This window comes from Camelus dromedarius, chromosome X, assembly GCF_036321535.1.
Source record: "Camelus dromedarius isolate mCamDro1 chromosome X, mCamDro1.pat, whole genome shotgun sequence".
Lineage (NCBI taxonomy): Eukaryota > Metazoa > Chordata > Mammalia > Artiodactyla > Camelidae > Camelus > Camelus dromedarius.
In genome coordinates this window covers 13,980,472-14,108,639 of record NC_087472.1, presented here as the reverse complement: position 1 = coordinate 14,108,639, position 128,168 = coordinate 13,980,472, and the positions used below count along the sequence as shown (strand labels likewise).

The following is a 128,168-nucleotide window of genomic DNA, read 5'->3' as shown; positions in this document are numbered from 1 at the left end:
ACAGTCGAGCGCTGCGTGGAGGCTCTAGCCAGTGGAATCAGGCTAGAAAGAGAAATAAAAGGCATCCAGATTGGAAAGAAAGAAGTAAATCTATCACTACTTACAGATAACGTGATCTTGTACGTGAAAGATCCTACAGAAGCCAGAAACAAACCTATTAGAACTAATAAATGAGTTCAAGAGAGTTGCAGGGTAGAAGATCAATACGTACAAATCAACTGTAATTCGATACCCTAGCAATGAACAATCCAATAGTGGACTTAAGAAAACAATTCCATTTATTACAGCATCAAAAGGATAAAATGCTCAAGAATAAATTTAACCAAAAAAGTATAAAACCTATATTCTGAACACTAAAAATACTGTTTAAAGTAGGCTTAATAAATGGAAAGACACCCCGTGTTGATGGATTAGAAGACTTAATTTGTGAAAATGACAGTACTTACCAAACTGATCTACAAATTCAGCGCAATCTCTATCAAAATGCCACGTGGCTTTTTTGCAAAGATTGACAAGCATCATTTGTCGTTAGGGAAATGCAAATCAAAACCACAGTGAAACACACTTTACACACACCAGCATAGCTATACTAAAAAAGACAGGCAGTAACAAGTGTTGGTGAGAATGTGAAGAAACTGGAACCTTCATATTGTTACCAACCAGAGTTCTTGGCCTCCTTAATCAATAGAAATTGATAGGTCAGACGGAAAATTCAGGCAAGGTTTTATTAGGACTTGTGCTGCAGCGGGGGGGGGGGGGGGGGACGAAAACCGGTAACAGTTTCCCTTGCTCACTCCCTGAGGGGGAAGGGGGGTGAGCTGGTTCCTTAGATGGAGTGAGGGTAGGGGCGGGTCCAGGTTCGGGCGGGAGGGGTGGCTTGGGTGGTCTGCCCACCCCCTTGGTGGTGCTGTGCACAGGGATCATGAGCAGTATCGTGTTTCTGCTCCTGGTACCCTGCTTTTGCTCCCTACACCAAGAAGTGGCAACTGGGTTTTTGATCTTTTTGTATCTTACTGTTCATAACTCGCCCCAACTGCGCATGCACACAGTTATTTTTAGTCCCTTATTGGTTTCTTTGTATTCTGTTGCTCCCTCCCAGTGCAAATGTTGCAGACCAGGGTCCCAGGTCCCAGGTTCCAGCCTGCCTCAGTACATTACTGGTGGAATTGTAAAATGGTGCAGCCGCTTTGGAAAACAGTTTGGCAGTTCCCCAAAAGTTTAAACAGACTTACCATTTGACCCAGCAATTCCACTCCTAGGGCTGTATCCAAGAGAATTGAAAACATATGTCCATACAAACAGTTGTACACAAATATTCATAGCAGCTTTATTCACAATAGCTAAAAAGTAGAAACAACTCAAATGTCCTTCAACTGATAAGTGGATAAACAAAATAGAATGGACAAACAAAATACCCATGCAATGATCAGAAACATAAAGGCTGAACCTTGAAAACATTATGCTAAGTGAAAGAAGCCAGACACAAAAGGGCACATATTGTATAATTTCATTTACATGAAACATCCAGAATAGGCAAATGCCAGAACAGGAGAATGAAAGTAGATTAGTGGTTGCCAGGAGCTGGAAGGGAGGATGGAACATGACTGGGGGAGTGACTGCTAGTGGGGTTTGTTCTGGGGTGAAGGAAATGTCCTGGAATTAGATAGTGGTGATGGTTGCACAACTCTGTGAATGCTAAAAACTAATGAATTATAGACTTTAAAAGGGTGAATTTCATGGTAGGTGAATTATACCTCAATTAAAAACAAACAGGCTTTAGTTAAGGCTATAATGGCAGTTATATTGTGATAAATACATCAAATCAACATATTGCAATATACAAATGTACCAAGTCAACATGTTCTATGAAACAAAACAAAACAAAAATTGGAACTAAAATCACAAACCACAAAAACACCAGACTTGGGGGTGGTGGGGGGAGAAGTTGTTTGGGAGAAGGATAGAGATGCTCATTCCATTGGACTAAATGATCTAAAGAGAATGTATAACCTCTAAAATGATGGTGGCAGGGAGAGAAGGAGAGGAATAAATAAAGTCATGATGTTGAGTCAAGCAGATAAACAAAAATAAGTTGCAGAATGATACATACTAATGGTGCCAGTAGTGTACGTTAAACATAAAATCAAACCAAAACCAACTCATAAGAGTGGTTGATTCAGGAGAGAGAAGGGGGTAGGGCTGAAGGCAGTGGCCAATATTAGATATTTAACTGTAATATTTAATGATCTAATTTTCCAAAAGAGAGACTTAAAGTAACTATAAAGTGTTAACGGGTGTTAATTCAGAGTGGCAGGAGCATGAGTGTAATATTATTCTTTGTACTTATTTAAAATGTCTGAAAGTTAAAAAAAAATACAGAGGAAATGTCCTGAATTCAATTTTCAGCTCACTTTTATTGATTTCATGTGTAATTTTGAGCAAGTCATATAACTTACTTTCTAACATGATTTTTAGACTGTAAAAAATTATCAATCATATTTGTGTAAAAATGGGCATATCAAGGTGAAAAGGTGGAGAAGGAATTTAATATTTGCTGAATACCGACCTTACATTATACTAGGTTCTTTACATGTGATATATAATTTAATTCCATCCTCATATTTATCCTGTGATTTAGATAATGCCAGTCCCAAATTGCAGATGTGGAAACTAGGATGAGGAAATTAAGTCAAACTAGGTTATGAATATCACTGGGGATATGCAAAGAATTGCAAGGAGTTCATAGGCACATTCAGTTGTACAGAAATCAATTTCTAGACATTCAACTTCCTACCATGGATCTCCAGAGAACACTGTGTCTCCTGCAAGTGGCTGCTCCTTTCCCACCCTGTCTTTGTCAACAGCTCTTCTCTCATTTTGCAAAAGAAAAACATTCCTCTCCCCTACCCGCTCCCCCCCCCCACCCTGCCCCCTCGGTCACTAATCTGACTTTCTTAGGATCTCTGGGTACCTAAGAAAGAGACCAGCCAAAATAAGGGTATTGGTGTGGAAAGATGAATGACCCTAATTACTGCTTAACAAGACCTTTTGCAATATAGGTGGTTTCTAACTCTTGGCTTTCAACAAAATTGCTGAAGGATCTCATGGAATTGTCAGCTAACAAAGCATTAAAATTAATTTTTGATGATAGATCACAATGGGATTTTGGGTACACAACTCAGAAGAAATACAAAGAATTGTGTGACAGTGCTGTGAGAAAAATTCTCATTTCTTTCTAACACCTTCTGTGACCAAAGTTTCTTGGTGTTTACATTTTTAAAAAGTAAAAAAAGAATAAAATAAAATCGATACTGAACCCTATCTCATTCTAGCAATAAGTACCATTTATACACAAATGCATGAACTAATTAAGAAACACCTCATCCATCTTTAAGATACATTTCCAAAACATTTTACACTGTATATTTAAATTATTTTTCGAATTTTATAAAACAGTTTTTTTGATCAATTATGTATTAAAGATAATTCCATGCAGAAAACTTTTTTTTAAACCCATAGGGCCTTATGGTGATGGGAAATTTTAAAACTTCAATTTAATTGCTCTGGCTATTGGTGCGAATGTAAATTGGTGCAGCCACTATAGATAACAGTACGGAGGTTCCTCAAAAATTAAAAATAGAACCACCATATGATCCAACAATTCCATTTCTGGGTATTTATCAAAAAAAAAACCCCAAAACACTAACTCAAAAAGATATATGCATCCCCATGTTCATTGCAGCGTTAATTGCAATAGCCAAAATGTAGAAACAACCAAACTGTCCATCAATGGGTGAATGGATAAAGAAGATGTGCTTTTATATATACAATGGAATATTATTCAGCCATAAAAAAGAATGAAACCTTGCCATTTGCAACAACATGGATGGACCTTCAGGGTATTATGCTAAGTGAAATAAGTCAGACAGAGAAAGATAAATACTGTATGATCTCTCTTATATATGGAATCTAAGAAAAAAACACAAAAAACCAAGCTCATAGATACAGAGAATTAATTGGTGGTTGCCAGAGGCAGGGGGATCAAAAGGTAAAAAGAAAAGATTAATTTTAATTTATGTTTATATGTTTGTTCCAGAGAATTATAGAGAGAGATCAAAAACCGATTTATAAGCATAAAATGTTATATTATGACAGTCTGTGGGAAAAATGGAATGGAGATACGAGTTTAAGGAGAAAAAAGGAATGACATAAAATTTCCGAGTGTTAAAGATATTCATCATGTATTTTTAAAACAGCCGATGGTGGGTGTGAAATGGCTATTGTATTCAGATTCAATTGGACAGACTCAAAAAGTGATGTAACCATTTTATTTTAGAATGTCAATATTTCCTCTATACTAGAAATAACTTCCTTTGTAACTAAACACGCAATGAAAAAAGTTTAGATATCAACCTACAATATGTGAGAGGGTAAATAGGTTTTCAAAATTATTTTAGGGAGCATGTGAGCAAAACGTTTTGCTTTAAAATTTTTGTTGTTGTTGTTTTTAATCTCTTTTTTTTCTTTTTACTATAGTCACCAGAAAAAAAAGTTTGAAGACACCTGAGTTTATAACAGGTGGCCAAACTCACTAGCTACACAGCAGTGATGAAGGCAGTTTACTTACTTCAAGGAGCTGGAAACTTCATAGGGGAGATAAGCTATCTTGACAAAATCTTTAATACATTAAATGCAATACAAGCAAGAGACATTTATGAAAAATGCTATGAGAAAAGGGAGAGGTTATTTTTAGCTGGGGTATCAGAGATGAGCCTGAACAGATTTTGGCATCAGACAGATGGGTCTTTGTAAAATGGGTACAATTTGGACCAGGGGAGAGAGAAGATATGAAGGCTTAATTCATCCATCCATTCATCCAAAAACTATTAACTAGACACATACCAACCAGATACAATAAACGAGCCTTGAAAATATCCTGATTGGAATAAACAAAGTGTAAAAAACATCTGGGAGACATCTGGGGAATTCTGAATCCTAACTGGGTATTTGTTGATATTAAAGGATTTTAGTTCATTGCTTTGAGGGACGGTGAGGTGTGATAATGATATTGCACTCATGTTTAAAAAGAAAGAAGAAAGTCTTTATCTCTTAGCAACATTTACTTCAATATTTCTGGATGGAATGATACGATGTGTTGCATTTGCTCTAAAATAGTCCAGGGTGTGTGTGTGCGTTAGAGAAACGGCTAGGGGAATGTAAATGAAACAAAATTGGTGTTGATAATAGTTGAAGCTGGGTGTTGAGTACATGTCAGTTCATTACACTATTTTCTCTATTTTGCATATGTTTATATTTTATGATGAAATATTTGTAAACAAAATATTAATTTAATGCCTACCATGTTCCAAGAAACTAAACATATAAACAGGAAAGTCACATTGCCTGCCCTCAAGAAGCCTATGATCTGGTGGGGCAAAGAGATCCCTGGAATCAACAGGTTTGTAAACGATTACCTGCCGTACTCACAGTTATAAACCACTTGCCATGGGAACACCTAATTCTGACTGAGTTGGTCAGGGATGACTCAGAAGAGGAGGTATGGTTTGATGGTTTCACAAGTAGGATTTACAGGACTTGGTGACCTATTGTAGGTGGAAGAAGGAGTCAAAAGAAATGGAAGTTTTAACTTGGGCACTAGGTGGGTGGCATGACATTAGTGAAGACAGGGAATACAGGAAAAGAAATAGGTCAGGGTGGTGGCAGGCATCAGGAAGATTCCTATGGAATGTAGACATGTCCAGGAAGTCATTGAAACTGTGTTCTAGGCAGAAAGAACAAAGGTCTCCAAGAAGGATGCACAGGGTGAGTTTTAGACCCTCCTAGACCCCAGGCTGATGGCCCACAGGGTCTGAGAGGAAAGAGGTGGGAGGTAAGGCTGGCCGGAGAGGTAGATGTGCTCACTCGGAGCTGGGCTCCACCAATGCCACCATGTGTGATGATCGTGAAATGGGGCAGTTGTCAGTAGGCTTGAGGCCCCTTGTGGAAGGAGACACTTCAACTGCGTGCGTTCCTTTGATAGGGAAAACTCATGAAGATGAAAGAGTTAGCATCACTTTGAAAAAAATCGCTTACTAGAAAGAAGCAGCCACTTTGGATGACCATAGTAAAAGTGATTAACTCTCTTTCATTGTTTTGGAAGTATGGTGTAGTAGTTTGGAGTAGGGGCTCTGGAGCCATGTTGCTTGGTTTAATCCTGGCTCCAAAGTTGCTTAACCTCTTTGAGCCTCAGTTTTCTCATCTGTACAGTGGGAATAATAGTATCTAATGTGAAGAACAAATAAAATGATGCATGTAAACTGTCTGGTATATAATACACATGTTCAATAACTTAGACTCATCAGTCATAATGTACTTTTTGAAGAGAAGGCAAAGGATTTGATTACTTCATATGCTGATAAATGCTTCATATTTCCTTCCAAGGATGCTTTAAATTCTGTTGAAATCTAAGACTCTTCTTCTCATGCCTATTTCATTACTCAAACAGAAATGAAAAAGATCTGATCTGAGATCATACCATCTGATTTTAGTCTGTTTAATTTGTTTTCGCTTCTTGATGCTGAAAACATTAGCAGAATGTAGCACACAAGTTCACAATTTGGGCAGCCTCCTTCCTTTTATCCATTTTGCTTATTCTGCAATATAGTCCCCCACATATTTTAAGTGGAACAATGTGTTTCCATGAGCCATAAAAGTTGAGTTCAAATCCAAGGAGATGAAGTGTTAAGAGGCAGACAGGACTGGCCTAGGGTGTAGACCAAGCGTGGGCAACGCGGGAGATCTGTGCCTTGCGCCTAGTCTAGGAGCACATCCTGGATATTTGCAGGAGGGGGGAAAGAAGTGAAGGAGGTGGGAAAGAAGATGGGGGGCAAAAAGAGGGGGAAGAAAAGAAGGAAAGATGGAGAAAGGAAGAGGGGAGGAAGAAAAGGATCTTATGAAGAATGAACCACAACTAACACTGATGAGTGCTAAAGGATGGCCAGAACTTTCCCTGGGAGAGGGCCTTTCATCTGGAGCCCTTGATCTTGGATGCCTCTTGGCTATCTGGGTGCCAGACGCTGGGCTGGTACTCTCTTCCAGGAGTTGCCTGCAGCGGAGCTAATTGTTTAGAACCTTCTTGGGATCAGGGTGGGGCTGATCGATTTCTTTTCCTAACAAGTGTGAAGCCAGAGCCTCTCTTTCCATCCAGAAGGACCAAACTTCAGTACTTCTGAGGGCTTGGAATGGGAAAAGGAAAGGGCCACACTCCTGGTGCTAGGGGGAGAGGAGGGAACCTTGCAAAGGCTTATGCTCTCTCCTAAGGGAGGCCAGCGCCCCGTTTGTGCACCACGGGGGAAAAGAGGAGTCATCAGACAGGATTTGTCTGATCTGTACATGTACGGCTGGCCGCCCCCTACCCAGCCCTCTGATCAGCATACACTATCACGGTCCTTACCGTAGAGAATGCTCTTCAGCAGGTGTAGGGCTCATCCTCCTCGTGGAACCTGGCTGTCACTTCCTCTGGGCTACGCGGGGGTGACTCCTTTAGTAAGCCTTCTTTCTCATCAGCAATCCCTTCCCTACTGATTATTCCTAAACACTCTCATCTCTCAAATTAAAAAGAGAGAAAGGAATCTTCCCTTGTCCCTACTTGTCTCTCCCATTCCACTCCACTTCTGTTCCCCTTTACAGTGAAAGGTCTCAAAACAATTGTCTGTACTATGCTGTCTCCAACTCCAATTTCCTCTCTGAACCTGTTCCATCAAATCCTTCCACTTCCCTCCGCAGGCACCACCCTAATCTAAACCACCATCATCTTTGATAGGGACTGTTGGGAAAGCATCCTCACTAGTTTTCCTGTTTTGATCCTCAGTCTCCTTTGAACTTTTCCCCACATAGTAGTCCAGGTGGTCTTTTAAAAACACAAATCAGACCTGGAATAATACTACGCAGCAATAAAAGAGAGCAAACTATGGATACACACCATTTGGATGACTCTCAAGGGAATTAAGCTGAGCAAAAATAACCAACCCCCAGAGTTTACATACTGTATGATTCATTTACATAACATTCTTGAAATGACAACATTATAGAAACAGAGGACAGATGAATGGTCACCAATGGCAAGGGACTGGGGGGACTGGGGAGGTGGCTGTGGCTACAGAAGAGCAACAGGACAGATTCTTGTAATGATGGAACTATTTTGTATCTTGATGATGGTGATGGATTCATGAGCCTACCCGTGATAAACCTGTAAAGAATGAAATACACTCACGAGTTTAAGTAAAACCAGGGAAATCTGAATAAGATTGGTAGACTGTTTTAAAGTCAATATTCTGTAGTTTTGCATTGGGGGAAACTGGGTAAAGGGTACATAGGATTTCTCTGTATTATTTCTTACAAATGCATGTGAATCTACAATTATCCCCAAAGAAAAAAGAAACATAAATCAGATCATGTCATGCTCAGGGGGAAAGCTATTCATTCACTTGCCTCCTATTGATTTTGGAATAAAATGGTCTGCACATTGACTAGGATGCGATCCACAATCTGGTTCCTGCCAACCTGTCCAGGCTGATGGTACTCTCCCCAGCTCTCCTGGTGCCAATCACAACCGCCACCTCTTAGTTCCAAGTCGGCAAGATTTGCCCCCTCCTGGCTTCCACACGTCTGTTCCCTCTTTCTGGAGGGCTTTTCCCTGGCTCTTCCTATGATTACTTCTTTCATAACTTTCAGGGCTCAGCTTAAATGCCACCTCCTCCTTTCCTAACCACACAATTTGCATCCTCTCCTTTTTCTGCACAGGCCTAATCCAAATGTGATTGATTATTTTCTCACTTCCTGATTGCCCCACTAAATTGCAAGCTCCCAGGGAAAGGTGGATGGTGTTCTGCCTGACCCGTTCTGTATCCCCAGCGCCCGGCACAGTGCTTGGCACACGGTGAGGGCCCGATAAACCAAATGTTGAGTGAATTAATGAGTGGCCACGTGCCGCTTTACCATCAGGGCTTTTCTGAGCGACGTAAAACCCTCTGGATGGTAGCACTAGGCTCATGGATGGAGCTTCTTTCGTTCCCTCCGGCTGGTGACTAAGGGAAGTGTCGCCAGTGGTTCTTCGGCGCTGCTCAGAACCGCGGGGTTCCCGCAGTATGAGGCAGAATCGGGGTACATTCCGGACCTGGGTGCCTTTGCAGGGGGTGCGCAGGTTAGAGGAGGCTCCTGATGAGGCCACCTTCTCTTGACTCTCTTTGTTGCTCCCATCTCCCGGCCCGGCCGCGGCTGCCTGCAGTGACTCGTGACTCCCCGCCAGCCTCGAGGGCTGCGGCGCGAGGGAGGGGAGCTCCAGGCGCCCCCAGCCCTCCCTCTCCTCGGGCTCCGGGGAGGGAGCCGGCCCTCCGGGTATACGTTCGCCACCGCCTCCTCGCAGCCACCTTCCCCGCGCGCCCGCGCCTTGCAGGCAGCGGGCTGCTCCCGAGGCGGGGGCACGTGGCCGCGCGGGGTGCGTGGCGCTCCCGCCCCCGCCCCGCCCCACCCCCGGCCGGGCCGGCTCCCGCGAGCGCGCGCTCCCCGCACCGCAGACCCCGCGGGCCGAGCCCGGGCTGGCGCGCGCCCCGCCCCGCCCCGGGCCAGCCGCGCCCGCACCCGCGCGCGCGCGCCCTCCCTCCCCACCTCCCCCGCGCGCCCCTCCCCGCCTCCCCCGCGCGCCCCTCCCCTCACGCCCCTCCCGCGCCCTACATCCACCGCCCAGCCGAGGGGGCTCAGTCCGCAGCCGCCGCCGTCGCAGCCGCGCCTCGGCTCCGGTGCAGGCAGCTGCCGCCGCCGAGACAACCCCGCGGGCGAGCATCCTCAAGCAGTAAGCCCGCTTTCTCTCCGCGTGTGCGTGCGTGTGTGCCTCCCGCCCGCCGGGCCCGCGTCCTGGGAGAACGACTGCCCTCCTGCCCCGCCGCCCCGCCCGCCCGGCCTCCCGAGGCCGGTACCTGCGGCCTCGGGCCTCGGCCGCCTAGCCGGGGGTGGGGGCTGTGGGCGCACCGGGTTGCGGGACGGCCGACAGCGGGGTCCCCTCCCCTCCGGTGCGTGCCTCAGTCTCCCTCGAGCTTTCGCCGCCGGGGTGGCGGGCGGAGGGGACCGAGAGCGCCGGGAGGTGGGGGGAACGGGCAGGAGGAGGGGGGGTCTCCCTGCTTTACTCTGCGGAATGTTGGGGAGTGGGGAGAGAGAGAAGGGAGGCCCTCGGTTTTCACGCCGAGGATGGCGGGCAGTGGGGGGTGGGGCGAGGTGGGGGCACCTCTCCGTTTTCTCAGCGAGGATAGCTAGCCAAGGTTGCGGGGAGCGGATGAAGATGAAGTGGGGGGCTCCCCTCGGTTTTCCCTTCGAGGATGGCGGGGTTGGGGGAGGGAGGGAGAGGAGACCTGCCTCGATTCGCACAACGGGGATGGCGGGGGTTGGGGATGGGAGGGAGTGGAGGTGAGGGGGCTCGCCACGGTTTTCTCGACGGGGATGCTGGTGGGGAGGGGTTCAGAGAAGTGGGGGTGGGGTTCAGAGGGAAGGAAGAGGAGGGGGAGGGTCCGCTGTGGCTCTTCTCTCTAAGGGGATGGCGAGGGGTTGGCGAATGGGGGTGGGGAGAGTGGGGGAGTTCAGCTCCAGCGCGGAACCTAGAGAAGCAGGAGGAAGATTCTGTCACGTGAGTTAAGCCTTAGAAGGTGGATTTTCGAAACTGCAGGGTGTGACCTTTCGTCTCCAAAAGCATGAAATCCCTCCAAGGTGCCGTCTGTTCTAGGCTCTGGGAGAGCGGTTTCTGCTTTCGAAGTTTCTCTTTCTCTCCCATTCCTCGCGGCCTCTTAGGCATCCAGGACTAGGTAGAGGTTTGGAAATCATCAAGAGAAGACTGTGGTTCGTATTCAGTGCTATATATATATATATATTCTTTTTTTTTTTTTTTTTGCATTTGGGACTGTGCGAGTTTCTCAGGTTTGTTTTGCTTGCCCTTTACAATAAAAACCCTGTACCAGCGAGACCCCTTGGGAAAAGAAGAGAACAAGGTTTATTAAGGGGACTCCAGGTTTGGTTTTTGAATTTCCTGAAGTGCAAGTGATACGTCATTGTAGCATTTTGCTTGGCTTTCAGAAGAGGTAGAAATAGGATAAACGTATGTCTTTGCTGGAAGTCCCCTATATTTATTTAAATTATTCCATCGGGATTGTCTGAGCCCCCTTTGATTTGAATTTGGACTAGATCCAGTTTTCCTAATTGGAGCCATCATTTTGTAATTGCCTGTAATTCTTCCCTGGGTTATCAAATCTATGGCAAGCTTATAGAGCAGCAGGAATAATTTTTTTCCGTTATCTTGATTGAGACGGTTTTAATGTAAATTTTATGTTGTTCACTGGAAATGTGAACATTTGCAGAATAGCATAAGTTTAAATTATGAGCCCCCTTGGAATTTTTCAGAGCCTTTCCCTCCTCAGCTCATCTCCAGGAACACAACCCTCCCCATTCTTTACACTGAAGAAGCAAGGGCTTCTGGGATGGTAGCTTCGCCTTTGGAAACTCATGCGTATTTGCTTCAGAAGAATACCTATTGAAAAGGCTTAGGCCTTTAATGTGGTGAGGCTATACGTGCTTTCCTATTTTGGTTACATACAGTGCCAATCTAGCCTTACCTTTACTCTCTAAAAGTGCTTATTTAACGTTTTTAATAGCAAATATAATCTTTATGCATCAGGAAATTGGTCAGGTCACGATTTGTGCAAACCACCTGCCTATAAGTATACAGCCCAAGACTACCGTATAGATTCTGTAACGGTATATGGTCTTTGAAATTCAAAGCTACCATTCCCGTATTGAATTTTTGGAGGAAAGGTTTTTTTTTCCAACCAAGTCTAGGTTTTTGAGTGAAACTTAAAAAAAATTGTGTAAGATTTAAATTGGTTAAATTCTTCTTGTATGATACCAGTAAATTGAAGCTAATTTAATATGTATCAAACTAATGGACCACTTAAACAAGATAATTTATTTGTTTACTGGAAATGATAGGCTGGAAATGTTTTAAGTGGAAATAGAGATTTTGGTCTCAAAGATGGATGAGAATGTGTTTAAACACTATTCTTTACACCATTTCTAATGTTAATGTGCTACTCATTGTATACACAAGCAAGGATCAAAAATGATAAATTAAAAATACGATTTAAGTCTGACTTTTTTTCTCTTATGAATAGAATGCTGGGAGTGGTGGAATCTTTACAGAGAGAAGCATGTGATGGTGGTGGGTTTTAAATTTCTCTAGACAAAAGGAGTAAATGGAGTGTCATTTACCCAGCTTTTTGTTTGCCCTGTGGGACTGGAGGAGGGGAAAGAGATGAAGCAATTTCAAAAATTAACAAAAATATGATCAGATAGCTTTCTAAACATTCTTAAAGATTTTTCTCATATCCATTTGAAAAGTAAATCAAGCCTCTGCCTACGAAATGGACCCTCACCTCTAAAGTTTTGACGTTTAAAAAATAAGCATTCGTTGAAGGACAGCCGCTAACCATCTGAGGCTGATGAATCCCTGTCTTCCTGCTTCCCACGTCCAGGTTCCCGTTTTCTCCTCTGGTGCCCGCAGACTTGGCTTTTATAACCTCGTGGGAGCTGAACAAATGTCTGTGCTTGCTTGAGCTTTAGGCCTTATCTATCTGCTGCTTTCCCCAAGTTTTGTCTGCAAAATTTTTTGGTTAATTGAACTTTCCGGTTGTTTGGATTTGGAGTAAAAAGGAGTAGACTCTAATTGATTTCTCTTAAAAGATCTTTTCAACTCCTTTTGGATGAGAGCAAAGAAAGGTTTATTTATTTATTTATTTTGTCAATGGAGTACTTAATTAAGCACAATATATGACCATTTATTTACTCAACCAACATTTACTGAGTTACCGCCTCAGTTGGAAGCTCTGCTAGGTGCAGGGTGCCCAGTGGGTAAGAAATGGCTCCTGCTTTCTGGTGTAGTTATTGAAGTGAACATAGACAGTAAGTTTGTTGTGAATAATCAAGAGTTGTCCACGATCTTCTGGACTTGAACATAGCGCTTTGTGTGCAGTAAACATGCTTCATCCGTGCAGACAGGGGAGCCGGTTCTTTCTAGGGTATTAGTCACTGCATAAATTCCATCTCACCTTCCCAACTAAGACATACTTTGTCATTTTGGGTAATTACATAGTTTATAAGTCATCTTAAGGTCAGTGGGCTTTTAAAATTTTATGTAAAGTAAATAGGACGTAGCAGATTTCTTGATATTAAAGTTTAGCATTTTGTATCACTATATAGAGTAGTGAAAAGGCACCCAGGCCAGCATTCCTTCCTGTGGCTTAAAGCAGTTTCTGACGGCAGATTGGGCCAAAATATTTGTCTTCCTGTGGTCAGCTTTGAATTATGGACACTAATGAATGATGGAACCCAGAGGAGCGGATAACACTAAATGGTAGGGTGAGTAAACCTTTGTCCTCCTGCAGGGCTGCCTCACGATACCTATGAGATTTCCCATCTGTGGATCGTGCTAGACCAGTGGTTTGTAACTGGGGCAGTTTTGCCCCCTAGGGGACATTGAAAAATGTCTAGAGATGTTTTTGGCTGTCACAGGTTGGGGTGTGGCCAGTTGATGTAATTTCCTCTACAAAACACAGTGAAATAACTTCAGGAGAGTAGACTGACAGTTCTTGACATGACCTAGTAGTTGGCTGACTAGTCTTAAAAGTGACTAGTTTCTGAACATTGACCTGAATAATTAAAACACCAATAAAAAATACCCTTCATGGTACTTTCTCTATGCCCGGTGTTATATATGTTGCATAGTCTCTTCATTTTGTAAATGAGAAACCAGGCCCAGAGAGGTAAAGTAATTTGCCCTAGGTGTCACAGCTGGTCAAGGTTGGAAGGGGACGTAAAAATTAGGTTTGTGTTACTCCTCAGAAGTTCAGCACGTCGTACTGTCTCCCTTGTGATGCACTCCATTCAAAGTCTTACTTAACAAAATTAAAATTACCACATGTCCTATACACCATTGAGCTTGCTGGAGAGTAATTAAAACCATAAATGTTAAATTTGATCATACTTGGGAGTAAGTGGCCAGGAGTAGGGGGAGAAAGGGAACTGACGTTACTTGAAGGCCCACTATAGCTCTAGAAAATATGTGAGTTGAATTTATACCTGTTAGGTCATGTGATCCTCATGGCATCTCTGCAAAGTGGTTATGGTGCGCAGCACACAGTGAGGTTGGTGTGGGGTTGCTGAAGCGGGTGAGTTGGGGAGCCTTCTGCAGAGAGGTGAGTGACTGGTCCTGGGTGAAAAGTGGCTTCAGAGGTAAGTTGTAGATGATGGATTGTATTTAGGTAGAGAATGGAGAGGTGAATTACTATACATTCCTCAACTGATAAGAATTGAGTTCAACATGGAGTTTGTTGTAGAGATCCGCCCGAACTGAGCCTGCGTTGTCATTTTGGAGAACTTTATTTTCTATCTTACTTGGAATTTTCAAACACTGGTCTGATGACAGTGAAGCTGGAAGTTCCCTAATTGTGTTTACATCCTTTCTGTGGCTTACCTTCTACCTTTTTTGGACTGTTGTATAGAATTTAGCAATGACAGCATTTAGTTTTGTAGTCTTTTTCTACATTTCTGCAATTTAAACATTTGTTTTTTGCTGTAGAAGTTGTTTTTATAATAAACGTCATCAGATTCATACTTGTGTTTTCCATATGGGGGTGTGTTTTGTTTTGACAGCTAAATATTTATTTCAACTTTTGATGTGTTGTATTTTAGAGCATAAAAAGAAGAAGAATAAAAACCAGCCCAATAGCAATCATACTTTGTCGGGCAAGCATTTTGTGTGTGTATGTGGGGGGGGGGGTAGAAGTTCCTCATGTTTCATTTCATTTACTTTAAATTGGAAAGGAATTTTCACCATGGTTCTCAAGATCCAGGATGCTGGGGGAAAAAAAGAAATGCTATTTAGATAAAATTTACGTTTTGATTTCCACATAGGACTGTGAGCCATAGATTCTAATTGTAATACTGATGTGCTGATTCCGACTGCAGCAGCCAGCCACTTGGGCCATCAACCACTGTGTGTGGACGTGCATTGTGATGCTGCCCTGATTTTGTACCACCTTGCCATGATTTTAGAGTAGACTCAAGAGAGATCTGATAAAACTTGCAAGAATGCACTAATCCTTTTGAAAATCTGTTATTTTAATGATAAGAGAGGTACTTCTTCATTGTAGGGAAATTCAGGAAATACAGACAAGCCTGGAGAAGAAAATAAAAATTATTTATAATCCACTACCCAGAAATTAGCAACAGTGTTTTATATTTCTTTTGAAAATGCAGTGATTTGTGTTAAATGGTGGATTCAGAGCCTGTTGCAAAATCTCCAGCTTATAAGTGTAGTCTAAGTTTAAAAAATTTTTTTACCAGAAGATCTTAAGAATTATTGTTGCATCTCTAGGTGGCAATTATGGTCATGAGGAATGAAGTGGGAGCTGCACCCAAGAGTAGAGAGTTAGAGAACCATCCCGTGGCCTCCTCATGTAACCTCCTTAAGATTCCTCCTCCTCCAACTTGAATAGTAGAATTTCAGTGCTAGAAGGGGCTGTCCGGACCCACTCTCCCTTCAGTTTACAGAAGGGAAAATCGAGGCTCAAAGAGATCGAGCACCTGATCCAAGGTCACGTGATGTATTAATGTCAGAGTTCCAGTTTGAAGTTTTCGGTCCTCCATATGTAGATAAGGTTTTATTTTCTAATTAAAAACTTCACAGCCAAGAAGTTTTTGTTGGCCTGTCTGTCAAAAGATCAAGTTATATGGTAAAAGTACGTTAACTATAAAAGGCCAACTTTTTCTTAATTTCAGAAAATGATCAGAACAGTTGTGTGCAGGTATTTATCATGTTATTTGCTTCACTGAAATTGAACACTTGTGGTGGGGAACCTCTTCTGATCTCTAGCCTTTAGTTTCATTTCTTCTAGCCAAAGAGGCAAGTATAGGTGCCAAGGTTTATCAAATATGCCTAAGGTCACAGACATGCAAAACGACTCGGTAAGAGTCTTTATACATCCTAGCCTGGAAGGCCCCTGTTGGAGCTGTTGCTGCATGAAAGTATTTTCTCCCTTTCTATAGCGAGGTATCTGTTAAAATTGTGGGGAAGAAATTTTAAAGATTGCATTTGCTGCTGGAGAGGCTGTGGAGAAAGGGGAACCCTCCTACACTGCTGGTGGGAATGCAGTTTGGTGCAGCCACTATGGAAAACAGTGTGGAGATTCCTCAAAAGACTAGGAATAGACTTACCATATGACCCAGGAATCCCACTCCTGGGCTTGTATCCATAAGGAAATCTACTTCAGGATGACACCTGCACCCCAATGTTCATAGCAGCACTATTTACAATAGCCAAGACATGGAAACAGTCTAAATGTCCATCAACAGGTGACTGGATAAAGAAGTGGTATATTTATACAATGGAATACTACTCAGCCATAAAAACCGACAACATAATGCCATTTGCAGCAACATGGATGCTCCTGGAGAATGCTATTCTAAGTGAAGTAAGCCAGAAAGAGAAAGAAAAATACCATATGAGATCGCTCATATGTGGAATCTAAAAAACAAAAACAAAAACAAACAAACAAACAAAAACAAAGTGTAAATACAGGACAGAAATAGACTCACAGACAGAGAATACAGACTTGTGGTTACCAGAGGGGTGGAGGGTGGGAAGGGATAGACTGGGATTTCAAAACTATAGAATAGATAAACAAGATTACACTGTATAGCACAGGGAAATATACACAAAATGTTATGATAACTCACAGAGAAAAAAAATGTGACAATGAGTGTGTATATGTCCATGAATGACTGAAAAATTGTGTTGAACACTGGAATTTGACACAACATTGTAAAATGATTATAAATCAATAAAAAAATGTTAAAAAAAATAAATAAAGATTGCATTTGCTTCCAAACTTAGGAAATTAAATTGTAGCAAATACTGGCACATGCTCATGTGCACTCACAGGCAGTGTTGTCGTTTTTTAATCCAGCACTATTAAAAATAAGTTCCTCCACTTTACTCCCTTTCTTTCTTGGCCTTCTTTATTCTTTCTGTAGCTGTAGGGGGTCACTCTTTCTTCGTGTCTCTTTTGCCCATGTGTCTGTTTCATTCTTAGGGTAACTTTTTTTTTTGGTCCATTGCACTCTGCCCACTTTCCTTTTTCTGGGCTCTCAGAGTCATCATGTTCATCTTCCCCTTCCCCAGTTTGCCAGTATTCCAGTTACCCCAACCCAGGCCAGGTCTGTTTTTCAGCCTGGGATAGGCAGGGAAGCTGCTCTCCAGAGCAGGGGTCGGGTGAGATCTGGTGTCACTTGATACAGAAATGTCACTGTTAGCATTGAATTAAACAAATACATCCAGAGATTACAGAGGCTGCGTGCGTACACATGTAAACCTGCGAACGCAAAATTGCCCCTTCTCTATGGCCAGGGCCCCAGCCAGTGCTAAAGCTACATGAAATAGCAAATATGGATACTCACTGCCAAGGGCTTACTATTTGAACAAATGAGAAAATTGTACCCTTGCCTAGGGGTGTGTTCTTAAATAGTTTTTGCTCCTGTTCCTCATTATTGCCTGCTAATGAGTATGTGCACTGGCAGCGAGCCGCCAGCTCTTCCCAGCTTCCTGTAGTACGTTGGATTCACTTCTGAACACGGCTTTCGTCTGTATTTAAACCAATGAGATTGCTTGCACTTCATTCTGGAACTACGGTAGGTATGAAATACACGGATAGAAGATACATGTGTACTGTTATTTTTTTTTAATGCAGTGAAACCTAGAAAAAGGAAAGAGCAATCAAAATCAGTCTTGATTGACGGTAGTCTGTTTTTTGTAGGATTTATATTTTATTTACCCACATAAAAACTCGGGATCTTACTATATTCGAGACAGAAAATGTTCCATAGTCATTCTAATCACAAGAATTTGAAAAATCCACAAAGTATCCACAAAGTTTTAAATGTACTTTCAATACTAAGGAAATGGTAACTGATAATGTAGAGGTTTTATCATCAAGGTTGTTTTGACGAGGATGGCACAAGACTAAATTTGTTACTCGATTGATTAACAAGTTTTGTTGCTCACTTTCAGTTTTAGAGTTGCAGACGAAGCTGCTGGGTTCTGTCAGATGACAAATGTGTGATTTGTTCGGAAGCCATTAAGGATTGGTTTTTCAGTGAATCTCTGCCACGTCGAGTATTATACTTTATTCTTGTTCGGGAAGCTAATTGCCAGCGCCTGCCTATAGACATAATCAGGCATCTGCACTTCCATGTGACCGGGCAAACTGAAGTAACAGGTGTTCCCCCCAGGTTTTATAGAGACTAAAGGGTACACATAGACACGAATTCTAAATTCCAAAAATATTGATATCACTAAGCCATAGTAGTGGATTTAGACATTTTGAATTAACAACATTTTATGTTTTTTAATAGTTTCTAAGAAATACTCTGTAAATAATGGTAGTTTCAAATACTTGAAATGTTTTTTTTTTTTTAAAGTCCCCAGCAAGATGGCTTCTAGAAGCTAGGGAGTCACTTGAAGTTCCTTGTCAAGATTCTACATCTCCAGATGCCAGCGTCAGTTCCGATTTTCAAATTCCAGGCCCTTCCCTTCTAGGCCACAGGTGACAGAGTTTTCCAATATAGTAAGCACACCTAAGTACACCAAGGAAAGAAACAAATCAGCCAAACTACTAAGAGGTGAAAGTTGATACTTGCATCTACAGATAAAGCAGTTGGCCTTTGTTAGAGGAGCCACTTTTAAAATGTCAACTTTTCTTCCCAATTTATTAAGGAATGATTAACAGATATAATTGTATGTATTCAAAAGCCTGGTGATTTCATATACATAGACATCATGGAATGATTGTCAAGGTGATTTAATATCAAATTTATTGGGTGTCATCTACATACAGTAAACTGCATCTGCTCAAGGCATACAATTTGATGAGTTTTGACGGATGTGTAGACCCATGAAACCACTGCCAGCATCAGGAGGTGTGGAGTATTTTTGTCACTCCCCCAGAAGTTTCCTCATGCTTCTTTTGCAATACATTCTTCCCCTGCCCCCGCCCCCGGGCAGCCCTGGTCTGCTTTTGTGTGAGAGCTGCTTTCTAACTTAGAGTGGAAAGTTTGTGACTTTCTCTATCCAAAGACCAGGTCTAAGTCTAAAACACAGTCTAAAATCATACTGTAGAGAGAGTCCGGGTTTGATTTCCTACAACTTCTTCCCCATTATCTAAAGATGAGTCCTTAAGAATTTTGCCTGCAAGTAAACCACAGCCTCTGGACTGTATAGTCTCGTTATGTAACTTGGATTGAAGGGAAATCACAGCCAAGAGAGAAACAATTTGCCGAGGAGGTAATTAGGCTTGTTTATTTTTAGAAGAGGTACTGGGATTGAACCCAGGACCTGGCGTATGCTAAGCATGCGCTCTGCCACTTGACTTATACCCTCCCCCACCCGAAACAATTCTGATAAAATAGAAAGGCGGTGTATGTTCTTCTAAAGAAGGAGATACAGTGAGATGTCACATCCCCCCAAGGACAGGACAAATAAAGTAATTTGAGCTCTGCTTCACACTTACTCATAAAGTTAAAATGAAAGGATGAGAAGAAATGTTTTGCACGTATAGATCTATACCTCCAGCTAGTGTATTTATATAATCATTCTTCAGGAATAATCCTATCCCTAGAGACTTCCAAAAGATTTGAAACAGGTTTCAGAGGGAATTTTCAGTCGACAGAAGGTGTACCATCTTCATACACTTAGGTGCAAAGCCCGCTTTTAACCTGCCGAGTGTTGCTTTCCCATTGATGTATTCAGCTGAACAAATGATAAGGAAATTTAAGGGCTGTAGTATTGAGATGCAATTTGACCCTTCTTCACTCACCCTCTCAAAATAATTCATGTCACTATCCATTTATATCTAGCTGGCTGTCCATCCCATTGCTGTCACTCTGTCCTGCTCTAGTCCCCACCTGCCACTCCTGATTTCTGCTGTTTCTGCCCTCTTCTGTCTTCCTTTCCCGGTTTTCTTCCTCCTCATCTTTTCTGTCTCCTGGTGCCGCTCCTCTTACACTGCTCTGCTTTCCCAAGACAAAGCTGTTTGTATAAACATCTCCAGACTGAGTCATCAGCAAACTAACTCCAACACGTCACATACCATATTGGAGGCTGTTTCTCTTACTTTTTGTTTTGTGACCCAATAATTTCCTCAGACTGCTTTTCAGTTTGGGGCCACACTGGAGGTTTGAGAGTTGTTGAAAGGTTGGTTTTCAGATAATCAAAGTTGAATATGTTATAGATGGCCTTGGAAACCATAAATCATTAAAAAGAAAGGAATGATTTACATTACAGTGCACCTATGAAACTACCTTTTACAAAGCTGAAGCAATTAAAATTGTCTTGGGGTAAGGTGATTTATTGTTTCTTAGAATGTACTGTAAAGCTTTTTTTTTAAAAAAAAAACCTTCAACATTTGTCAAAATCTATTGATGCACAACACAGAGTGAACCATAATAGAAACTTTGGACATTATGTGATAGTATCAGTGGTGGCTCATCACCTGTGAAGGTAAGTTACAATAACGTAAGATGTTAATGGTAGAGGAAAATGGGAAGAGGGTATTGTGCAGGTGTGTGGAAACTACTTTCTGCTCATTTGTTTTGTAAACTTCCAGCTGCTTTTAAAAAATCTTTTAGTTAAAAAAAAATTTTCATACATATGGGATTCAGAATACAATGACTATGTTAGGCACTTTTTATTATTAACTTGTAGATAAAAGTGCAGTATTCATTTTTAAGTACTAGTAAAGTAAGAGAAGTGCTTGGTCGTGAGTCATATAACTTGTACCACGGGCCCCCTGAAAAGGGAAAGGATGAGCTGTCAGGAGAGCTGCCCAGTGCTGCTCACCACTGTCTGGTTGCACAAGAGTTACTGGGCCGGTCAGTGTGAGCACTGGGTTGGGACTTTCTTTGTCTGCCACCATTGGGGCGTTGTGCCATCTTTGTGGTGGAATGGAGACACAGACTTGACAAATTCCCTGCCCTACAACCCAATGAGCCCTCTTTTTGATCCTTGCAGTTGTGGTATCAGTAGCAACAGTGACAATTGGTGAGCTCATGCCAACTCTTGGAGCCAGTATCCAGGTCAGAGTTTGATTGCTTTGGGCCAGAGGCTATCGCATGGCTTGTAGTAGCATAGACCTGACACCAGAACCTCTGGGCAGTTACTCAGCAGGGCTGGTGGATAGTAAACCCATGTGAAGAGATTAGGTCTTTTAAGGTCTTGTTGTAAATGGTTTCTGTATATTGGAACTGGGTGATTATGAACAACTACAAATATATGCTGCTTTCTTGAGTTGGCTGTGAAAACAGAACATTCTATGTAGGCATTAGTAGGTGGGGGTGGGGATCAGGCCTGAGACGGATGTAGAGACTGAAGGAGACAAACTAATGTGGGGATGATGTTAAAATCATTGGAAGAGAAGAAACTGACAGAGTGTACAGAATTAGAACATATATGAGGGCGGTCACTCAAGGAATGGGTGTCTGGGGACGTGGCTGTTCATGGAGTGTGTCTGTCAGGTCTGTGATTAGACCCAGGGTCAAAAACTTCGTATAGTTACCTGAAAAAATACCAGTAAAGAGGGAGTGAGTTAATAGAGTTCACCTACTTAGTAAATTTTATTTTGTATATCGGAAGAAACGTTTTTGTGTATGGATTTGTCCTGTACATGCGTTGTTACACTTGTTATTAGACAAGCTTTCACGTATTTTTTTCTTGATCCACTGCTTGATTGGTTGACTGTACATGTGATCCTACCTCTGTTGGAAGCAGGAGATTTTCACAGGGGGATGGGGAACGGGGGAACAGGAATAACCTCTCCCTGAGTCCCAGTCCGTGATGGAGGCCGGGGATTCCAGTTAGGCTGCAGGATCACAGGTGCCTGTGGGCCAGTGGCGAACCAAACGGTGACACTGCCAGTGCATTCCTGGTGGTCACCTTCACAACTGCCATCACGTTCTGCGAGCTGTCTTGATTGCACAGCAGTCATGTCTGTCATAGAGACGGCTAAAGTAATGGTCTGACCACATCATCGTGTATTTGCACCACAGGTGTAGACGGGCTCGGCCGGTCAGTCTGGAGGCCTGGCTCAGTCCTGGTCCTCCCGACCAGGCTGCTGGAAATAGCTGGAAGGCCTGCGGAGGTGCCGTAGCGGTGGCAGGCAGGGCGGGTGTGTGACACCATCATGTCCCTCGCTGCTCACCCAGCTGCTGCTCGCTGCCCTTTGGCTCCTCTTTGTCCCCCTCCCCTCTGTCTCTCCTGTACTCTTAGTTCAGTTACTTGTGAATTTTCTGTTAAGGAACAAGGAAAGAGGGTCTCAGCACTAAAAAGCTGGGGGACCCTTGGCTGAAGCAGTCAGACTCCCGGAGCAGCGCCCTTCAGACGAACTTCCTTCGCGGCCAGGCTTCCGGAACCGGCTGTGCAGGCTTGTTAGGGGTAAAATGGAACTTAGGGTGCTTTGTAAAGTTCCTGACAGGCGACTTGAAAGTTGATTTGTGTCACCCTGTAAACTTACCATTCCTTCCACTTTTAAAAGTGGATTTTTTTAAATCTGATTTTTCTCGACGTGTTTGTTATTGTCCTATGGCTGCGGGCACGCTGATGTGGAAGGATTTACTCTGTGGCTAATTGATTGGAGCAGGGGTGCCCTGTTGCCAGCGTGTAAGGAAGCAGTTCATGGAGTGCCCAACCCAGCTTATACAGTAGGAGTCCGAGCACTTCATCAAATGTAGTCAGCAAATGTTTATTGAGTGCATACTCTGTGTGCAGGGCCCTTTGCTAGATGCTGTGGGGCATGTTAAAAACAAAAGCGATCTCTTTGAGCGAGGAACATCTTTTCTAACTGGAGCTGCTGTTAGAGACGCATTAAGGATGTTGTGGAAAGAGTCCTGAACTGAGGGGGAAGGGAGAGAGTCAGGAGTTTGGAATCCTAGCCCAAGTTCTGCCAATAACCATCTGGTCCCTTGGGCAAATTACTTGCCCTCTCGGGGTCTCAGTTTATAGAAAGGGAATCGGGCTGGATAATCGCTAAGACATTCTATAGATTGGTTCATAAACAAATGGGTTAAAAAGCTAAATAACAGTAGAAGGCAGTAATAGAAGAGATTCCAGAAGATGGTACTTTCTCTTTTGCCAAATCAAGTATACATCTGATAGTATTACACGTATATGGTACATACAGTTGTACTGTATACTTACACTAATTACAACTGGAGACCAGCATTTCTCAAAGTGGGGTCCTTGGATCAGCAGCATCCGCATTACCTGGGAGCTTCTTAGAAATGTAGATTCATGGGCCCACCCTAGACCTGCTGAATCAGAAGCACTGGGGATGGGGCCCAACACTGTGGTTTAACAGTCCCCCCGCCCAGCAGATTGTGATGCTCACTAAATTTTGACTACAGGCTGTGGGAATTTGGGGTGGTGGTTCTCAAACTTGGCTGCACATTAGATTCATCTGGGGGAACTTGGGGTGCAACCAGACTCCCTAGGTGCAGCCAATTTGAGAATCACTGGTTTAGAGGAGGGTGGCATGTGCGAAAGCACCTGCTATTCTCCAGTGGTGACAAACCTCCGAGGCGGGGAGTCAGCCAAAGCCAGAGTTGAGTATGGGGGAGGGGAAAAGTGGGTTTGAAGATGATTGGAAGGCCTTGGATTTCGTGCTAGAAATTTGGCCTTTAGATTACAGTGGAGGAAGGTTTTGGGGAAAGGGAGTGATACGTTCAAGGTGGTATGTTTGCAAGATTATTTTGGCAGCTCTAGGGAGCACGTGCATAGTCAAGAACATCTGATGAAGTAGTCTAGGTGTGAAGTAATCAGGGGCCCCATTACAACTGTAGAAGTGAGATTATAAGGAAGAAAAAGTGTGAAAGCTCTTCTGCAGGACAGATGGCCAGGATTCGGTGATGATTGTGGGGGTCAAGGCAGTGTTAGAATAGTCTTTGGCTCAGGAGTTCCTCTCTTCTTCTGGGACAGCCAGCGCTTTCCAGATGCAGCTGTCAGGATTGTCACATTCTATGGGTCTGAAATCATCCTTTGTCCCTCGTTGCTTTGATTTAGGAGTTCTTATTTGGGGGGTGGGTATTCCCCAGTGAGTTATAGAAAAATACAAATTATAGTCACCCAGAAAGCTACCCACGGTCATCATAGCAGGGGAAAAAAATCCTGTTTCTCTTGATGAAGGAATGCTTGGAGTTGTGGGAAAATTATAAACTTGGCAATGACTAATTCAAACCTATCAGTCAATTAAGTGAATTTTTACTTTATCATTTGTTTTATTTGGGAGCTGTTGTAATAGTCACTGAAAGAACATCAATCTCCATATTTTTAAAACAAAACAAAACAAAAATACCATTGAACATTAGGGCAAAGGACAAGAATTTCAAGATTTTACCTTTTGACTTTAGCAAATATTTGCAGCTCCATTTTTCTTGCTGGATTTCACCATTTGGTTTTTTTTTTTTTTGCATTCCTGTTTGTTCCTCATGTCCAGTAAGTTTTGTTTTCTCTGTTATTGATGGCTTTTTTATTTGTAAGTATTCTTAATGGATTTTTGTTTTTCTGCTTTTCTTTGGGCTTACAAAGAGCAGTTAGCCAGCGGTTATGTAAAGATACACACAGAAAATACCTAAAGTCTTTTTTTTTTTTAACATTTTGACTTCTTTCATCCATTTCTTCCCCCTCAACCCTGCCTCTGGCAACCATCAATCTGTTCTCTGTATCTTTGAGCTTGCTTGTTCTTTTTTCAATTCTAGATTCTGTATAGAAGAGAGATCATACAATATTTGTCTTTCTTTGACTAATTTCACTTACGATGCCCCTAGATCCATCCATGTTCTTGCAGATGGCAAGATTTCCTTCTTTTTTATGTGTGAGTAGTATCCCATTGTATACGCATGCACCACAACTTCTTTATCTATTTATCCACTGATGGACATTTAGGTGGTTTCCATATCTTGGCTGTTGTAAGTAGTGCTGCAGTGAATATGGGGGTGCAGATATGTTTTCGAGGTAGTTTCTTTGAATAAATACCCATAAGTAGAGTTGCTGGATCATATGTGAGTTCTATTTTTAATTTTTTTGAGGAACCTCTGTACTGTTTTCCATGGTGGCTGTACCAAGTTACATTCCCACCAACAGTGCATGAGGGTTCCCTTTTCTCCACACCCTCACCAGCACTGGTTAGTTGTGGTGTTTTGATGAGAGCTATTCTTACAAGTGTGAGGTGATATCTCTTTGTGGTTTTAATTTGCATTTCTCTGAGGATTAGCGATGTTGAGCATCTTTTCATGTGTCTGTTGGCCATCTGGATGTCTTCTTTGAAAGAATGTATTCAGTTCTCTCCCCATTTTTTAATCGATTTTTTTTTTGGCATTGAGTTTTATGAGTTCTTTGTATATTTTGGATGTTAGTCCCTTATCATATATATCATTTGCAGGTACTTTCCTCCATTCTCTAGGTTGCCTTTTCATTTGGTTCGTAGTTTTATTTGTTTTTTTTGTTTTTTGTTGTCCCACTTATTTTTGCTTTTGTTGCAAAAGTATGCTTAATGTTTTAGTACTCCAATTAAAAAAGCACAATTTTTAAAAATTTCTTATCCCTCCTTTGTGACCAAAAATTCTTTAACTTTGCATCCAGAAATGGCCCATTGAAAGAGCTCCTTAGTGCTTATCCATGGCCTGGGGGGGCGTGCTGCTCACCTTTCCTCCTTTTGTTAGTTTACAAGTTGTGTCATATCTGGAAGGAAAGACCTTTTGTTACTAGTTTGGAAACTTATAAAGGCAAATTCGGTATTTTAAAGGGTTACATATATTCCAATGCAGGGTTTAACAATGGCTTACCTTTGGTAATGCTGCACGATTTGTAGTTTTCTGAAGGAACTAGAAAAAGAAATCTATGGAAGAATCTAGACAGATCACAACTTGAAATGTGTAGTTTATCTAGAAGATAAGATACCTTTTAAAAATATAACCTATCTTTTCCCAGGTGGGATCAAGAGTCGTCTGTTTTCAAATTGTGAAGAATATTATATCATATAAAAGTAAATGTAGGAACTTATGTGGAAAAAATGATCTTCTAGACATAGTATAGTGTATATCATACTCAGTCTTTAATATAAGGACACAAAGGTAGATTTTGTTCTGTTTCTATAACATAATATCCTTTTGGGTTTTATTTATTTATTTAGTTAATGTGTTGTTAAAGATTTGATGATGTTGCAGATCTTAATGATGTTGAGATTATTAAAATGAGGCATCTTTCATCTGAACTGTTTGTTTATAGCAATAAATAAATTTGCTGGATGAGAGCTACTTTGTCAGTCCTTCTGCTAAAGTGGCCATCTTGTTTGTATTTCTTCCTGTGTTTTACGGATTTACGTATTTCAAATGCGTTTTGGACGATGCATACGCCAATGTTTCTGAAGATCATAGTAGCGTAAACATCTGAATGGAAGCAGGATAAATGAGTCTGGGCTGGCCGCCCGGTACCATCACAAGTGTACCTCATTAAGAAGGTATTTGGGGTTCACTGCTTTCTGGTTTCTGAGGTAGGAGAGAATATTCTGAAGGACATGATTAAGGCATGGTTACCATGACAATCACATTCAAAGAATTTAGAGGAGACAATGAATCTGTGGGGCTCATCCATTTTGATTGATTCAACCGGTCTTTTAGGTTCATTCAGACAGCTGCTTTCTCTGGGTTCTCTTTTCCACATAATTCACACAATTGATTGGTGATTTGGGGGTCATTGCAGCTTGGCTGTCTGTAGTGATAGGGTCGCCAGTGTCTTGTGACCAAAATACGGTGGCTAGACCTGAAGGAGAATGATTGTGTATGTTAAATGTCACTAGGACGTAGCTGCTGGCTTCTGGAGTAATAAAAATGGTTTGTCTAATTTCACTTATGAATTCTGTCAGGGTGGGATAAGATTAACGTGATTTATTTTGCAGCATGACTGACCCTAAAGTGTTTGGGTTTTATTTTGGATTACTTTGCTGTCATCACATTTTACCCACTGTCTTTGGCTGCTGCTCTGTTTTTCTTCTTTGACTTGCACAATATCGCCAACACGATTTGTGTCATGTCTGATCAGAGCCACAGTCGCATACAGCACATCTGAAAGTATACACAGCTCTACCTGCCGTGAGGGCCTTTACCCTCCCAACCCCAGCTAAATGTTAAGTGGCACACGCTAGCACCGACAGTAAAGCGAAATGGAAATACAGATGCTGTTAAAATCTTGCTGTACGTTTTTCTCTTTCTTGGTGGGCTGGTTTTGATGGTGAAACCATGAACTCTGGAACCAGACTCCTCTGGCAGGGGCCCAAGTTGGACCCCAACCAGGGAGCTCTGCCTGCTCAGCCTTTGGGCCTTTCTCTCTTCTGCCCTCTGGAGGGCGTCGGGGAACATGACATGCAAGGACTTCCTCTGGAAGGGAGAGCCTGCATCTTTGAGTTCTCTAGCCTCCCCTGGCCCCACCAGGCTCCTCAAAGCCTGAACTTGTAGCGGTAGGGAGCAGACAGAGAGAAGGCAGGGAAGGGGTCTTAGGGCGGAAGCTATCCTGGTTCTTTAGAGAACAGGGTTACTTCAAGTAGAGCCCTGGATGTATTGAATCCATCTCCAGGAAAAATCAGTTCCAATGGGGTGGGTAAAATGAACCAGTATAATAATAAGGCTAGAGGGTGATGGGTTCAGGTTTGAAGTTTTAGTTGGGCTGGATCTAACTAGGGGTATATTTGGGGCCAAGTATCTGTGGCAGCATATGAAGGCATTATCCAAGTTTGATAACAATTTCATTCTGCGCCTGCAGCAATAGTCATGATAATTATATATCTGATATTCAGCTAGTACTTTTCATGTATAAGGCACTAAGCGCTTTACAGGCACTGGCCCCTTGCCACTGTCAGCCTGTCTGTGAGGTAGCTGACCATTATGAGGCTCAGAGTGGTGGTACAGCCAATGTAAGGCAGGGCCCGCATGTGACCCCAGGCTGTCTGACTCTGGCACCCTTGCTGTGAACAGCTGTGCCATGCTGCATTCTCGCTGCAGCTGCACGAAAGGGTGTGGCATCTTCTAGAAACAGTGAGTTCCAGATGAGTGGGGTGTGGGCGGTGGGAAGTGAGGTTGAGCAGAGCCTTTTGTAGATACGTACCATGTCAAATCCTGGGAGCTAGAGAAGAAATAAGGCATTTCTGCCTTTGCCACCAAGAAACTTCAAGTCCTGTAGGATAAATGAGGCATAGCATGAAACCAGGGGTACATTATTCATATAGTAGAGTAACAAAATATTATCTCTATTTAAGTACTGGTGGGAAGAGGACTACAAAGTATTCCTTGGGGGCCAGTCACTTTCAGGCATTCGTGTTTGAAAGTTAACTCTTTGTTGCCAGCACTGATCTGCCTTGCTCTGGGCTTTTGACCTGGCAGACAAGGACCCTGTCTCTGTAGTCGGCAGACTTGTCCATTTTGAGTTTGGAAGAGATGTCTTCAACTCTGACAGCTGTTATTAAGGTCTCTAAACAGATGAACCCACTAGTCTGTTGAACTAACTGGACCAGCTGCTTATTTTTGTTTAAAAATAATCTCAGCGGGGAGAGTATGTCTCAGTAGAAGAATGTGTGCTTAGCATGCTCGAAGTCATGGGTTCAATCTCCAGTACTTCCATTAAAAAAAACCTAATGATAAATAAATAAATAGACTTAATTACCTCCCCCTGGTAAAACAAACTAAACTTGCAAAAAAACTCTCTAACCACTGTTTTTTGGATGGGCCTGGAGCTGATTGGTTGAGGGCTGGGGGCAGTGATGAGCCGGGTTATAATCCTTGGTTTGTGTCTGCCTTATTTCATCTGATGGATACTTCTCTAGCGCCTCCTGTGTGGCAGGCACTGTTCTGGCCATGGGACCAGAGCAGTGAACAGAGCAGACGGGGCCCTCTTCTCAGGGAGCTGTCTTTTTCTCAGATTTCATTTGCTCGTGTACATTTCACAGTTGATATAAAAGTGCCTTTGGTGTGAGTTTCAGGATTTGACACATTGGGGATGGTGCCATGATCACACTTCCTTTCTCCCTAGCCCTAGCCAGTCCTTTCTGAATAATTAGGGGCGGGGAGGGTGATGATGTCAGCATGCCTGTAGGGAGGCCTCGTGGGGAGGCCTCGTGGGTGCAGGGAGGGCGGTGTGTCAGGTGTACTGTCTTTGTGTCGGCAGCGATGGGAAAAGCACAAGGCACACCTGTTTCCTAGTCATGCTGAACCATCCACGAGGGGATGAGCCTGCATCCTAATCCTGTTGTTGATTGGAGATAACTTCAGCAGTCGCAAGGCACCTCATCTCCATAGCAACACCTCTAAATATTACTCTGGTGACTTGTGCTCTACATTCTGTCTGGATCTGAGCCCTCTTGTGGCAAAATATTCTAAAGATGTTAAAAGAGGGGGGAAAAAAGTCTCAACTAATAAATCTATTCTAAACGACTGAGTCATTTGTTTTGATTACCCGGGTGATTGCCAAATGTTAATTTAAAACTGAAATAGGCCATGAGCTCACCCTGCTAACAATGCTGAGTGTTTGAACTAATACAGCTTGATAATGAGGGGCCGGATCCACTGCTGGGCGAATGTTATATGATAAACAGACATTTGGGGAAATATGCAGAACACCTTGGCAGTTTTCCTTTAACTTTAAGGGTTGTAAATACAAAGTAGAATGTGTTACCTTGAGCCATTTCAAAGGAAATTGACTTTTTTTTTTTAGAATATCTAACTCTCTTCTGAAAAAGTAACTTTGTCTCTTGATTCTCCTTTTTTCTTCACGTAGGCACGTCAGAGGCTGTGTTGTCAACTGTGTCCAGCCCTCACTGAGTATCCCATTCTCCACACATCCAGTGTGAGGTGAGTCTTTCTAATTTCCACGAATTCCGACACTGACCTCCAGCCTTCTGGTTTGTGGTGTCCAGGTTGACACTGTACAGTCGACTTAATAAGCAGGTTCATTTTAATTGACCCAACCAATATCACAGCTTACCCTACATATTAGCTCTCTGGGGAACGCCTCTTCCAGGGAGAAAACCTCACATTTGCTCTTAATTTGGGGGCATGAAAAGTGTGCCAAGCACAGCAGCGTGGTCAGAATGTCTGCTTGAAAACCCCGGCACGGGCAGTAGGGAGCAGGAGAGCCGCGTGGGCGGAGGGAGGAGAAGGGAGGGGAGGTGGCACTAGGCTGACCCAGTCAGTCTGCGGCCACCGGCCATCGGGGATCTTGAGCCTCAGGGTGACACGAGCCGAGGTGTGGGGCTGCCACCTCACAGTCTGCTCACCTTGAGCGTTTCCATTGGGTTTCAGTAACGTGGGCCAGGAGATCTTTTTCTGAGGAGGACTGAAGTTCCCAGTGCCGCCCTGTGGGTGTGAGCAGCGGGATGGGCGAGGCTTTCCACGTAACATGCCCTGGACGGGCATCCTCTGGCCTCTTTCCTTTAGCCTCGGCGACTTATGGATGCTCTGTGATGATTCCAAGTTACTGATTTCTCTCTCTTGAGAGATGGGGGACATTCATCTTTGAAAATAGTGGAAGGAGGGACTCTCCAAGGTCGTTCCTCCAGGAGCACAATGTAAGGGCCGCAGCCTTTCTGCTCTCTGGGCCTGGATCTCCACGTGCTTATGAGAGATTTCCAGTTTCATCCATCAGAAGGTTGCTGCATGTCTGCCTCCCCTGCACCTCGCCCCGCTCCATACGCAGTCCCTCCGCACATTCCGGGCGGGGCCTTCTGTTTCGGTTAGGGTTGATGCTCACAGGTGGTGAGAGGTGCCTTTGTTGCATCTACTTGATGCGGAACTCTTCAGGGATTTTGAAATATATATATTCAAATACCTAAATATATTAAACCCTAAAAAATGAAAAAAGGGCAGCTTTTTAGAAGTGTTTAATCTGAATTTGATACGTTTCATCAATTACAGTGGTGGTCGGCATTCCTTCCCGGGTCCTGGGGCTTTAAACTGGCCCTGTGATAAAAGCTTCAGCAGTTTCTCTCAGCTGCCAGCCTCAGTCATCTCTTCCATGTTCCGGTTTAAGCCCTGGCATTGCTCCCATCCACAGCTTTTACCTAAAATTAGGATTGTTTTCAGACTTTGTTTTCTGATGATAAAAGCCTGTCTTTAAATAAAGCCTCAAGTCTGACCCCAGTAGAGACACTAAACCAGAGCTGCTTGGCTCAAGGAGGAGGCTGTGACTCTCTCCTCCTCTGGGGAACCCTAGGGCAATCAAAAAGCCATGCTCCATCTAAAGAGCAGAGATTTTTAGCTCTGTGCCCTTTCACAGCTCTTACTTTTATTTTCCAAGGAAACAGAGACTAGATTGTTTAAGACCACATACAGAAAGGTAAAAAAACATCCTCCCATCCCCTGAGTTGGAAATGCTGGCCAGGTGAAACTTGTCCACTCCCATGTGTTGTTTGCCCTTAGTAATTCCACAGCAATCTGCAACCGTGACAGATTTTGTCTGCAGAACACTTTGATAGAAACTGTGTGTACAAGATTGTATTCTTAAAGTGGAATATTTTAATTAAAGTGGTTTTGTGATATTACGATTATCACAAATCACGAATGACGTCTTTAATTTGACCAAAACTTAGCATCTTTGGGTTTTCTTCTAGATCAGTGAGTTTCTCAGGTGAGTTAATGAAATAGAATCTATTAAGTTCTGTTTCACCATGACAGAAATATATGGGATTGGTGTAAAAGAGTTCCAGAGTCACAATGCAGTTGTGTCTTGTGATCTTTCTTCCTTTCTTTCATTTATTCATTCATTCATTCATTCAACTCTGCTATACACTAGGTCAGGAATGTAGGAGTGAGCAAAACAAAACTAGCGATGCATTTTGGTCTGGTATTCTTCAAGTGTAGGACATCCCTAAACTGTTTTCCCTTTTGCAGATGAGGAAACTTAAAGTTGATTTTCCTTTTTTAATTAAATTACCCAGTATTGAGTAGACCAATATGAGTTCAGGGGTGCAAATCGAGGTCCCTGTGTCCAGCCCGCTCCTTGGGCCTGTGAATTATGCCACCTCTGAGTGAGCACGTGCAGATGATAAAGGATGCCGTCATTTCAGGGCTGCGGCTGGGCCTGGGATCCAAATGCCTGCAAGATGAAAACAGATGTAAACTGTATATTTCACACTCCATTTTTTAGAAGTTTATTTGGAAAAATTGGATAGTTCGGGAAGACAGACTTTGCAGTTTCCACATGAGAATTTTTTTTAAATGAAAATGTGTCCCATTTTAGGTTTAGTACAACATTTATCACAGGTAAACTTTATAATTCATGAACTTGAAATGATTCCATTTGGCTACCCTTCAGGGATGGAATTCTTTGGAACAGAAACTTGAACACAGCATAATTCTTAATGCATCGTTGAGCTGGGTACTCTTAAGTGTTTCTGTAGTAGTGACAATATTGTTAATTAATGAAACATTTACTTCACATCTAGGAAATATCTGTATCATTGACATATGGTCACTTTCATTGTTGACTTGGCAGTTTCTAATATTCACAAAACAGAATTTTGAAATGCAGTAGCCATAGTGATTTGATTTGCACCATTCATATTGATGTGACCTCTCTTCTTGGTACACTAGGAGAAAGCGTGGAAATCAGCACAGATGGGTCACACAGGCTTAAAGAGTTTGGAAATCATCAGTCCAGAGCCAAGGTCTCAAGCTGGTGGGCTGGATCTGGCACACAGGGGTGTTCTTTTAAAATTTTGAGTGAATTGCCAGCATTTAAAATTTGAGAGATTTCACTTTTTAAAAAAATCTAGATTTTTAGCTCCTCTTGAAATATCAGAAGATCTAGCAGCGTTGAGCCTGCATTCCTGTTGGGCAACACGAGGCTGGAGTCAAATAGCTGCTAAAGATAGCTAAAGATAGAACATGAACTCTGAAACTTGCCGCAGTCTCCACCACTCTCTGTTATCTCCTTGACACTAAGGGCAAGGGTCGGGTGCCATTACTCATTGTAAGACCTGCTGGGCTCTCATGTGCATGTGCGTTTTCAGCCCCTTGTCTAGATGAAATTGCAACTGCAGGGTTAGAGCCATCTTTCCTCTCAAAATATCAGCGTGTGAATTTTCAGGTGCATGATGCTGGATGCTGTTCATTTTGAGGGGGTGCCTTAAAAGGGTTGAGGGTAAACATCTGAAGGGAGGGGCACCTTCTGATGGTGCCTGGTTCAGAGAAGGAGCATCAGCAGAGGTTGGAGGAGTCCTGGGGTCTCCGTCAGTGCTTCTCAGCCTTCAATGTGTAGATTCTGATGCAGTAGGTCTGGGGTCAGGCCCGAGATTCTGCAGTTCCAGCAAGCACCAGTTTATACCTCTGCTACTCTGAGGACTCACCTCTGAGTGATAAGGGGACTCTTAACCTGAAGTAGTCCTAAGAAAAAGCAGTCATGCAGTGATGGGTCTAAATATCTTTTCCTCTGACCTGAGAAATAGAAGGAGATCATAAGCAGGCTAATTGGGGATGAGTCTTCATTGATAAACCTGACATCACTCCTAGCTGTAGTGGGGGTAACTTAAAATCCATTATTTTTAATACAACACAGTGTGTATAAAAAGACAAGTCCAACTTTATTTTTAAATCTTGTGTTAAGTGCTGCTAAGAAAAAAGCTAGATATGTTAAAGCCCAAATTTAAATTTTACATTTTATAATTATAGGATATAATTATAGGATATATTTGTGAGACTCGTGGAAAACTTCCAAGACCACAGAAAATAAGATAATTATCAAATTCCTGGAAATATGATAACCTTATAAACTATAAAACGATAGAACAAGTCAGAAAGGAAGAGGAGATCAACAGTAAAATATATAAAAATTTGCTAAGAGTAGATCTTAAGTGTTCTCACCAGATGCAAAAAAGGTCGCTGCAAGATGATGGATGTGTTAACTTGACTGCAGCAGTCGTTTCACTGTGTCTATTTGTGTCAAGCCATCACATTGTATACCTTAAATATCTACGAGTTTTGTAATTATCCCTCAGTAGAGCTGGGGGAAAAAATGATGAAAAGGAAAACATGCCAGGATAAGTTTGTGGTGAATTTGACAAGATCATTAGTTTCTGTATTATGCACAGAGCTCATATAGGTTGGAAAGCCTGGCAGATGGTAGATGGTCCATAACTGTTGGCAGAATGAGTTCTCCAGTAGGTAGACAGGTGGAAACGTTCACATTGTATCACGGGGTAAATAAATGTATGGGAAAATGTTTGGCCTCACTGGTATGCAGAGACAAGCTTCTTGAAACAGCAGTGAGGTGTATTTTTCATCTATTAAATCAACAAAAACAAAAAGAAAACCCGATGCTAAGACGGTTACCTTGGAACCAATAAACACTCATTGCTGGTAGCGTTGTAACTTGGTGAAAAGCCTTTTGGAACATTGTTTGGCAGTAGATGGCATCAAGTCACACTTGATCCAGTAATCCTATCTGGGGAAATATGTTCTAAGAAACAAGTTCTAAGAAAAGAAAAAAGCTGTGTTATGGGAATTCATCACAGTTGTTATTTGTAAGGACAAAAAATTAGAATTTAAATATCCAGCATTAGAGAAATGGTTCATTTGTTCAACAGATAGTTTTGGTTAAGTAATTTTGCTGCATCTATGTAGTGGAATTCCATGAATCTGTTCAGAATCATAATTTTGACGCCTACAGAGCAGTATGAAAGAATTTGTATGATACAGCCTTACTGAAACGTGCAGGATGCAGAACTGTATACATGTGCTGTGATTAGAAGCTTGTAAGGTGACAGGTACACACGGACAGGAACTAGAAGGCACCTGGGCAGATGTAAGTAGCCCTGTGTTTGAGGCTTTACTCGTGTTGTTGTCATCCTGTGGTTTGTACATTTTAGAGGTTGAGTGGCTTAGCTTTTAGCCACTTAAATCAACTCCACGTTGCAAGCAGCGATGTTCCGAGGGTGACACAGTAGGTGTTTAGTAACTATAGTGAGACACCACAAGATGCCTGCGCCGAGCCTAGACGTGGACATCGGATGCCGTAGCTCCTTCTTGCTGGCTCGGCCCCACCATTCCAAGCCCCCATTTTCCTTTCTTCTTCCGTTTCCGGTGATTGGTGGGGAGGCATCTTGGTGTCCCACAGGACAAAGTGTGATGTCTGTGTCAGAGCTTTCCGTGACCCCCCGCCCACTCCCCACTTTCCCTGTGTCCCGGCTCAGATGTGCTTGGTTCCCTGCTCTCTGTATACTTCTCTCCTTTAATTGGGTCACTTACTTCATGTCTGTTTTTCTTGTTTGACATGGTTTCCTCTGGCCGTAGCGCCACATATTTTCCCCATATGTCATTGCCTCTGCAGCTTCGTGTTGCAATCGCTTTTCAAGGGGAACAGAGAGCACATTACCGGGGCGGGGGGGTTGGGGTGGCTCTTGACTCTTTGCCTGCCCTTTGCCGGCATGAGCGTTCCTATTTCTTTTGGGCCTAGTTCTGTTTGGTTTTGTAGTCTTCATCGTCAGTTATGTTTGGACTGAAAGATACTTAACGTAAAAATAATGGTAAGTCAGAGAGATGTCTGGCAAAGGTGCAGTCCGTTTGTTAAGGTTGCTGGTTTATTTATCTCCCCTGTCTCTATGGTGACTAAATCCGGGGCTGGGATTTAATGGACTTAACTTTGACCTCTGGTACATCTCCCAACTTTCCCAGCCTCTGATACAGAAGGAATTCGTTTTCACATTAAGAGGGAAACTGCCTCACTTAGAGAAAGGGTCCTAATTGGACTCTTGAAAAGTGGTATCTGCAAAGTCTTCGATTCTTAAGCTATCTTCGATCAGAGTTGATGTAGCACTTGTGGAGAAAGCTGAGAAGTCTTTCAGATAAACGTGCGCACATGCTTGTGAAACACGCATACACACACATGCAGCATTACCAGTGGCCTCAGGAAATAATTTTCTTTTCAGTGAAAATAAAGCATGGTTTAGTTAATGTGAATGAACTTGTCTGTGAGAACTTGTTATAAGAGAGTGTTTTCTAAGAGTATTAAATCAATGGGAACATTGATTGGATATTATAATTTTTTAATTAAAAAAGTCTCCTTTATCCATTCCAGTATTCTAAGTTTGGATAGAAAGAAATATTTGAACTATATTTCAGACTTCAAATATATTACTGTGCCATGGAAGTCCACATGGCAAAGGTTAGGTTTGACTGGGATTCCCATGGAAGAAATTAGATTTGGACGTAGGAATTCAAGCCTAGTGTTCTGTCCACGTGCAATTGTTGGGAAATGAAGACATGGATGTCTGACCTCTCAGGTAGCTAGAGCCAAACCATTTTGAACTTCAGTTGGTTTAAACGATCCTTTAAAACGTTTTATCCTCTTCCATATGATTCTGTGAGACTTACAGGGATAGTCCAGTTTTAGAAAATTTAATAATATATCCAAAATAAAGTCAGTGGTCTACTTTATTTAAGGCTAGGGTATACTGTGTTAGTTTCTCCTAGTTTCTCTATTTGCAGGTCCTTCCATCTTCTCCACAAACAAGCTCACATTTGTGAATTTTCTTTTAAAACCAAAACAAATGATTAACTAAAGGATTGTACAACGGCTGAGACAATGGAAGCAACTGAAATGACCTTATACCCTTATTTCTTAATAATATTAGTGTTCAGGTTTGTCATCAAGTTCAGTTCCAGTCCAATAGGAACTTGTGAATCCTTAATATTTTTATTAAGATTTTTTTAACATCATAAAACTCAGTGGATGTGGAAGTTGTTTTAAGACTTTCTCCATTGTCACCTTGTCTATTAATAGGACGCATGTTGGGTACTCTTTCAGTTCTGGGTTGCAGACCTTGCTCGTGCCTTTTACAACTGAGAACTTCGAAACTCTGTGAGATTAAGGTCATAGCTAAATCATACAAGTTTTATTGTGTCAGTACGTAAGCATAGCTGAGGTCAGAGCTGTTACAGAAATCAAAACGGTAAGGTATGAAGCCCTCATCAGTGCTTGAGGGAGAGCGGTACTTGACCCTCTTTATTACCATTGTCATCATCCTTATCATCATATCAGCCTTGTGCGTTGCAAACCCAGCGTGGAGAACTGTGCTACCAATAGTTATAATTTATTTCCTCATATCTTTAATTGTGAATATTTGAGTTTTGTTCAAACAGCTCTAGGGATCAAATCAATTTAAATTTTAAAAGGATGAAGTATATAAAAATGTATTTAGAAGAGTAGCCTCGTTTTCCTATCCTGTCAGCCAGGTAAGCCTCACGCTTTGTATAGCATCTCTCACTGAAGGACATGCATTTATTGGGTGAACAGTTAGTTTCTGTAACAGTTCCTCACCTAAGTAGGAAAGCAGTGGTCCTTAGGTAGTTTGCTGAGCATTTGTGGTCTTTGCAGGTCTGTGGACATCTCTTAAACCATGTGATGTGTGTGTGTGTGATATGAACATTTTTATACCTTCTTCAGGGCTATGAATTAATAATTTAGTTAAGATATTCCAAATGTTTCTCAAAACTAGTAGACTTTTTTCTGTGGATTCTGGTGAGGAATTTGTGTACTTAGTTGTGAGTGTGCGTAGTTAAGGGACTCACAGTCCGTAGTGTCTTTCGCTCACTAAAGTGGTTCGAGTGCTCACTGACTGGAGAGGATGAGTTCCACCCTTGGCATGCTGCTCATGTGATGGGTCTGAACCTGGAAGCAGTGCAGCACGTTCCATTGTTTTTAGCCCATCCTTTATGTTCCCAGCTATGTCCTCTGTATTGTCAGTCCTCGTAGATTTGACACAGGATCTTGACCCAACTCCTTTGGTCCCCTGTGGGCTGTTCTCCAGTTTTGTTACTGGGACAATCGAAGGCACAAATTGAGCCGGAGATTTGGTTGGGGTCACTGTCCTAAATTGTACTCTGCTTCTCCAGGAAGCTCCTTGGAAACAAGAATTACTGATGTTTTCTGTGGTGTCCTCCATATCATTTATTATTTATGCTGTAGGCTTTTGCTAGAGATACAATGAATTGAATGAGAGACATTTTATCAAGTACAAACCATAGCATTACTGTGGTATTACATAGGACAGTCTCAGGATCTTCGTTTGCTCACCCCCGCCCCCCCACCGACCCGTTCCTGTAATATCAGTATTCCTGACATCACGGGGGCATATTCTCAAATAGAACAGCCCCTCCTACCCCATACCTTATAGTATGGCATCATATTTTTCCAACATTTAATTATGAAGTTTTCAGGCAGGCAGAAGAATTGAAGTTATACAGTGAATACTCGTTCCCCAGCACCCCGGTTCTACAATTAAACATCTCACTAAATTTCCTTTACCACATAGCCCTCTGTCTGTTAGTCTGTCTTCATTTCTTGGATGCATGTCACAGTAAGCTGCTGACATCCATGCACTGTAAACACTTGAGCATGCATATCAGTATGTGGTTTCGGTTTTGACATTTTTAGACCTGCTAACAGATTTGCTAAGAGTCTGTCCTGAGAAAAGATGGTAAGTCGAATGTGAAATAAGCTCCATTTTAAGACTCGCCAGAGTTTTTGTTTCTAATGACCAGCAAGTGTACAAACACTTTAGATCACTGCCCCTTTTTTCCTGAATTACACGGTCACATTCTGTGTATTGTTGAAACTTGAAAGGCCAGCCTAGGAAATAGAGTTGAGTGTCTTTGTTTGTATGAATAAAACTGGAGAGTTGGGGCTGAAGACAGTGGGGCAAAATGTTCCAGTTAGATACTATAAGAGATGGAGAAAGAGATTCAGAATCTGAAAGTTGCCAGCTTGATACCACTACTTACACAGTGAGCCTGGAGAGGGTGTAGAGGCTGTTTATATTACGTAAGGGTTATGGATTTAATAAACATCAACATTACCAATATTGATTTTCACATTCTAGTCCGTGAAACCCTAGAACTCACAGAAATACTTCAGAGGTTTCACTAACATTAGAATTAGATTTTTTAAAAGTGTATTGAACTATTTGACAAACACTAATAAAATACAACAGATGTACTCAACTGGCTTTTGTAATAAATTTTAACATACTGTAGAACACTTACTGATTGACTTCAAGTAAAGGTTATTGAGGTCAACTTAAAATAAAATTTTGAATAACACTTATCTGCCATCCATCAAGGCCAGGATAATATTTCTGTTGTGGGAATAAAGACAAAAGGTCTTCAGTGAGACCATTACACTAAAGCCATGGTGTTAAGGCATTGACCTGTGAAAGCTGAAGTTACGTTTTGGTTTCCAGTTACCATGAGCACTTACCCATCTGTTATATTTAGATTCTTTTTTTCTGGTACCTTTAGGACTCTGGAAACAGATGAGTATATGCTTTCAACTTGAAACAACCATAAAAGGGGAAAGGTCATCAGGAGGCCCTCAGGTGGGGCTGTGGGAATGGATTAGGGAACCTTCCAAAGGGCTCTCTCTTGGCCCATAGCTCACACTGCTCCGTGTGAGTCTGCACACGTACGGGGGCAGTGGTGCAGTTCCTCAGGAGGTTGTCGGAAAGGCTGTACAGTGGCTCTGGCCAGTTTCTTTCTCAGAGGCCGTGGTACTCACTTTGATCCCTTCACTCTGAATTGTACCACATCCTGTGCCTGTAGTCTAAGCCAGGACCTGCTTATCTAGAGCTGCAGTTGATTTTGAAAATGTTTGCTTATCTATATTTTATTTTCTCCTAACATTTTTTTAGGAAGATTTTCAAAGTTGAAATGGTTTTATCATGAACACCTGCATGCTCGGCACCTAGAGTCTGCCATTAACATTTGACTCTGCTTGTTTGATCACATATTTAGCTGTCCCTCTATCTATCCATCAATCCACATTCTTTGGGGAAGCATCATTCAAAAGTCCACAATCAGTGCTGGAGAGGGTGTGGAGAAAGGGGAACCCTCCTACACTGTTGGTGGGAATGCAGTTTGGTGCAGCCACCATGGAAAACAGTATGGAGATTCCTCAAAAGACTAGGAATAGACTTACCATACAACCCAGTCATCCTGCTCCTGGGCGTAGATCCAGAAGGAACCCTACTTCAAAATGACACCTGCACCCCAATGTTCATAGCAGCACTATTTACAATAGCCAAGACATGGAAACAGCCTAAATGTCCATCGACAGATGACTCTATAAAGAAGAAGTGGTATATTCAGCCATAAAAACGACAACATAACGCCATTTGCAGCAACATGGATGTCCCTGGAGAATGTCATTCTAAGTGAAGTAAGCCATAAAGAGAAAGAAAAATACCATATGCTGTTACTTACATGTGCAATCTTTAAAAAGGCAAATGAATTTATTTACAAAACAGAAACAGACTCACAGACATAGAAATTAAACTTATGGTTACCAAAGGAGAAAGAGGAGGATGGAGGGATAAATTAATTAGAGTTTGAGATTAGCAGATACTAACTACTATATATAAAATAGATAAACAACAAGTTTGTCCTGTATAGCACAGGGAACTATATTCAATATCTTGTAGTAGCTTATAATGAAAAAGAATATGAAAACGAATATATGTGTGTATATGTATGACTGAAGCATTGTGCTATACACCAGAAACTGACATACCATTGTAAACTGACAATACTTCAATTAAAAATAAAATAAATAAAATTAAAAGACATATTTTGGGGGGAGGCATTTCAAAGTACATGTGATAGATTTCACCAGTTAAATAATTTCATATATTTTACACACTTTGAGTCTGGCTTTTTAAACATTGCACAGATGTGCCTAAATTGGCATAGAGTCCTGTGAAAGAAGATACAAATGCTTTTTACTGGGGAAAAAGTTTAGGAGTCTTACTTTAAAAGTAGCAGATTTTCTGGAATTCTGGCATTGAGTTGGGAAAGAATACTGGCGTATTTTTAAATCTGAACTTTTTCGTGACTCAGGCATTGCTGATTCCTGATGTGGGGGGGGGGTATACTTGTAAATTTTGTTTTCATCGTTGAGACAGGAACCAGATAACTTCCAGCTCTTACGGAGAGGCAGCATCATCTTGAAAAGTGTTACAAAATACATCAAGTGTTGGTCACTCCGACAAAATCTATTACATTTGTAAGACAGAAGAGCAGTTAACTGAGAACTAAATTGGTCTACCATGGATTCCATCCCAAACCCTTGTGTCAAGGTATTAAGTGCAAATTACTTAAAAATTTAAAAAACCCTCTTGGTACAGTTGGAGCAGTGAGACCCTGTGGAGATGAAGGATCTTAGAGCGCAGCTTTTGCCCCTGTTGATGCAGAAAGCACTCCCTAAGTTCCTGCAAAGCTGTGTTGTCGTTCCCTTTATCCTCAGCCCCCAGAATCGTGTCCAGACACTCGCCCTTGGCCCAGGGGGTTGGCTGGATATATTTCCTTCTGGAAGTGTTCGCTCTCACTCTTGAGTTAGCTGGCAGGAGCTCTGTGAAAAGCATTTCCAAACAGTTTTTCTCCACTCCCTGTAGGGGATAATCCTATAGTTTCCACTTCAATGCCAGCTGCTGTTGCTTGGGTAGAAGATCTCTGCTGTGTTCCCAATCTCTGGACCTTCAAGAAAATTTAATGTTTAAGAACAAAAAGTTAGTATAGAAAATCTTTGGGGCAGGGATTGGGTGGAGGATATGGGTGAAGAACTGGGTGATTAGATATATTTTAAACATGTCAGTAGAACATGAACTTAAACAGTTATGTGTAGGGAGTTGTAAAAAGTTAAGCAACGCCCTTGGACAGACACACTACTCTTTAAAACCCATAAAAAGCCCTTGGCACTGTAGAATGAAAATGTCCTTTGGTCTTGGAAGAGACCATTAGGTTGCAAAGGTTTTGATTCCTCTACTACGGACTCGCTCTTTGATCTCGGAAGGTGGCTGACTTGTTCTGTGATGGTTTTGTAAGCACAGATAATAAAACGGATGTACCATCTATAGTATAATACAGACGTTGAAAACTACACCTAGTTTCCATTATAGGTGAAGTTTTTGAATTGTAACATTAATCTGATTTTTTAATTTGAAAACGGTTGTTTTGTATATGAATACTTTATATTCTGTCGTTCGTGTGAACGGTACCACCCTTAAGTAAATGGTATTTCCACAGATGAGTTTAGAAGGGTCACTTTCTTACTGCAAAACGTATGTTTAAAACACATAGAAATTGATTAGACTATGTACCTATTGCTAGCAGGAAGATGGAAAGTTTTCTGGATTTACGATTAGGACAGGTGACAGTGTGAACTTCTATTCTTAGTTTGACCTTGCCCCCACTCTTACGGCAAGACACTTAATATTTTTAACGTCTCAGTTTATCCATCTATAACACCTGCAGTCTTATTTCATGAAAACAGTACCTGGTTTGTATTTGATAGCATTTGAGGACTCGATGTAGGAGGCATTGAGGTTCAAATTACTGTGTAGAAATTATTTGTATGTTGAATGATAATCTTGACAAATTACTAATTACTACATTTAGAAAGTTACCACTCTGGAGGGAATTGATATTTGATATTGTTGTCCTGTGTGGTCTAAGTTACCATCATAACAGTAGGAAAATAAACCCTGTCTTGGCTGTGTTACAAAGGGATTAACTCACTTCTTCAAGTTGTTACTAAATCTCTAGCCCTTTAGACAACAGGAATAAAAAGTGCTCCTTGTTTTATTTAATTTTTCTGGAAAAAATTCTTCTAACTAACCTTGGCTTATTTTTTTCTGTTGTTGAGAGCTTTCCAAGTTACTCTCTTTGTAAGGAATGAAGGATAAACCACGTCAGTTTCTTAAAGCAACTAAAATTACCCTCTACAAATAGGCAGAGGAGTATGCTTTTGATTTTTAGATCAAAGCAAAGAACCAAGATTATGTGGAGCTTGCTTGTTATACATTTGTTCCCAGCTACTTGTGCCCTTGCAAAGAATGAAATATTAGCTAAATATCAAGAGGATTAAATAGCTAGACCCCAAGTAAAGCTAAAATACCCATGGGACTATTTTCTAAATTCTGTTTCCTTGGAAATTTAGGCTTAACATGAGGGAAGGACATTCTGTGGCGTAGCAACTGTCATTGTTTTTGCCATGATCTGCTACTAGATTTTTCAGTGTGTGGTGTATAAATGTGTTTGTGTTTATTGTGAAAATTTTGTTAGATCATGTGAAAAATGAAATCCACTTGAAAAATTTGAAGACACTATCTACTTAGGTACAAAGCCTGATTTATATATATATATATGATTTATATATATATATGATTTATATATATATATATACACACACACACGTATTTCTTCTACAGAGCCTTTATTTTGGTATTACTTTTTAGTTCATACAGTTCTTGGACACATATGATTTGATTCGGTTCCTAAAACAATTCTATAGGGAAAGCAGGACAGGTATTCAAATCCCCGTTTTATTGATGTGGAAGAAAAACGAACTTGGCCCATGAACAGGTCAACAGAGGCAGACAATCTATGTGGGGTTTTTGATTCCACGTCTATGGCTCATCCCTTGAGTTACAAAACAAAGAAGCCAACAAAAAGTTCACTGTTCTTTTCATTAAATAATGCAGAACTTTTATACTGTTGTCTTATAACTTTTATACTGTTGTCTCCATTTATTTTCACATAGTTAACTTGTAATTGGTTTTGCATTTGCTAAAGCTTTCCGAATTCAATGTCCTGTTTCACAGTTCCTGAATCAGTCTCTTCTCTGTACGTTTCCTTGTTCGGTGTGATGATTTGCATAGCTTTTACTTAGCATTTATTTGGGACATTAAATGAATAGACAGTTTGAGGTGAATTCGCATTAATTCGGTTTTGTGGCGTTTAATACTCCTGGCCCTCCAGGCTGAGTGGTCACAGCACAGTGACAGAGGAGCCCTGCTTCAACATCTAACAAAAACCCCCATTGACACACTTTTTAGTGTTTTGCATGTATTACGCTGGTTCATAAACATTAGCCGCTCTTCCTGAAGCCTGAACAGTTACTTTCAAAAACGTTCCCTGTGAGATTGGGGTAGGGGCGCGAGTGACATTTCTTTTTCTTGTTTGTCCAGAGAAACAGGGTGTGATAATCTAAGTTGGTAGGTCAGTGACAAATGGAGCATGCATTCCCTGGCTTCAGTTAGTTTTGCGACCTTTAAAAAACGAGTGGGCATTTCAGAAAAGACTTGACTTTTGAGATGACAGACATCAAGCTACTCTTCTGCTTTAAAGGAGGAAAACTTCCAGGCTTCGTTTAAAGCTCGGACGCGGATGGAGTTGAAAGCCCCCTGACGGACTCCCACAACGAGGGAGGTGGCGGTGTGCCTCCAGGTGCGGGTTAAGGTCAGACGGGGGACCGGGTCTGCGGCAGCCACGTGGCCTTGTGCCCAGCTCGGGTTGCCCCATTATAATCCTAGGCTGAGAAGCCACTTTTCATTTTTTGTAAGTAGATAAAGAAGAGAACGTGAACATCTGAGAGTCAAGCACCATGTGTACTTTATAGCCTCCCAGCCCGATGACGTGAGGACACCGGGTGCCTCCTTCCCTCCGAGAGGCATCGCGGGCCTGCCTGGCACTGAAGTCTGACTCAGTTTATTGTTTTGTAACTCACTGGCCAGGCATTGTGGTTTGGTGCAAAGAGCCCCAGACTTGGAATCAAAAGCCACTTCCTGTCTGGGTGGCTTATTAGCTGAGGGTAACCTTAGCATAGTTGGCATGGAATTTCCAGATGGCATCTTCTCTGCGGGAGCAGAAATAATCTGCCATTTCAGTAAGCTTTGCTGACTGCCGCTTGATCCACTGGAGATCCCTTCATCCTTCTCCTTTTTCTGTCTCGCTTTCCTGGTTCTTCAGTGCAGCTGACCCTTGCTGGGTGTGAGAAGAAGGCTGTCTGATTGAACTCATGGATTACTTTTATTTAACCAATTCATTCCATCACTTTAAACTTTATGTATTTCTTATAGCATTGTTTGCAGTAACAGAGTGGAAACAACCTAAATGTCTATTGGTGAGGAGCTGTAAATTGTGGTTTATCTACACAGTTGAATACTATGTACATGTTACGAAGTGGAGGCTCTTTGTGTAGTAGCAGGGAAAATTCTAGAAAATACATTAAATTGAGAAGGCAAAGTGTAGAAGAGTTTGTATAGTTTCTCACCATGATGTTTTAAAAGAGGGAAAAAGAAAAAAAAATGTACAAAGCTTCCTATTTTTCATATGCCCAGTATCTCTGGAAACATAAGATGATACCAGTACCATTGGCTACTGATGAAGAAGGGGAAACAGGTGCCTGGGGATGGACGGGGGGGCACTTTTCACTATGTACTCTTCTATACTTTTTCAAAAATAGATATTTTTAAAATAAAATAAATCCAGATGCAAAAAAGGATTTTCACAGAAGCAGCATTCATAATAGCTAACAGGTAGAAACAATTCATGTCCATCAGCTGGTGAATGAATGAGCAGGTCGTGGTGTGTCCATATGGTGGAATATCATTTAGCTGTGAAAAGGAATGAAGTCCTCACACATCTGCAACGTGCGTAAATCTTGAAAACACACTAAATGAAAGAAACCAGCCACAAAATGTCCAGAATAGGCAAATCCACAGAGACAGAAGGTAGATTAGTGGTTGCCAGGGGCTGAGGAACAGGGAATCGGGAGTGACTGCTCATGGCAATGGGGTCTGTTTTTGAATGATTAAAAATGTTCTGGAATTTGATAAGGGTAATGGTTGCACAAATTTATGAATATACTAAAACCCACCAAAGTGTACATTTTAAAAGGGTGATTTTTATGTTGTGTAAATTGTATGTAAATAAATAGAACAAAAAACAACTTGGTGAAGTCATGAACATGGAAACTTTAAGAATGACTGTGAACATACAAAACAAGGAACAACTTTCTTAAGTTTCCACCTAAGAAATATTTCCTTGTAAGACGTTTGACGTGATATCGCTGATAACACCGGAGGACTTTGTACCCTTTAGCTCCTTTCACTGACACCCGCCAGTGATCTTTTTGTTTTGTAGGGGAATGTTTTTACCCAAATGAAGCCCTGACTGACAGAATTTTAAGTAAAATAACTGAACAAAGGATTGAGCTATTGTGGCGACAGGTCTTCCCCAGTCCCTGTCACGAGGAGTGAAGGTTACGGGAGTTTTCGAAAGAACCTCCAAATCTTTTGGACCAGTCTGCCCTTGGTCTCCTCACAGCTGATGTCAGCGCAGCCCCTGCCCCTGTTCTGCCTCCCCGATGAGCCAGTGAGCTTCCCCATTCCTTTCCTGGTGTTCTCCTGGGTCACGCCAAGTCACAGGGTTTAAGGAGCCCTTCCTAATACTAGGGGGTTAGCTCTGCAGCTCTGGGGTGAGATCGGTGGACCCGACAGGGCAGCCTCTCCCCCTGGTCGCTCACTGAGTGTTCACAGGAGCTGGGCCGTTGCGGACTGTTGTGCAGCAGGACACCTGCTGTCATAGCATCTGGCCCGTCCATGGGCCAGTCAGATAACAGTCTCCTGCCAGTCTTCCCAACTCCAAGTGCTGTGAGCCGACCCCATCTCAGGGTGAGCATCAGAGTTTGAGCACAGTATGTCTTTGGTCAGGGTTGGGTAGACAGTACAGACCGAGGTGGGGTGTACGGCCCTCCCCTCTGGGCTGTCCTGCTGCTGGAGGCGGGTTCCTCTGAGTCCCTGGGACTCTCAGAATTGCTCTCTGCTGCCCCAGTTGTTCCCAGGCCCATAATCCTTGCAGCTGGGCTCTTATCTCTTTTCCACATGTCCCCTGTGAATTGGTAGTAAACTTGAAGCTAAATTCCTCTTTTGCAGGAATCTGCTGCTTGGGACATCTGCATTCTTAGAATGTAGTTGAATAAATAATCATACATTGTGCTTACTGTTGCAAGTACTTACCACTGTGTTTCTCATGACAGCCCTGTTCAGGTAGGTACTTTTGTTACCTCCATTTTCGAGATGAGCCAATTGAGTCATAGAGAAGTAAGATTTGCTTGGTCACAACCAGTAAGTGGTGGTGGCAGGATTTCATTCTGGACATCCTGGCTCCAGAGACCATGCCCTTAGCCGCTCTGCTGTGTCCCTTGGAACTTTATAAAATAGATAATCCCGTGTTAAACTCAGGGCAAATTCCATGTTATTTGTCTTAGAACAATTTTAGTTGTTAATATAGTCTCATATAAAATTAAGACTTGAGTTTCTTTCGTGGAAGCCTTCACAAATAGTTATGGCCCAGTCTAAAGCATTTCATCTGAATTCCACGAATGCAGTAGAGCCATCACCAGTGCTTTGTTTGGTTTTCCATACCTTAGACAACCTGGTCTTGTTTCCACTCGCACATTTCTTCTCTTAGATTATCACACTGCTGGAAAGCGAACCCGAAGTGTTGGGGTTTGAGGTAAATGTGATGCAGTCTTCCCGAGCGCATGACCTTCAGTGGCTTCTGCCACTCCAGCCGCAGACTCCTGCCTGGGCTGTGCTCGCGGGCTCCGCGTCCCCGTCGTTCTGTGTGTGAACCTGCTGCTCGGCCTCCCAAGCTCCGAAGGCCACGGCTCGTTTCCGGGGGCCCCTTTGTTCCCCCAGTAGCCGGGCCCTTGGCTCCACATCAGGGCTGCTTCCCGAAGGCCTCGCTGTAGCGGGAGAACCTACAAGGTGGTTCATCCACAGAGCGTGCGGCCGCCCCTCAGTCTCCCCGGCTGGGACCCAGCGCCCAGCCCCTGTCAGTAAGGACCAAAAGTCAAGGGGCCGGAGCCCCAATTCGCATACACTGCAGGCTGTGCAGCGCGACTGGGCACCGAGCTGCTGGTTCCATGAGGAGGTCATCCCCGTCTCTGGGCCTCGGCCTCCCCATCTGAGAGGAGGCGGTAGGACTGGATGTTCTCAAGTCTTTGCGAAGGTGGAGACCCTGCTGTTGTGCTCTGTCTCCCCACGCTCGGACTGACAGGGAACACGAGCTCCCCTTCGGGGCTGTCACCTGGCAGCCAGCCACACACGACAGGGTCACACTGGCCTTTACTCTGCTCTGGCCACTGAATTTTCCCATAACACTGCCTGTCTTCGCAAACAGAACGGCTCTTTCCACAGAAAGTTCTTCGTGTTTGCTGTCTTAGGTCTGAGTCTCCGTGGACCCACCCTCCTGGGTCCACCCGCTTCACATCCGGGTTGAGACGTGGCTCAGGCAGACCAGTCATGGCCCTCGGGGGGGACTGGGCAGATGGGGACCGACCGAGTGAGGCTTTCACCTAACATCCCTTCAGTCCCCCAGAAGGCCAGTTGCCCCTGCCACGCAACAGTCAGCTCTACTGCCTGACAGAAATCGGGGCTTTCCAGCTGACACCCAGGTCACGGCTTGGTGTCTTTCCTCCTCCTGTGCCCCCCTGCCACTTCTGTGCACTGTGACCAACCCCACAGAACCACTCGTGTGTTTCCAACCTGTACCCCGAATTCTGGGGCTCTCTCCTGTTTTGGAGTTGAAAACGCCAGTGCATACCAAGGTAATGTAGTAATTCCAGTCCTTTGACAGGTGAAGACAGAATACATGTTACTAATTGAGATCTCACACCCAGAAGTGGGGCTCGTGAGGTATCATGGTCACATCTCTGGCCAAGGCGGTTGGTCCCAGGTAGCAGCGTTAAGAATCAGGAGATGGCGGGTTATTTGGTTCGCTGTCCTCTCCTTGTTGTGGGGGTCATGGAATGTTTAGCTGTCAAGCTTGAAATGCCCATAACAGGTGGGCTTGGTGAATGCCAGGACTTAGCATGATTGAGAGGGTGTTTTGAGTCACAGCACATGGCAACATGGAAATAAAACAGATATATCACAAGTGGGTGGTAGAAATAGACTGGAAGAGAATTTTAACACCTAAAATATGACAAAGATTTATCCCTGTGAGCTCAGTTTCATGAAACATTCATTTTCATCTAATCTGATATTTGTCCTACATATTTCCTTCCAAAAGTCTTTCTGATTTGTTTCTTTCTTGTATCATTTTCTCTTTAGTCTCTCTTTTAAGTATCATTTCAGATATATACTTTAAATTTGAGGTCATGATAGTTGCTTACTTTGAAAGCCACTTGTTCAGTGTTGTCCTGATGGTGATTTCTGGTTAGAAACCCACAGAAACATCTGCTGGGGTGGTTCCTCCATCTTGGTGAGAGTCTAGTGGCAGTACAGGAAGGGGCAGACTCTGGGGACAGGAGAATTGAAAACTGTTACTAATCATGGAGTGACATTTTCAAAAAGCAAATGGCAGAGGCCATGGCACATGTTTAAATGCTTAATCTCCGAGTATCACAAGGAAACTTTTTCAGCCCTGGTGAATTGTGAAACTCACAGGTCTTCACTGGACTGAATTAGCATCTTCAAGGCACTTGGCTGTTCTCAGGATCTTCTGTTTCATGTATTTTCTCTCATTTGTAACAGGTCTTCCCCTTTCATAACCACCCTTTCCTTCCCTCTGAAATTCAGAGACCCTTTGCAGGGGGAAGAATTCCAGGTTTGCTTTTATTTGGATCTCACATAAGAAAATCGGCCCTCATGTGGTTGGGGAGGGTGAGGCTTGTTTTAGTCATTGACCGGTGTGCCCTGCATGGTGACACTTCAGCAGTGACTTTGCAAAATATGGCTTGTCAGTAAGAAAAAGTACTCTTCCCACCCTAAAGATTGACAGGAACATGAGATGGCTGAAGTTGCACTAGGCTTTTTCTGGCAGGAGCACATAGGACAAGAAATACTCCAGAGGGCTCAACATTGAATCACACCAACCATGGTGCATGACCGGGTGGCTTAATCTCACGGTTGGAATCCCTCAGATTGTTGGTGGAGGGACGGTAGCCTGACAAAGTTACGCTGAGAAAACGCTTGCAGTGTATCAGTTTCTTAGTAGTTAGGCATGAGGAGAAGAAGAAGAAGGTGTAAAAGAAAAATGAAGATGAAACCGCTGATACAGCCACAAAGACTCCGCTCCAGGTTGTCCCCAGCCTCTTGCCTCCGTCCGTGACGAATGGCCAGGAGTGATCTGAGGCTGTTTTCAGATTTCTTCAGTAAAAGAAAACTACAGTAAAGAAGGGTGACCCCGAGCCAAGCTGTGAGCGTGGAGCTCCCAAGCTGTGGGCTAGCTGGGTCACTGAATTTGCCGTGTTTGACCCTAAGGTTGTACCACTTTGAACTTTGGAACGGTGATCCTCCAGGGGTGTTTCTGAGGTTGGGATTCTGAGGTTCGACTGCAGGGCAGGAATCCCGGTGAACGTGATTCCACCACAACCTCACCATCAGCCCTGTTTCTCTCGAGGCTTGACAACTGGGATCCCATTAAAGGGACTTAGCTACTGACATCCCAGAAGAACCTGGTTATAAAGTGGGAGATAACAGTACTCCTCTTTCCCGCACCATCTCTGCCTCCCCAGCCCCCCATTACTTCCCTGACCACCCAGAATCACCACCTCAGAGGGATCACAGCCCCTTCCCCTTGCATCCGTCTGAGCCATCTTTCCGTGCTACCCTGCCCTGCAGTGTCCCTTCCATCTCTCCTTTCTGCTCTGGGCCCACTGTCCTGGTTGCTCTCATCCAGCCAGTGGCCCCGCCGTCTCAGCCAGCCCAGCGCGGTTCCCGTCCAGCGGACTCCCCTCCTGTGAGAGCCGGGCCGCCCTCAGCCTCCCCTGCACCGACCGCAGAGTGGCTTCCTCAGCCCACGCCACCCCCCGCACCGTCCTGCCTCTGGAGCGGCTCTGTTCTCAGACCTTTGCTCACCTGGTACCTTTTCTTGGAATCCCTCTCCCCTCCTCTGTGTGCCACCATCTTCCTCATTCTTCAGGGACCAGGTCACCTGTCATCCCAGCCATCAGGTCTTGTCTGATATGCTCTCTGCCTGTGACAGAGCTCGATACCACTTTGTACCTGTCTGGTAGCCTCCACCTACCGTGCTGTGGCTTGCACGGGACTCACTTGTATATTGATCTGGGTAGACTGCGAAGGAAGGACTGTCTTTTATTTCTTATTTAATGGAGGCGCTGGGGACTGAACCCAGGATCTTGTGCGTGCTGGGCCTATGCTCTCCCACTGAGCTACACCCTCCCCCCGTCTCTTACTCTTTGTGACCAGCAAAACTGTACTCATCTTACAAAATAAAGGAGTGGATGGGGAGGTGGTATCATCTACAGGTGGAGCCAAAGGTAGGTCTGGTGCAGAATAGTTGGAAGACAAGAGTGTGTAGATAACCTCTGAAGTGAACGGTTCTCAGAAGTGTGCATGCAGGAAGGAGCTTAGGCATTTTGATGCCCAGCACTCACTGAAGAATCCTCCTCATGTTGACTAGAGTGGGAGAGGCTGGAAGGCCTGAAACATGGCCTTCAGACGCTGAAGAGATTTGTTCATCAAACACCAGCCAGCCCCACCGGTAGTATGTAAAGGCGCCGTGTCAACAGTGCAGTGATTATTAAGGACGTTATCACACGTCGTACTGTTAGTGTGTAACGAAGGTGGCTCAGATGCTGATGAAACCAGTGACTGTTTCCGTGTCTGCTAAGTAACCGTCAAGGTTTCGGAAGCACTGATTGAAGACACAACAAACCTATCAGCTCTTCTGACTTAGAAATTGATTTTTGTCACCTCACAAAGGGCCTATCTCTGTTTCGGTTTTGTGAAAGATGCAGTTTTGTGACTCGAGGACAGGGGCAGTAGGGACACATGTCAGAGCAGGCAGTGGTTCTGCCTCACGAAGTTTCTAGGAAGGCAGGGTTAACCTAGTCAGTATGAATTGTGGGATAAATGCTCCCAGCTCACACTCACTTGTCGGAGTTGACTCGTTAATTAATGGTCAGAAAGTAATTGGCTAGTTTTTGTGTTTTCCTGTGTGTTCCAGGCAAAATAGATTTAGGTTTTTTGGCTAACTTCGCAAGTGGTCAGCCAGCTAAGAAACTACTCTCCTTGTTCCAAGAGGCCACCTCCTGATGTGTGGCAGGAAACCAGGATTGACTTCCTGGAGGAGAGCAGGAGGGGCGTTTAAAAATACCTTAGCTCTACCTAAAAATATACCTCACTAAAATCCAAAACTTAGGGTTTGTAAAGGTTAATCATTTCATAAAGTAAAAGCATTTCCTCTGGGTGAAAAGTTTAAGTTTGCTTTAGGGGTGCAGCATTGTTCAAGTGGGCCAATCTCCCTGCGTAGTGCAGCCAGCCTAGATAAGAAAGAGACCGGGGAGGCAAGGGGCGAGCACAGTGCCATTTCCTTTCTTTTCCCAGGCTTTTCTCTTTTTTTTTGACATTAACATCTCATAAATCTGCTGGTGACATCCTGCCTTTCATTGTTATGTCATTTCCCAGCGAACTAGAAGTTACTAACAGTTTCAGCTCTCTTTTAGAATGACTTCTCATTAAACGTTTGAAGAGCACAAGAATCTTGAAACTTTCATCCATCCATCCATCCATCCATGAATCCATCCATGAAGCATGTATTGCTTCCCTGCTGGCTGCTGTGAGTAGGAGGATGAGTGAAGCCCAGCCCTGGGCCGCAGGCTGCTGGGGAAGATGCGGGAACAGGCCTGGAACCAGCGATGCGCGCTAGACAAGACAGCGGTAGTGAGGTTCCCAGCCTGCTGCCTGACCCAGAGTCAAGGCCATCTACTTCCCTTGCAGTTCAATGGTGGAGCCATTTTAGGGTTCCAGGTGGAATTGTGTTTCGGTTTTATGAGGCTTCAGTCACGCTTTTTGCATCTTTTTAATTCATGTTTTCAGCAAATAGTTATTGTGGGGAACCAGTTGGGAAGAGGGTAGAGAGGGTGGGGCCAGGGAGCATGGTTGTGCTGAGAAAGTGCTTGGGCAGAGCCTTGAAAGGAGCAGAGGAGCGACCATGGAGGCTCTGTGCTGCGGGAATTGCTGGGGGACCCCAAGGTGGGGGCATCTGGAGGGCACAGGGCCAGCGAGGAGGCCGGAGAGGGATGGAGCAGGGCTGGAGGGCCCTTTCCCAAAGCTCTGTCCTGACTACCAGCCTCCAGCCATCGGATGGCCGGTTGAGCTGTGACCACAGGCCAGGTCGCCATGGTTTTGTGGATGTTTTTACTTTTATTGACCCTGACAGTGAAAAGCAAGAGCTTGTGTTTGTGGGACAGAGCATCTCCCCGGACATAATAGGCAGCGCGCGTCTGTCTCTCTGTCCTGCCCTGCTCCCTCTGCCTCCGGGAGATGTGAGGCTGGAAAGGCTCTTTCCAGTATTCTGCTAATCTCTGGTACAGACCCAGGAACACAGAGATCATGCTCTCCAGCTCTACGTTCATAGAGTCTCCTCCCTTTTAATTACTCTGGTAACGTAAGTCTCTCTTATAGTTACTTTTATCATTCGCAGCACAAAAAACGAATTCTTCAGCGGACCGAATGCAAGCTCTTGAGGCATATAAAGTGGACTAATGAGGGTGGCTCAGCGTTAAGGTATGCCAGAGCTGAGTCCAAATTTTATTCCGGTACAGGGATCACTTTCTATGTGGCCTCTCTGGCTCTCGAGCTAATTTGGATGCTGAGTAGCCCCACAGGTATTTATATGTAGTGTTTGGTATTTTTACTGGGTCCTATTCTTCTCCCTGGGATCACCTAAAATGGTTAAGAATTTTCTAGTGGGATTAAGGTTGTGATCTCTGGGGAGGGGTGGGCCATCTGCTCTCGGTTATTTTTGTGTTAGCCGCTTCCCCTTAAATGTATGTTCACAACTGAGCCACAGCCTTATCAGCTGGGGTCGAGGGAAGATTGATACTAGGTGCTGCTCCTGAACTTGGTCTCTGAGCCATGGCTTCCCATAGACACTCAGGTAAAAGCTTCTGTTCTTTATCTTCTGTCAAGCACAGTTTTATTGAGGCAGTGAATCCATCCTTTGTCGAAACGATAATTTTGGTGAAATGATTTTCGTCTTGTCTAAATAGTAAATAAGTCACAGCTTGTCTCTGTTCTGTCTTTGCCTTCTTCTAATGCCGTTTCTCAGACAAAAGATTATCCTTACCTCAAATAAAATCAGCAGTTTGAGTGGCTTTTTTTTTAATATTTAAATATATTACTGTGTTGTACATTTTCCAGGACATCGTATGAAACTGTGAAAGACTGTGTGAGAGGAAAGAGGTTTTCTTTGTTGCTGTTAGGAATTTTTTTGTGTTATTTGTAAGATACAAGTCTTCATCTTGACAGTGCTTTAAGCTGAATTTAAAGTGTTTAGAAAAGGTCAGTCGAATGTTGAGCTGGAAGGAGGAAGATTTAGAACTAATGAAATTCCATACTGACATAACCACATCTTCTTTTCTGAACCATGTTTTTAGTCTTCCTGAAGCGGTGATCCTTTTGATATGAGACATAGGTTCTTAATTGTTCTTATCAGAAAGGGGGGCAAAGTTCAGACTCTAGACCATCATTACCACTTGTTTTATAACCTGACATTGAGGAAGCCCTTTGGCCATGGATAAGACTCCTCAGGACAGGAGCCGAAGGACTGAAGGGAGGCCAGTTTCCCCACAGAGCCCAGTTCTCCGGAGTCAGCCTGCTGCCCCTCTCGGCTCCGCAGCCAGGAATGTCGCTGTGGCCCTGTTGCCCGCTGCCTGAGTAACAGTCCTTTCTTAGCAACCAGGCACTTTGCCCCATCTCCCAGCTGTCAGATTAAGGGACGGAGTAATTATCAGCAGCAGTCTTTTGGAAGAATTATTTTCGAAAACTTGTAATTGAGTGTCGATGTATAAACAATGGGAATACTTTGGGAAATTTCTCTTTTGTTGCTTTAAAAAACAAATGTGCTGCAGTGGAATGTCCTGCTTTGAGGAATCAATACGCAGTGTCTTCCTTGTTCCCAGGTGTTCAAGAGCTGGGAAACCACCCCCCCGCCGGAGCCATTTTACAAACATGGCCCCACATGCCCAAGGTTGTGGTCATTGGCCAACATCCCCGGTCCCTGGGTGCAGGCAGACTAGTCAGCTGTACCCCTTATTCCTGTGGACCTTGAACGTGTGTTAACTGGTGAAGTAATTCCCCATTTTATTTACTAATTAAATGACGGAATAGGGAAGTGTATTTCAAAGGTGACATATTTATGACACACCCAACCTTGGGTTTTTAAATTGTACCAAATCCCGGTATTATTCTTGGATATATAAATCCAGAGGCTATAACTGTGACTAAATTAGACAAATTTCTGACACCTTCCAGATGACTTTGAAAACCAGAACTGTCATCTTGTGTTGCATTAGGTTCCTAGGTCCACAGAAGCAGATGAGAGAGGGGACCTCCCAGAGAGAAGCCACTGTGCCCTGAAATGGACGAGCGGGGAGGTCACAGTCCGTTTTTAGGGACCGTCCGCATACTGACGGGACGTTTCAGGAACAGGACCTGACCATCTTGTGATGGGACACTGACAGTCTGCCGAGCTCTCTAGGTTCCTTCCTTTACCCTCTGGCCTTTCGCGGGGAGTGTGACCCTACGCCCTCCCTGGGCAGGGACGGATGGGACCAGTGGGCCGGCAGGACAGGCACCGGGGATGCTCCAGAAGCAGCCTAAATGTGGTCAGAAGGCCCAATCGATGGGGAGACGGGGCGTTTTGTGCTTCATGTGACCACGAGCGACCACCGGGCCCACGAGTGGTCCCCGGGCTCAGGGATCTGAGTGCGGCCTTCTGCGCGCGGTCGGTCTGGAGGGGATGGCCCTTTGTGACTTGGCGTGCTGTGTCCACCCCTCTGCCACACAAGCCTGCCTGCTGCGTGGTCACACGCCGGGTGACGAGCGCAGTGGTGTGCTGGACTGAGTGGTTAACAGACCAGGAATCACCCACATTTTCCCCCATTTGAGTTGCAGTTCATTGTTTACACTGGACAGTATCCCACTCGGGGAAAGCACTTGGTTAGAAAAATGCTACTTAATTGTAATATTCACTTTTTCCTCAAATTTTCTTATTTTGAGCCACTTGGATAGGAGGAGAGGGAAATGAATATTAGCAAGAAATACATGAGAGAAGGTATATAAAACAGAAGATTATTAAAGACAAATTGGATCCTCCCTGATGAGAGGTTTCTAGTAAAAAACCAAATGTTTCAATGTTATGTCTCTTCTATGTGTACCCGATTAAATAGAAAGCCAACACTTTTTATTGAGATACTGAGATTTCTGTAGGCCCCTATCACCATGTTGAGTGTAGTTCAGGAATTTTCTGAAAGAGGAAGCTTGTTTATTAAGTAAAGAATGATGTGTCTTTTGAAATAGGCATAGCAAGAAAGTCAGGCTACCATCTTGGAATAAATACTAAAATTTGATCACCCTGTCACGTCTCCAACTGCATTCTAACTGGCTGAGTCTATAAGGAGCGTCAGTTAGACATCAGCTCCTTAGGGTCACAGGAGCTGCCCCCCGCTTTTCTGAAACAAGTCTTTGTTTTAAAATGCTTTTAATAAGAGAGGTTTTAGAAGCTTAATGATGGTGACTTACCTCCACCTGTCAGTCAGCGGGCACCAACTGTGTGACCCACGTATCCAAGGGCTGGGATCAGGCCCCCTGGGGCTCCCAGGGTATTTTCCAACTTTCCTATGATAGAGAAACCTCATTGCCACACAGGGATGAGGGCACACTGTGAGCTAAGAGGAGTCTGAGAGCTGTCCTAGGGCAAACGTGTCCCGGGCAGAGACAGGCAGGGAGGCAAGCAGATCATGGCAACGGGTCAAGGCGAACAGATCTGGAAGTTTTGGAAGGTTAAAAGGTTTCATATTTCATGTACTTAGAAATTGCTAAGGGGATAACAAAAAAATTCACCAAGAGATAAACACAAACACCTAAGTGTATGGGATTCATGAAGAGTAAAGAATGCCCCAAATGAGAGGGGGAAATGCCATCTTCCTTTTTCTCTCTATTCTCTTATTTCTAACAAACGGAGAGAAAGGAAAGTAGAGCTTTTCTCTCCTAGTGAAGTCACATCTTAACTGTAGCTCGTTTTGGTGGAGCCTACAAATCAGAGTATTTGCTGCCTGTCTGTCTCAGCTTTGTCATTTGTAAGCTGTTTTCTTAGAGTTGTTAATCTCTTTAGAGATAAGTAGTAACAGAACATTTGCTCTGTGCACACTTTCCATATTTTATGCGAAGTGAGGTGGTAACTCTCATCACAGGAACACATTACTCCGAGTCCCCCCTAAGCACACTGTGTGAAGGTTTGAAATAGTTTGGGACCAAATAATTATAAGGTTAGAAAAACACGAGGTAAGCTCATTCAGGTTGCCCAAAGTTCCACTTAATTGGATTTATTGCAAAAAAATACTAAAGTTCATGAATTCGACGTTGACACTGTTAACGTGCTGTAGGTATTTCCAGCCTGTTTACTTATTAGGCAATGAAGCCTCCATTCCTAGAAGTGCCTATTTTATCTTGACAGATGAGTGTTTCCACACACATGAAAAAGGCTTGAGTCAGCTGTGGAAATCTGTTCCTAAAGGATATGCCCTTTGCAGTTTGTCTCTCCGTCTGGATGGAGACTCTTTGGCTTTAAGCACACAGTGCTGGCGAGTATGAGATGACCCCACAGAAGGAAAAAGTAATGTTGCCTAAAGCTAGGGCTCAAAGACACCAAGCGGACTGTCCTTGGTGGTACCGTTGACCGGGGGTCACTTTTCCTTCTGCTTGGTTTACAACCCCGCACGGTGTCACCGACTCCATCTTCAGCACACTCGGGTACTGCCATGTTCATGGTGAGCCATGGATTATTTTATCATCTGGATGCCTAGAAACTCTGAGCGAGTCGTGTTATAAAACTATGAAAATAACCAGTGCAGGGCTTGGCATTGGTAAATAATGGTTGGAAAGTGCGTGGTTTAAAGGTGGGAAAGGCTTGGCAGGTAAGATCTGTCTGGTACTGTGAACCGCAGTGGCTTTCCTTCTCTCCAAAACCTCTGAAAACGTTTAAATAGAATTCACTGTGTTTTCTGGTGGTTTGGTTTTTTGGTGGGACCTGAGGACTCAGAAATCCCACAAGATAGACCTCTCCTTAGGTGGGTCTCTGTATGTTACTTTAATATAGAAATATTTAGAATCAGTTTCTTCCTTGAACAACCTCAAAAGAGAGTGCTAGTAAAATGAGTAGGGTTCAGACGTTTATTCTACCTAGAGACTGGGAAGGGGGAAGGAGGGATTTTCAAATAAGGCCCAAGATAGTCTCTGAAGGGCTAACCCAGCCGTGGTCGCTAGCCACGCAGGAAGCCAGTGCTGTCTGATCTTACAAGGGCTGGTTTCCTGCCAAATGGCATTTAGGAGCCACTGATAATTTAATTTCCTGGCACTTACTGTTACTGGAGATTTATTTGGTTTCTCTGCGCAGCTCTTAACAAGAAAGTAAATCTTTGTTGAGAGCACAATTTCAATATGGAAAAGCTAGCAAGACAAGGATTTTATGTGCCATGTGAAAGAGCAGCAAGAGTGAATTAAGGAGAGTGATTTTCAGCGTTCTCTCCCTGTGACAGGCACTCCTTCCTGTACACACAGGGGCTAGACGGTTGAAAGGCTGCCTTCCACAAACAGTGCGTGGTCCAGGGGGAAAGACGCTGGTTTCATCGTGGCTCTGCTTTTCCTTTCTAACCCAGTTATGTAGAGGAACAGCCCAGTTTACTTTTTGGGGCAGAAGTGCCAGTGAGAACCAGTCTCCAGTCTCAAGAAATCTCTGAACCATGACACAGCTGTCCCCAGCACGTGTCTTTGCACAAGGATGTCACTGCTTTGCTTCAGTTGTCAGTTGCGTGGAGAGGAGGGTCTGGGGGTGGGGGCTGCTTGCCTGCCCTTGTCTGGAGGCCGAGTGCTCAGACACAGGGTGTGGTTTCCTTAGCTCACTCTGCTGTTTGGTTGCCTATGGCAACAGGATCCAAACAACTTGGACATGTGTTTGTATAAAAAAACCTGGGAATGGGACCCAAAGTGAGAGTCTGGGGCCATTCAGTTAGTGGAAGAGCTGCGGTGAGTACTGGGCATCTGGTCCTTTCTCTTACCCCCTTCTTTCTCTCTAAATTACTCCTGGGATGTTTGCTCGCACAATAACCATGTTTGTGAGTAGTTAGAGAAAATAGTCTCTGTTCTCCTGTTTCCTGGGCAAATTAAATAATTGCTATCTATTTACCCGTGTAAGTTTCTTTTTCAGGGAGAGAGACACAAATTAGCATATGTTTACAGAAGTTGAGAGCTAATAGAAACTCACATTTGGCACCTTTTTGGTGGCAGGATTAGCAGAGTGCTTTTTAGTGCTTGTGATTGCAGGCGCGTGGGATGGGGGAAGGGGACTTGTTCATCTGAAGGCAGTGGAAGGGGTTCTTACAATCATCAGCCTAACACCTTTTAAAAGTCATTTTTCCCCCAGATTACACTTTCAAACAGATGTCCTAAATCGTAACACGTCATTTTACTATATTGATCTTCACTTGCATGAATGAAGGGGGATTTGATTTTGGCATGTCACAAAACTGCATGTCACTGTGACAAATAATTCACAGTTGCAGAACTAACCGGCACCCACATAGTGTGCCATTTTAATAAATCCGCTGTGGCTTGATTGCCCAGGCATCAAAATTCAGGAGACTATCTTCGATAAAATTCTTTAGGATCTTTTCAGGGATTAAATAGTGTTCTGTGAGATTTAAAATAAATGCAGACATTTAGAATAAATTAATAAGGATTGCTTGTCAGTTTCTGTTAGATGAACTGAATTTTGCAGCTAGGAAGAGAGTGATGCCTCCGGAGGATGCTGTACTGTGCTGAGAAAGTTACAGAGGAAGGGTCAGAGGCTGGTGGGACGGTGCTGCCTCAGTCTTAGAACGTGGCCCTTTAAGCAGAGGCTCTGGGCCGCTCCCTCCCGCCAGCCCCCTGGGAACAGGCAGGCGGAGCAGCTTTCCTTCCGGGAGCTGCCGCCTGCAGACTGCCCACAGCTGCATGTCTTGTGTGTGGACTGTTCGCACTGTGGCTCAGAACCCCTGCACCCGCCAGAACCCGTCCGGCCACCACAAGCTCCAAGCCATCTGTCCTCCTCCCTCACCTCCCGTGTCCTCTGGAGTAGCACAGCGGGACGTCCCAGCAGGACTGTCTCCCCGGCCCTGGAGACTCCCTGGCTGTTGGTCTTCTGGCCCCTGGGGAGCTCCACTCGGGGCGCCTTCCTCACAGGAGTCCCAGTGAAGGATCTGTGGCCCTGGCACCTGGGCCAGCCTCCCCGGGAGCCCCTCGGGCTGCTCGCTGACCTTTCTGTGGGTCATTGGTTCTGCCCGCGTGTCCCCTGCAGGTCCCTCCAGCTACAAGGTGGGCACCATGACTGAGAAGTTCGATTGCCACTACTGCAGGGACTCCCTGCAGGGGAAGAAGTATGTGCAGAAGGACGGCCACCACTGCTGCCTGAAGTGCTTCGACAAGTTCTGCGCCAACACCTGCGTGGAGTGCCGCAAGCCCATCGGCGCCGACTCCAAGGTAGCGGCGGGGTGGGCCCCGCAGGGATGGGACGGGACCGGCAGGCTTTTTCTGCAGAGAGAGAGAGAGAGAGAGAGACATGGCCCGGCCACCCTCTCATTCCTCCTCCTTGCCCAGGTGTCCCTGGTTGGCTGATGAGGGACGTGGACGGGATGCCAGCCCCCCACCCCGGGTGTAAGGGACTGTGTCACCTTGATGGGCAGCCCCGCTCCTGCCCTGGTGCCGGCCTCACTCAAAGAGCCCACCCCCTCTGCTCGGTTCCCAGGAGGTGCACTACAAGAACCGCTACTGGCATGACACCTGCTTCCGCTGCGCCAAATGCCTTCACCCCTTGGCCAATGAGACATTCGTGGCCAAGGACAACAAGATCCTGTGCAACAAGTGCACCACGCGGGAGGATTCCCCCAAGTGCAAGGGGTGCTTCAAGCCAATTGTGGCAGGTACTGGCCACACTCAGCCCCGGGGCGGCCAGGGAGGAGGCCCTGAGGGCAGGTGTGACGTGGGGTGGCTTGTGGTGATGGGGCCGAGGCCGCTGTGAGCCGCGTCTAGAGTTCAGCATATATGTGCACGCATATATATACCCGTATATATGCGTACACGTATATGCTTGCACACACGCACACACTCGGCTACTGCAGAACATGGAGAGAACGGTCTGTGGCAAGAGAAGGAAGTGAACAGTATGTAGCACTTTCTCATGTGGGTAGAGTAAGTGATCGAAGCATGCTTCCTCCTTAGGGTGTGGTTCCAGGTCAGGGAACCCCCGTTGAACCTCTGAATCCGCGGAGGGGCGGGGGCGGGCAATGGGCATTCAGGCAGCTAGCCTGAAATCACTGTGGCTGGGGCCCCTACCGACAGAGCCTGGGTTGGCATGACCGACCACGAGGAGGACACGGTAGAGAAACCCCCACGGGGAGGCGAGCCGGAAGTGTGAGGCCAAGAACTGCAGGGCCTGCATTCCCTCTCCTCGGGCTGGGGGCGCCCAGCGGATGCAGCCCCCTGCAGCGCACCGGCCTGGGCCTACCCCCTCGCTTCCCCCCGCAGGAGATCAGAATGTGGAGTACAAGGGCACCGTCTGGCACAAAGACTGCTTCACCTGCAGCAACTGCAAGCAAGTCATCGGGACGGGAAGCTTCTTCCCTAAAGGGGAGGACTTCTACTGCGTGACTTGCCACGAGACCAAGTTTGCCAAGCACTGCGTGAAGTGCAACAAGGTACGTTGTCAAGGGAGTTCTGTGCTGACAGTGTTTCTAGAAGCGTTTGACAGTTTGCAGAGCACTTGCACACACACTATCCCATTCCATCCTCACGACAGCCCTGCGACGTAGGAATTATTATTCACGTTCTACAGATGAGGAGGCTGTGGTGGTAGAAATCAGCACCCAGGCCACGGCAGGCTGTCCGGGGGCACACTGGCTCTGGAAGCTGGCCTCCTCCACCTAGTGGCTGTGTAACCTCGCACAGGGGCCCGCCTTCTGTGAGCCTCAGTGTCTTCATCTGTAACTCGGGGATAATAATGGCACCTGCCTCCCATGGCTGTTGTGGCGATTCAATGAGATATTGTAGACCAGAGCGCCCAGCACAGTGCCTGGCACGTAGTAGGCACTCAACAAAATGGTTGTTGAATCTGAATCCGGTGCTACACTCCCTGGTCTAGGCCATCACATCTGGAGGAATCACTTACCAGGATCAGCCCTGGCATGCCGAGTGCTTTGTGTGTGTTACCTGCTCTAAGAAGCTGGCTGGGCAGCGTTTCACCGCTGTGGAGGACCAGTATTACTGCGTGGATTGCTACAAGAACTTTGTGGCCAAGAAGTGTGCTGGATGCAAGAACCCCATCACTGGTAGGCTAAAGAGTCCTTGCTAAGTCTGCCAGGCTAGGTTTTGCGCATGGTAACCATCTCTCATTCTCCTACGTCGTCGGTTTCATCCACAAAGGCCCCAAAGAATGCCCTCTCCCGCTGTCATTGTGGTCCCAAAGGCCCCCAAATAGTTTGGATTCTCCCCCAGGCCAGATTAGCCTTTGCACCACAGAACACTTCCTGACTACTGCCGACTAACTAATGATGCTGCCGGAGACCACGAGCCCGAGACCCACGGCCACGGGCAGGCACTGCGCGGGGATGCTGGGGGGAGGGGGTGGGGGAGGGGAGAGGAGTGGGCTGGGCTGGGGGAGGGGAGGGCAGGGGAAGCGGGAGGGAGGCTGGAGAGCGAGAAGCTGGGATGACAGCACCCCGTAGCGTAGCGGAAGGCTAGCTCAGAGGTGCCAGTGGGCAGGTCTTTTGCGATCAGAAGCCAAGCTAATCACTTCATTCCTCATCTCGCGGCCGCGGTCCATGTGCCCTGGGCCCTCTCCCCCGCCTCCAATTTTCCCATCTCCCCGGGGAGCCTTGAAATGTACATTTGAGAAGACTTTTGCCATCCTCAGGGAAAAGGACTGTGTCAAGAGTGAGCCACCCAGTCTCTAAAGCTAGGAAGCCCCCAGTGTGCCACGGGAAACGCTTGCCTCTCACCCTGTTTCCCAGCGCCAACCTCCGGGGCAGGCATCCGGGTGGAGAGAGGACTTGTCCCTCGTGGGTGGTGGTTCTTTATAGAAAAAATCGAAGCTTAGCAGCTCCTCGAGGCCCGGTAAGTGCACACCCCACCGACAGCCCAAGTTTGCCTCCTGGTGGCCACTTTGATGCCATGGCCCTGACCTAAATCAAAGACACTGGTTGTGCTGGGAGGTCGGTGCGCGTCACAGGGCGATGGCGGTGGCAGGGGAATGTGGGTTCTGGAAAGAAGGGGAGCCCTCGGCTGAGCTCTGGCATCTTCTCAGGTCCCGGCGGCGTGGGGGACAGCGTGCGGTGGAGCGGGGGGCCGGGCGGACGCCGCCCCATGTGCTTGTTGGCTTCGTGAACGGGCAAGGCGGTGGCCTGGCTGCCACCTGTGTCCACTCAGCTGTCGTTCTTGTTTGCTTTTGTTTCCTCCACAGGGTTTGGTAAAGGCTCCAGTGTGGTGGCCTATGAAGGACAATCCTGGCACGACTACTGCTTCCACTGCAAAAAGTGCTCCGTGAATCTGGCCAACAAGCGCTTTGTTTTCCATCAGGAGCAAGTGTATTGCCCCGACTGTGCCAAAAAGCTGTAAAGTGACAGGGGCTCCTGTCCTGTAAAATGGAATTTGAGTCTTCTTCCTTGTGTCCTCACCCTCTGCCCTGCACCACCCATCGGGCAAGAGCGGCTTTTCACCTCTTCACAGTTGCTCCTTCTGTCTTTTCTCCCATTTTACAGTTATTACTCAAGTAAGGGCACACAGCGATCATACTAGGATTTAGCAAAAAGCAACTTTGCAGCAAAGTTTATTTCTCGACAGCTGCAGTTAAAAAAGGAACACTTAGCTAGATTGACTCTTCTGCATGTTTATCATAGAGCAGAAAAGTGCTGACCATTTAGCTGCTTAGTGATGTAAGCGAGAAGCCTAAGAGATAAAGCCCCCACTGAGATGCGTCTCGTGGCTCAGCTGGGACCCACCGTGTCGTCGTCGCACGACACCCAAGAGTTGCAGCGGCTGCTCCAACTCAGCTGCTCACCCTGTTCTGTGAGCGGAAAGAACTTACCGAATTGCATGGTTTATCTTCATCAAAACCTTCCTTCTGTTCTTTTGTGCTTTCAAACGACTAATATGAATTTCCAGAAAATTTAACATATGAATTTAGCCGTAAGTTCTAAACTGACCTTTTCCCTGTACTAACGTTTGATCTCCCCCGTGTGGCGTGTTTCCTGAGCGTTCCTACTTTCAGGCACGGAACATGCAGGTGATTTGGAAAGTGTAGGCAGATCTGAGAAAACGAGCCTGTTTCAGAAGAACATCGTCACAGCAAATACTTCTGGAAGCTTAACAAAACTAACCCAGCTGTCCTTCGTTTTTTTTTTTAATTAACAATATTTTTGTTTTAATTAATAGCAACATAGTTTATGGGTTTGGAGACTTGCATGAAAATGTTTTAGCCCCCTCAGATGTTCCTGCAGTTTTGAAATTCATCCTACAGAAGTTAACCGTAAAACTCGAGAGGGGTAGGTGAGCAGGCGCCAGGCCTCTCATTGACATGGATACAACGACATTTCCAAACAGCGACAAGTTGAATCCCTTGTAACATAGTACTTGTCTTCTCCTTGTCCGTGTGTTAAAGAGGCCCGCCAACTCCCTTCTCTTGTGATTCTTAGGACTGTTCCTCAAGAGCTTAGCTGGATCTCTGGGGCAGTGGGGAGGCCACCGTCCTCACAGGCAGAACCGGATTTCCACATAGTGCTTACCTGAGATGCAGGATTACCCACTGACTATTCTATCCACATTGTTATATGACCTAGTATAAAGAGATGACATCAAGAGTACACATGTAATGACAATACATATTAACATTCTCGTAGGAGTGGTTAGAGAAGCTGATGCCTCATTTCTACATTTTGTCATTAGCTATTATCATCTAACGTTTCAGTGTATCCTTACAGAAATAAAGCAGCATATGAATAACTTGCCTCCTGTCCTCTAATTCTGCCTAGTGGAATTGCTCTGAGGTGTTACCTGCTGATCCACAAACCTGAATGACTCTTTTTCCCCTTCCTTCAAAGACATACTCAGCTCAGTGCAATTACATGGAACATAGGAAGTAAAAACAAGATAAAACAAACCTATAGCAGCCCTTGGAAGCAGTTAAATAACAACAAAACCCACTTTGACCCCAAATATACATTTCCCAGATGTTCATATCCCTTAAAAAGAGCAGATTGATTTCCTTTGGCCGGGGTTTGGGGGTGGGAGGGGGACTGCAGCTGAAGTGTGTCATCAAGAAATCATCCTGTCCCTCTGGTTGGCTGCCCCTTTCCTGTGCCCTCTGGAGCTGAGCCACGGTGAACACTGATGTGCTCTCCACTGTCGGGCCTTCAGAACTCACTCCCCCTTGTGGGCAGTGCTTGTTTGGGCCCATGCACCTCAGTTAGGGGTTGGTGGCTCAGGGCCAGTGTGGGCAGAGGTGGAGGTAGCTTCCAGATCATGGCCACACCTCTGGGGCTCAGGTTCCTGGGCAGCCAGCCTGCCGAGGCCACATGGTCCTTTCAGGACTGGAGGCCCAGTGAGACAGCTGTCTGCTGCAATCACCTCAGATGGGTGGGTCCCCAGGCCAGAAGGGCACCCAGTGAAAGTATAGTCCAGTCAAAGGCAGTGGGGAGCAGAGGGTGCTCATGCCCAAGGTGAACAAAGCAAAGGACAGAACCCTTTTGGTGCTAACATTTGCCATGTTAGGAGTCAAAACCTGTCTGCAAGAAACTGAGCATTTGTATGCATGGGAACAGCTCTGTGTGTGTGTGTGTGTGTGTTTCTCTAGAAATTAGCAGCTAAAACCCTTAAAACAATGAGAGTCTGTCTGGTTGTCTACTGCCGGGGTCCCAAGGAAGTAGGGGTTGTGAAGAATTGAGTTGCTGCCCCTCTGCTTCCCAAGGGAGCTGGGTGACAGGCTGCACCAAGGGACCAAGGGACAGAGCACAGGGGGAACAAGCCTGGGAAGGAGAAGGGACCCCAGGGGAGACCCCATCATGTCTCCAATGCCCCCAACATCTGCTGGCTCTGTACCGGCAAAGCCTGGACCTTCGCGGCATCTGAACCTACCTCTCCTCTGACCCTGCTCCTCCCTTCCTGGTCCTCCTCATCTGGCCAAACTAGTTCTTCACCCTCCAGGCCACCGAAGACTCCACTGGCCTCTGAGCCTCTTCTCCCTCTTGATCTGCCCGAGACGCTACGCTCCATCACTTGCACCGTTCTCATCCCTCAACCCTGTCACCCTTCGCTTCCCTCCCCACTCAGCCTGCAAAGCCTCGGCCCACGCCAGGGTTGAAGAGCTCTGCAGAGAAAAAGGCGCACAACTGCAGACTGCAGGCCCTCAACTGTGCCTGAGGTTCCCTGTGTCACCCTCCACCACTTCCTGCCACTTCCCAGCCACCACCTCCGTCCCCCGGCACCAGGCTTGCCTGAGACCCCTGCCCTCTGAACACTCAAGCAAACACTGTACACATCATATCGAGTCCTCACAGCCATCACTGGCACTGTTGTCCCATTTTCCAAATGAGAAGACTGAAGGTCACACAGCAAATAAGTGACAAGACCCTCCCTGGGCAGACATCTAGACCGACTGCTTAGGACAGCGCGCTGCCAGGGAACCGGTGAGCCCCTCAGGGCAGAGACGTGGCATCACAGAGCTTCACGCACAGCACTCAGCACTCCACTTGGAGTGACAACCTGAGACTCGGGAGGGAGGAGGGGAAATGTCTACTCACCAAATTTTCAGCAGAGAACTTTCTCCCTCTCATAATGAAGGGATCAAGAGTATCAGAACATATCTCCTCGTGGGTAACTGGGCAGGTTCTGGAGCCGCACCGCCCAGCTTCAAATCCTGGCCGTGCTGCCACCTTCCAGTTATGACCTTGGGCAGGTCAGCTAACCTCCCTGAGCTGCTTTCCTCACCTGTAAAATGAGACAGAATTCCTGTCTTGCAGAATCACAGGCACGTTTCATGATGATGATACAAATGCTTATTTAACAGGGCGACCAGATACCCAAGAAAATGGTAGCAACTCATTTATTTTTATTTCTAGCACCAAAGACAGTATGTTACTCACCATGCAAGCCACAAGACACTGTTCCCACCCCAAAGCAGTAGTGGGTGTGGCTTTAGAATCAGACTAGAGTGTAAACATCAGGTCTGCCTCTTTCTAGTTGTGTAACCTTGAACAAATGCCAATCTATGTCCTCCTGGGTGAAAATGAATACCCACAGCTCAGTGGGTTGTTGTGAGGGGTTCGAATGATGCCTATAAAGCACCTGACAAAGAACTAATCAACGTAACTAGTCACAGTCGGGGAAATTCTTAGCTGCACCCCGCCTGGAAACACTGGAACTGGATTGGTGGGGAGGGAGACGGAGGGCAAGGTGGCCTTTCCAGGATCTGCCTCAACTGACCAGGACAGCAGGGTGCAGGGAGTGGGCAATGAGCCCCGATGAAACGTGCGGTCTGACTCCAGCCTTGTGCTTGTGCACCAGCTGCTGCTGCCCTTCCTCGTCCCACCCCTCAACCCTCTGGCTCCTGCAGTTAGTGACTCCCCAGAACTGGGGAGCCCTCAGACATGGGAGTGCAACCCCCCCAGCTGCTAGATAGGAGGGCTCAGAGGGACCACAATGTGCACAGACTCACTGGGCAAGCTTGCAGCCACCTCAGCCAGAATTTGGGTCTTCAGACGCCACCCAGCATCCCTTCCAGTATTCCGCACTGCGTTTCTGTGGTTGTCGGGGATGGGACCTGTTAAAAGGCTTCACTGCACTTGCAGTGGGCGGGATGACACGGGCGTAGGAAATGGACTGATCTTGAGTCCACCGGTAGAGGCCAGGGACCTGTTCTTCAGGGGAGTGGCTACCAAGAGACTATCCAGAAAGGAAGGGAAATTTGAGGTGACCACTGTGTCCCATGATAGGTTCGAGGACACCAGCCTAGGGCAAGAGGGTAGGCCGAGTCAGTGTCCATCACCTTGGTGGTGTCAACAGGTGGTACTTCAGGCTGTGTGCACACCATGGAATATCCTAGTTCAGCCGCTCCAAGGGGTGGCCCAGCGATACGGAGTGTCAAGTGGGGACACCTGCCACGGATCTCCAAGCACCAGATGCCAAACACTGGGGGTAAACAAGGGCCGCACCTTATTAAACACAAAACCTAGTGGCCATGTTTCCAGGTTAGAAACTAAATATTACGGGCAGATGAGAACATTTGTTCAGCCATGCATAGTAACAGTGATGTCATGAAGAGATGCGTATGTAACAGCACAATTACTGCCTGACCGCACACCGCACACTCAGACTTTAAAAAGCAGATGTTCCCCTCCTGCATGGCCAGCACCAGATGTGAGGTTTGAAAGAGCTGGGGGAGGGGGAACGTGGATTGACTGCTGACAGGGTACGGGTTCCTTCTGAGGGTGATGAAAACATTCTGGAACTACACAGTGGTGATGACTGCACACTGTAAATGTACTAGTACCACTGGACGGTGACTTACCTGAATTTAACCACAGTAAAGAGGATAGTTTAATCACTTGGCCTCAAGTACAAGTCAGAGCCGTCACAAAGAGGAACACGCACTGGAACAGGTACAGGAAAATCAGTTAGTTTGCCTCTTCCTGTCCCCCATGGAACACTCACATCATCCAGTGGCTGAAGCGGGGCATCAGAGGATCTGATTACTATTTATCGAACATACCGGTTACCCGTGTTCATAGGTTGGAGGAATTGGTGTCACCTTTTATACCACCACCAGTACATTTTTTATTATTAAAATGAGAAGAAAACTTGCTTCATCTGCAAAGTTTATTTCATAGAGCACACATATGAAAGTGTAACAGTGTTTCAGCATGTGATGCTTGTGCAGAACAGTATCAGAAATTCACCTGTCAGCATGATTGTCTCTGCCTTTTATGTAGAAGACCTATTATATAAAAACAGTTTTTGAATCTAAGGTACCAAGCTCTAATCGCTAACAAAGGTACAGTACTCTGAATTGCAAAGAACTAGGGAATCAAAAAGAATAATTACTTCCTTTTACTAATTCAAGACTGGTGGCTAGAAAGGAACACAATCTTGTGATGCACCAGAACTCATTAGCATTAGGACAACTAATTTGCATTCAAGTTTTAGTCAATTGTTGAAGCAGGATTCCATGGATTTCCAGGAACATACATCCTGTGAGTACGTGTGTCCGTGTACGTGTGCACGCGTACGCTGTGTGTATCTGTGTACCTATCACCAGGACTGAAGAATACTCCTCCTCCTGTACTCGCTTGCAGCCAGCGCCTAGAGAAAGGCAAGCGTATTTTGGTTCCACATCTCAAGCCTGAGTTTATAGTGAAGGGCAGGCCTGGAGAGCACAAGCAGAAAAAGATTATACACAGTAAACACCTAAGAGGAATTAAGCAGACCCCATCAACAACAGTCAAATACTGCCTTTTGTACACAACAAAACTGCTCATGTTTCTGTAGATAAACCTCAATATGTACTTCAGAAGGAAACACTGACAGGAACAGGAGAAATGCTAACTGTCCCAAGATCATCCCTTTTAGGACTTCCAGCATTTGCGGTATCAGTGCCTGTAAACTAGGCTGGCAGACTATGGCAAAGTTAAAAATATACATACATACTGGTAAAATGTGACTTACTATATTTTGCAACCTTGTCTACGGCCATGCCACCCTGAATGCACCCGATCTCGTTTATATTTTGCAACCTTCTTGTATTTGTGTATTAAAAACAATCCAACAAAACTCTTGTGAGCAGTCTTGAGTCTTTGCATAACCCACTATGTTCTCAAAATCAAGCTTTTAATTGCTAAATTAATGTAATTGTTAAATGGAGACTTCAAATATGTACTTAGAAAAAATTATTCCTTTGGTAGAGATTCCATCAGAAACTCAAGAGTTAGCATTTTATAAAGACACCCTTAATATACACTCAAGCATGTTGGAGACAAGTCTCAAAACACAAGAATGAGAGACAATGGATATTTTTATAAGAAAACACAACGACTCTTCACTCAGGACCCTTGCTTGTGGCCAAGAGTCAAGATGACATGAGCATCTCCTCAGATACGTTAAGATGACATTTTGATGTTTTCCTTTTGTATTTGTTTTTGAAGGTCATTTTCTTTGCCAGTTTCAAGCAGGAGGTGGAGAAGTTTTGAGAGATGGGCCTGGAAGTCAAAATCCAGAGGGGAGGATAGATTCTCTTGCAGACTGGATAAGGTTTACATATCTGAGCAGAGGGAAAAACAAAAGATTAGTAGAGAAGATGCTGGTGCCACAGCAACGGGGCTCCGGGTCCCACTCTGGGTGGGCCTAGGACCCTCAGCAGCCCCCGTGGAGTCGCTGACATATTGGTGCTCTTACAAATGTCCCCATCCCACAAACGTGCCCAAGCTGCCTCTCAATTTCAAAGAGAGCTTCTTGAGGAAAGAAAAACAAAGGCCTTATGGTTTTGGAGTTGAAAGAGTAATTCCAAAAAACTGACTAAGCCTCTGCCCTAAATGTTATCTGCGTGCTGTAGAGCAGCCGGTGGACCAGGAGCGCAGAGGAATCTGGGGTTTGAACAGAACCTGCTTTGCATGTCTGGCAGGAAATGCAGGACATACAAATTAGAAGCAAGTCATTTACCCTCTCAAAACTAACTTAATGGAAAACTCTTGGACATCAACCTAGATTTTAGACCCACCAGTCTTCTCCCTCACCTCCAAAGTTACACAGTGCCAAGACAGCTACAGGACAGCCAGAAACAGAGGAGGGTTCAAGGCCAACTACCTCTCAAAGTGATGATGGTATGAGGCCTTACCCGACTCAGTAGAAACAGATTTGTTTCTTTTTTTGTTGTCCACAGCCAGCTGAGCACTTAGGCAGGATGTCACAGAACCTTTCAGGTGGCGTTCGTGGCTGTCAGGAGGGATACTTGACATAGGTGGTTCTGTCTCGCTGGTGATGTCAGTAATCTTGTCACAGATCCACTCCTGTGCCTCTGAACGTAAACTCTTAGAAGGTCCCATGGTGTTGCTGGTTTTGGCCTTTCCAGTTTTTGCTGCTCGGCTGGTGGTTCTTTTGGTGGAGGATCTAGAAAGAGGTATGTTGGTTAGAATCCTGACTATTCCCAAATCAAGGCTTTGTCCTGAAAGGAGCTGTATCCTTTTAATTCTAAGAAATGCCTTGGAAGTAAATGAACTTTCATCAGAGTCATAGCATGGGAAGGCTGGAAGGGACTCTGGAGATCACAGAATACACTGGTTTCCAAATTGTGTCCTAGCAGGTCCTAGGGCCCCACAGGAAGACTAAGGAGGGGCTAGGAGCAGCTCAGCACACAGGGCTCCGGGAACCCAGTCCCTGCTTCAAGCTGATCCAGGAAACAGCCAGCAAGGTGGAGTCAGTAGACTGACATGGGTTTACTAGCTCCAGTGCTCTCTCCTCACCTCGCTGCCTCTCAGCAGACTCTTGTTTTCATGGGCTTTTTGTACGTTAATGTCTTTTCACACAATCCCCAAGGAGCCTCCATTCCCAGGAATCTGTGCCTGTTCTTCCAACCTAATCTCTGATCCTCAGTTTCCCCGTATGTACAATGAGGACACTAATATCAAACCAGAGTTGCAATGAGAATTAAAATAGGTAAAGTGCCTGGTATACTGCAGTCACTCAATGTCCCCTTCCCTGATTTTATGAGACAACACTAATCAGTGTGAACAAAAGCAGTTCGGAGTCAGGTGTATCTGGGTTTGAATTCTGCTTCTGCCTTCGAACAGTGAGTGAGATGTTGGGCAAATAAGGTCCATAATCTTTCCATGATTCAGTTTCTCATCTGTAAAAATGGCAGCACTCACCCTTACTAAGCAAGTCTATTGTGAAGATTAGTTTGTTTCTATAAGTCAAGTGCTTGACATAGTGTTTGGTACCAACTAGGAGCTCAGTCAGTAATCTCACGCACCATTCTAAGAATGACAATCATAACCCCTTCAAGTGCATTATGCTGAACTCACCCAGTGACTCACCTTGTACTCTTTATCTGACTCAAAGTATCTTTCACGCTTTTATGTCTAAAGGTTTTCATGTCACAATTAAAAACTGTTTTTGTCTCTTTACAGATGTGGCTAGAAGTGGCATCTAAAAACTCCAGCTTGCGAGTGTTCTTCACATTTTTAAAATGTGCTTTTGGTGTTGTGGATGGATCCATGCCATTTATAAAAGCTAGTGGGAAAAAAAAAAGAGCCACAAAATTAAAACTGCAATTTTAGGGGGAGGGTATAACTCAAAGTGGTAGAGCACATGCTTAGCATGCACGAGGTCCTGGGTTCAAACCGCAGTACCTCCTCTGACAAGTAAATAAATAAATAAACCTAATTACCTCTCTCCGCACCCCCCATAAAAACCTAAATGAATAAACCTAATTAAAAAAACTGCAATCTCAACAACAAAGACAAGCAAAGTGAAGGCTGTGACCCTGCCAGGCTAGAGCTATCAGGGGGCAGAACTCAAGAGAGGCAAGCCCACTTTCTGGAACCATGGCCTGGGCTGCTAGCCAGGATACATGGCCACCCTGCCATCAAAGCACAGAGGGCCACCTTTAGGGAAGTTGCCCTCTCTCCTTTGCCAAGGAAGAATGACGGCACCACACTTCCTGCCCCTTGTCCAAATGACCCTCTTTCTTTAGTCTCACCCTTAGTGCTACCTCCTACCTTAACCTACCCCCAACGCCCTAAGGCAGGGCCTACACCCGCCCTGCTCCTACTGCTATGTTCTCATTGCACTTCGGCCAAACTTCTCTTAATGCAACCAGCTTGTGGCAGCATCACTGCTCATGTCTGACTCCGCAGTGGCTGCGGTTCCTTGAGGCTGAGGGCCGTGCATCCCTACTACCTAGCAGAGTGCCCGACTTGAGTTCAATATCCGCTACCGGATAAAGGGTGGCCACACGGCCAAATGCTGCTACTGTGGGCATAAAGTGGTCCTCCTCACCAAGGAATGAACGCGACTCAGCAATGCACCTGAGAGGGCTCTCAGATCATGACATGATTTTCATTTTTCCCAGTGAGGCGGAAAGTGGCATTCCACCTATGGTGGGTCATGAATGCTGCGTGAGGTCCTGAACTACAAAATGCTAGTAAGCCTCACACTGAGCTGAGAAAGAGCTGCCATCTGTATAGTCTCTCAGCACAACTTGAAAACTAACAACAGGCGTAGCAGCAGCTAATATTTACTGAGAGTCAGGCACTGTTCTTCGCCTTACATGGACTCTCCCACTGCAATTTCATGCCCACTCTAGAAGAACAACATTAACTTCCCCTTTTTCAGACAGGGAAGCTGGACAGAGAAGTTAAGTGACTTGCTCAAAGCCACACAGCTCAGAAGCGGAGTAGCCCCTGGATAAACCTAGACAGTCTAGTTTCTAGACGGTCACAGAACTCAAAAGGCGAGCAAACCAGGTGGACGCATGTCATCAAAGGAATCGTCGTCACTTTCTGGCTCGTCCTCATCGTCCGCCTCGTCCTCCTCATATGCATCACGCTGGATGCTGGCTGTATCTGCAGCCTACAATGCAAACGGAAAGTCATGATTACATCTAATAGTCAATCATCCTGACTCAGTTATTTCAAAGAAGACAGACTTCACGCCTGGATTGCTGGTGAATTTTTTTTTTAATTTTTGTCATTTCAATTAAAAGGAAAAAATATTAGCCTCTTTGGCCCCAAGAATCTACAGAGGACAGGACAGGTGGCCCTAGTTGTGTCTCTCAGCTACGGAAAGACACTCAAGAATGAAAGACTTCTCTGAATAAGAGTCAAGGGACAACAGCTTTGGGCTGGCATGCAGGCTTTGCCCACTCGAGGTCCTAACTAAGCCGAGGTGTGGCCCGTTGGTAAATAAGTTAAAAAAATTCTTGGCTGCTGCTTGAGGCACAACCTCTCAGGCCAATGGGCTAAATGATCTTTGACATGACGACTCCCAGCACTTTTCAGAAACGACATTTCTATTCTAAATTTTCAAAATGATATGAAGGACAACTGGGCAATTGTAAATCAGCAAAATATCAGTTTTGTAGCACAAAGGGTTGAGAACACAGACTCTAGGGGAGAAAAGGCCTTAGATGCATGCAAACCATCAAAAGACAGGGCACTGGGGTAAACAAATACTTATCATGAGACAGACCCTAAAGCACTAACCATAAGGGGAAAAAAGCTGCCAAATTTGAGTTCATTAAAATAAACTTCTGTACATCAAAAGTTACTGTGAGAGTGTGAGGCAAACTACAGCATGGGGGCCGATACCTGTGATGGCTCAGAACCAGAGCAGGTAAAGACTCTAACAGATCAAAAGGAAAAAGGCAGGTGACTGAATAGAAACAGGGGCAAAGGACTTAAAAAGACACTTCACCAAAGGGAGTCAATCTCCAAATGGCCAGTAAGGTACCTGACTCCATTAGTCATCAAAAAATATTGATAAATTCAGCGATGTGAAAATCAAGAACTTCTATGCAGCAGCAGAAAGCATTAGGAAAAGGAAAGCCACAAACTGGGAGAAGATATCTGGAACATACACAACCAAGAAGGTATAAATACCTAGAACATTTAAAGAACTACCAATAAGGAAATAAAAAAAGACAAGTCAGTCAGAAAGTTTTAGGCAAAAGACTTAAACAGGCGCTTCAGACAAGAAAAAACATGAAAGCTAACTAAAGATATGAAAACATGCTCCATCTTTTTAATAATCAGGGAAACACCAATGTGATAGTTTTATTTCATTACCACCAGACTGGCAAAAATTAAAAAGTCAGCAAGAATGTGAAGCAGGAATTTGTACACATTGCTGGTAGGAGCACACAGACTACCTTTGATGTGTTCGAATCTGGCTTTCTCGTCCGCTTCATAATTTCCTCAATTCTCTAAAGGAAAATAAAAATTCAAACATGAAAACAGATTAAAAACAAAACAGTGGTCCTGAAGAAGTTGATCATTTCCACGTTCCAGAATCGGACAGTATCAGTGACTGCTCCAAAGCCACAGACCCCTGGCCGGAGGTTGGGTTCCTTCTTTTAATCCCAGTTTCACCATCATCTAGAAAACACTGAGCAATGACAGATATACTTGTTATTGTAACACAGAAATCCAAATGACTTCTCACTCCTGATTTGCAGACTTAGAAATTCAGTACTTTGACTAAGCACATACTGCAAACCAATTAGAACTTTGGAATATGATTTTGGCCTGAACAGACCATGACTGAAGCTGATGTTAATGAAAAGAATGCACCCCAATGATGCGACCACGTCAGAGGTTTGGTTACTAAAAGGAGCATATGTGGGAGGGATAAAAGCCCCCCCACCGCCGCAGTGTTCACTTTCTTCCCTGAAGGCGAGGAGAGCTGCAGGCCTCCTCACGGTCACTGATCTCCTGACAGAGAGGCCATGCAGCACCTTGGCCTGGTCCAGAGCCTTTCCTTGCTCCCAGATGAGCCACGTGAGATGCACTGTGAGGTCCTGCTTTGCAAACAGCCCAGACCTTGGCCTCTCAGAGGCCTGCACCTTCTGCTTCTTCCCACTCAATTGCCGCAACTTCCAGCCCAGTTCAGAAGAAACTCTAACTGCCACCAACCCCTACCATGACCTGAGTGGTTCTGTGGTTCTGCTCAAAGGAGCTTCGTTCCCAAGGGTTTGCTAAACTGAGGCATAGTGCCATTATAATGGCACCAGTGGTCCATGAGAGAGAGGTATGATCCGTAACAGACCTTTCTAGAGAGAAGTCAGCTTCTTGGATAAGAAGAAAGTACCGAGGAAAAACAATCAGGGCTAGCATATCCCTTATTTGTGATTTCCGACAGTTTTAGACAAAGAATCAAACCCCCCCCCAAAAAGAAAAACTACCTTTTTTCTTTCTAATCTCTCCTGCAAATTCTGTAACATAATTCTCTCGTGCTCCTTCTTGCGTTTGTCAGCCTCCTCCTGAGCTTTTATTTTGGCGTCGCCTTTCTAGGAAATTTGTATAAAAATATCATTTAACCTCATTACATCTTAGTGACATCACAGAACAGCAGTTTAAAAAGTGAAACAGTAAGACATTATCCAGAACAAAAGAATGTAACCTTGTGATTGAGAATACTCATATATTTCATTCATGGATCATCAGTTTTTAAAGCATTAGCAAAAATGTAAAAACTAGGCTATTATTTTGAGGATTTAGAAGCCATGTTTCCTCCAGGACATCAGGGTTCTCAGAGAACTACAGTTTCAAAGTATGTAAGTGACTCTGTGTAGTCTTCCACTGACACAGGCAACGGGAGCCAAGTCTTACCCTTCTCGAAAGCATCGAGAGGATTCATATAGGTACATTCTCAAGGAATGCAAATACATACAATCATTTATGTGACACATATAACTGATACACCAAAAACTGGAATATAAATTAGGTTATCATACTAATTCAAGCTGAGTACAGTCTGAGGTGTTTTTTTTTTTATTTAGGGATTTATTTACCTGCTGATTTAAATGTACACAAGTGAGACTTTATTTTTTTTTTTTTTAGTTTTTTTTGAGGGGGGAGATTCGGTTCATTTATTTTTAGAGGCGGCACTGGGGATTGAACCTAGGACCTCTCGCATGCTAAGCATGCACTCTATCACTGAGCTATATCCTTGCGCCTCAAGTGAGACATTCTTTATTGATGGATTTGATGGCGTTAAATGTTTAGAGGTATTCATCATTTTTATCTTATTTGTTAGGCGGTGTGCAGAGGGGTGCAGGTGTAAGTGTCACTACAGAATGTAGGACTGGGAAAACTCATAGGATGTTTAATCTGCGTGAGTGATTTGGATTTCCTGAAACCAAGCTGTAATATTATTTACGTAGATAAACTAAAGGACTCCTAGACTGTAATTTGTTGCTTTCTGCTTTTGTTTCACTTGGAAGACATTCTAGGATTTTGCCAAGGGTGGTTGAGAATGACTCACAGCGATATTGGGTAATAGCTAGACTCTAATGTAAAAATGCAACCAGAGAATGCTGTATCTGCTCCTTTTCTATCTTGGAGAAACAGATTTTTGTTTTGAGTTTCCACTGAATTTTAGAATCTGGTTCTCATCCCTTGAGAAAGTGCAGAGCCAGCAAACCTGGAGTTGTACTTTCTTGTCCTCTGGATCCTGACTTTCTTCCTTCTTTTTTATCTCCTTTGGTTGCTGCACATCTTCAAAATTTGAGAACTCTTCTTCTGGGCCTTCATCTGCTCTCTTTGCTATGCCTTTCATTTTCCTGATGACACAGAATATTTAAATAACTCTCAATGTGTGTATTTTTATAGTGAAACTGCTTGTGTGTAGTACACAATTTATATTTACACCAGATTCACCAAGTTTTCTGTGTTGTTACTACATCGGATTTGTATAATTTCATCTTTTTTAAATGGGGGAAACTAGCCCCTGGGAGTAGAAAAAATATTTCTATCAAGAAGTGGCCAACTTTGCATCTTAAAACACAAATGGGCACGCGCACACGCAATCAGAGTTCATCAGCCCTTCTTAACTGTCTTAGACATATGCTCACACTGAATCGCACACTGGGGTGTGAGAGAGGGAATTTAGAGAAGGGTCTGGTGGTGCTCAGTGGAGGAAACCCCAGCCCACAATGAGCAGTATTCAGGGCTTTTAAAATGCCAAATTAGTTCTGCTTACACGAAGCAATGAGTAATATTCTTCAAATTATAGTTTTCTTTGCTGTTCACAATGTCTCCTCCTCCTTTCTCCCAAACCCGTAGAAAGGTACATAGAAAGCACGTAATTATGATTCAAAGACACTTAATACTTAAAAACAAAGTCAGGACTGTAGTTATTCTTTGCAAACAGTAGACAGAGTTCGCATCACAGAGCCCCAAATCGAACGGGCCTTGCAATCAAGGGTAGAATGCGTACAACTATACGTGGTATTTGCAACCTATGGGTCATTAGACATCTAGTAAAACAGGAGGGAGTATCCCTTCCAGGTTTACAAATTTTAAACTTACAAAAACTTTTGAAACAAAGAAAGGGACTGCCACTAGTGAATACCAACAGGAAGAGTCTTACATGATCACTCGGGTACTACTGTTGAGACCCAGGACCCTGGAACGAGTTCCGGTCTCTACACGCTCATTTACACACCAGTGTCCTGTGTGCTTGAAATGCTCCCCACACTAGTTTAGAAGGCGCCGAGTCATTTCTGATTCACGCTGGCGATAAAGTCCGTTACTCTGAGAATTTATAATACATCTAACTTGAGCATAAATTCTGACTTTCAGAATATGGGCCCCAGCCAAGATTTATAGTATAGAAAGGATGATTTTGTGCCAACCTTTGTTCCATCTCTTTTTGTAGTCTTTCTTCATCTTTTTCTTTTTGTTCGCGAGCAAGGCGTCGTTTTTCTGCCAAAATTTTTGTTGCCTCCTTGGCACTCATAGGCCCTGGTGTGCTTTTATTACCAGACTCTAGTCCAAATTAACATGTAAAACAGTTAAGTTTATGGAACATACTGCCTCTAAGTCCAACAGCAAGACCACCTACAGTATTTTTTTAAAAAACCAAATATGTCCATGGTCTAAAATTTATAAAAAACAGACTGTGATTTATGCAACAGATTTTGTTCAAAACTGCAAGTCCCCGCCCCTCCGTAACAGAAGTAGCATTTTGTTTCTTTTTAACAACTGCGTTTTCCAAAATGAAATAATGTACCCTCATTTTGGTTTAGCTGTTTTGAGATACCTGACTAAATTGCCTCATGGGAAAAAAAATTAAGATATATTGAATATAGAGGAAGCACAAGCTTATGCTCGGTCCAAATGAAGTGTACAAATCTTAAATATTCGATTAAACAAAAATATATCCAGGATACATTTTGAAAATTGTGCATTATTTTTACTAAATAATTACTGTTTAGCTAACCATTGATAATAGTATGTTACTATGTTTGGTTGATCATAAAATGGCTAAATGTAGATAACCAAAGAAACCAGGACTATCAGTAAAATAAAGTGATCACATGGAGGCATATTATATTTCAGTCATGTCACTAATTTCTTTTTTAAAATAAACTATACGTCAAAATGAGGATTTCAAGACATCTAAAATAATTTATAATAAAAAGGTTGCTTCCGTTACAAAAAATTCACTGTGCAATTCCTTCAAAAAGCAAAATTCCCCAGTGTATTTAAAATTAAGTTATGTCCATGGATATTAAGAATACATATGAGTAACAGCCTAAAATGGAAAAGAATCTGAAAAAGAATAGATATATATGTGTGTAACCGAGTCACTTTCCTGTACACCTGAAACTAACACAACACTGTAAATCAACCATACTTCAATGTAAAAGAAAAAAGAATGCATGTGACCAGCAAAATACCAATATGGTACTTTCAGGAACCCACATACTGGCCTGACCCATGTTACGGCCTATGTATGGAAATGGCCCTACAGCTCCTGATGGAAACCCGCTCAGCCACAAATGGCTGGATGTGCTCTCTCCAAGGATGGAAAATACCTTAGGGCCATCCACTGTCAGAACTGCAGGGAGCACCTAGACCACGGTGCTCATCCAACCCGTACTTCTAACATCTGTTCCAAAAATGGGGGTAAGAGGAAGTTCCGGCAAGAAAAAACAAGCAGTGTGCCAGTGACTGGTGAAATTCTCTTTATTCAGAAGAAAGCTCACTTCCTGAAGTTCTCTGAACTGGGGAATAAAATGAAGCTGACCTTCCCAAACTCCGTTGCAGAAATGAACTTCTTAGTGAATGCTCTTACCTTCACAGATCGCACCATTTTGGCTCGCAGCCTCAGAGTTGTTAGTGGTGTTAGAAATGGCTTCACTTTTCATTCCAATAGTACCTGATGCATTTTGTGCAAATAGGGTACGCTGAATAGGAATTACTTTATAAGAAAAAGGAACCTGTGTTGATGGTTTTGAAGTGACGGGTGAAGGTGATGGGGGGCGATTCTTTTGGATTTGCCTCCTGGGAGAAATGAAGGAAGTCTGTTATGATTTTGTAACAAATACATGCTAATTTTTAGTACAGCATTTCATAAAACATATCTGGATATAATATAATGATATTTTATAGACAAAGGTAAATCCATTTTAAAGGTTTTTCCCTTTATATTTACATTACCATGCATACTACACGTTGTTGCTGAAACACTGATGTGAAGTTTATGCTGGTAAAATACCTATCAGGAACAGTTGCAAATAAGCTACTTACTTAGCATTGATGGGGGATGGCGGACGCCACCTGCTTGTTGGAGAAGACGACCACTTATAACATGGGATCTGCGACGGTGGTAGGCGCTTCTTGGTAACAGAGTTTGAGGCCTGTTTGTCCATTTCTGATTTCTGAACAGATCAATACAATCAGATAAGAAATTACTAGCATTTACCTTTTGCAGCTGGCTTTTCAAGAGAAAAATATTCTGAGTAAAATAGAATCATAGTTCCTTAAATTCCAAATTTTCCTTCCATGCATGAGAATTCGGTACAGAGATATGTTCTTCCAGACTAACAATTTATATTACACAGTTTAAGCACGTCATAGAAATAATTAATTTAAAAGAATTCTTTTACTTCAAAACTTGGTTTTTTAAAAAAACCTGCAGATACTGATTACTATATATAAAATAAACAAGTTTCTTCTGTACAGCACAGGGAAATATATTCAGTATCTTGTAGCAACCTATAGTGAAAAATATGAAAATAAATATATGTAACTATATGTATGACTGAAACATTATGCTGTACACCAGAAATTGACACAACATTGTAAACTGACTATACTTCAATTAAAATTTAAAATTTAAAAACCTAATTTTATTTTTAAATCCTAACTGAGGTTTGCAAATAGTTCTCAAAAAAATTCCTTCAGTTGGAAACATAGTTCATATAAATTGCTATATTTTGTCTCTTATACTAATTTTCCAGTTTTGGGGGGAAACTCTGGTACAACATATATCAGATAATTTTAAATCATTACAGTGAATTTATTATCTCACAGAATGCTATAAGTAAGAAGTTGCTTCTGTTGTGAAACTTGACCTATCGAAATCTATACAACTAAATATACAGATTTTAATAGAAAATTTGTCAATGAAAGGCACCCGACAAACCTGCGGAGGACAGTCTTTTGCTTTCACCATTGTCACCTCAGGGGGCGCCTCCACACTCTCCTTCTGAGGGACGTCCAGGTTCTTCTTGGCGGTTACTTCCAGGCTCCCCTCGGGACGGATGTCCAGGCTCTCCTCGGGGGTTACGCCCAAGCTCTCCTCTTGAGGGACGTCCAGGTTCTTCTTGGGGGACACATCCAGGCTCTCCTCCGGAAGGACGTCCAGGCTCTCCTTGGGAAGGACGTCCAGGCTCTCCTCGGGGGTTACGTCCAAGCTCTCCTCTTGAGGGACGTCCAGGTTCTTCTTGGGGGACACATCCAGGCTCTCCTCCGGAAGGACGTCCAGGCTCTCCTTGGGAAGGACGTCCAGGCTCTCCTCGGGGGTTACGTCCAAGCTCTCCTCTTGAGGGACGTCCAGGTTCTTCTTGGGGGACACATCCAGGCTCTCCTCCGGAAGGACGTCCAGGCTCTCCTTGGGAAGGACGTCCAGGCTCTCCTCAGGGGTTACGTCCAAGCTCTCCTCTTGAGGGACGTCCAGGTTCTTCTTGGGGGACACATCCAGGCTCTCCTCCAGAAGGACGTCCAGGCTCTCCTTGGGAGGGACGTCCAGGCTCTCATCGGGGGTCAATTCGGGGAGCAGTTCTAGACTGTCCTCAGGGGACGCTTCCAGGCTCTCTTCGCTCTCCTCGGGGAGTACTTCCAAGCTCACTTCAGGAGATGAGTCCGTGATCACTTCAAGGGATGGGTCCACATTCACCTCAGGGGATGAGTCCGTGCTCACCTCAGGGGATGGGTCTACACTCATCCCAGGGGACGAGTCCATGCTCACGTCAGGGGATGGATCCATGCTTGCCTCAGGTGATGTTTCCACACTCTTGGGGAGCACTTCCATGCTCGCCTCCACGGGTGCTTCCATGCTGGTCTTGGAGGACCCTTCCAGACTCGCCTCCAGGGATGCTTCCAGACTCGCCTCCAGGGATGCTTCCACGCTCGCCTCCAGGGGTGCTTCTACGCTCGCCTCCAGGGGCGCTTCTACGCTCGCCTCCGGGGGCGCTTCCACGCTCGCCTCCGGGGGTGCTTCCACGCTTGCCTCCGGGGGTGCTTCCACGCTCGCCTCCGGGGGTGCTTCCACGCTTGCCTCCGGGGGTGCTTCCACACTTGCCTCCGGGGATGCTTCCACACTTGCCTCCGAGGGTGCTTCCACGCTCGCCTCCGGGGATGCTTCTACGCTCGCCTCTGGGGGTGTTTCCACACTCGCCTCGGCGGGTGCTTCCACACTCGCCTTGGGGACTGCTTCAAATATCTTTGAAGATATTTCTGCTTTCTCCTGGGAAGGGATTGCCACTGTTGACTTGCAAGGCACTATGGTACTCTTCAATTCAACACTGCTCTGGCTACGCAAGGGCATGTTTACAAGCTGGATTATACTGTGGATGCCTGCAGGTAAATGAGGACAGAGAATGAAATCCCATACAGGTAGAAATATGACAAGACAGAAATGTACTATGTAACAGTATAAGAACAAAAGAGACTGCATTTATTAGGAAATCAGAGGGATTAGACACAACACGGAGTGTTTAGTGAAATGGATCACAGACATAGGACAGAAGCATCACCAAGTTGGTATTTCAGAAGCACCACCAAGAAAGGCCCTGGGAAAGCAATAGTCCACTCCAAATGAAAGTAAGATGCTTCTCAAAAGCTGATGTTTGCAATAAGAATAAATTAAATTTCTATTTCAATCACACTATAGTTCAGAATGATTTTCTAGAAAATTACAAGACCTTTAACACTTCCTAAAAGTAACATAAACAATGTCACCAGGGCCAGAGATCTTACCATCACAGATGATTACGTAAGACACTTTACATATGATTGTTTTAAACTAGAACGTAAAAAAGAACATTTTCTCACCCATACAGAAAATTGTAATAAGACATTAGTCAGACTGCATCTCCAAGGTCTCTTCCAGCTTCAACAATCTAAATATTTTTAGCCTAATAAATGCACATAAATTATAATATCCAGTACCTGCTAAGATGGAGGAAAGTGATAATACCAATGTTGGGAACCAGGCAATGTCATACACTGCTGGTGAAGAGTGTGGATTTGTAAATGCTCCCTGGGAAGCACTCTGGCAATAATGTATCAAGAGCTATTCTAAAAAGTATACACTCTTTGTTCTAGCAATTTGATTTCTAGGTTATCTTTAAGACAAAAGCAGATAAACAAATGAAAATGTATATAAGAGGTTACTTATTATAGTATTGCTTATAATATTGAAACAATTGAAAATATAATCTAAATACTCAACAGAAAATTTGGACTAGACTAAGGCAGTCATTGAGAGCAGTAATACTCAATTTTCAGACATAAAAATGGTATATACTGAGTTTAAACAAAAGCAGGTTATAATCCCATTAAAAAATATAAATGCAAAAAAATTCAGTTATCAGTGGATATTGATAATAGGGAATTATATTTACATTTTTCTACACTAAATATTAATTACTTTCATAATAAAGAAAGCAAACATTTTTTAAAAGGCATTTGGCGGGTGCTTCCTTAAGACATGGTAAGACTTGGTAAATACAAGACTTGGTTATTTTTTTAGTCCCTCACTTCTGGTGGAGGAAGCATTTTCTTTACATACCTGCATGTGCCTAAACAGTCACTTATTTAACACTGACAGTTTGTGCTACAGAAAATATAGTTAAGTATAATAACTAGATTTCTATTAGCTATAGAGATTTAAGACAAAATATTAAGGTTTTTGATGGGGGTAATATATTAAACTAAAATGAAAGTAAGTAGAATTCCTTATAATAGTCTGGGGGGAGACTGGCAGAAAATAATCTGACAGCACACATACAACCAGGCATCAACAAAGTCAGTAATTCAAACCAAGAGAAGTAACGCTGCACTGCAACAAAGTCTATGACAGTCTATTCTGATTTGCTAAATTATATGAATACTGACAGGAAAAAAAAATAAATGGGGGTGGGATATATTCTGGAAAGGAAAAAGTGGAGGGAAAAAAAAGAGAAAAAGGATGGGAATAGTGAATTAGAGCTCTCCATTACCGAGAACCCCTTACTACGCAGAGGCACGTCTAACGTAACATGGAACCTAAACGTGAGAAAATCCACGTAACCCTGAAGATTTGTTTACTAACAATCTTTATATTCTTAACTAAAAGCTAAAGAGCCACTTAATGTTATTCGTCCACATTTTAAGAAAAAAAAGGAGGGTGGAGTAGGAGACTCTCCCTTGATACTAGGTTTTTCTAAATTTTTAAAATCCAATACTTTTTACAGTACTGTGATACATTCAAACACAGGTCAAAAACCCCACAGCTTAAAAATTTAACAACAACCAAACTCTCTATCTCATCCTATCAATTAGCCAGATAACTGCCCTACCATGCTAGAGATCATAAAATAAATACTCAACATAAAAAAGTTAGGTAAAAATCACTCATTTGCAAAGTACTGATTCACATTATTTTCATGCTTTACTGTAAAAAATTAAGTGATGCAACCTGCTTTTTAAGGACATACTAACACTTTCAGACCTACGCCTGTTACCTGAAATATTACTTCCAGAAATTAATAATGAAGCAGTACTTTTGCTCCTGGCTACTGACGGTTTTGCTGGGATAAGCAGGTGACTGATTAAATTATTCTCCCAAAGACTGGTGTGCACTTGACAAACTAAATGATGAGAATAAACAGAAAGGATTCAATCTGAGGTCTCACAAATAAATGTAAAGCAAGAAAGAGCAATGTGAACTGCTATAAATTGTAACTTTCCCAGACTAAAAGCAGAAGCAATGAGAGCCACACATACAGAATAGGACTGAATACTGCCATCTGATGGGACTGCTCTGTTAGGGAAGAGAGTACCTGAATGGAGGGGCAAAGGCCCCAGCGTACCACAGTAACCCCAATACAGGACTCTAGGTAATGTATTTAATAGAATCATACCCAATGTATGGAGTCTCCACAGAGGAACTCACATGTGGAGAAAGAAAAAAGTTGTACATGACAAAACCACTCTGACATGGCTTCCTACAGATACATGCCACTGACAGTCATATTGGTCAAGTCCATCACCAAAAGCTCCAAGGGACTGAATGAATTATTCTGTTCAAGTTGAATCTTGTTGCTCCAATAAATTTTTATGTTCATAAGGTTCCCTGTGACAATGACATTTGTTGTAACAGGATTTGACCTGACTGATTAAGTGGAGAGTTTTCTGTAAGTGAAAGGTTCAGTATGAAACAAAAAGGAACAGTCACGTCTGAGAGAGAAAATTTAGGGGGGGAAGGTGTCAGAAAGAAGCAACTTTAAGTAAAGAAGTACTTCAGTAATAATTATGAAATTTTGTGTGTAGTCATCAGCAGTGAAAACACGCACAAAGGACAAATGTGGATGATACCGTGAAGCCACAGAGCAAAGCTTTGAAGTTCAAAACATGGCCAGTAACTTAGAACTTCTACATGCGAACTGATGAAATGTTTGAAGGGAATCAGGTGCTTCAGGACAAATCTGGCTACACCAACACTCTGAGATCTAGTTCCTCAGCTTTATTATAACCCCTTGCTCACATGATGGCAGAATTACACGTTTCATTTAAAGAGGCTCTTCTGGCTTCAGCCACGTAAGCATGGCACCAAAGTATATTTTTCAGTTAAAGAAGGGATATTATTTTGGCTTCCAGTTTTTTGAAATGACTTTTCAAACAACTAAATGTTGACATAAACACTTGAAAACCACCATTTAAGATCAATACTTAGAAATAACTAACCACTTGTTTTTGATTCTACTTCTTCAGGTTCCGCAGATGAATGCAGTTTGCTGCATCTTCTATTCAGAGATGAGCTTCTCCTCTTCTCTGTTGCTTCTGGAGATCAAGGGCAAAGGAACATTATTTTTACAAGCTGTATAAATACATTATTTCAGGAGTGAGCCACTCCTTTTTTCCAAACCTTTTTAAAAATCTTCTCTACTCTTACTTGTAAGAATTTATTTAAATTTCAAATATTATGTAGAGAGATTTTTATATGCCCAAACTTAAAACTAGTTTACTCTTTATCTGAAATGAAATAAAATTACTTAGAAAACATTAAAAATTAAGAGGGAAAATGCCTGACACTAACAGACAACTTCAAAGTTACCAAGTTAGGAATATACGACATTTAATTCTAGACATAGCCCATAACATCTATGACTAAAGTAGTTTATACTTTAGTTATAACTAGTTTTTTTTAAATAAAAGTTATCATTAACATTCATAGATGTTACAATTTTAGCAACCCAAACCAGTCAGTCATATGGGAAAATCTCTTTTATGTAGACACTTTTCCATTTCACTTGAAATACTGATCAGAATACTGACGAATGTCTGTTTAAAGAATAACTTCTCTTTTGGGGACCTATAAGTTAAAGTACATATTGACAATATAGCATCATTTGAAAGTTCTTGAATTGATAATGTAATTGAACAGCATGAACCACAGCAGTGTAATTGATGTGATCACGTGATGGAATCACCTATCCCTTATTGTCACGCTGCAAGAAATGACAAAACTGAGTCAGCAATGTGCAGAAGAAAAACAGGCTATTTGAATCAGCCAAGATTTAAAATAGGGCTATTTAAAATATTACAAGTTAGATTATGAACTTCATTTGAGTTTGAAATGTTCATCTCTCTGGACTGAACAGGTTTCATTTCAATTTGAAGGTAATCTACTAACAATACTGATTTTATTATCCCTGGAATCATTAATAACAGCATTCATCATTTCAGAGTGTACAATATACTGTACCTTTAAGCAAGTTATTTCAGTGTCTTCCACACATACCTTCTTATATTAAAAACTAGTAAAGAAATCATTTAAAAAGTTACTTGGAATTGCTCCTTCAGTGCAATTTAACTAATTATTAACCTGAAAGTCATCACCTATTCCTTTCTCTTTACATGTCTCATTAATATGGCAGGTACACATATTAATGAAAGCACACCAGTGTTTGTGTGCTTTCATTAATAATAACAAATCGTGAAACAAGGATTTATACTGATGAAAATACAAAATTGTCATGACCATCACTATTTACTATAAAACAACGTGGTGCTCTTCTGAAATAAGTCTAAATGTTCTACAATCTAAAGAATAAGTGGTACTGTAAAAATACACCTAAAGAATTGATTTCATTGATTTGAAACTCAGAAGACATGAAATAACTACTTACTCTTGTCAACCGGATTCTGGAGACCTGTAGATGACACAGACACTTGTTTGTGTAAACCAGAAGTCCCCTGCTCAAGTTTTTCAGTAGATATAGAATGTTTATTGGCTGAGAAAAGATACAATATTTACTGTAGTCTTATTTTAAAATGCATCATTAGCTGAAACAAAATGAGTCCATGATATAGTTCTATGGAGCATAAACATGCATTAATTAGGTACACAATGCTCATTGTTAGTCATTCCTTACAAACTATGCCAATTTACCTTACATTTTATGAAATTGTGTAGGATTATGTCCATATATAGGAAAACTTACAGTACATAGTAAACAGGACAATTTATTTTAAAAATGCTATGTAAAGGTTATTAATTATTAATCATTCTTATACCGATCAGAAGTTTAAATGATAAGATTCTGGATACAGTGGATAAAATAAGATTACTACAAGCTGCACCTGTTTCTTTTGCAATCTCACGTGACACAAATTTAAATGCATGCCAAAGAGTACACGGCAGCGTTTTCATTTAGAATACAAAGCTCAAAACCCTGTTGTAAATGCAACCGTATACAAATAGCCAATATTTACATATGAACATGAATCAATTTTAACAGTTGTTAATTACCGGTTTTATTCTCAGAGTTTATTCCCGTACAGCCCTCCCACGACCATCTTTTTTGACGATCAACGTGGCTGCTCCGTTCCAATGTACGATAAAGGATGGCCTTGAGTCTCTCCTATTTAAAACAGATGACAACAAATTTTTACATATGCATTATATTGGTTAGTATAATTTTGATCTGTGGATTATCAAATAGCCCCATCACCAAATTTTTGTACCAGGCAAAATTTTTTTATAAAATGTAAAAGTTAAAAAAAATTGGAAACATCTCAGGTATCAATCAATATTAGTGCTTCTCCTGAATAACCAGGTTTTAATCTTATGGACATGAATCGAGGAACTGACTGTGCTTCCCTCTTTGCTTTTATCATTAGGAAATTTAGAACCAAATGCGTAGCCTATTTCTAGCAACTACACAAAGACTGAGTGGCACATTTTGGTGTATGCTAATCAGACCATATGTTTTATTATTTTCTTATATTAATATCCCTCTCTGCTTGATTCCCTCAAGCATTTATTTTATCATCTGGTTGAGGTATGTATTTTTAAAAATTATACCTTAAATTCTTTATAGAATGTGGTAGGAAAAAAGTCAACTAAAATATGCAAGAGAAATCTATGTCAGATCATTTATTATTCCCACATCTGTAACATTTTAAATTCTGGTGTTAACTAATCAAGTTTGAAAAAGATAACTGATGTACTTGTCTTGACCTCAACTTCAATTTAAACTGTGCAGGATAACAGCTCTACAGATGTAAATGCCACACTGTGGCAAAACACCACCACCACCAGAAATGAGGTGCACCGTTTTCTCTTCTCAGCTATTTCTCATCCCTGTGACACGCCGTGGACCACATTCAGGTGAGCAAACCAACCTGAGGGCTACAAGGTTTTCTATTCTTCCCTGACAACAAGCGCTTCATAGCAACATCATCCTTATAATGCTCCCAGCCTTTCTCTGAGGTCAAGGAGGATAAACATACTAGGAAAATGGAGAGCTATCCAGATCCTAAGGAGAAAAGCAACTTCAATTCTTAAAATTCATCTAATGGTAGTATTTCAAAGTTATATTTTCTAACAGAAAATAGGTTGTTTTAAACTACTTAGAATGCAGGAAGTATAACAGAGACTAAAAACAGCAACTAATCTTGCATTATTAAAACATTTCGGATTCTTAAGAATTCTATCCCGCTGGGTCTAGGTGCACTGACCCTCTGTGCTCTGCATCTGTGGCTCACGTGTAAGCTCCGGCCGTATCTCCTATGTGTTGCCTGTCCACACTCACCCCTCCTCAGCACGACCAAGTTTGGGGTTTCCCCTGCTCTACAGAATTATTCTCTTCCTCTAAGTACAGCCTACTCACAGTGTCCCACAGTCCCCGCTCTGCCTCGGACTCCCCATGCTAGCTCTCTGGGGACGGCTCTCTTTTGCCCTTTCTCCTGGTCTGGCGGCCTCTTCTCCTGCCATGTCTCTCTCTGGCTCCCCTTCTGTCTGCTGTGTCACTTTGTTGCATCTTCTTTTCTCTGTGTTCTCTCTCTGGCTCCTCTTTCCCTAAGAGGGTCTTTTTTTTTTCCCTCTCAGTGCCTGGGACTCTCTCCCAGGGACCCTTCCCCACTCTGCAGCACACAATTTTCTATTTTACTTTCTTTGGTTCTGTTTCCACCTAGTTCATTCTCTCTCTCTGTGGCCTTCATTCTCTTTATCACAGAGAAGGAAATTAAGGAGAGGTTTCACAGAAGAAGATAGAGAGTGACACAAATTCTGAATGAGAGTTCACCAAATGCTGAAATGTGAAAAAAAGAGCATAAACCATAGAAAAAGGTTCAGAAAGTCAGAGAAGGTGCTAGTGAGCCACGGACAGGGAAGAAACAGCAAGGGAACAGTCCTCGAATGAGGAAGACCCATGAATGCGGGTAAGGGCTGAGGGTAAGGCATTTGCAAGAGCAACTTTACGCAAAAATCAGACAGAAAGGCAAGCACCACAGAGAAGGCTCTTGGGGAGATATGGAAGCAAAGAGAAAAGAAGAGAAAAAGACATTTAAAAATTAGAACAGGAAAAAGAGAGGGAGATACAGACACACGTACAGAGAGATCAACAGGCAGAAAAGTCCAAAGATGGGGAGAGAAAAAAAGAGAGAGGCTAAAACAAAGAAAGCAGAAAGAAAAGGGCAGTGCCTCAGGCAGACAAAGGCCAGGATCAGATGGACAGCCACAGACTGACTAAGGCTTACTCAGGGACACTTGAGAGTCACTGGAACAAAGAAAGAATGGCAGCAAGAAGGAGACTGGTGCCACAGAGAACGTGCCAATGCAAAAGGAGTCAAGGACACTCAGTAAAGCAGTGGGATGACCTACGGAGGAAAACTTGGTGTCAGAGAGACTCATACCGACTGAGACAGGTAGCCAAACGCCTACATACAAAGAGTCAAAGACAACCTGACCGAAGTCGGACAGAATGGGAGAGAGAGGGCACAACGAAGGCAGTGACTCACACCAACAGAGTGCCAAGGACACCAAACGGAGTCCAGAGAGGAAAAGAGAGCAGCAGGGCCTCAAAACAACAGAAAGAAAGGAGCTCGTGGGGGAGAGAGCGCACACAGGAGGGAGCCAGGGAACCCCTGGGAGAGCGCCAGGGCTCTGACCGGCTGGGCCTCCGGCACTCACATGACAGGAGTTGTGAGAAGTAAACCGTCAGATGGGGGCCCATCAGGGAGGGCCTTTTGCGGGGACAACAGTTTCTGGTAGGAGAGCATACCGCTCACCGCAAACCTCAGGCTGCAGGCACCCTGGGTTCCAGGCTCTGCAAGTCGACAGGGCTCTCTTCCTGGATTAGCAAGGTTCCTCTTTACCTCAGCTCCTGAGCCTAAACTCAGGGGTCTGATCAGAACAGGGCAAGGAAAGAAGAAACGAAGAACTAGGATTGGTTTCCCTTCCACAGGTGGGACCAGTAAAGGCAGAAAAGGGCTAAGAAAAAAAGTACCCCAGAACCAGGCAACACAGCATATTTATCATCCGATTAACAGGCTAGAAGAACATGTACCCTTTCCTCCTGAAATTTTTCTTTTCTTTTTCTTTCTGCAGATATTCTCCGTTGCTCATCCTTTGCCTTCTGCTCTCTCAGTCTTCGTTGCTTTTCCTCCATCTGTTTTTCATATAGGATCTTAGACTTTCTTTCTTTCTCAAGAAGTTGTATTTCTTTATTAGCTGAAATATTCCAAATGCAAGGTATAAGAGCCAAGAAAATATTTCAGTTTTCCACATTACATACAGAGTAGGAAAAACTTAATGTATTTTATTCTCTTTCTTAAAAATACCATAATCTATGCTAATAACTACAGATTTATTATATAAGTGAACAGAGATGGCCATGAAAGAATCATTTCCACTGGGTGTTCATTTAACTCCCAAGAAGTGAATTGGCTTAGATGACTCTCCTCCTGTCCAAACTAAAATTTCAAATTCAGAAGAAATATTTTTTTTCGTGTGATGTTACTGCTGACTTGAGCTGAAGTCAAACCCCACCAGATTAACCTGCTGCACATTAAAATAAGAATTTAAAAAACACACATATGGTCAGAATATATGTTTTTCCCCCTTCTACTAGGACACTTCATTCCAAAGGCCTCACCTAGGCAGACCACATCAAGACGCCAGTTTGACCTTCATGGGCTCAGGCACATACCACACTACTGAACAGCATGATGTTTTCCTATATTCAAATTTCCCCTCACTAAAGCCTGGAGAGCATCTATGCAGTTGTAAAATACTCTTATAGAGCTACAGGAAGAAACACCTCCTTGCCAAAACAAAGACAATTGCTATTCCATTTGAATGAAGTTGAGCACTAGTTTTGCAGTGGATTTACAAGACCAGGTGAGAAAAATACATAGTTGAAAATTTCTCTCAAGGTGTAGAAAAAGATTGTTCTTTAAGATCCTAACTGATACAAAGTTATACTTGAGAAGCATAGCAACCAGTGAAAGATATCGTATCTATTTTAGGATTATTAGCGACTTCATTTTTGTTTTTAGAATCATTTTTACTGAAATCCCATTTTGCTTGTTTGTACAAACACTGAAGAAATTTTCATACCTTAGTTTTCAGAAAATAAAAGCTAACAGAAACTACTAGTTCAAAAATTAAACAATTTGGTCAAATATTTTTCATAGGCCTTCTTTATCTAATTTAGTTCAAGCTTTTAACCCAATATAGAACATACTATTAGAAAGTATAATCTATCATATAAACAGATTAAAAAGTAAGTAAAACCACTTTGGAAACAAATAACCTTAACATATAATTCATTCATTTTAATTTTTTAAAAAAGTCTAATACATACCATCTTCCTGTCTCTTTTTCTCCTCTCTTCGCTCCTTTGCTAATCTTTGTTTTATATCGTTTTTAAGCACAGATCCATCTATTACTAAAAAAATAAATAAATAAAAGAATATAGTTAGGCATTAATGGGATATCAAACTTTAATGATATGATACTTCGACATCTATCAAAGCTTTCTAGAAATTATACCTGGTTTAAATGCTGACTTTGCATTTGAAGACTGAGGTGCAAGAGTGCTAAAGCCACTCTGGTTTCGTCTTTCTTCAGCAATTGCGTTAGCAGCAGCGACTAAAATGCAGGGAGATAAAGGAAAGGGATTAGATATTAAGCATACAAACAGCCAATCCGGGGTGGCAAAGCACAGCCAACTGTATCTTTGATGATAAGACAGTATCTCTTCTAGAAGGCATAAATCATGACAGATTACTCTGGGTCAACAAAAAAGACATACTGAGTACCTATGATGTTCAACAATAATTTAACGAAGAATTTAAGTGTTTACTGTGGCCATGCTGGCCTGTGTGTGCAGCTACAGAGAGTGGTTTGTGGAAGTCACAGCGCAAGCTTGTGGATGAGTAGGAGCTAACGATTAACAGTTTTCAAAAATGCCTCAGACAAGACATTACACCAAGTACTAGAAAAACTGAGCTGGCAAGGAACTGGAAAAACTGTTTTGCCATAAAGTGGGGGAATTTAGAAAAGAAAAGATTTGGAATTTATGGATCTGAATTTGGAAGTTAAATTGTCAACAGTGACTGCCTCAGAGATTCGGCCAAATATGAACGAGTATATTTTACATTATCTAGACAGGGGCTTTCTACCCTGGCTGCAAACTAGAGTCACCAAAATTGCTTTTAAAAAAATTAGCAATGCCTTCCCCTCCCGGTCCCCACACTGCGAGAGTGGGGTCCAGCCTTTGCAGTTGCTAAAAGCTCCATTCTGATGCACAGTGAAGATGGAGAAACACTCGAGGAATTTCCAACGTGATCGTATTATTCTAGGTAGGAAAATGTCGAGCAAATAAATATAAATTATATAATATAAAATTTATATGTCATGTGTAAACAGGTAGAAAAGTGGTAAGTAAACTTCAAAAAGGGTGAAATATAAGATTATGGGGGCATAATTTGAGGGAAAGTGAGAAAAACTAAAATTCTAGGATGATACACACACAAGTTATTATTGAGGAATTCCCAATACATTAAAATAATAATTTTAAAAACACACCTATGGTCAGAATATATGTTTTTTTCCCCTTCTAACACAATCCATATATGGCTGTATCTAAAATGCCGCACAATATTGGGCATCTTCAGGCAGGGGCTGGAGAATAGCACTGAATTATGACCCTGTGATACTGCGTACAGCTCTGGTTTCTATATTTCAAGAAAAATGTTCACAGTTGAAGATGGGCAGTTAAAATAGGGGAATAGAGGAGCTGTGGCTGTACTCGGAATGAATGGACTTTGAGATGTTAGTTGCCACTGAGGAAAGGTATCTGGGACCCATTTTACAGAGTAACCTTGAAAGGTGACATCACAATTGCTGCCAAAGGCATTGCCATTTTAAAAGGGAAAAAGGATTTTTTTTTAATCCCAGAGACCTAACAGCTCAGATAATCCATGATCTAGCTTGAAAATTACTCTTCTCAGCTTCCTCAGTAATTTAACTACCAGCAGTTTTGTGGACCATAATTATCCTCTGAATTTGAGTACTAGTGTATTAAGAAAAAAATTCTTAAATATAGTCTATAAATTAATTAAACCATCCTACGTATCTCCCTCCCACTCACAACATATCTATGTGAGCACAGAGAAACCAGCATTGTTTTTGTACATTTGGTTTTCCCACTTAAAAGTCCTAAGGAAAGTCCGTATTTTGGCACAATTCAGTTGGCCGTAAAGACAATATCTCTCAAGATGTACAATTTTACCAGATTTAAAGATCTTATTAATTAGAAGTAACCTTAGAAATAGCTGTGGTGGGAATAATGAACCAAATCATACAAAGGTCATAATATCAAATTTGATTTCTAGAGCTTTATATCCAAATTCCTACTGGCAAGAAATACATTTACCAAAAGGACAGGTTCTAAAAATTATTTAAAATGTCCAGGCAATTCGAGAAAGCCTTTATGTATGAACTTAACAGAATGAACATTCAACTCCACCCAATGAGGGAACTTACTTACCATTCACTTTAAGGTAACAGTAAGGCACAGTAGAGTATTTCTATAGTTCTTATACTAACTCTCAAATTAAAGTTAAAAGTTATCTTTTGCCTGAAGACTAAATAAGAAAATGTGTAGAGTTTATTAACTAAGACTGAATTATGAATCTTAATCTGTATTTGCAGTACTTTCCTACAACTTGCCATAACAAATAATGTGTATCACTTCACCATTTACCAAGTTCTTTTCATTTGTATTACCACATTAAATTCTCATAACACTCCTATAAAGGGTATTACTATTTTCCTCACTTTCTTTTTTTTTTTCAGATGAAAAACCTGAGATCACACAGCCAGCAATCGGTAAAGCCAGAACTTAATCCAACTGTAGATTATGAAGCAACTTTATTTTGAAATATTATATAATTATCAAGACTGTATAAAACTCACATCAACCTTTATATGACTTAGTTTAATAATCCCACCTCAGCCACTTCTAAGGTTACTTCTTTTTAAAATACCACAAGGAAGGAATTAAGATCTAAATGCATAAAACTGATTTAATGATAAGTAAATGAAATATATGGGTTTTGGGTTAAAATATACTTTGGAAATATAGCAATGGAAAAAATTTTAAATAAAGCATTTACTATGTATTTTTTAAAGAAAGTACTATCATGCTGCGGCTAACAAACGCCTAAGTTTAGAGAAAATGTGTAAAAGACATTACAAGAAGAAAATCAGTCCCTCTGATGGGGAAACTTAACAAACTCAATCAGCCTAGCTAGCTAGCTCAATAAAAGCCTCAGAATGAAGTGAGCCCAAAACAGGTGACACTAGGATGCCAACCTTAAAGAATGCTTTTCACTTGACAGATTTTTAAATGATGTCATTGAAATTTTGAGGCCCCTTCTGGACACAAAGTATTTTAACTCATTACTGACTTCAATATAGTAGGACATTTCTGCTTCTCTCCTGAAACTACCCGCTTCCTCAAAACACACACAAAGATCTTTGTCACAAGAGCTCTGCTCCACTAGGGCAAGCTCAATGCAAGAAGGAAGAACATTTTTCCACGACAGCTTGCTAGTTCAAGAATGGTAATAATCTTCCTAAAGCCGCACCCAAGCACAATCACCCCAAAATGCTTAATCCTGTGAGATGTCAATGATACTCATCCCAGTACTTACTTAGCAAAAATTCTACACTGTCTGCCACAGCTGTTGCTCCTGAAATCACTTGGAGTTCAACATAAAATCTTTAGCCCCCACCTCTCCAAGACTTTTCTTCTGTACTCATTAGAAACATTAGATCACATAAACTAGTATTTTTTTTAATAAGGTAGCAAAAGGCAGAGATTGTAAAAACTGACTGAAGGTTTTTATTATAAAGAGGGCTGTGGTTACGGCAGAGAACAACCGTACCATGAAGCTAACTGCTACAGATTAATACAGTGCTACTCACTGTTATCTGGGTAACAGAATGAAAAGCAGCAATTGCTACAGTCTTATATTGAGCTCCTGCTGGATGCAGCCTGCAAAGTGCTGGCTGGGGAGGTCAGCAGCAGATTCTTTTCCAGCAGCCCAGTCCCTGACCCTTCCTACAGCTGCTGGCCCAGTCTTGGATCCACCTTCACTCAAAGCCAAGCAGTTGGAAGTCATGTGGTCTCCTGTGGATCCATTCCACCCATACCAAGAATCTCTCTTCATAGCTTTATGACAGTTTGCACGTGAGAAAATATTGAGGAAAAAAAATAGGAACCCAAAGAAATCTGCAATCAGGGAACCACAAATATAAGGTACATTCACAGAATTCTGCCTAAACAGCAACAAAGTCTACTCACTGGTATTTGGATAACAGAAAAGAAGCATTTGTCACAAAGTGGCAGAACATTTCACTGACTCCTTGTCCCCGTTAGGAAAATGCTGAGGCCATGCTGAGACCAAGTTATAGTCAAGTTGGTCCTCTATGAAAGTTTAACATGTGACGTTTTCAATTCCTAATATGAAATGGACATATGAAATGGGCAGCAAAGATGTCAACTAGGGTTCTGGGTTAAGCCCCTCCTTTTTTGGGGCATCATGGCTTTAAGCTTTTGGTTTGAAATACTGTGAATTCAAGCAACTGTCCCATATAAAACTTTAAAATACTTTTCGACTTTCAATATACAAATCTTTGAATTTATTGCAAAGTCCCCCTCTAGGTGAACCATAATAAGCCAGAGACAAAAAGAAGAGTTTTTCTCCCTATGGAACGATGAAAGTGTATTTGCTTCTGACACCTCCGGAGAGTTGATTCAAAGCGTTCTGAAATAACAAAGCCTTCCAATAGTAGCCAGGCTAAAACTTAATTCTCAACTGCAAATGAAAAAAATCCTTAAGGATTTCAACAAAATCAGTAAGACTGTTTTATTGGAGCTCATATAAAAGGAAACCAGCCTGAGAACAGGCTAAAAGCAACCTCCCACAATCGAATACTACCTCTCTCAGGCAATGGACAAGTCTCTTGGGCTAAGCAATGCGCTGTCCAATTTTATAAAATCAACGATTTGGGGTGGGGGGAAGGGTACTTTTTGGCGATGGGATCAGTTTAGGAGAAAGCACTTTGAAGCGCTGACTCCCATTCAGCTCAGCCTGGGGTCTGCAAGAGGTCCCACGGAAGATGACATCTTGGCGAAGTCATGTGCTACAGGAGGCAAACCCGGAGGAGCCGAGAGCCAAGTTTCATCCCAACTTTCAAAGCAAGACCTCCCCCCCAAGGCCCCCTCGTCACCGGCCCTTGACCGGGAGGGTGCAGGAAGTCAAGCCTTGGGAGAGACAAGGACTGAGACCGTGGGAGAGGACGAAAGCGCGAGCGCCCCGGGCCGCGGGAAAACTTCAGGGCTGCCCCGGGCCCCGAGGGCTATCCCAGCGCCCGCACATCCCCGGCAGCTGCGCGTCCCGTCTGCGAAGGCGTCCACCGCCCCCACTGGCAGGCGAGGCTCGGGGCCGTCCGCGGGGTCCCGGGTGCCAGGCCCCTGCCCTCCCGCCCCAGCAGCGCCCGTTAGTTCTCTCGCTCCCCGCCCGTGGGGGTGCGGGCGCGGGCGGTGGCAGCTGGACCGCGGGCTGCGGGACTCAGGCCATTGGCGGCGCGGGCCAGCCGTCTCCCTTCCCGCCCCCGTCCCGTCCCGTCGCCCCGTCGCGTCCCCGGGCGCTGTGGCACGAGGGGACATCAGACCGCGCGCGAGGAGACTCCGGAGTAAAGTTTTCCGGCGCGGGCCACGCCGCTCCAGAGGTCCCTGGGGCCGCGGGAACCCTGCCTCCCGCGCGCGCCCGAGCTCCCCCGGGAGCCGCCGGCCCGCTCACCCATCCGTTCCCGCAGCCCCTTCAGGGATGTGCTGCCGCGAGCGCCAGCCCGCTCCGCCATCTTCAGAGCTGCCGAGCTGGGAGCCGCTGCTGCCGCCGCCGGGACCCCAGTGCGCAGGCTCTGGCGCGGCCGCCACGGGGGTCGGGGGCGTGGCTCCGGGGGCGGGGCGGGGCCCAAAGAGACGCCGCGGCAGCCTCAGACCCGCAAACGCCGCAGCGCTACTTTCCGGGACCACCTTGTGTAAGGAAACCGTCTTCTACGTCCCGTGCTCTCCCCATACCCTCATCTTGGAGGACAGCCGATCATCAGCTGGCTTGGCTATCCAACAGTCCTTTTTCTTTTCATCACTTCTACCTAGAAACGCAGTACATTCATTCTTCATTCATTCGTTCATTTAAGGATCACTTCCTAAGTGCCTCTTGGGTTCGCCTGCATTATGAGTTTGCTAGTCTTTGAAAAACAACAGAAAGGCCCAAGTTGGGCGAAAGGTTGGGAAAGAGGTTCCTGTGAGGTGCTAGGGGCCTGATCACGAGTAAAAATTTTTTAAGTTATTGACAATAAACCATGACACTGTTAGGTCTCAAAGTTGTGTGAATTACCTTTCGGGTGTTTGTGGATCTTTAAAGTGAAGGAGAGGACTTACTGGTGTTAATCTCTCCAGATAGATACATATAAAATACATCAATAATTAGTATCAAGAATGCATAAAGATCTAAAAATACTTAAGAAAAAGACAACCCCCCAAAAAGTGAGCAAAAGGCATAAACAGGCCTTTCACAGGAGAGAAGACACAAATGGCCAAATTAGCATATGAAAAGATGCTGAAATTCTTTAGCACTTGAGAGAATACAGATGAAAACCACAAGATACCATGTTACACCTACAGATTTGTCAAAAATTAAAGAATGTACAGTAAGTGTTGGTGAAGACGTAGAAAAATAATACTATAAATCAACTATACTTCAATTAAAAAAATACTAGTACAGAAAAAAATTGCCATTATAGCACCTGAAGCCCTGCGCCTACGTATATACAGACACCAGTGCTTTGCATGATGTACAGGAGATGGTAGCCGTGACTATTATTACACCCGTAGACTAATCATGAATGCGCAAGGCACATACACATATACACAGATTCAGCTTTGATGAATTTACCTGGAACTTACAAACAGAAGATCTAGAAAAATGCATCACCTTTGTAGTTTTTTGTAAAAATGTCGAAAATGTTGAACTCACTGTTAGATGTCGAACCCATCTAATAATGAGGAAACATTCAGACAAATCAAAACTGTGGCATATTCTGCAAAACAACTGACCTGGATGCTTCAAAATGAAAGATTAAAAACAAACACCAAGAAAGTGTTTCAGATCAGAGGAGGCTAAAGAGATCAGGTGTAAGCATGCATGATCCTTGATTAGAACCTAGGTTTGCATTCATTATGGGGACAACTGGGAAAATCTGAATATGAACTGTATATTAGATATTATTGTATCAAAGTCAAATTTCTTGGGAGTGAGAATGATATTATGGTCATGTAGGGAAATGTCCTTTTTCTTAAGAAGTAAATGCTGAAGGCATTGGGGGTAAAGTATCATAATATCCGAAACTTACTGTCAAGTAGTTCACAGGAAAAAAACAGAGCAACTATCACAAAATGTTAAAAACTGGTGAATCTAGATGGTTACATAGATGCTCATTTTACTCTTCTTTCAACTCTTCCATGGGTTTCTCATTTTTAAGTAAGTTGGGGAATTTTTCTGAAATCTAGAAAGATTGTCTTCTTTAAACATCACCACTTTGAAAAGTGAAATTTGATTTGGAATTACATATATGGGGAGGAGCCCCCCATATCGTTGCAGCATTTAGAAACTCTAAAGGCCTTAATCCCGCCCAGGTGAGTGGGGAAGGGGCAATAAGAGGTCTACAAAAAAACAAATATAGGCAGCATATGCTGGGAGTTGGATGAGTAATTAAAATGGGTTCCAAGAGCTCAGAGGGATGAGAAATCACTCATGGTTGGGGTGATCAGAGAAGCCTTTGTGGAAGAATTGGCACTTATTTCGCACCTGCTGATCAAAAGAACGCAATGGCACCTTAATTTCAGCCTCCCCTAGGAGCTGAGTGAGGCAATGGGCCCATCTGTGGCCAGATCGTCCCATTTTTCAAAATAAGCTGGAAATCTGGATTTTAACGTAAAATCTCTTATTTTAAAAATGATAAGAACATTAAAAGTTTTGAAAACCACAGTGCAGGACAAATGAAATGGTCAAATAGCTAATCAATGTTCAAGTTTCCCAATTACCTCATTTTTTTACATCGAATAAAAATCCAAACAAGGTCCACACATGGCATTCATTGATATGCCTTTTAGGTTTCTTTTAATCTATAAATAACCCTTCTTTCTCTCAACCCTCTTTGACAGATCACTGTGAGTTTTCAACTCATTCATTCATTCAGTAGGTAGGTCATTCAACAGAGCTTTTTTGACCATCTACTCTGTGCCTGGCAGGTTGGGAAAAAAAGAGAGCTATGTCCTCCAGTGATTCTAAATGAATAATTAGACCTCAGGGTCCCCTTCGATGTTTCCTTGTGGCTACAGCAGCTCCCTAAGGAGCCCCCACGGGACTGTTTGTATATTTCTCAGAAAAATATTGGAGCTGAAAGCTGCCAGCTTGGAGAGAGTGAATCTATTCTGGAGCCAACGCAGACTCAGAGCTGGGAAAGAACCCAGGCTGCTCAAGTCCTCTCCTCCTGTATTTGGAAAGCCTGTTCCCCAGTGAGCAAAAAAGAACTGGAATCCTGCACACTATTTTTTTCCTACTTGGCTATTTTTTCCCTTAAACCTGACACCAGCAGGAAACATTCACAAACCACAGTCATAATAGGTCTAGGAATTGTCACTTTTTTTTCTGTTAAAATATTGAATTCACATGTAATAAACACTGGGTGGACTTATCAAGTCCAACAAATTTGCATTTAAACAGCCACCACCACAGCACTGTACTAAGAGTTCTAAGCTTCATGGCTGTGAGATGGCTGTTCCTCTCCATCCTGAACTAGCTGTCAGATTCACCCATCACACACGCAGCAGAGTCAGGCCTCTCGTTTCTCATTCTCTCATTTCTGACTCTTGCCTCGCATCTGTTGCAGCTTGGCTGTGATGCAGGGGGAAGAGTGATGTTTCATTCTGGACTCGTCTCTTGCCAAGCCGACTCATATTTTCCTTTCTTTTCCCAAATCTGCACTTTTCTTCTCTCCTAAGTTACGGACTTACCTCAGGCTCTGGTCACTTCTTGCTTGGTTGGTGGCAGCCTTCCCAGCTCTGGAATTCCTGCTGCAACACCTCAGGGTCCCCCCTGGCCATTACCCTTCAGCACCCCTCCCCCTTCTCCTTCCCCTTCCCTTTGCACAGAGGACCGTGGGTGACCTTGCTCTCTTTCCTGGGGTGGGGGTGGGGGGCGCTGATTCTCATGACCTGAGCTGACCAGGGTGGGGGCTGGAGCTTCTTAGGAGAGGAAGAAGAGGCCACCACTGTCACTTTGGATCAGACAAACCTCAGCAGGGAAGCGTGTGGTGACGGCTGTAACAATCTGTTTGGAGCAGTAGGTATGTCTTGGATACTTACCGGTACATAGTAAGAGCTGTCATTTGTCCAGTGCCTCCTCACAGGCACAGTGCTTAAAGGTTTATGTGGATTATTTAATATAATCCTCAGCACCACTTTATGAGAGAGCTTTTGTTAGCATCCTCATTTTACAGATGAGGAAACAGTTAATTTCCCCAGGGTTAGTAGAGCTAGGAAGTAGCAGGACCAGGATTCAAGGCCATGTGTATCTAGTACTCCTTACACTGTGTCTCCCGGTTTACCAGCTGATGAGCCCCTAGTCTGCTCTTAATTCCTAACCCATGTCTTCCACTTTTCCACAGATCCAGTCCCCACACTCAGCCTTTTCAGTGTTGCACTTTTGATGATTGGGAAGGTCTTCCTACAACTACATCTCTTAACTCAAGTATCAGTATAGCAGTCTCTTAAGTCTTTAATTGAATTGACTCAAACTACTCCATAAAAAAAATTGAAAAATGGGTGTTTCATATATATCTGGCAATGGAGATACATATGACTCCTGTTAAGCAGTCTTCCTTCTAGAATAGCAAGGCTCAGCAGAGCCAAGCACTCAGGACTGACTTCAAAATACCTCTGTAAAGGAAAACGCGCCGCATCTATCGCGCTGTTTATCCTGCAATGAATATGTGTTGAATGAAAAAGTACAAAAAGCCTCCACAGTACTGCAGGAGGAAGAAATGAAAATATTTTCGATGGCCACCAGGGTGTTGAAAAGGTCTAGACTTAAAATTATTAAAGGGCAAGAAAATGTCCTCATTTTTTTTCTTGACTTCAAATAAAGTAGAGCAAACATGGGCTGTGCCTTCTAATTCTAAATACAGGGCCTGTAATATAAAGGAAGCTTCTGGGGATGCCAAAAAGCATAAAATAGCAAGAATGCCCTTTAAAGACACTTTAGGATTTCTAACAGAGCTAAAAATTGGTAAAATCCAGATGGGAGAAAATGAAAAGAAAAGAGAGAAGTCAGGATGGTTTGTTAAGACACAGATTTGCTGGGCTCCATTCCCAGAGCTTCTGATTCTATAAGTGTCATTAATTGTACAACATATACCTCTAAGGAAATGTACCGAATAATATCTACTGTGATGTCAAGTATAGCTGAGTACTTAATGTCTTTGATGATGATAAATATTAAAAATTGGTAAATATTAAAACACTGATGATGATAAATATTAAAAATTCTAATACAGATCTAATGTTGTATACATCCTGATACTTAACATTTTTTTTTTACTAAGGGCAGGCAGATGCTTTGCCCTAGGGGTCCTTGAAAGCCAAGGTCTGGCCAAGGCCTTGCTGGTGAGCATCACCATGGAGGGAGGGGCATCACGACAGGGAGCTGCCCGCAAGGCTGCCTGAGAGCATTTTGTACCACAATTTCCTGTGACAGAGTGTGCTACAGCACACTACATACACGGTTTTCCTGCTCTTGGCCCTCCATACACAGGACAGTCCACATACATATGCACCTATGTTTTCAAAGGACCTCATTAATGGGGGGAGAGTATAGCTCAAGTGGTAGAGCGCATGCTTAGCATGCATGATGGCCCGGGGTTCAATCCCCAGTACATCCTCCAAAAATAAATAAACCTAATTGCTTCCCCCCTACCAAAATGAAAATAAATAAATAAAAAATAAAAAGGACCTCATTAGATGAATGAGGGGGAAAGTGAAATATGCAAGTCTTCGTGACCCAAGATGGGAATGGTTAGACAATCCTGTCCCTAACTCGGCTCTTCTCGAGCCACCCTTTGCAAAACTCAGCTGTTTGTCACTAGGTTGATACAGTTGCGGAGTTGCCTGCACTGTTAAACCTCATTGTTTTCTCATGGCCAGCTCCTAGATCTATTTAGAGAATGTGTCCTTTGAGAGACAAAAGGGCCTGAGAGGACAAAGGAAACCACTGTGCACAGTCTTCGTGGCACGTGGGTCTATCAGAACGCACACGTGGGCAGCCAAGAGCCAAAGCAGACTTCCCAGGAGGTTCTCATCTCTGCATGCAGCTGGGGTGAAGGACTCAGCAATGCAGAGTGAAATTTCTAAGGGTCAGCCCAACAGCCAGCCCCTTGAAAAGAAAACTCTCCAGGGTTTTCAGAGAAGAGTCTTGGGGTAGATGGGGAGGAGGAGAGAAAAAGAGCAGGTTATCCTTGAGGCCAAGTGAACAGACAACGTTTCTCTGCTTTCAGGAAATACAAATATCCTTGACTTTGCTTTGCTTTAGTTTCCAGATATTACCGTGGAGGACAGATCATGGAATGTGAGAGCTAGCAAGGAACTTCAAGGCCACTAAGTTTAGTCCTCTCACTTTCCCCTGAGGCTCAGAGAGGCATGTTGACTCAAGTCCCCACAGCTGGAACCCAGGTCTCCTGATGCCCTATCTCATGCTCTTTCCTCTACACACACGTGAAAGGCTGTCCAAACAATCTTTTGGAAGAAGAAAAAAAAAAGTGAGAATTGCTGATCCAGCGCTGGGAACCATTATGCAATCCAGCTGGAATTTGACCTATATCCTCTCATGAAACTGAAACGGACACGGGAGGGAAACAGATGGAGATCCCGCTAAGTTGTGAAAGGCACACTTAAAGGATATTTAACAGCCATGATTTTTGTAAAGGATCCAATAAGTTGGCCCCTACCTGCTGCTCCACACTCCTGTCTCACCACTTCCTCCATGGAACCCTCTTCTGCAGCCCCCAAACCAGGCAAACGTCTCGGCTTGCACGGCCCTCTTATATCTACTCTTCCCGCACCTCACAGAGGCATGATTCAAATTCAGGATAATCTGATTCCAGAGTCCTCAAACTTTCCAGAGGTATGAGGAGCCAGAGGAAGAGAGGGCCGCTCTGGGCAGTGCCTGGCAGCCTATGCCCGGGCTAAAAGCGTGCCAATGTGGAACTGTGATCTGAATCTGGGAGTAGCGGTGAGGATGGAGGAGATGGCCAAGCACTAGTGTAGCCTGAGAGGCTCCATGGAAGAAATGACTCTTCAAATCAGGCTTCATATCTATTGGATAGTAAATTCTTATCTGTGTTATTCTCAGAACTCTGCCAGTGCTTTGTGAAGGGTTTGTGTTCAGTATGTTTCTGTTGTCGATATTTATTATTATGCTTGGGGATAATTAATTCAACTGAAACACATCCAGGAGGAGCTGTTCAATCTTCTGGAACCGGTTCTTTTCTCTTTCTGGGAGGAGGCATGCATATGCCAAGTTCTGGTTGCTTCTGGATGTGTGCACCCTGAGAAACTGTAGATGAGACTGCCTTCAGAAAGAAGGTGTGAGAAATAAAGCACTGATTGCAATTTTAGTTCTGTAGAAATATTTGGGAAGCCTGCTTGGTGGTGTTTTCATGATTGAAAATGACCCCATGCGTGTGCTTGACAGGAACATGGGCCACAGCAGGCCTGACATATGCTTTTTCCCATCTCCATATGTTTCATTTATATCTTAATCCACAGCCTGCTGGGAAATAGCTGGGTAAGATTGCACTTTGGGGACCACTGTCAGTTGGTCTCCTGCTATTTTCTTAGCCGACGGTATTCACACATCCTCCACTAGGAGCTGGAATCTGGCCCTGGGCCTGTGGAATTGCTATAGGGCTGACTGCGGGGGAAGGAAAAATTGAAATGTAAAATGACTTTGTTCAGACGTGAGTCAGGGATGTGTTCGCTGCGTTTATAGAAGGAGGAAATGACATTTGAAGAGAATTGTGAAGTCCCCCAACCTGCCCTTGGCCCGTTGCCGTTGCCTGTGGGAAAAGAGCAGGGGCTTTGGGTCCCGGTCCTGCCACTTAAAGACTCTTTCACCCTGAGTCTCCAGTTTCCTCACCTGTAAAATGAGGATCATAACAGTTGCTTAAAACTGTTTTATTGATCTTCAAATCAGTTGATATAAAGGGTCAGGTATGGTGCTCAATACACAATGTGAGCTCAATATAAAATAGTAGTAGCAACGATAGCTAATATTTTGGAGTGATAACAAAAGCTAGTATTATACTATGTGCTAGGCACTTTTCTCATTGTCTCACTTATCCTTTTTTTTTTGAAGTTTTTTTTTTTGTTTTTCTAGCTATGAGGTCAGTAGAATTATCCCCTAAAACACCGAATATGATTAATAATGCTAACACACCACACAGCTCAGACTGGGATAATTCCACACTTCCTCATCTCGTCCTCACACCTCCCCCGACCCCCCACTGAGTTTTCATTTGTGGCCAGACGGCTGGAGACGTTTCACCAGGTGATGGAATGAAGACAGGAGGCCAAGAGAACAGGCATTTTGCAACCCCAAAGGGGTCTGCATTCAGAGACAAGAAATCACATTTTTATGCAAAGAATACTAATTGTAAGTATCTGACAAAGGGGCTTGTTTGGGGGAAAACAAACACAGGAGTCATTCATATACTTGAAATCTGTTAAAATCAGAATACTGGGGCTTCACAGAGGGCCAGTACCTTTTGTGTTCCTGCTCCCCACCCCCTTCCTTCCCTGATCCCCTGTCCCAGGTCGGGACAAGGTAGGGCTGATTCCCTTCAGGTGCAGGCGAAGCCTGAGGTGCAGTCACAGACCCCCTTCCCCCTCCCCCAGGCACATCTCCTGGTGGGGAAGGCACGAGGCGGGGGCAGATGTGGACCAAACAGATAGACTGCTGCCACTAGCATGCCTGCAGTGTCCTCATTTCTTACAAACCGAACTGGCCTTATTGGAAATTAGCTCTTGCAGGAAGAGAGCATCTCTCTTGAGAGTAAGGCAGAAGGTGAAGCGGCTTCAGATAAGAATCCGAATCGGATTCAAGGCAAAACATGGGCCTTGAAGGTCTGGGGGGTGGGGTGGGGTGGTTAACTCAGGTCACGTGACCACACACCCTGCTCCACCCACTTCCGAAGGCCGGCGGGCACTTGGGGGAAGCACCTCCTGGGAGAAACTTATTGAAATGCTAACTGGAAACCAAGCAGATTCTAGTTTCCGTTTGGCCTCCGGGAAGCCACAGCACAGAATTTCAGCATTTTTCTCTCACACTGTCTGCGCATGGTCCCAAATTCTTTCTGCGTCTGTTTCCCCCTCCCTGCTGTCTCTGCCAATTCTCTGGGTGTGGTAGACAGTCTGGTCCCCAGAATTCAGGGAAATATGAAATATCATACTATAACCTTTTGGATTGTGTCTTGTTTTAAAATAGAAAAGTCACTTATATTTTTCTCCAGTGGCAGTTTACATCACGTTTCAAAACAACCATTTTGTTAAGGGACACTTCAGGATAGGCCAGAGACAGAAAAACTCAAATTAGGAAAAAAACTCAGGTAAGGACTTCTTTGACAGCTCAAAGACACTCGATTTGGAGTGTCTTTAAATTTCGTTGTAAAATCTAGCCAGCTTCCCTCTTCATTTTACAAAGGAAGCAACTTAGAAGAAGTGACTCATCCAAGGTCACACAGCTAGTAAATGGCAAACCCATATGTTTTCAAGTCCCATTTTCAAAATGCCATTACACACGATCCAAATTATAATCCCAGTAGGGAGCATTTTTATGTGTAACAATTGACAAGATGATTTGTTGTTGCAAGGATTCAATGCAGTAACGCTTGTAAAGTGGCAGAACGAAATTAAAATGCTCTGTCCGTTACGTATTTTCTTTCCTGGATATTCATAGCCACATAGATTTTGAGTTTACATAGTTGTAATGTTTGTGTCTAGACCACATCTTGATCTCTTTTTTTTCACTTAACACAGACTGCAGACTTACCTGCAGACTTACCTTTTAATGCCCAAAGAATATTCCATCTGGTCTGTGGACTCTACTATTTTGTATACACTCTATCACTGGTGAACATTTGGGTGGTTTCCAGTTTTTCACCATTATACATAGCAGGGCTTGGAACAACCTTACCTAGCTTGCCACCTTCCCATCCCCTATGCTAAAGCTGGTTTCTTTAGAATGTGTTCTCAAGAATGGAGTAAGACACACGAAGAGATTTCAAAGCAGATTGCTCGTCAGAGAAATACCACGTTTACTGTGTGTGTGACCAGTGACGGGAGACTATCATTGACAAAAAAAGTGGTTTAACTCCTCTGTCTGGGCATAGAAAAAGGAACCTGGGGATTCTTGGCTGAAACTTCACATCCTGCCCCTCCTCACCCCACCCTTCAACCTTTGGCAGTGTTAGTGCTTTCCTGGCCGTTTTCTAACTTCCTCCTTCTGCAGAGAGTCTTGGAGCAGAAGTGACCATGCTAATATAGAACAAGATGAATAGTTCTGTATTAATATGAGGCAGAATCTAACAAAAGCCACCCAGGGAAGTGTGACCATTCCAAGCGCTTTATTAAATAAAATGTTGGGGATTCACTTGTGAATTCCCATCATGGCCAAGAAGATGATTTTGATTTTAAAGATACAAATCTAAGTGTGGATCTATGTATCCAGTTATCCATCTATGTGATTGAATTTGAACATCTAGCCCACTGGACTTGCAGTGTATGTTCTGACTTTTGTCACAAATTGTCAATGATTAATACTAACAAGTTATATTTTGGAGTGTGAAGGCCCTTCGCTTCTATGCATCATCCCATTTAATCCTAACAACCACTTTTGGAGTGGACACTACTATCATCCCCATTTTACAGATGAGGAAACTGAGGCTTAGAAAGATTAACTTGCCCAGAGTCACACACCACACACCAAGGAAGTGCCAGAACTTGATATGAACTCAGGCCTGTTTGATTCTAAAGCATCTGTGCTTGGTTTTCTCCTGCCTCCCCTCCTCCCCTCATTTATGAGATGGTGAGTTATCTGTCCTACTGACTTCAGGGTTGTTTCAAGGATCAAATGGGAGAAAAATCCCAAAGTGCCTTGTAAAGAGTAAACAAAATATTGTATAAATGTGTAGGCATTTTATTAATGTAAGACATGGTCATCATGTGGATTTAATTTAGCTACAGTAATTCTCTAGGACTCTACACCATTCCCTGGCCCAGCCCTAGGCTTTCTGGAGAGACTGAGTAGTTTCTATTTTAAGAATGATTTCTGCCAAGTGAGTCCCCGATTACAGTTCCATGATGATATTTACAAATGTGATGCTCCCCCCCGCAATAGACTGTCAGGAGGAAGATGAGACTCACCTTCACGCGTGCTATCGCTTTTGCTGGCCTCATCCATGTTTCAAAAGTAGTCCAATGGACTAGCCGGGGCGTGGTACCCCAGGTCTTGTTGCAGTGAGCAAGTCAGGATGCTGGGACGTAACCCAGGGAGCCTCACATCCTCTCCTAAGGGAGAAACCTGGAGTTAGGCACAGTTCACCTTAATATCTGAACCAGAGACTGCTGGGAGGCTGTCAGCGCTGAAACAGGCTTTAGATATCCTCTCACCGGACACCGATGCCTCCCATTTCTTATTTCCTGACTGTAGGTTCTTGTTTTTGTTAAAAATCCCTGCACTGTCCCCATGGGAAAAAGAGAAGGAAAACCGTGTATGTCATATGTTGTATCAGACTGTGTCATGGCAAACTGTGGAACAAAATGCCTTTGGGCATACCTATGTGTGACGCACCTGCCTGTCTGTGACACCCTGCCTCCCTGAGTGTGCTACCTCCTGGTCCCTTACACATGTGGTCTCTAATTCTAGTAAAACTCTATGAGGTCGATACTATTACTATGCCCATATTATAGATGAGGAACTCAACCTGCCCCACCCCGGGTGCACAGTTACTAAGTGAAACTATCAACATATTCACCTCCCAAAAGAAGGAAGGGGGAAGACATTGGGGTGGTTACTGAAGAGGCCTGAGTTCCAGTTCCCACTGTGCCACGACCTACCTGTATGACCTTGGGTAAATCACTCCAGTTCTGTTCCATCCTCTACAAATTAAAGGCTCCTACTTTCTTATTGCTTTGGCTCTTTCCTGGCTTTGCGTTCTATGCCTTTTTCTGAAATCTCTACCATAATTTGCTATTGCTTGTTATGGGAATGAAACCTGTTTAGTTGCTCAGGAAAATAGAACCACTAAGTATCAAGGTCCTGAATCAAACCTGTAGATGATAGAGATCATCACAGACATGACCATAGAAAGGATGCTTTTGCTATTTGGCAAAGCTGAGTGTTGCTGCCACCTAGTGAGGAAAAGGCGCGTGGCTTCCAGGCAAGGTAGGCTCCTGTGCTGGCCTAGGGAAAAGCGACCAGAAATCATCCAGTTGACCAGATCGTTCTGGGGATTTCACAGATTAACTCTTACAAGGTTTCTGCAAACCAATCTCTTTCCCTTTGACTAAATGAGGTTGGGAGAAGAGCTTCTCTGGGCATTACTATTAAGTAGATGTAATGATGTGTACAGACTGGGTCTTTACCCGTGGTCCTCTCCCTCTTTCGGCTGGAATCCCAGAACCCTAGAAGGTCTGAGCAAGAAGGAAGCACCCTCAGAGAATTTCTAGGACAACCTATTTCATAGTACAGAGGGAAGATATTTTGGCCAAGGTCACACAGGTAGTTAACTTAGGCAGGGGTGACAGGAGACTGGTCCCAGAACTCTGAAAACTGATCTGATAAAATCCACCGCAAATGAATGAGATTAGAGACTTGTAAAACCACCACCATCAGAGGCGAATATAGCTCCTGGGCCTGGAGCAAGATTAGGAGATGTTAATCAATGCTATTTGCATATTTAAAGAACGCCTGAGGGTTCTGGTGGGAAGGAATGGGTAGTTGGGCGGAAAGCTGGAGTTGCTGATGCTCAGGGGAGCTTTAAGCACTAGAAGGCGCTCTCTGTGCTGGGAAGAAGAAAGGACTTGTTCCCTGGGACTCCCAGAGGCCTCTAACCACCTATCTTCATCTTGCTGAGAGGCAGCCCACCCTTGGAGTGGCTCCTGGCACACCAGGCGTAATCTGCTAGAATGTATTTTTAAAAATCAAGCTTTTGCTACTTTTATTATAAATCACTTGCAATAATCTCATAGCCCCAAGTTGAAGTAGTCAATTCTTTGCACAATCAACAATCTTTAATGACGATAATGATGATGACAGTAGTAATAATAATAGTGGCTGATATCACCAAGGGCATCCACTGAGTCAGGGCCTTTGCCTTTATTATCTCATTTACATCTGACACAAGCCCAATGAGATAATAATTATGATCCTGATCCTCATTTTTCAGCTGAGTAAGCTGAGGGTCAGAGAACAGTTTACCAGAGTCCCACGGCTCTCCTGACTACCTTAGCCCTTAATCACAGCCCTATACCACCCTCCTTCCTGGGACCTTGGCTTCCCAGATGTGCTAATGTCGGGAAGCAGGAGGTGCGCATGCGTACTCTGGCTAGGACCCGTCTACATTTCCATCTCTAGGAGAGGGTTCCCTTCTTGCCACGTGCAGACCCTGTTGTAAATTAGCACAGAGGCATTCTAGTAATACAGCCTCTCCTCGGGGAATTGATGCAGCGGCTTGGTAGCCCAGTTGCCTGTAGGGGGAGAGATTACCTCGGGAAAATATTTTCCTGAATTTCCAACCAATTGTTTGCTGGATGGGGGTGGAAGGGGAGATAGACTGTAGGAGGACAGGTGACTAAGGGGAAGAATTTGTGATTATCTGTTGTTTCAGCTCATCAGAACAATCGCTCCTCTCTATTAACAGGGATTGTTAAGAATAGTTAAGTGATTCAAACCTTCCTTCCTCTTTCATACAAAATTCCCTTCAGTAATAAGCCTGAACAGAATTATTCACTAAAAGGGATAGATTTCCCTCCACTGTTTGTTTTCAAACACGATCCTCTCTTCCTCCAATTAAATTATCAGTTAGGTGAAGAGTTTCCATGAACAAGAATCCATCTATCACCTATTACAGATGTATCTACGTGATATGAACAGAATATGCACAACAGTAATTTTACTCTTGCCCCACCCCTCCCCATTTCTGACTTTTTGGGGGGTTCCTTAGGCTAAGGATGCATACTAAGGCTTATATAACATTTTGTGCTGTCTCTCTCTCTTTTTTTGGTTTTAAGGCAGAGAATACTAAACAAAGGCATTTAGAAAATGTCAACAGGAAATAGTCGAACACAAGCTGAGAATGCTGTTAAAAAAGAGGAAGTGAGTCGAGGTAGTTAGTCGGAGACTAGTCAGAGACTACAGACAACTTGGTGTTGGGTCATCAAAAAAGATTTATTAAAAAAAAAAACAAAAAACAGAGGCCTCAGCCCATGCCTAGACTCCACGCAGCAAGTATGGACTAAAATAATTTTCAGCTATTTCTTGAAATAAGCTCAAGGTGCTTGTAGACCAGAAGTTGCCCTCCAGGGGTTGAGATTATGTCTCTTATGTCATTAAATTCTCCTAGATTGTCTACCCTCGTTTTAGTATGTTTTAGATACTCAAGTATTTAGTGAGTCAGAATGAACTTTGTAATCAGGTTCCAGGCTTCAAGAATCAAGGTGCCTTTTTTTGGGTTAAACAGCCAAAGAAATAAGAAACTACAGACTTCATTTCAGAGTGTGAAGAGGAGACTAAGGATAGTAAATGTTCCCATCTCATTGTATATGAATCACAAGTGTAATAATGCAGCCGGCAGTGCATATGGGAGGTTTTTCAGTGACTTGTTACAGACGCCTTTTAATTTAGCTGTCTGCCTATACTGTTCAAGTCATTGAAATATTTTTTAATTAAAAAAAGAAAAAGAAAACTAGGGGAGGGTATAGCTCAGTGGTAGGGCTTGTGCTTAGCATGCAAGAGGTTCAGGGTTCAATCCCCAGTACCTCCATTACAATAAATAAGTAAATAAATAAACCTAATTACCTCCTCCCACCAAAAAAAAAAATTAAAAACAAAGAAAACTGTCTCTGAGTGTGTGTGTGTGTGTGTGTGTGTGTGTGTGTGTGTGTGTGTGTGTGTTGATTAATCCAGAGAAGCTAGTATCGAAAAGAATTTTTAGATTTAGGGCAATTCCTACTAGCGGAATTCAGTGGTCACTTACATGGTGTGATGTGTGAGAAGTTTGCAAAGAAACCCGTCTCCCTAGCTCCCCCATACCTTTCTCCTCAAGCATGTGACTGGTACTTAAAATCTTGAGTGGGGATGTAAGGTCTTGTCTCTTGATGGCCTCTGTTAAAATCATGTATTTGGGAAGAAGGGATTAGAAACCACCTGAAATCTTGGTAAAGAGCAATTATTCTGCGCCAAGCATAGTGCTCACGTGAAAGGCTCACGTGAAAAAATGCTCAAACCTCCTTAGTCATTAGGGACATGCAAATTAAAGCCACAGTGAGATACCACTGCATACAGATCAGGATGGCTAAAACAAAAACAAAGCAAAACCAAAACTGACACTGTCAAATGCCGACAAGGATGTAGAGTATTTGGACCTCTCATATATTGCTGGTGAGATAAGACATCTTCATGGAAGCAGGATGAAAATGTGTAATAATTTGTTCTCTTGTCTGGAATGGAGCTTTTCTTGTCTGGGGCTACAATAAAGTATTGTTATAAGCAGGTCCTGAAAGGGGCAGTAGCTAAAAACGGTAGTGGTCAAGTGTTATGTGCTGACTAAATCATTCCGGAGTAAAATGAAGAACCCTGGAGAAAGGCTTAAGTTCGTTATCTCAGCCTGAAGCCTGGTCCAAAGAGGGGAGTTTCTTTGACATTCTTTCTATTAAAGTTACAGGGTCTCTGGGGGGCAAGTCTTATTCGGTGCTCCCTCTAGTGACCGCATCATGCTGCCTTTTAGTCCTTATATTTATGTACAAATTGGCTGTGTTTCAAATTAGTCCCAGCACCCTGAGCTTCCCAGGACTGGTGACTATTGGAGAACATCTGATAAGGAGAGGCATGTGGTCACAGGGGATTTACTGTACCTTTCACAATCAATACTGATTACTTCCCCTCACTGATGGCTTCTGCTTTCAGCAAGAGTAGGGCACCTCCCCAGTTCCGTCACTTCCCCCGACAACTATGAATTACATATAGTCAAGGTTACCAACTCTTATCTCCACCTGACTCAAATCACCCTCCTAGCCTGGGAGCTCTGGGCAGCTTACTAGACAGATGTAGATACAGTTGTGTTTGCCTGATGGCCTGCCAGTTTGGTTAAAGTAGGCAAGTAAATATGCCTTTTACCTCTGGAAGGAACCTGTCTGGAGTGAACTGAAGTAGAGAGCATCAAATAATCTGAATAAATATACATTGTGTTACACAGGGCAACTAAATCAAGCTGAAGAGTAATCTAAAGTGATGACTATTATATGTACACAAGAGTCTGTGTTGTTATTACACGCCTGAATTGCTCATGTAAAGGTCATTTTTTTTTCGGAGTAGAAAATGGCTGATGATTGTACTGTCAGTGGGATTGCCATCTGGTTGATTTTGTTCCAGTCAGTTTGGCTGAACACCATTGATCAGAAGACAATTCCTCTGACTGTGGTCATTTCTAATTGTTCTGACAGAACTGATGGAGGATTTTTTTCAGCCGTGGAAACAGACTTGTTTTTGTATGGTTTTGATATTTAGGAATTCGGATCACTTTCAGTCTGTAAACGATTCAAAAGTCCCATTCTTTTTCTTAGATAAAACATACATCTGCCTGAGAGCTGAAAGTTTATAATATGTCACCTATAATTTGTATAATTAAATCAGCAAACACTCTGAACATGGTTTTCCTCTTCACTTCAAGTCCTGCATCCTCTTGGGGGTGACTTTCATGTCTATATCCCTTTCCATCTAGAATGTTCTATGACTCCCAGCATCTCCCAGCACTTACAGGGGTCTGTTCAAATGAGGAGGCTTGAAGTTTACCAGAAGCTTCATTTTTTTTTTTTTTAGCTTTATGGTAAAACTCTCTCTACAGAGCATCTATCTTAGCTTTGAGTTATTAAATCATTAATGTGTCTTCCTCCCCTAGTAAGGTAAGTTCTCTGAAAACAGGGACCATGTCTAATCTTTAGTATTTAGTGTGGTGTCTGGAATAGAACAGGCATTCAATAAATATTTCTTTGCCTAGCCCAGCGCCTGATGGGACCCGGTGCTGGGCTGAATGAAACAGAATAGAGAAAAGCCCTACTCTTCCCAAACTTGCTGTAGGCAGAATGTTAACCTTCAAAGAACCAATGTAAACAAAGGGACCTGGGGCGATTTATGAGTGGGAAAATGAGGAAGGAGGCAAATCTCATGCTTAGGTTGGCCTAGACTGGCCTAGACTGGGAAGCCAGGGGTATGAGTGTAAGTGGGGCTGGACGGGTCACTCATTAGTGCTACCATTATTCCTCTAAGCCTCATCGAGGATGAGCAGGAGGCTGTACCAAACAGCAAATAGAAGGGGAAAGGCACAAAAAACCAGAAAGCAGTCGGTGAGCATCACTAGAATGATCTAGTAATAATCATAATAACTGCCATTTGCCAAGTTTCAGGCCCTGTGCTCGATATTTTCCTGTACATTATCTCATGTTTTCCTCATTATCAGTTTGTGAGAGAGAGAGCATCTCCATTTTGTGCTGTGGAAGTTAGGACTCAAGTTGGTTCAGTATTTGACAGCTTTGCCACATCCAAGGCCTGCGCTTTCTGAGTTCACAGCCCGAACTCCCTTTTAACCACTATTAGCTAGGAGAGGAGTCTAGAAACATGTAGAGGCTCCTGTGAGTAGGGATCAAAGTAGCTTCCAGCGTGGACTTGGGTCAGTTGCTAGAGAACCAGAAGAGGTTTCTTGCCCATGGGGCAGGGGACCTGTGGGAGCAGGATTTGGTTTGAGTTGTGAGTAGGGCTGGAAGCAGAGTGGGACCAAGGAAGGGCAAGGCCAGTAAAATGAAAGGGAGGTATCCAGCACTTGGGAGAGCTCCAGGTTTGCTTCTCAGTGAGGCGATGCTGGACCTGCCAATGCTACTGACCCTCTCATTTGCTCAGAGCTTCCCCAGGTCAAACAAGCTATTCAGCCCTGTGACTGGGTGGCATGGGCTACTGCGGGAGCAGCTCCTAAGTGGAAGAAGTGTGTTAAGGAGATGAGACAGGCACCAGACTTCTCAGTAGTAGCCCACCTAAGCCCCTGAGCCTGGACACTGCCCTGAGTTCTTCAGCAGGGAAACAGCAGTGACAGCCATGAAAACAGGCAGCCTCACTCATCTTGGCATTGAGTTATAGAGCACATCATCATTATAGAGGGAATCAGTAACATCTGTCTTTCCTGGCCCTTATTTAACTTATTCGAGTTATGAAACCTCTCTGTGTTCCCACTCTGTAACTACTGTAAATGATGCAAAAGAGGAGTGAGAGACTGAGACAGAAAGAGTGAAGGAGAATTAATTTACCACTGGGTGAAATGAAAATGTACTGAAGTGTAATGGAATTTCATTAACTTCGGAAATGATGATGAATGCTGTCCAAATAATTCTTACTAATGCATAATTCACAGCTGAAAATAGAGCCAAACTCTCCTAAAAAGCACATCCATTTATGCCCCCAAATTAATTTGGTGTGTTATTCAGGATGGTTGACAGGATAAAAGATCTACTATGAAATGTAATCATCTATTAAGATTGGGAATCTATGAACCTTTCGAGTTTAGTAGATGATGGTAGCTGATAACAAGTGGCATCTTGAGAGGCAGACACCCACAGTCCTCATTCTCATAATTTGAATCTCCCCAAAGACATCATTTCAGACAGAATCACAGAGAAGATAGGATGAGCTTTGAGATCTCCATAGCAACCATGACCCAATTCATATATATCCCCAAAGCAAATTAAAATCAGTTTCAAAAGACTCAAATGGGGTCAGGAAAAGGCCCATACCTTTTCTGACTGGAAATGTTTTTACATTATATGTTTATATGGTATATAAATTATATAGACCATATATTATGTACATTTACATATAATTACACAGGAAGACTTAAACATTCCTTTCCCATTTTGTGTAACACTCTGTATCCTATTCCACAAACTCTCAGCGACATTTATCTCTTAATGTCTCAAGACATAATAATCCCTTCATTTAAACTCGCTTATGCTTTTTGTATACTCAGGAGAGTGGTAATGGGGGAGAGACCTTTTCACCTTTAGATCTAACACAAACCCCCACGTGGTTGGCAGAGAGAAACTATTATTAAGTAGGAGGATAGCTATTGGTCCAGCTCCCACCAATGAGAACATGTAGCTTCAGAGACCAGCTGACACCTCATGATGGAGGCATCTGACCCCCACCCCACCCTGGCCCCCACCCTTGGGTCCCTTCAGCCAATTAGAGAGAACCTTGGTCAGACATGTGAATAGTAATGTCAGGGATGAATTCTGGAACACTCTGAACTCCATTACCAAGGTGTATTGCAGTGTGTGGAGGTGGGGGTGTCATGGGGGAGCATGATCTTCCAAGATCACCCCTATTTGTCTTTATGACCAGACCTTATGGTTTGGGGTGCAGGGGTGGTAAACAAGGACACTGGCTGCTGACACAGAGTATATGATTAAGTTGGAGGCAGCCATTGGGCCAGCTTCCACCAATGGGAGACCTTTTTTTTGAGAGGCCACTTCACAATGGAGGCATCATGGCTGCTCCCCGCCCCTCCCCCATGGGTCATTCAGCCGTTCGGAGAGCACCTTGTGCTAACATGTGATGCATGTAATGGCAGCACTCCATATGATAGGCCATTAGGAGCAACAGGGGTGGCCTTGGAAGGTAGTAGTCTCCCTAAAGACATCCACTTTCACCCTCCAGACCTAGTCCTAGGAGAAGGACTTGAGAGGGTGGCAGAAACCATCCCTGACATCACTATTCACAACTCAATGAAAGGTGCTCTCTGATTGGCTAAAGGACCCATGGCGGGTGGAGAAGAGGAATGATGCCTCCTCTGTGAGGCATCATGGCTCCTCTCCCCTCCCTTTACCCTCCTCTCACTGTGGGTCCCTCAGCCAATCAGAGAGCACCTGGTGCTTCCATGTATCATATGGGGTGCTGCCATTAGAATCAAGCACATTGCCTGCTGATACAGAGGCTTTAACCAAGTCGGAGGCAGCCATTGGGCCAGCTTTCACCAATGGGAGACCTTAGTCTGAGAGGCCATCACCGCCTCACAATGGAGGCATCATGGCTCCTCCCCCTAGTCCCCTGTGGGTCCCTTAGCCACTCAGAGCACCTTGTGCCAACATGTGAATAGTGATGTCAGGGATGACCTATGCAACATTCTATTCCTTCCCCTAGGGTAGAATTCAGTGTGTCAGGGAAGAGCATTAACTTCTAGGATCACGCCTATTTCTCCTAACAGCCCTCTCCTATGATATGGGTGCTGAGGTGGGACCCAAGCACACTGGCTGCTGACACAGAATATGTGACTAAGTAGGAGGTAGCCATTGAGTAGCTTCCACCAATGGGAGAACTTCATTTGCTAGGCCATCAACGCTTCACAATGTAGACATAAAGGCTCCCCCCTCCCACCATCCGTGGGTGCCTCAGCCACTCAGAGAGCACCTTGTGCTCACACATGAATAGTGATGTCAAAGCATGTATCTCTCCCTCTGAACAGCTCTCTTGGGGCATAAATGCAAATGTAGAAGGCAGCTATTTCCTCAGAGGTCCCTGAAATCTCTCTTGAGTCCATTTCCTCCCCCTCATCCACTTGAATCCCCACCCACTCTCCCTGCTGCTCTTCTGTGATGTCATAGTCTCTTTACATCACAGTAACCAGGTAACCCTGGTTAAAGACACTCATCCCTGCCCGTTCCCATACCTAAGTGCACTCACATTCAGACACTTCATTTACCTTATTATCCAACAGATTTTCTAAGGCATACCTCTAAGTTGTTTTCTATACTTCAGAACCTTTGAAACCTGTTGAGTGATTGAAAAGGAGATCAGTCTCCGTAGCAGGCATTCAGGACCCTGTGTGATTTGGTGCTGTTCCCCCTCCAGCCCCATCCATCTCCCAAGGCTCCTCCCCTTCATAACTGTGCTCGGTACTTTACCCAGGCCTGGTGTAGGGAATAGAGCTCGCCCTTGGCCCAAAATGCTTGTTACTTCATCTCCACCTATAAAAACGCCACTTAGCTTTTAAAGTCCAAGCCCATTATCTCCTTTGAAGCCTTGCACCCTCTAGTTCAAATGCTCCTTTGGCTGCTAGTTTGGATTGAGACCTGGCATCAGAACTGGATCCTTACCTTGCTCCTGGAGCGGGTGACCTGCTTAGAGCCTTTAGCCCTTCCCCCTCTGTCTTTATTTAAAATGTGTTTGGATGACTATATTGAATGAATCCTTGTAAGCTGTCTCCAGATCTTTTTGCAACACAGAGAATAAGTTAATAAAGACTAAATAAATAGTCTCTTGGAGAGTTTCCCCTCTGACCCCCAGCTGGGTGACCTCTCTGCTACTTGCTCTATGTTCCCACCCCTCCCAGTACCTTGTTCTTTTTCTCTTGTCGGGTAGCCTGCTGCTTCTGATGGGACTTGATAGCTGTCAGCTGCAACTGCTCTCCTGGTGGGTGGATGGATGTTGGTGATTCTCTGAATGAGAGCCTTGCCACAAGGGTGGGTTTCTGATGTCTTCGTCTAGGCTCTTCTCCAGAGTCTGAGCTGTCTCTGGGGGTGAGTCTGCATTATATACCCTGGCCCTGCCCAGACTGCATGATTGTGTGCTCATCCACCTATTACACTCTGGTCTGAATTGTGACATCAGTTGACCAGGACTGGGCTCTTTATGACTATACCTCAATTATTGAATACTTTTTAAGGTAGAAGAGACATTATAAGCACAAAGACTCAGACAATAACTGTTAACCACAGATTTTTTTTTTCCCCAGAATTCTAGATTCACAAGCCCACTTCCCCTCTGGTTCACAGAGTGTGAATAGGCTTTAGCTCCATGAAACCCATCAGAGGCCTGCTGCTTATTTCAGCCTTTGATTAGACCCAGGAGCAACACATATCCCTCTTGTTTAAGATCTATAACAGCAGTAGCAAACCGTGAAAACTTCAGTGAGCTTAGTTCTAACTAAACTTAACCCTTCTCCCTGCTGTGAAAACTTTTATTAAAAAAAAAAACATACAATGCTCATCGATTTTTAGCTTGTTACCTACTTCCCATAAAGTGTTGCTGCTTTCCCCTTCCAGTATCACTGTGTATTGTTGCAACAGTATAAACCCAGCCTCTTTCCTTTGCTTACAAAAGGAAACCATATAACCTCTGTTAAAACAAACAAACAAACAGAAAAAATATCCATTGTTGGGGCCCAGGGCAAGCCACCCTGAAATACGTCTTAATGGTATATTGATTATTTTGAATTAAAGTTGCTTAAGAAATGGTTAGTACAGGAGGGACACGCTGATTCTCCTCTCTGTCCCCCTAAAAGCGGAAATAAATCTCCGGCGAAAGGTGCACTCCCTGCATCTGGAGGTAGAAGGGCTCCCTTCTCACCAGAGCTGGGGAATTCAGCTGAGACGCCTGTGTAAACAAACCTCTTTACTTCTTTCATTGACCACTCCAAGCCCAAACTCTGTTTTCAGATTCTTCACTAATTGATCACTCCAAACCTAAGTTTCTTTGTCCTGCCAATTCTTCACGAATTTATTGTTTCATTGTGCAAAAAGTAGAAAAGCTGCCTGCTTTGGCTACTTCTTGAATCCTATTTCTATCTGATCTCCACATGTACAAATTAAAGTTTGTTTCTTTTTCTCCTGTTAATCTGTCTAGTGTTGATTATGTTATTAGTCCAGCCACAAGAACTCAAGAAGGGAAGAAGGGTAAATTTCCCCCTCTCCAACACCATACAATGAACAATTTATGGAGACTTCCTTGAGTAACACTAATTTAATTGTGTTTGTTAAGCATTCATATATACAAAGTAAAACCAAAATTGACAAACAAAATATGCTATCACAGACTCAGATTTACTCTTAAAAAAATAAACCTCTCATAGACATTAAATCAGTTCAGATGGCTTGACTGGTTGACCTCACCTAGACTTACCAACTGACAAAAGATTAAAGAAAATTTTTGTATTGGTAGTAAGTATATGGCTTTAGGCTAATCTGACTTCAAAATGCTTGGAAACAGAGAGGCTTTCTGACCTCAGTAGAAACACTTATGAAAAGGGACAAATTAAAGAACTTTTAGATGCTGTTCGCTTAAGGAAATAGCTGTAATAAAGATGAAGCATCATTCAAAGCACAGGGACCCAGAATCTCACGATAAAACCTGAGCTGACCGCTGTTCTAAACAAGCAGCTTTCACCAAGATAATTGCTCCTGTAGTCCCTCAGAAAGGAGAGGCCTTAGAGGAATTAATAGATTCCTCTCAGATTGTTGTTAACTGTCAGAAATTGTTGTTAACTGTTGTTAACTATCAGAGAGAAGCCCTGAATTTGGAGAAAAGATACCTGGGAAAAACTGCATAGAGAGAATACTTGGTACTCTCAGTATAGCTAACTGGTAGTGCCAAATCCTTTAACATTGATTTTTAGCAAGAATTCTTCATGATTTAGCTACAGCAGCAGAGATAAATTGGCCATGATGTTGTACTAACATTGGTGGGTTAGGGTAATTTTTAGAGATATTGTCAAAGATGTTTCCAAAAGATGTCCTACCTGCTAACAACACAATCCTGGTTAAACTATAAAGGTGGGTCACGGTCAGGAACCGAAGCCTGGAGGGTCCTTTGAACACCGCCATATGAACTTTATACAGATGTCTCTGCAATGGGCTATACATACATCTGGTTATTGTTTATTTTCTGGGTGGGTTAAAGCTTTTCCTGTCTGAGGGCTACAGCCCTCTGTGAGTTTGCTAGGCCTGCTGTAATCAGATACCACGGACTGGGTAACTTGAACAACAGGAATTGGCTGTCTCATGGTTCTGATGAGCTCGTTTCAATGTAACTAATTACATCTGCAAAGACTTTATTTCCAAAAAAGAGCACATTCTGAAGTATGGGGGTTAGGACTTCAACATATCAATTTTGGAAGTGCACAATTCAACTCAGTTTTCCTAAACTGTGGAAAAAAATAAAATCTTGATCTCATTTTTTTCCAATCTGGGCCATTCCAATTTATCTCTGTAGTGACAGAGGAACTCATTTTACCAGCACTGTTGCTAAGGAGCTCTGTAAATTTCTCTCTTTTACCCAGAAACTCCACTGTCCTTATCATCCAAAGTCCTCATAAAAAGTAGACAGAATTAATGGGATACTAAAAGTAAAACCAGCAACGCTGTCGGAAGCTCTGTAACTTCTGTGGCCTGAGGTATTACCACTAGCTGTAACGTCTGTAAGATCAACCCCCTCGGGAACCCACAAGTTATCTTATGAATTAATAAGGGTTAATAAAATAATAAACCTTATGTGTTTGGGAATTGCTCGCTCAGCCTCAGTTTTACCCTATTACAAGCAGATAGGATTAGTTAATGTGAGGGACTCATACAATACCTCTGGTTTTATCACCAACAGGTACCAGTCACATTTCCAAACTGCCTACCTGAGCAGCCTCTACCTACTCTGCAACCTGGAGATTTTGTCTTCTGGAAAATGCACCGGAGAAAAACTGGTCTTGTGCCTTGACAGAAAAGACCTTCTCAGATACTGTTAACTGTCACAGCAGTACAGCTCCAAGGTATACATCCTTGGATTCATGGTTCCCAACTCAAAAGATATATTGTCACTAGAAAACAAACTTATGGTTACCAGGGGGAAAGGGGCAGGGAGGGATAAATTGGGAGTTTGGGATTAGCAGATACAAACTACTGTATACAGAATAGATAAACAACAAAGTCCTGCTGTATACCACAGGGAACTATAGTCACTATCTTGTAATCACCTATAATAAAAAAGAATATGAAAATAGGGGGTATAGCTCAAGTGGTAGAGTGTGTGCTAAGCCTGCATGAGGTCCTGGGTTCAATCCCCAGCACCTCTTCTAAAAATAAATAAATAAATAAACCTAATTAACCCCCCCAAAAAAAATCTAAAAAAAGAAATATATGTGTGTGTGTGTGCGTGTGTGTGTGTGTGTGTGTGTGTGTGTGTGTGTGTGTGTATCTGATTCACTATGGTGTATACCAGAAACTAATACAACATTGTAAATCAACTAACCTTCAATTAAAAAAAAGATACGCCACTTCATGCCAATTATGGGCATCCATTCCACTTGCAAGCCTGAAACTTTGGATTCTTAGAAATCTTCCATTGACACAATACTGTAAACTGACTGTGCTTCAATATATATATAAAAGAAATCTTCCAAAGCCTGTTGACTTGAGGTGGAAAGCTTCTACCCAAGATGACAGGACAAGCTGCTGACCTCAAAAGTGAACAGCTTCTGCCCAAGATGACAGAACAAGATGAATTTTCTGAGTTTTTGACACTCTTTTCTATTCCTTTATTCTTCCACTAAACTTGCCTGTTATTCTACTTTGATACCCTTTAGAACACTAATGTGACATCTCTTATCTCCATTCGATTATTTTTGCCTCCCTATGTCTTCTTCTTCCACTCAAGAAAAAACCCAAAACTCTCTTATGTGTTTTTCTCATAACCACTGCTCTGAATTTAACTGACTGCTGGATCTATTACCCCTTACCTAACCCCCCTGACAAAAATTTAATAGCTGCTCCTTTAAACACTTCAGGAGGTAGATTTCCTTTTAAAGATCCCTTCTGGTACCTGTTTTCCTCACAGCGTTAATCTCAATCTTTAGTCTTGTAAAAATTGGACCTTGACCTCACATCAACAAAATGCTTCTGCTGAAGTTAGTTATTATAAGCCTACCAGCAAGGCCTAGTCAACCAGGAATAGACACGAATATTGTGGATATTCTGATTGCAATGATCTGTTCATTCTCTTCAACTTGCTTTGTACAAACCACTAAAGGGATGGGTCCATCTTGAGAGAAGCAAATTGGCTCACTCTTATTGCAGTAAATGATAGTTATATTCCTAGTACAGTCTGTGCTCCACTCAGTACTACTTCTTATGTGGACGTCAGTCTTAGACTTTAAAAAGGACATCAGAAGCCTCCAAAATGAGGCAAACATAAGTTATTCAAGAGAACTTCCAAGAAGAGTCATTGAGTCCTTCTTTATGCCTACGCTATGACCTGTAATTCCCATAATGGGGATAATTCAACTAAAAAGGGGGTCTGAAACTTGTCTCTACCCCTAATGGAAGTTATAAATGGCACACTTCTGCCCTGGAAGCTCAACAAACTCATCTAAATTTATTAGCTAGAGTTATCATGGATAATCACATAGCCCTTGATTTCCTCTTAGCCAGCCAAAGGGAAGTTATTGCTATAGCAAGTATTACTTGTTACAGTTATGTAAGTACTACAGGGCAAGAAGAAGAATTTGTGACCAGGCTAAAGGAAAAAGCCACCTGCTTGTCTAAAACAGACTGGATTGGATTCTGGAACATGTGTTCATTACATGGGTTTTATTCTAGGCTCCTGACCTCAAGATCTGTTATTGACCTGTTTCTGATTATTGCTTGTGTTACAGTTGGCTGATACAAACTGTCCAGGGTCTCTTTATGTTGACTTCCTACCGTGCGGCCATTTCCATATCAGAGAACGTGGCAACTCATCCTGCAGCAAGCAGGAGAAACTAGCCCCAGTCCAAGTACAGACTACGTTTTCTACACAACCTCTTGATCAGCAGTGGGGAAATCTGGATATCATAGAGTCATGCCCTGCAGCCTGACTTCATCTGCCATGGGCCACACAAGAAGGAAAGAAGCAACCCCTGACAGCCAAGAAGTGGTCTGATGCTCACAGCATGGGCCCGGTGTTGGTACAAGCTGGCCTGGTACTCACAGCCAGACCATGTTCTTCTCTTGGGAGACATAAACAATCTTACAGAACACCAGTGTCAGACAAGGTTACTTGAAGACCATGATCAAGTAAGACAAAACAAGGCCACTTCATAGTTTTGTCTAATCGTGGACAAAAACAAGGTCACTGTGCACCCTACAAAACGCCAAACATCGCCCTCTCCTGGCTAACCTGAGTGACCGCTGCTTTAACAAGTCTACCAATACTAGCTTTACCCTCGCTCTAGTCAGCCCTCCCTATAGATAAGATTTGCTGAGATATCCAAATGATAGAATTGTCCCCACTTTCTGAGAGCATGTCATCTAAAGCGAACCCTTGCTTTCTTAAACGCTCCCCAAATTACTCAACCAAAGCCCAAATCCTATAATAAATCTTTTCCACTCTCTCTTTTTTTTTTTAAATAAAAAAATTTTTTTAAATTGAAGTCTAGTCTGTTTACAATGTTGTGTCAATTTCTGGTGTACAGCATAATAGTCATACATGTACATACATACATTCGTTTTCATATTCTTCTTCACTATAGGCTACTACAAGATACTGAATATACTTCTACTCCCTCTTACTGAGACACCTCATGGTTCCTCCTTGGTGTGTGTTCTCCTTTGTTGCAACAGGTAATAAACTCAGCTTCCTCAACTGCAGCTGTATTCCTGGTGGTCTTTAGCTGGAGGGCATTGGCACTAGAGAACTTTGATCGGGACCCAAGAGCTTCTAATGAGACTCATCCCCAAGACCTTGAAGGAAATATTTCAGAAAGCTAGACCTTTGCAGGAGGACTAACTGAAGGCATCTTACACAGACTTCCAGCTGGCTTAAAGGGTGTGACCTATCTGGATGACCTTAGCTCACAGTCAGATAACAAGAGGAAAGAAGTTATTATTGGGCTCCAATAAGATTTGGAGGACACTAAGGGAAGGGGCATGTTCTTACAGGAGAAGGCTCAAAGCTCAACTGAATGTCTTCCAATTAGCCAAGTCTACCTCCCTCTTCCCTGTGTCTCAGGCCCCTTTGAACTCTGACCTGCCCATATTCCCAGGGTTGTCTGAGCAGACCTGTGCTCTCCTGGAAGTCCTACTACCCTTGTATAATCTCCAGTATTCCAGTCCCCCAGCCTTGGGGATTCACTTAAATTCTGAGGCCAAGCCCTAGTGAACCTGAGCTTCCTGAGGCCTCATTCCAAGAGTCTAGAAATGTGACTGAAGGAGTGGCACTATGTTCCCATGATGGCCTTGAAGGGTGAGTAGAAAATCACCAGATGGTCAATGGGAAGGGGAACAGGCTTTGGAAAGGATATTCTAGGCAAAGGGAACAGCATTTGCAAAAGCATAGAATAAAACAGAATAGTGCCTTTGGGGAACTCTACATGGTTCACTATAGGCAAAGAATAGAATTTGAGGAATGGGAGCAGTGGGGGATGAAGGGAGAGAAATCCACAGGGACCAGGCCATGGAAGAGCTTTCTTTGCAACACCATAGGGTGTTAATGTTATAAATTATGTTATCTGTTGAAAAGTTTTGGTGAGTCACATGGTCAGGTTTGCATTGCAGAGAAAGAAGTCCACTCTGTTAACACCAGTGCATCTTCCTGCTTTCTCCTTAGTGCCTTTGAGTCCTTTTTCAGCCCAGCAGTCTGAGTCATCTTTTTAAAACATGTCAGATCATGTTATTTCTCTACTCAAAGCTCTGTCGAGACCCAGATCTTGGACTCTAGACTCGATGATCCACTAAATGGAACCAGGGATCCCAAGAGAAATGGTGGATTCCAGGTCTGAGGCAGGGAAAATGCAAGATAATCCTGGAGTATCTTGTGCAAGAAAGTAAGGAAGTGCTCAAAGACTCATAAGGATATATCAAAAGTACACAGAAGCCACTTTGAAAGAGTGCCTGTTGGGCAATTTTTCCCCTCTAGGACAATTTGAGCATCAAAATAGTGATAGTAATAGATTGTAATCCACCAAATAAAATAAGAATCCATGAGTTCATATTGATAAAAACAAATGAATGAATGAATATGGGAGAAAGGAAAACTCTTCCTTTCTGTAGAAAGCTGACAAATAAATGTAGGAAAAATGATAGAAATAGAAAATTACCGTTTGGCCACCATCAGACAAAAATAAGCAATGACTGCTAGAACTACTGGTTGAAGGTTTGAGGAGTACTATGCACTGAATGTTTATGTCCCCCCCAAATTCATGTGTTGAAACCTAATCTCCAATGTGATGGTATTAAGAAGTGAGGCTTTTGGGAGGTGATTGGATCCTGAGGGTGGAGCCCTCATGAATGGGATTAGTGCCCCGATGGAAGAGGCCTCAGAGAGCTCCTGCACTCCTTCTGCCACGTATAGACACAGGGAGAAGACAGGAGTCTGTGAATCTGGAGGTGGGCTCTCACCAGACACCGAATCTGCTGGTGCCTTGATCTTGGGACTTCCCAGACTCCAGAATGGTGAGACTTAAATATCTGTCATTTATAAGTCACCCAGTCAATGGTAATTTGTTACAGCATCCTGAATGAACTAAGACAAGGGGAACAGGGTATTTACACAGACTCTATGATTATTTTCCCACAGGTCACTTACAAATTAGAAGTGGAAAAAATGATAACTTTTCCATGGAGAAATCTGTCAGATATCACCTTAATCAAGTGACCATAGTTAACATCCTCAATAAGGGGACAAAATTCCATCGTGTATACCCTGATAGATGCACTAAGGACACGACATCACTTCTGTGCTCTTCCTGCCGTAAATATAGGACCTGAACTATGAGGAAAGATGAGACAAGCCCAGATTGAAGGACATTCTATAAAATAGCCGCCCATACACTTAAAAAATGCCAATGTCATGAAAGTCAAAGAAAGGCTGAGGAATATTTCCAGATTAAAGGAGACTAAGAATTAAAGACAGTTAAAGGCAGTGTGTCATCCTAGATTGGATCCTGGAGCAGAAGGAAAACTGCAAGAAAGGACATTAGTGAGACAGTTGGCTAAATGTGAACATGTACTGTATAAGAAGTAATATTACATCAAGCTAAATTTCCTACTTTTCATAATTTTACTGTGGTTATGTAAGAACACTTTGCTCCACAATACCTTAGCTGGCATTTTCCTAAAAATATTACATGTTGTTAATGGGTGCCCACATATGTAGCAAAAGTATGAAAGTATGCATAGAAATGACACCCAGCAGGGAATTGGTTGGATGGTAGTATTAAAGGTAGCAAACAAATATAATCAAAATTGTCGTTTAAAATCTCTTAGGAAGTCACCAACACAGATGATTTTTCCTCCATCATTGTACCCTTTCACTGTTTTTTTTTCCTTTTCCTTTTTTTCTTTTTTTAAGGGGGGAGGTAGTTAGGTTTTTATTTATTCACTTATTTAATGGAGGTACTGGGGATTGAACCCAGGATCTCGTGCAAGCTAAGCACGCATTGTACCACTGAGCTATATCCTGCCCCCCTCACCTTTTCACTGTTTCTATGGTTGAGCTCTGAATTCAGTAGCCAGCTTGTGGTTGGGGGCCATGTTGTATGCAAATCATCAGAATCCCAATTGGCCTGGTGGAATGCTCACAGCAGGAAAGAGGAGAGGGAATGATGACAGCCTGGACCTTCACCTAATTAAGGGTCTATTCTATTGTCAGAAACAGGGGCAGAGTCTCACCAAGCTCAGCACTCTGTGTGGGAGGACACTTAAATCAGCAGAGCCATATGGCTATCTAGACCTTCAACTTTCCAGGGATGGATGGCTCATAACATCCCGTGATAGCCTTTCCTGGTGTTTATCAACTCCTA

General features: G+C 43.4%; 2 protein-coding genes across 10 annotated transcripts; one reads left to right on the top strand and one right to left on the bottom strand.

Moving 5' to 3' along the window:
- The first annotated feature begins 9,725 nt into the window (after positions 1-9,725).
- On the top strand, positions 9,726-65,072 carry FHL1 (four and a half LIM domains 1). 7 transcript variants are annotated; one of them, XM_031445304.2, is made up of 7 exons: positions 9,726-9,850; positions 29,960-30,033; positions 60,379-60,560; positions 60,826-61,000; positions 61,605-61,774; positions 62,218-62,404; positions 63,535-65,072. In XM_031445304.2, the coding sequence occupies exons 3-7, from the start codon at positions 60,405-60,407 to the stop codon at positions 63,687-63,689; spliced, it is 843 nt and encodes a 280-aa protein (XP_031301164.1). In that variant the 5' UTR covers positions 9,726-9,850; positions 29,960-30,033; positions 60,379-60,404; the 3' UTR covers positions 63,690-65,072. The 7 variants fall into 7 exon arrangements, with proteins under 7 accessions (XP_031301164.1, XP_064338655.1, XP_064338654.1 ...); XM_064482585.1 differs by lacking the exon at positions 9,726-9,850 and adding an exon at positions 10,053-10,067; XM_064482584.1 differs by lacking the exon at positions 9,726-9,850 and adding an exon at positions 10,661-10,675.
- Positions 65,073-68,924: 3,852 nt separating this feature from the next.
- Positions 68,925-98,100, bottom strand: MAP7D3 (MAP7 domain containing 3). Of its 3 annotated transcripts, none has more exons than XM_031446054.2 (18): positions 97,994-98,100; positions 92,670-92,768; positions 92,482-92,565; positions 91,183-91,346; positions 88,143-88,254; positions 87,520-87,624; positions 86,075-86,170; positions 81,270-82,702; positions 80,372-80,502; positions 79,917-80,125; positions 78,472-78,604; positions 77,259-77,397; positions 76,018-76,122; positions 74,986-75,039; positions 73,580-73,688; positions 72,152-72,347; positions 70,954-71,225; positions 68,925-70,380 (listed from the first exon to the last, which is right to left on the bottom strand). In XM_031446054.2, exons 1-18 carry the CDS (start codon positions 98,052-98,054, stop codon positions 70,373-70,375), a joined length of 3,510 nt encoding a protein of 1,169 aa, XP_031301914.2. In that variant the 5' UTR covers positions 98,055-98,100; the 3' UTR covers positions 68,925-70,372. The 3 variants fall into 3 exon arrangements, with proteins under 3 accessions (XP_031301914.2, XP_064338649.1, XP_031301915.2); XM_064482579.1 differs by having other exon boundaries at positions 87,520-87,543; XM_031446055.2 differs by lacking the exon at positions 76,018-76,122.
- Between the last annotated feature and the right edge of the window lie 30,068 nt (positions 98,101-128,168).

Bases quoted from the DNA above. Each gene is read 5' to 3' on its own strand.
- MAP7D3 (XM_031446054.2), bottom strand. From the start codon at position 98,054: ATGGCGGAGCGGGCTGGCGCTCGCGGCAGCACATCCCTGAAGGGGCTG. The intron at 87,625-88,142 runs GTAATTAACAAC...ATCTTTTCTCAG, and splicing joins AAACTCTGAGAATAAAACCG to CCAATAAACATTCTATATCT. The intron at 73,689-74,985 runs GTAGTCTGTGTG...TTTGCATTGTAG, and splicing joins CAGATTCGAACACATCAAAG to GCTGCAGATACAGCCAGCAT.
- FHL1 (XM_031445300.2), top strand. From the start codon at position 53,901: ATGGCTTCCCATAGACACTCAG. The intron at 61,001-61,604 runs GTACTGGCCACA...TTCCCCCCGCAG, and splicing joins CTTCAAGCCAATTGTGGCAG to GAGATCAGAATGTGGAGTAC. The intron at 63,189-63,534 runs GTAAGTGCACAC...TTTCCTCCACAG, and splicing joins TAGCAGCTCCTCGAGGCCCG to GGTTTGGTAAAGGCTCCAGT.